This window comes from Alosa sapidissima, chromosome 17 (assembly GCF_018492685.1).
Source record: "Alosa sapidissima isolate fAloSap1 chromosome 17, fAloSap1.pri, whole genome shotgun sequence".
Classification (NCBI taxonomy): Eukaryota; Metazoa; Chordata; class Actinopteri; order Clupeiformes; family Clupeidae; genus Alosa; species Alosa sapidissima.
The window spans coordinates 17719098-17863276 of NC_055973.1; the positions used below are offsets into that span (position 1 = coordinate 17719098).

The 144179-nt window shown below is 39.9% G+C and overlaps 2 protein-coding genes and 1 long non-coding RNA gene across 6 annotated transcripts; 1 reads left to right on the plus strand and 2 right to left on the minus strand.

The window, feature by feature from the left end:
- Positions 1 to 22406: 22406 nt before the first annotated feature.
- On the minus strand, positions 22407 to 36516 carry LOC121688773. The gene is made up of 3 exons (XR_006024684.1): positions 36433 to 36516; positions 29120 to 29130; positions 22407 to 22417 (listed from the first exon to the last, which is right to left on the minus strand). It is a non-coding gene; the product is annotated as an uncharacterized LOC121688773 (long non-coding RNA).
- On the plus strand, positions 24787 to 95055 carry LOC121688772 (cadherin-7-like). Its single transcript, XM_042068607.1, has 12 exons — positions 24787 to 25000; positions 31902 to 32436; positions 51825 to 52119; positions 58046 to 58165; positions 66371 to 66538; positions 68058 to 68245; positions 70118 to 70371; positions 72065 to 72201; positions 73492 to 73613; positions 80956 to 81073; positions 81868 to 82119; positions 93271 to 95055. Exons 2-12 carry the CDS (start codon positions 32191 to 32193, stop codon positions 93792 to 93794), a joined length of 2424 nt encoding a protein of 807 aa, XP_041924541.1. The 5' UTR covers positions 24787 to 25000; positions 31902 to 32190; the 3' UTR covers positions 93795 to 95055.
- Positions 95056 to 117104: 22049 nt separating this feature from the next.
- cdh19 (cadherin 19, type 2) lies at positions 117105 to 129894 on the minus strand. Of its 4 annotated transcripts, none has more exons than XM_042068617.1 (13): positions 129667 to 129894; positions 126754 to 127127; positions 126350 to 126644; positions 125437 to 125556; positions 124899 to 125066; positions 123521 to 123708; positions 122363 to 122616; positions 121346 to 121482; positions 120893 to 121014; positions 120387 to 120504; positions 120025 to 120276; positions 119593 to 119631; positions 118722 to 118794 (listed from the first exon to the last, which is right to left on the minus strand). In XM_042068617.1, exons 2-12 carry the CDS (start codon positions 126955 to 126957, stop codon positions 119618 to 119620), a joined length of 1872 nt encoding a protein of 623 aa, XP_041924551.1. In that variant the 5' UTR covers positions 126958 to 127127; positions 129667 to 129894; the 3' UTR covers positions 118722 to 118794; positions 119593 to 119617. The 4 variants fall into 4 exon arrangements, with proteins under 4 accessions (XP_041924547.1, XP_041924548.1, XP_041924551.1 ...); XM_042068616.1 differs by having other exon boundaries at positions 119593 to 119634; XM_042068613.1 differs by lacking the exon at positions 119593 to 119631 and having other exon boundaries at positions 117105 to 118794.
- Positions 129895 to 144179: the final 14285 nt, after the last annotated feature.

The following is a 144179-nucleotide window of genomic DNA, read 5'->3' on the forward strand; positions in this document are numbered from 1 at the left end:
AATTACTAGTTCGTTAAGGTCATTATGTGTGCATATGTGTGTGTAAGTGTGTATATGTAAAACAGATCAGATAGGTAACTTTATTAATCCCTAGGCGGGCAACTGCTTTGGTCTCTGTTGATAGATACTTTATTGATCCCCAAAGGGAAATTCAAGGTCTCAGTAGCATACAGACATCACACACAACATTCATAACACTCTTAAATGACTGGAAGACATAATTCCACAGATAAGACATATTCTAAGAAGATAGAGTTCATGTTCCTATCTGACATCTAACTGAGGAAAGTTATGATGTCAGATTACATATGTGTATAATATGGGTAAATATGGGTAAAACAACATTACAGAATAAATACTGAGACAGTGACTATACTACAGCAATTAATTTAATAGGATGCCTCATCTTTTCACCACTTAGGCGGGGATCACATTAGCCAGCGGCAAGCGACAGCGGCAAACGTAATGTAACGCTCACACCGTAATAAGACCATAATCTCGCTCCTAAGCAACACAAACAAATTGTCAATTGAATACGCTCGCGTTGCGCTTTGAAAGTTGAACCAAGTTCAACGCTCAGCTTGTTCAATGCTAGCATTACGCCAGCGTTGCCACCGTTCCGCTGACCAAGGGCGCAGGAGGCTCGGGGGACGTGGGGGATATGTCCCCCACAGTGCTGAAGAGACGGCCGTCGTCCCCCTCACTTTTGATAAGGGAAAAAAGCCTTATAGATAAGCTAAATAAATAATAACATATAGGATTTGCGCTAACTATGTAAAGCTCCCCATTAACAGCATCACATCACTAACCACAGCCATCTACAGTGTAAAACGGCACAATCTCATATTCACTCTGTTGGATATCTGAAGCCAGTTTGTCTACTAACAACCATCATAAAATAATGGGTAAGACTCCCCTGGTAAAATTAGCAGTGTATGCTATTCGTACCCTGGTGCAATAAGAAGTGAATTCTATTCGTACCCCGGTGCACACAGCAATGTGTCCTATTAGTACCCCGTCTGGTACAAATATCAATGTATGCTATTCGTACCCCGGTGCACACAGCAATGTGTTCTATTAGTACCTTGTCTGGTACAAATATCAGTGTATGCTATCTGCATCCCTGTGCATTTAATCTGGCATATTGATCACACAATGTAATAATATATATATTTTTTTTTTAAAACAAGCAACATGTTTTTGTTGTTGTTACATAACAGAGTGTGAATAACAGAGTGTTCAGCTGTGTAATAGACACTCTGAATAAGGTATGCTGTTTGCATCAATGTACAGTTAGAAGTGGATGCTATTCGTACACTGGTGTTTATAGTACTGCATGCTATTTACCCTGGTGCATGAACTAGCTTATTGTTGCAATCAAAACATCCGTTTGAGAACCGATTTCTTGTTCAAATTGCGCGCCTTTTCTCCAGAGACGTTGGTACACATGCACACTCACTCTGCCAAAACGCAGCACACGAGATTCAAATCCCAGTCTCCCACGTGCCAGCCCTTGGCTGTGACCACTGCACTATCCGCTTCCACAAGGAATTGAGGTTTGCAGGTAAAATTATAGTTTATAGGACTGAACGTCATACTCACGAAATTTCTGTTAGCTAACAAACTGACGGTTGTATGTGTTCACTGAACAAAGATTATGAAAATAAAACACAACTATTCCATCTCAAGTTTAATTTGAACAGATATTAGTGCTGAAACCGTTCAGAATTCTTCACTTTCTGCTGACGAAAAAACGAATGTCGGCCATGTTTTTTGGGCACGCGAGCAACATGTTTTTGTTGTTATGTAACAGGGTGTGAATAGCCCAGTTGTGTGGCCAAGGGGTAAGAATAGACACTCCGTAAAAGAATCCAGGCTACTTGCTTAGCGTAAATCCTCAAATTATGGCTGGGGTCTTTTGCAAAGCACAGCATCTTTATTTGAGGCAAGCTGGTAGGCTATTCGAGGCTTTTTTAATTTCTAACCTGCATTTAGACATGCGTTTCGTTTGGAGCGGCATACCGGTAGGCTATCAAAAGCATAACATTTTCGGTTTGGTTTGGGATTTAATTTACTTTTGGACTGTTTGATTTGAAAATGTTAAGACTGATGGGCACTGCAATCTGGGAGATATTTGATGGTTCACTGTTATGTTTCATGCAGTTGAAAAAGTGTCGGGATTGTGACATTGAAGTGAAACAAGTGCCACTGTTTATTGCGAGACAAGGCAGCCATTCATTGAATAGGGGTTGTGCTGTAGCCTAATAGAAACCTTTTTGCGTAGCCAAGTAGCCTAAATTGAGTTATTGTTTAATTATGCATGATTTATTACTTTTTATTAAATTCGTAAAATTCGCGCAACAATTGTGTTTAAATGTAGTAGCCTAGGCTTCAGTCTGGCAATAACCTCAAAGGGGCGGCAAGAGAGTGAGCTTGAGAACGTGTGTTGGAGACCCATGGTAGGAAAACGACTTTTCTTTGCCAACCGTAGGCTATTAATCCAACCAACAATATAATAAAATATTAAGAAGAGGTGTTATTTCATTGACTTAAATCGAAACAATGTCTTCTAGTGCTGGTGGACTGATGGCAATTGTTGGTATAGGCAATTGTTACCCCGTCTTGTATAGGCTATGGGAACCTGCCATTATTTGTCCGGCTATAAATAGAATCAATCGGGCATAATTTGAGGATTTATGGTTGCCTAGTCTCATGCTCAACATGACATTAGCTGTTATGTTTATTGATAACAAACTGAACTAGCCCACTGATCAACTCGTTTTCACTAGGCCTACTAGCCTAAATATAAAATACAAGTCTATACCCAACGTTTTTGTTCTAAGACATTTATTTCAAACATAATTTCAAGACACAAATTGGATACGTCAGTTACCTTTGTGCATACATCCCAGAGAGCAGGCTACCACACCCCAGAGTGATGGGCCTATAGTTTGGGGTATAAACAAGCTGAGAATTTAGCGGTGTCACGTCTGCCTGTCACAGACGTGGGGAGCTCTTTAAAGCTTGGGATAATGTGGTACAGTTACTACAGTAACAGTATTTTTTTTATTTTTTTTTATAAATGCTTTGTTGTTGTTGCTGTTGGAACAAATAGTAGTTGATTATAAAGTCAACTTTCTGTTGCAATTTTCTGTGTGTTCTGGACTGGTAACTTGTTAAGCCAACATGTTCTAACGTTGCATAAATATTAACTGCAAACACATAGTGGAGAGTGGATTTGGTTTATACCAGACAATTTAAGTATAGGCCTAACTAGGCTATTTGATCATGTAGTCTATGTTTGGATCATAGGCATGATGATTCATTCATGGCTTCATAAAATATCAACATCCCATTTTGCTTTTAGAGTATTCTACCATTGGCCCAAATAGTGTGAAATAAATCTAAAATAAATAAATAAACGTAGAATTGCACATAGCAAGAAGCTGGTCTGAGGGCAAATCTGGCGTTGTGCTCATCTCACAGTTTTGACCATTTTTATCAAAAAATATTTTGAAATCAATCAATGGAATTATCTTAATATTCTGGCAAGTTTATGGTCGAAAGTGGGCCAGAGGTGACGATCCGATATCTGGAAATCTCATCTCACTATGGGTTTGTGTTCACAATTTGGTCCCCCTCACTTTCAAAATATCTCCTGCGCCCCTGCCGCTGACTAATGTGATCCCCGCCTTAAAGGTAGCACCAAGTTCAATTCTGCAATGGCAACCTATATGACAGCACAGATTTTCATTTTGTAGAAGTTAGTCATTTCACAGGGGCTTGATTGGGAAAGAGCCAATTGGGACAACATTGACCTGAAGACAAGGCTTACCACCTTATTCTTGGCACACCTTACAAGCATCAATATGTCCTGGTCTCCAGGTTATGTTCCCTCTTTAGGACAACACCTTGTCACAAGGGATGGGGTATTGGGATCCACAGAAGCCATAATTTTCCCAAGAACCCTCCAATCCAGAAAATGTACTCAAATGTTTCATCATTCAGTTATATAGACAGGGCATACCCATAGAAGTCTCAGGGGCCTGGTTGCCAAAATATCTTGTTTGCCTGTCTCATCCACCTGTCACCATGAGGTCTCATCACTTCTCTGATGTCTCTGTGATGAAATTTTAAATGACATAACTAAGCTATTGCATTTGTAAGAGGTTGATTGCTTGAGCTTTTTTTTTTTATTTTTTTGCAAAATTGATCCAAAACCATTCTTCAGAAGCCTTTCAACACAAATGCATTCACTGAAAAAGGAAGACTCTGCTGTGTTTAGTGTTCAATTAATACATTTTGTGGCATAGACACTATTGTCCCTGTAAGAAAAACATTGCAAACAGTCTTTGTTATCCTGATAATAGAGTAGTTTCTCGACTTTCAGCTGTATGAGAACCTACAAATCAACTGAAACAGACTGATAAAGAATACAGTTTACTTTCCCTATTATTTGGTAAAAGCAAATGACAGTCCTTATGATTATCTGTAAGGCTAACATTCAATTTTCCCTCCCTTCCTGAAGCCTTTATACCTCAAAGAAAAAACAGCAAGATATTTTCATTATGCCAGGACCTTGTGTTTTGTTCATTATGTGCCATTTCATTTTCATCATGCACACGCTTTATTCTTTAAACAGAATAATACAAAGGTATAAGAGAGTTTGTCTGCTTCATTCTTACCTTTTTATGTTCTACATCCCAGGTTGAAACATCCATCCTCTGTTTTCCTGTCCTTCAAAAATTATCTGGCGAAGGCACTGCGGTGGCAATTAAAATCCCAGACTCATATCTTGGGAGATCCTACAAGCTCTATTGGAAAATTAGGCTTGTGGATAATGAGGGGAAGGGACACATATAGGGCTGCATTTTAATTAAAGGCCTTTTCCAGCTAATTGGAGATGAGTAAAACTGCCCAAATGGCCTTTGCCCAATTGCCTTAATTCTATGCTGGTGTGTGCTGCTTTCCAGTTCTGCTAACGTTCCCAGGTTCTCTGCCATGGGGGTTCACTGAAGATGGATCCTTTCTGCAGTGTCACCAAGAATCTGATTCGAGTATGACTCGGGACTAATTAACAGTAAGCCTAGGAAAGACTGAGGTAAGGTAGAACCAAAATGAAAGAATACATATTGATGTGTGAAAATTAGATGCTTTATTGATAAAAAGGTTAGGTCACCATACATGATCTCTGTAATTCTCATACATTTTTAGCATATACCATAAATATCTTGTTATCATACCTAATGATACATTGAAATGATTTCTATTGAATGCAAAGTGAAAATGCTTGAAATTGGCATAAAACTTAATATTTTTATATTTAATAATTATATACTAGAAGCATGCAGGTGGATTCATACCTGACTGGCATATGGTAATAGTAAACAGAAACGGGTTCATTTGTATCAGCACTGTTTCTGTTAATGTTGCCCTGGACAGCTCATGTTTTGACCCATTGCTGTTCTCCACTCTCCCTTGATTTGAGTGGCTGTTAATTAATCAGTTCATAGTTGATGGAAACGTGTACAGGCATTTCCTTTGGCTGAATTTCCATGAATCCGCATAAATATGTGAACAAGTTGGATGGAGACAGCCAAAGATCAACTCATTAGAGGATTCTCCGTTATTTATGGAGACAAGTTGACCATACCTGATTGCATTTCTTTCTCTAAGAGTAGAGAGGTACTGTATTTTATATCTAAAGTAACATAAAACAAATAGCTGTTTTGATGGTGCTGATCAATAACCTGTTATCACACATGTCAACCTCCAAAATATTTTGTAATTGAACAGATTAATTTCTTCCAGCTCTAGAATTTTGACAAAAAAACTATTCACTTATGAAAAACTCAGTGCATGTTAATGAAAAGCTGTTATAGATTATTCTTTTTTTCTGATGTTCAATTTCCCCTGATCAGCATAAACTGCTACTTAGCTCTGTCAAGATTCTGTTTGGTTGAGTGCAGTGTATCTACAATCCCTTTTCAGTGAGAAGTCACTGTCATTCATTAACAAACTGCACAATGAAATCTGGCAGATGAAAAGAGACAATTAATGCATGAATACAATTAAATCTGGGAACGTTTGTCACACACAGCACAAAGCCTGAATCAAAGAATAAGCATTTTTCATCGAAGGTGTCTTCTAGCCATCAAATTCTGAAGTGCTTTCATATACAAACAAAGTGAAAAGTTCTCTCCTTCACCCACATCAAACATTTGCAGACTACCATCAAAGCTTTGAACAAAGAATGGTGAAATCAATCAGATCCTTCTCATGCATATTTTTTCCAGAATCTTTGCTTTAACTGACATATTTCTGATTGTAAATATCCTATGATACTCACATAGACTATCTCTATTGTTACCTTTGCATTCATTTTACAAAATCGCCCAAGAAACAAACCAAGGTACAGCACAGTGCAGATACACATTTCCATTAACAAGAGTCCCTGGGTTTTGTCAAAGTCAAAATGAATAAAAATGTCCAAAGTCTGACCTTAGGAACAAATGGTAATTCAACAGATGTTTAGTCTTTAATTGATACTGACAATGTGGTTAGTAGTCCAATGATAGTGATGTCAATTGTACAATCTATGTATATTGTAAAGTTGTTTAACTGAGACCAGATTTAGTTTCTACATAGTAATCAGCCTCACTGACACCTGTATCCTATTCAGCTCCAGTCTGTCAATCAAAGAGTTAGGGTTGGTGAAATCAGGGATAGTGGTAAAATAAGAGGTGGGTAAACTATGAATTCTGTGATCTCGGTGAGGTAGACTGCGTCATTGCGGCATTCAGAACATGTTTGATGATGGTGGAGGTTATTGTCCAATGTTTATAACAATACCAGGGGTAATGGCTTCTAGAGTGTTGATGAGTGTACATATTGTGAATGTGGAATTTTTTAATGTTAAAAGTTGCAATTGGTAAATAAACTCTTTTGAGAGGTGGATAAACTCTAATAAAAGGTGTATAAACTCTATTTCTGACATTTCAGAGGTATGTAAATGGGTTAGGTTTAGTAAAGGATAGTTTTGAATGGGTTGAATATTGTCCTTTAAGTGCACTAGCCGATTGGTACCCCCTCTGATTCCCCTTGCTTTAATAGTAAGGGTCAGTAGCATGGTAGGGACGGATGAGGAATGTGTCTGTGTGTGTGTGTGTGTTGGGTGGGGGGGTGGGGGTGGGGGGGGGTTAGGAGGTGGGGTCCAGGGAAATTCATAAGCAGTCTTCACTCAGTAAAATGTGTGGGCCAGCCAGTACTTAAGTGCTATAATTATAAAGTGAATGAGTGCTAAGAAGTCATAAAGTGCATAAAAAGTCACAAAGTACAAAAGGCAGTACAAACACTGCAACCATGGATACAAGTCGTGTGAGGTGGGTCAAATATTTATTAATTAAAGTAAATTAAAAAAAAAAGGAAGGTACTGGTCCTAAAACATAGTACTGTGCCAGAAATAAATAAATAAATAATGAATAAAGATAGAAATAGAGGATAAAAAGGTGATTCTCTAGACTGTGAAGTCTATAAAAGGAGTAAGTAGGTCAGTAAAATATATTGTTATTTTAGATAAAATACCCATGAAGACTGAAAACATATTGTTATCTTTATTAATTTAATTTCTTATTCAATCCTGTCGGAAAAAGTGTTATTAAAATGCACAAAGGTTCTGCGCTCTTTGTTGGGGTGGTCCAGCCTGATTCCCATCAAGGGCACAACCTTCAGGTAAGTAATGTTGTGTGTTTGAAAATGTTGTACGATATGTCTGTTATATTTATTATGTTGTGTAGTATAAGTGTTGTTTCAGTCGTGTGCGTGATGTGTTACCAGTTTCACCCATGTAGAGTTTGTGAAAGTAAGGTGAAAGGTGAACCTTTGCATAGGCCTAAACCAAGTTTGGGGTGATTATGTTCAGGGGATTGGTGGGTGCTGAAGTGTGGCTGTGAATGTTGGTGATGAAAAGTTGGGGGCTAAAATGTAGGCCTATGTTTTCTTTGGGGGTGGAGGCTTTGAAGGCGGTCCGAATTAGGAGGTCTTGTTTTATCAGATTTGTTTGCTCACAGATGTATTTAGTCTACACATTTAGTCTAGGCCTACACCAATTGACCTGTCGCTAACCCTTAGAACGCTGATGAGCCAATGACAGTCCAGCCTCAATGGGACTCGGACATCAGCTCGGACAACTCCATAGGAAACAACAGGGAGCAGGCATAAAACGACAAATTAATGGTTATTTATGGAGTTTATTAACTCAAAAAACCCCGACGGATAACCATGGTCAAACTGTTTTGCATGGGGGACGTGTAATTCTGATAGCTGGTAGCCTACCCCGAGAGGCTAGAAAACGGGGTATATTTTCATCAGCAGTAGCCTACTTGTTGTACTTGCATCAATAAACTGAGGTCATTCAATTATTTAATGGAGTTAGATTAATCATATATTTCTTCAGTATTTACCTTCATAGTGTATTCTACTGTCCCATAATTTAATATAAGCCTGATTTTATTTCTGATGTTGAGAACACTGTGGATGCCTTTACAGTACTCAGATGATATTGCCATTTTGTCAGCTTGGGAAAGGGTTGCTAACTTGATGTCCAAATTTCCATAAAGCAACACGGTGGGGGTGTCAGCCTGGGCTATTGCACGCACAGAGTAGAGAAGGGCACGTATCCTCTTATCTAACTCTGGTGGAGACCACAAATAAGGTAATTTCCCAAAAAGTTGGCATGGCTTTCATTTATTTTAAGCCTCAAATAACTAGGACCCATTTGCCCTGTACCCTCTGAAATGTAATTTCCGTTTTCCCTAAGGCATATACCGTATACTCCTATGTGCTCAAACACAGCAGCAGGCCAGTGTTGATTACTATTATCCACAGTGATACAAACTGAACTCCCCCTCTTGCAAGAAAGCCTGGCTGGCTCTCTGCTCTTGTTATCAGAGGCCTTTAGACCGAAGAGTTGGCTGATACGGGAAGGTGGCTTTGGTTTTGTTAAGAATTCAGCATTTTCATTTGTCTGATTGTTTGCAGGGTTCACAGGGGAGAAAAGAGTGAGGAGGGCTCCCTGTGCTTCAGGAAAGTGTAACAGAAGAGCCCAACTGACTGCTTGAGGGGTTTTGGCTGATTTCGCATCTGTTCTTTTAGGCTTATTGGATGATCTGATATTATAGTTTTGATTGGTGTCTAAATAAAACATCAACTAAATCATTAGTCATTTCACTAGTCATTTCCTCGCGCACAGGAGTGTTTCTAGGCATAGTAGGGTGCCACTTTCAGGGGTAAGCCGTTTGGGCACCCCTCAAAATTATATTATATAGGCCCTAAATATTATATGTATCTGGTAGTGCTATCATGTTTTATTTTAAAAATAAAACATGGAATTAATCACAGGGCGAACGCAGTTCCCTCTCACTGTCCATTCTAGATCTCAGTTCTACAGCAAGATGAAAGACCATGGTACCTCTCTGATACACTGGCACCTACTACTACTAAGATTGTATGTTTTTGTAATTGTGTATGCTAGCGTGAGTCTATATCAACTCTTAAGTATTCTGACCTCAGTCAGCAAACAGATGAATTGGAATGGAATTGATCAGAGGCAATGCAGGCAGGCTCACTGGATCAGTGGACTAGACATGTATATGTGTGGCCACTCTTATTCCATGCCTTTATCAGTGGCCTTTGAAGGGCATGGTTGAGTATACCACCCTATGTTTGACCCCATCAGATTCCATCATTGTCACTCAGGCTGACCATGACATTGCAAAGAGTTTTTGATACTATAATTTAAATACAACATATGTCTACAATCATATTTCTCCAATGTCATTTTTTACACACAATATTGATACTTTTGTTCTTCTTTGCTGTACATAGCATGATATGCAGTTATGCAAGTAAGCGCTAATTAACTTCTTGAAACTACACTTTGGACATCTGCACAAAGAGTTCATAGAACAGCCAAGACACGTCAAACATTTAATTAAGGCAGCAAATCATGACAGGCGCAATGTCGTATTATTTTCTAAAGATATTCACACACACCCACACACACACAACGATTACTCCTAATTGTCACCACTGGCGACAGGACTTCACATGCAGAACAAAGCTATATCCTCCCAGAGCTGAGGCGTGCTGCGCTGCACCACTGCTGTTGACCTTGCCATGTTTGACCCTTCCACACATCCCAGAGGCCCAAGCGCAGGTATCTCACCGATAAATCACACATTTAACTGTGTGAAGACTGTGTGTGAACTGTGCTTTGGAGCATTTGCAGATTTAAGATGAATTCCTCTTTTGTAGTATCATATGTCGTGTTCTTTTTTGCTCTTCCATCTTGCTTCTGTCCTTTTTTACTTTGCACTTGTAAAGGCATGTTTTTGTTTTTGTCCTTGTGAAAATGTTCTTCAGCTGGGTAACAAATACACAATCCTCTCTATTCAACAACAAACTACATGTTACACATGTGCCAATCCAACATTGAATGAAAATATTCAGAATAAATAATGTAACTCTTATGTTACAGGTGTATAGTTATCAAACTCAATAATATGTAAATAGGATGTGTAATTTGATTTGAAACAATGTAAAAACAGATAATTAATAATTACACAACAATGTATATCCAGCAAATATGCAGTATACCTTGCATTCACTAAGGGCTGGAGTAGCAACCTTTTATGCCTTGTAGTTAGTGAATGTTCAGAATACAGCTGGAAAGGGTATATGATTTTACAAAGCTATTTGCCATGTTTTCTGTTATTAGAGGGCTAGGATTGATGTGTAGAATATGAAACAGAATTAGACTATTATAATATTAAACATTAAACAGACAGTGTATGTTACAGATGCATGGTTTACTCAAATATCCACCAGGAATCTTTGTCTAAATTAGAGTATCTATATCATACTGAGAATCCATAATGAATTTGCTTTATGAATTCATAGTGGCACAGTGAGACTTAGCTTTCATTTGAGACCAGGATTATGCTTCTACACAAAGGGGTTCATGTGCAGTATAAGCATTTGATTGTCAGTATGCATTTTGAATAACCAAAAGTCCTATGGGGAGTTTCCATAGGCATTTTACAAAACGCATGAGCATACCTTGACAAATAATGGTCTAAAGCACACATATTTTCAATCTATATTGATCTACCTTTGCAAACAGCTTCACAAGACCTGGTGCTAGGGCTTACTTGTGTTTCTAAGTGATATCAAGTGACCTAGAGGGCTGAAATGTGGTCAGTTCAGAGATGCTTGTAATCCGGCAGAAAGAAAAAAATATATTCTAGCCTCTGTAACTCTGTGTCAGTACATCACACAGTTATTTTGACTGTTTCCTACACAAACTACAGGTTCTCAGCTTTCTATAGAGGTCCAACATTTGATGGTAGGCCCCAAAACAGGTGGGAACAATGCCCTCATAAATAGGCACAGTGCAATTTCAGGCAAAAACTTGACATTTGTATTGTGCACCATGTAGTTAAAGGAATTATCCGGAGTAAAATGCACTTTAGATCGATTTACGGATGATTGGGAGTACATACTTTGAGTTGACATCCAAATCATGTAATTCGGATGTGTTTTGAGAAAGTTCTCAAATTCACAATTTTGTCGCCGTTTAAAAAAAAAAAAAAAAAACATAGTCCAGAATTTCTTTTGAAATTGAAATGAAGTTGTATGGACTGGACTATGTTTTTTTTTTTTTTTTTTAAACGGCGACGAAATTGTGAATTTCCAGAGCACACTTGGCAATCGACTCCTACGGACTTCCCCCTAAAGATGGCAGCAAAGATGGCAACATTTCCGGAAAGGTACTGGCTTGATGAAATTCATTCTGGACTCTCTATCCGACCACATAAAGACCTCGGGATACTTCGGTTTGGCTTTAGGGACCCTCTACTCACTACTGCGTAAGTGCAATGTTGTTTGGAACTGTAGAAGAGGTATAAAAATGGCGTTTTGTAGCGGCGAAATAATATGCCCTTCTCACTTCCACGCTAACAAGCTTTGACTAAAAACGGTAACATCAAACTTTCTCAAAACACATCCGAATGACATGATTTGGATGTCAACTCAACGTATGTACTCCCAATTATCCGTAAATCGATCTAAAGTGCATTTTACTCCGGATAATTCCTTTAAGCAGCTGTTTTTGTATTGTAATCAATTTAAACATTAGCCAGTCCAGTTGTTTAGTCTGCCCTTGGTCTCTTTCCCTTTTGTAACATACAAGGATACAAGGACACAAGGATACAAGGAAGTTTATTGTCACATGCATATAGTTACTGGAAGTAAGAAATGCAGTGAAATTATGTCTGGTGTCAGCCTATTTGTGTATTTATGGGGGGGGGCATAACATATTACACACACACAAACCATTTCACATTACTGTCTCTCTATTAGTAAGATTGCCATATTTCATTGCTTGTCTTCGGCAAAACAAAGCAAAAAGCAATAAATCAAGGAGGAAAACAATTGGCTCATGGAAACACACTGATGAAACAACATGAGATCAAAACATGCCTGTTATTCTGGTCACTATTTTTTTTATAAACGTTTAAAACAAATATATACATTCTGAAGAAAAAATGTCACTTCCTCTTCACTGGAAGCCAGTTGAGGCAGCATGTGGCTCTGAGCAAACCTGGCCCTTACAACACCTGAAGAGTCTCCTGCGTCAATAATAGATGCTGCTCTCCAAAGTGTTGATGATGGAGAGGAGAATGTAAGGTGAGCAGAAGGGCACCATGAGAATTTGTCATGCCGCACAAAGCAGAAAATGAGCGAGTGAAAGGGAGCAGGTCACTCTGAGGCTCAAGTCACCTTTATCATACTGAGCTTTTTTGATAAACACTTCGAAAGATTTACAGGGGGTAACAAAACCGCCTGAACAATGCCTTTTGATTGTATACAAACAACATGCATAGGCATGCATGCAGAAATGCACACCACATCATGTAGACACATAAACATATTTATCAATATATGTGGAAAGTATTTTTGTGTGAAACAGGCAAGTTTGGTGACCCAGAGGCGTCTAAAGCATTCTTTTCTCAGTGACTTATCTCTACCCTTATCACTCATTACGAAATCTGAGCATCGATTTCAGCGCAAACAGTAAAGGGGAGGAGGATAGGATGTAGTGAGGAGTGCAGGGTGCAGGTTGGGTTTGGGGGAAGGGAAATGACGTGTTTGTGCAAAAGAGCTCCAGGAAGTCTTAATTAAACTCACTGTACAATGGGAACACCAAAGAAAGTGCTGAGTAATGAGAAGATGTGGTATTTATTCACTGCCACATTAAAGTTTAATTTCTTCCCTTATTTCACATTGAGCTTAAGCAAGGAGGCCTTTGAACAATTAACCCTTGAAGCATATGAGTAAGTATAGGTGTATGTAAATATAAAATGCCCATGGGTAGGCTAATCAACATAAAAAAAACTACAAAGAACTAACTGCCCAAAATATGAATAGATTTCACCAGAATTTTTCACACAGACTGAATGAATTAAAATTAAATTGCATCAAGAAAATGTATGTGGGAATAATTTATATTTTTTTTATCAGTCTGCTACTGACCACCAAAATATTGTTGCTGATGAGTCTAGAATGTGCAGTCTATCGAGTAGCAATCCTTTTCATAGTGCCATTAGAAGCGGCCCAACCGCTTGACATCCGCAGAACATGCGGACTTACACATGCAGTACTGTAGGTCTGAAAGCAGCTTGTGACAGTGTCCTATGAGTCTTCCATGGTGTACTTGGAAGTGAATTTCTCTAGCCATGCTCATGCCAGGCAAGCTATGTGATTTTTGTAGCTATTTCTTGTCAGAGATTATAAGCTCATGTAAGATTTCTTGGCGAATCCATTTCTTGTCGTGTTTTGCCAAGTCCTTTTTTGCCTTGGACTTCACAGCATGCTACTGTGTCAAACTCCACAATCTTTGCCAGTTTCTAATGGGATTTTTGCCTTCTGTCTGGTGGATACCTTTATATAGAAATGTATTGCCTTTCTTTTTCTTGATCTGATTTTATGTGCGAGTGCCCAGCGTGAGTGGATTTTGCATTTCGTTTTACCCTTTGTACCTTTTGTGAAGGAGTTTCTTTGGTGGGTACATTTTTGGGGCTGTTGGGTACCAGATTGATATTCCTTGCCTTGTGCGTGTCAAACATTATCCACCAAATATCAGTGAAATTGCTAATGCTACTAATGCTTGTGAGAATGCAAAATAAACTATTATACATACAGCACATGCTATTTAAACTCTGCAACTGCTGAAGCACTCACACTCTACAGGTATGTTTACTGAGCAATAAAATGTATTCCATCAAGCATAGCAACTCAAGAACCAAACAGTTAATGACAACAGTTCCAGCAGTCTCACTGTTGCTATCTCTGGCTTATCTGGTTATTTTTATTATTCCATGGATTTTTCCATACTTGACCATAACAGAGTCAACCCTGATTAGAGAAGAAGAATGACAAGGAGTACCAGTCATCAGTTTACTGCCATAGTCACCTAATTACAGGGAAACAAATGAATTGCCAATCACTGGGATGTATTGTCTGTTCTTATCTTGGAAACTCATCAAGTCAGACCAATTAAAAGCCATGACAAGAGAGACAGCTAAAATGAGAGAGCCCCCTCGTTCGCTTAATTCATGATTGCCAATTAGAATAAAATACCAAGCAAAGTTGTAAAGCTGTCAGGAAAAGGGGGAGACTGGGGAGTGAAATGATTCTTTACCCCATTGAATGATGCATGCTTTCATTTACCTTCCTTATCATGTGGGGCAACAAGTACCAAACACACAGCAGTATATAAAGCACTTCTCTAATGAAGGAGTGGTAGGCATCATGGATGAATGTATGGATAGTAAATAGATAGATAGATGGATAGATAGATAGATAGATAGTATCAGAGAGCTGAAAGGATATCCTACAGGGACTGGAGCAACTTGTTGGCAAGCGCCTCTGGGGCAAAACGATGGCAGCCCCTGGGATTTAACTCATAACCTTTAGGTGTTACATTTGGACGACCAGATCCCTAACCAAGGTTAGTTCACACACAAATAATATACAATATATTTAAACATTGCATTATTAATATAATATCAAATGCTACATATTACATATAAAATAGGAACTTTTACTGAGAAACTCAGTAAACTATAAATACGTATTTACATTAAAATATGAGAGGGGGAGAATCATCTCAACCAGCATGTTCTTTTAAAAAGTGACCAGGCCATGTCAGTTGCATCATTAGCTACTGTAGCCAGACTATTGATGGTCTAATTAAAATCTGTCATCCTGAAATATGTCACATTTTTTAACGGGTGCAAATTGATAGCCCACATTAGTTTCCACTTTCTCACAATGACTTCTCATTTTCACCCACCAAAAGTGAGCCCGTACTGTCACAGATACAAACTACTGCTCGCTCTGCTCTGCTACAGCATGTCAAACTGGTTGAAAGTTGACATTTCCAATTCTGTATTGTGCCATTCATCTGAAAACCAACGCAGGACTGCTCAAGTCTGCAGAAAAGGCCAAGTTACACATATTATGTGGGTAGATGCCATCAGTGTGACAACTGATTCCAGCATTGGAGAAAACATTGAGCAACTGCCACTGGGTGTATAAAATTAGTAATGATAATTGAAAAAAAATCCCATAAAAGATAAAAAATACAGGACAGATAACTGAAAATGTAAAAAAACAAGGCCCTTGTAGGCCCTCAAGTGGACTAGACCTTGAACTGCATTACATGTAGGACCTCTGTGTGACCTTGAACTTTGACCCATTGATCTTAAGTAATTAATAACTGCAAAGCAATTAGCTGTGTAAAATTTGAGGAGATGTCACATAAACACTGTATGACATTTAGGATCCCACGTGTCCTTGACCTTTGGGCCCTCAAATTTCAAGTTTGATGAAGATCTATCTGAAGCTATCTGGAGATTTCTTTTAGTTCAAAACATCCAGAAATAACCCACAATTGGGTTATTATACCGGCTCACGCCAGCCCCGGTCTCATATAGTTCCAGGTTCTGCCACGTGTGGCTGCAATAAAGTCAATCGAAGAGTGCCCTATGGCTGCATTCAGGACAACTTAAAGCCTACAGAATTCCACATACTGTAGCTCCTTTAACCTTTTTGGATGATAGTGGTCAATAGGGTTGCTAGATGATTATGAAAGGACTTTAGAGTGTACAATACCTACTTTAGATGACCTTATTCACACTGGCGCCTTAATGCAGGGGCTTACCTGGGCTTCAGCCCAGCGGCCTTGACCAATCAGGGGCCTCCTAATAATAATAATGATAATCATTAATAATAAACGGCCGTGTCTGTATTCGCGGGGTCAGTCATAGCTTCTGGAGCTATAGCCTAATTGAGCACATCGCACTGCATACAATGACATCCATGCAGAGGCCCCCTTTGTCTTCTCTTCTAAAGTGTAACAAAATGTAACAAAACTTAATAAATCCCAACGGGTGTGTAGAGGAGCTAGAGGAGAGGCCGAAACTGACTGACAAACTTACAAACTCTGGAGATAACGTGGGTAGGATTGAAGCAACGATAAACGAATGACGTGGATTCCTGTAACTGTCCATGAAAACAGAAGGCATAGCAGGTAAATATCGTAGCAAATAGCCTGGCAATGAAAGGGCTTTAAAAACATGTATTTCACTTGTCTCACTGGAGTGAACGCAGAACATGGGCTGTTGCGCAAAGAAATTAATTAGTGATCTGCATCTCCGTTCACCAAAAGCTAAGTTTGGGCTAACCCATTCGCACAAATAATAGCCTATGTTTTCTCCATTGTTAACGTGAGATGGCTCCATGTAGGGTAGATAGTGATAATGCATAAGGTAGCCAATATGTTCACGTCACATGAGCCAGCTGCTTGTTCTGTAGGCTAAAAGTATTCCTGTCTCTCCCGCTGCGTTAAAATGGTGTGTTAAGTGGACAGAATTTCAAAAAACCTCCTGCACTCTTAAAACAAATGTGTTGAAAACAACACAACTTGTGTTGTTTTTAACACATCTCTGTGTCCAGATAGGGACAACACAATTTGTGTTGTTTCCTTTTTTTATTTGTTACCCAATATGGGTTGAAAATAACACTTTTTTAACACATTTCTGTGTCCAGATAGGGACAACACATTTGTTTTAAGAGTGTGTGGAACCCCCGACACGACAAACACATGCACTTTTGAAAAGCTTGAAACATCCATATGTGTAGCCTAACCCATCTCTTAACTTAGCCAGCCAGTGTTGTAAAAGTTCAACGCTTGTTTTCGTGCAGTAGGCTAGACTTTTTGATAAGCGATGTCATAGGCTGACGTGATTAAAGAGGGCTTTCTGTTCCTGTTTATGTAAAGGTTTTACATAGGCTCAATAATGATAAGCTACACTGCATGTTAGGCTATATAAACCAGAAGCGCACGTTATGTACTGTAAATAGGCAGTGTTAGATCGCGGGCCGGGTATCATTATATCATAATTAATATTTGCGGTTGGGGGGGGGGGCTTAAAAACATATAGCCCAAGGGCCTCAGGTGGTATTAAGGCGCCCCTGCTTATTCAAGTATAGAATTGACAGTGTAACAGAAAACATTGAAATGGTTCTTTTTGTTTTATGCTATTAAAATGGAGACAACAGTACCGTAAATGTTTGACATCTTAAATGTTTCGTACATACAAACACAGATTCAAAGTTAAGGATCCTTTCTAGCAAACGAGAGCATGGACTGCTTTTATGTTGTTCATGGTGAATCAATAGCATGACAGAGTAAATGAAATAGTGGTGACTGCCCCATGACTGACCATCAACCCCTGTCACTCTGGGTGACATGGTCTTTCGAAAGTTCCTGAAGGTCAGACACTAGGGCCAACTCCGCTCCATCAAAGCAAATATGTCCATCTATCTCACACACTTAGGATGAATGATTGACATTGGTTTTAGTCTAACTGCTGTTGGATATGGGGAGAAAAAGAATGTCAAAATTGTGACTACCTGGGCCGGGTGACACTGACACAGTGAAGGTCAGAATGATTGAAACAGACAACACTCCTTATTTCTTTATGCATTTTATATCCAACCATAAAAATACAAAGTATACTATAATAACATGCTGTCTTAAAACCAAATAACTTTCAGTGTCCCGTCGGCGGGACGGTTACCCCCCTTCCCCACCTCCCCCCAACATTATAAATCAATTGTATGCACCATATTGCTATGTAGCATAGTAATGTTATACACTATTTCAAAGCTTTGGCTCTTGGGAATCCAAAAATGACAACTTTTTTCATGTACAATCTGTATAGTGCTTTACATTCTCAGATTAATTTTATTATGTCTCAATTAAATTTGATCCAAAATGCCCCCCTCCCCCTCCTCCGCTTTTGGTGATACCCTGACTTCTGGCTGCAGTGTAGCTGCAGCACAATAAGTAGATGCCTCATATTGGGTACTGAAATATTCACAAGAATCCATAGAAATTGAATCTTCATGTTGTATTATCCAATATTAGTTGTACAGATGTATAGTCTATCTTATACACACTCATTGAACCAACAAAGTAAATGCAAAAATAGAGACTTTTTTGTAATTATTCCATATTTTGTGTAGTCAGTCTATATCAGAACACCTGACATACAATCTAAATAGTCCACAAGAAACCTCAAAGTGTTACCTTTCATTTGAGACAAGGATTATGCTTCTACACAAAGGGGTTCATGTGCAGTAAGCATTTGATTGTCAGTATGCATTTTGGATAACAAAAAGTCCTATGGGGAGTATCCATAGGCATTTTACAAAACGCATGGGCATACCTTGGCAAATAATAGTCTAAAGCACTCATATTTTCATATAGAAAAATATACCTAGAGGGCTGAAATGTGGTCAGTTCAGATATGCTCGTAATCCGGCAGAAAGAAAAAACTATATTCTAGCCTCTGTAGCTCTTTGTCAGTACATCACACAGTTATCTTGTCTGCTTCCTACGAAAGCTACAGGTTCTCAGCTTTCTATAGAGGTCCAGCACTTGATGGTTGACCCCAAAAGAGGTGGGAACAATGCCCTTGTAAATAGGCACAGTGCAATTTCAAGCAAAAACTTGAAATTTTTACTGAGAACTATGTATGTTTTGTGTTTTTTGTTGTGTTTTGAGTTCCTCCAATCAAAGACACAAGTATTCCTATTATCTCATCTCATATTTTAGATGAGCCTAGATCATTTGACCCTTCTGGTTCAGCAAAAGTTATAAATTAGATTAGATTACATTAGATTAGATTCCACTTTATTATCATTGTGCAGAGTACAAGTACAGAGACAATGATAAATAAAGCTTATTTTAACATTATTTTAAGGAAAATGAAGTTGCATTATGCTACCTTTGTTGAAGCAAATGCTAAACCTCATGTCTAGCCTTATGTGACCTAGTTGAGTTATCTGTCTGTCTGCTTGTTTTTTGGTCCCTTGTTGTTTTCTTCTATCATGTTTTAGTGGAGATTTTAAGATGCAGTCTGTGATTCTAGTGAATGGCTGTTATTCGAGTTCAACAGGCAAACAGATTGCAGCCCTCTCGCCTGTGCTCCTAAAGTAACGGGTTGATTGTGCACCCCTGTTTATGGCTTTTTCCAAGCCCCTGGACCCTAGTGGCCTATTCAACCTATTTTTGTTTTGCTGTTTTAGTGAGGAAGCAAGAGCAAGCCTGTGTTGTGGGTTAATGAAATTAATCTATCTCGGATATCCTTGAAGCTGACACATATCCTTTTTTAAAAAAAAAAAGAATAAAATGTTTTAAAAGGTTAAACCCCTTCACACATGTTATCCACTTGTTTAAAGCCTGCCAGCATACTGTACTGTACATGTCAATTCAAGGATATCCAAGACAGATTCATTTCATTAACGCCAAAAAGAAACAAACCCACCTGGGCCACCAGGCCACTAGGGTCCAGGTGGAAATGGCAGCTCATGCACGCTGTTGCACAAAACAAAAAGAGAAGCAGTGAACAACACATGCATGCAATGCACTAGTAGCATTGGCATTTTTCCTTCTGACTATTTCTGAGCGAAGACAAATGACACTATAGGCCTACTGTACATTTACAGTACATCATGGATGACCTTTGTCTACTTTTGACTGAGTATTTAATTCAAGAACAAACAAATAGACTCAAATATTTGAGGGGAAACATGCCTTTGAATGGGTGCTGCCTTTCCCACCATCTGTTTTGTCCATCAACTAGGTCCCACTTTGTTTTCCATTTACAGAGGAGTGTGTATACACAGTTTTTTTAAGCACAGACAATAGATCGGGTTTGAGGAGCAGATTAAAAAAGTGATAAGGATAAGGAACGTGGAATACACTTTTAACTGTAGCTGTAGCAACACTCTAGATATTGCACACAAACAGTTTCTAACTTTACTAGTTACAGTGCATGAAAATGCACTGTTCTGTTATCCGAAGTCTTCTTCTTCTTCTTCTTCTTCTTCTTCCCACCAAATTTCTGTGTCTAATTCAGCTTCAACCGTTTAACGTAGAAACTTCGTTCAAACTTTGTAACGTAGGTCTTGAAAAGGACACTTGAGGAATGTATTTTTCACTTTTGTAAACTTTATACCATGACATCACAATGGGCTAATTAACTTGATTTGCACCTGTATCAACTTCCAGCTGCTCAGGTCCCATCTTGAATTTCCCCTGGGGATCAATAAAGTATCTATCTATCTATCTATCTAAAAAGCCAGTTAAACTGATTGCACCTGTATCAACTGCTTTCTGCTCAATTAAGCCAACTCTCTCTGTGTATCTCCATTCTACAAGGATATAAGGCACATTCCATCCAACTTTCTATCCATTCATCCTCTTCAAACCATTTACTCATCCACCCATTAAACTATCCCATCAACATCCATTAAACAATCTGCCTATCAACATCCATTGAACTTTCTGTCTATCAACATCCATTACACTATCTACATTTAAACTATATACTCTGTTCAACTATTTCCTCTGCCCACAACTGTTTAAAAATAAATGTCCTCACTACAATAATTCACTATTAAATAATGTAACTATTTAAACTACTCAACTAACTGTTCAGCCATTTTAACTGTCAGTTATCAACTATGACTCCTGCCAACTGTTTCCTCTGCCCACAACTGTTTCCAAATAAATTTTGTTTTGCATTTTATGTTAATATACAGTATGTTTTGCATTTTCATGCACTGGTAATTTCCTCGAAATTACATTTTCTAGTTAACTTCTGTCATGCCACTTTCCTGAACTTCAATTTGCACTTCAAACTTGTCTACGAGCCTATCATAATAGCATGAAATATGTCAACAATGAGATATACAAAGCTTAGGAAGTTCCTATTATGCAGTATTCCCTTCATACTTTCATTATATGGTGTTTTACCCTTTCTGATGCTGAATAGCTGAATGCTGAATTTGTCCTGCTTTGAGGAAGTTTAACAGAATTCATCTTTGGTTACCTCCCCAACACATTCTGTTCCCATCCCAGTGCTCTCAATCCTTTAGAGGAAGCAGAACTCTTAACTGTCACAGTGTTTGTCCAAGGGAGGTTCACCATGGGCAAACTCAACTCATTTTTTTTTTTTTTTTTCTTGGCTTCCTTTTGTCATTCCCCTTTTCTAACAACATGGAATCGGAAGAAAGAGGGATGGCTTGTTTTGTTTTTCTTTACACTGCACAGAATTACCTTAGTCTGCTTCAAAAATACAAAAAAACTAAAATAAATGGAAATACCAGAGGTGTGAGAGAAGTGTAAGAGACAAAAAAGAGTCTAAGAAATAATGGCGGTAGGAGGGCAACATTTCCTTTGCCAGGAAACCAGACATGACTATCGCGGATGTGTAAGGATGAATGCAACAGGCCAGGACCTTTCAGCCCAATCACTGAACCATGTAGGCACACATCTTACCCCTGTGAGCGCAAAGAACACCCTGACAAAAACCTATAGCAGACTCTCTCTCTCTCTCTCTCTGCTTTTCTTAGTCTTTTGCAAGTCTATTGCAACTTCCATCATTGTGATAGATGATGATGTAATTCTTTGATGAGCAATTTCTTTAGACACATACAGTATATGCCTTTGAAGAAATGTCAATGTTTAAATGGTATGAATGAGTTAACAATTTCTATCAGATCTAAACCTGTGCTGTAAAGTTTTACGTTTGTATGATTTATGACAAATTAGAATAGTTCACAAATGCAGTACTCCAAGAAGGTCTACATTTGTTTAGGAAACAGGAAAAAACTGTGAGGAAGAAAAGTTGAATGCAACTGGTGACAGAAACATTCTCAATACGCAATTCTAACTTCTATTGTAGATTTCATTTTATATTCATTTGTTATATTTTGTCCACTGAGAGTACTACTGACCAAATTGAAAGACATACTCTAGTAGCAGTACATTACTTCTATGTCTGATACTACTCTGGTCCACTTACATCAGTCACTTGAGACATGAAACTGAATGTATTATAATAATGCCATAATCCCAAGTGCATGAACGTATCTACTGCAGCAATACCTACCCCAGGGAGACAAATCTATGCGATAATCAAGTAAGTTACTTTACCATACGGATGCTCAATCAAACTCATTCCCTGTGGATCCCAGAACTTTGGTTATAAAAGCTCTTCCTCTGTCGTACTTTGATGTTGACCCTATTGGGAATATGAATATTTGTGGGAGGCATCTGCCAGTGGGTCTATGTTTTTTTTTTTTTTTTGATGTGCTTTTGTGGAATTAAAATGAGGGGCAGTCCAGAACAACACTGAAAAAACAGACAAGTGGACCAATCAAACAAAATATGAACTGCCCTTGGTGGAAATCAATACTCTATTTGGAGTTTAAATTGCGCAATCAATGTGACAATCATCTGTTTTCACTGACATTAAATGGCGGTTATTAAAAAAAAAAAAAAAAAAAATAATAATAAAAAAATAAAGCCTGTTGTCATTTGTCCAGCAGCAGATCGATTTAAACATGGTGTTCTTGTGAAGGCTAAGCTCTATCTCACTAAAGTTGTCCAACAAGGTAAGGTTTAAGATTGATTCAATATGTACTATATATGTACACTACAAATATATATAGTTTGTGCTGTACTCGACAATATGGGGACACTTGGAAGGAGAATATTTGGAAAACTTATTTTAGTAATGATGGGAAATAGTACTACAGTACAACTGTACGTTTGGGACCACTTAACAGACCACCAGACCAGGGAGAGGGGTATCCTAGATGTGTCTGAGCCGGCTCGGCAAGCCAAGTGTGGTGCCAGGGAGAGGTATGGAGGATGGAGGGAGTGGCAGGACCCAGGGGAGGACAGGGCAGGGGGGGAGTCACTGTTGCAGGCCACCCCACGAGCACATGTGATTGATGGGGAGAGCAGAGCAGCAGTGCTCCCAATGTCAGCCTACAATTAAATAACTCTCAACACTGACCTGGTGCTCCCCCTCTCTTCTCATCTCTCTCTCTCTCCATTCTTTCCATCTTTCTCCAAGGATGTCACCTCTCTCTCACTCTGAGTCTTTAGCTGTCTTCGGCCATTTCTTTCAGCTCTCCCTCCGTGTTCTCACTCTCCTCAGCAGCAATTTATTTCCCCTCTCTGTCATTCATTCTGTTCTGGTCCCACAGGCCCTCCTTCTTCACTAAGGGAAGCATTTACTCTTCCACTTGATTCCATTCTTCCCCTGTTTCTCTCTCATTCTCTTATCTATTTTTATTTTGTCTGCCCCCTTTTTTCTGTTGCCCTCAGTCTAACCCCATTTTTGTTTCCTCTGGCCTCATCATTCCCTTCTTTCTCTCCATCCTGCCCTTACCTATCACTCTTTCTCTACCAAGCCTTTCTCTGTGTCTTCCTCTGTCCTGCCTGTTTTACCCCCTCTGACAGACAGAGGCTGCTCTGCATTCTGGTTTGGGTCACTTCAGTGATGTGCTGTGCAGCACTAAAGCAACATTGCACACTAAAAAGAAGTGTCTTCTCTGTTTTGAAATGAATACTCTCAGCTATAGACAAGTTCAGAAATTAAGGTGTGTACTTGTGGATACAATATATATATATATATTGAAGTCTTCTAGAAGACACAGTACAGAGGTTCTTACTTCATGACACAACTAAATTATTAAAAGGCTCAGTGGTAGCCTACTAATGAGTGATTCTATGTGTTCTAAGGTGTGCTTTCATAATATCAGTTATTTTACTATCAACTGCAACTTAGCCTGAAAGCTGTATTTCAAAATATTGATCATTAGATTGCAGCCTGAAGAACAAATAGCACAACCAAAGGTAGCCCTCTCTTATTGTAAAGTGGATTATTCTGTTAATGATACAAAAAACAGACAATGGGATAACAAGATACACACCTAAGCCTACATGGATGTACCTTTGTTGATCAGTTTTAAGGTCTGTGAAAATTAGTAGGTAACTGTCCAGATAGAACTGAAGTCTGTTAATGAAAGTGTCATTAAAAGGGAAAAAGCCGTTCACCTTCTTTTTTCCCTTTTCAATCCAACATATCACACAGCTGACTTAGGTAACCTGAAAATGTGTAAACCTGAGACACGGAAGTCCTAACGGTCCCACAGCTTCAAAATGTACAATAAACATTGTGTCGCGTACATCGGTGGTATGATGTGGCGTGGAGAGAGAGAGTGAGAGAGAGAGAGACAGGGAGAGAGAGAGAGTAGTTTACTTGAACATTGCACACACCATTGGCTGAAGCAGAACGTGCACTGCTCTTACCCTCTTTGATTTCTACTGCCAGCACTCCATTATCGTCCTGTTTCTATTCTAAATTCATGATTATCTGGCGATTAAAGTAGTATCAGACATGTTTTTGCAACAGTGCGTCTTGTAAGGAGGACTGACCATAAGAGCGTAACTTTATAGCATCTTGCTCCCATCAACTTCTCAGTGTTAAACCCGACGCTGTGGCAGAAGGTAAGTTCCTAATCAAGTGGAGTTTGTTGTAGCAAATGCCTTCAGCTCAATTTCGAGGTATTGCCGGAAGAAGATGTTTCTACGAAATATTTTCAAGGGTAGGCTAATACATGGTGTGATTGGTGACTTATTATACAATTAGTATTCTGTGGATGGCGGTATCTCTGCAGCTCTTTTTGAGTGGTTTATCAGGGGCTGTTGCAGAATGAAGTTGCTCGCTCCGGACAATAATATTTTATTTTACAGCGAGACTAGTACTGAACTGATCATTTAGCCTATCCTCTGTATATTTCTCCATTTAGTAGCGTAGATAATATAACGCTGTCGAATCCGCTTGTATAGGCTATTTGAACTATTTTGGGGGTTAACTGCCCTCATAATGTATCCGAGCGTCGCGGAAACATTGAACAGGTGCGTCGAATTCAACCCAACTTCCTTCATGGAGACGTGTGTGTTATGTACCAATAGGTTACAACTTAAAATGCATCTGAAACAACAGGCAGCTGTATCGGTCATGAATCAATAGCATGCTTGAACAACATTTGTCTACCCTGGAATAAAATAAAGAAAATACTTAACGCAGTCGTCACAAGAATCACCAAAATAGCGCGCTTGTTGTTGACATAACATATTTTCCAAAACATTATTTCGAAAATGCATTTTACACATAGTCTAACAATTTACTGAAGGAACAGCCTGTGGACTTGCGACATTGCTCAGTGTGTGTGTGTAGCAGTATCCCGTCGATGAGTTGGTGTAGTAGCCCATTTGCAAACTCAGAATAGGGCACTATATAATCTCTGCACCCAGTTTCAGGCAGATCACAGGCAGTGGAATTATGGGTCAAAGGGCTTTGTAGTTTTAATATATCTGACTAGTTTTTTCCTGATATAATAGGCATATGATGATCCCAGACTATATGTTCAGAGGAAAAGTTCACATATTATTTCAGTTTTGGAAAAGAAAGTTATGATAACATGTGGAACAGATGGTTCCTAATGATTTCAGTGTAGGCCTTGGCCTCTAACCATACAGAGTAGCGTAGCATACAAATAATAATAGAAAAAAATAGTTGTTTTACAATGCCCTTCATCAGTTTCATCTGTGTCTGTTTAATTAAGGCATTAGTGGAAACACTCGAAGAAGATTAGGTAATAATCTTGTCCATGGTCAGGAATTAAGTTAACTATTAATCAACATCTGCCTGAATATCATCATGTGCATGTTTCATATTGAAGAGACTAACCAACATGCCTTTCTTTATTCAGCTTTATTTATGTGCCTCCTAATAGAAGGTTCAACCACTTTTCATTTATGGGTAGCCTATTCCCTTTCCTCCTTAATCCTACTTGTGATATAAAATATTATATTTTTAGCTCATCATTTAGGAGAGATAGCTCTTATAAGGGCTTTGCACACTCAGACGTTGTTTATTGATCCTGTCCTGTGGATATAGTGCAGAAAGGTTCTATACACTCTTCTTCACTTTCATTAGTTGCAGTGTTAGCAGTATCTTGCTTAGGCGTTTAAGGATTTCATCTTGACCATATGTAGTCTGCCCCATTTGAACGACTGATGCATTTTACTTTGACACCTCTTTTTTTATCTATTTACTGATTTTAATGAAATCCATGTTTGAAGGACTGCCATGTCCAATCCATTGATGAGAACAGGTCATTATGGACAGGCAATGCCTTAGTTCATTGGTTCATTGGATTCCATTCAGTCTGCCTTGTTGGTGAATTTGCTGGAATGATGTGGTAAATGACCTCTGGCAAATGGCCAATAGACTCATAGAGCAATAGACAGGTTAGGAAATGCCCAAGTTTATCAAAGCTGAAGTGTGAGCTAATTGTTCATTATTAAGTATAGAAAGCCTCCTCTTTACAATGTGTGATGGATCCAAGTTGATTTTGTATGTAACTTTTTAGTAACGACAAGAAGCAACAAGTAAGTTAAAGGTATATTTATATTGGAGTGATTGAGATCATAAATCATCACATGCAACCTTAGTCTGTGAAGAGACACCGAGCCAAACAATATTTCTCTCTCCACTGATCTCACTGTAGATTTCAGAAGAATATGTACAGTAGCAGGGGAGCCACCCTAAGTATGTACCTTTGAATTTTTGTTGTGCGGATGTTTCTAGAATTCTCTCTGTGATGAAACTGACCTGATATCCATTGCTTTTTCCAATTTAAGCATGTTGACAGTGACTGATGAGAGACTGATAGAACAGGTGGTGTCAGGGTGACTTATATGGTGCCATGAAATGACTAATGATGAAAAGGAGTCCCTCCTCTGCTCTGCTTAATGCGGGATTTTATGTTATGTTTTCCATTGCCCTAGAGCGCATATGAATATGTCAGGGTCTGAAGCTGACAGTAAGACAAGCTAAGCTAAGCTTAGCCTTTCTTGACTGTACATTTGTTTTGTTTGGTTATGGTCCCTCCTCGCACTGTTTGCCTTCAGACTGTGAAATGAGCAAGCTTGTTGAGGGGCACATGAAAGAGGGAAAATGAACCATCGGATACTAAGCACCAGTAATCCCGTTGTGAAGCTGGCGAATGGGATTAGAAGAGTGAGAGGGGAACGGAGGAAGCAGAGGGAAAGAGTGGTGTGAGGAATATGGGGCTTTTCTGGAGTTTATTACTCCTTTTCTTTATATATTCAACTCTCATTTCTTTCTTTTCCCTTACGATAGGCCTACATCTCATCTTTTCTCCCTTCACTCCCAAGCCAGTGGTTCACAGAACATGTATTTCAGAATGTGTTCAGCTTCCATCAAGGACTCTCCTTAAAGGCAAGGGCACAGCATTAACAATTCATTATCATGTTATTTGTTTTTATATAAAACACTTTTATTGGTTCTGAGTTTATATTTGCTGAGAGAAAATTCACAAACTGGTGTTTTTTACAAGGTTGTTGCAAATAAGAAATTATAAATCTCATTAACACCGATGTTTGGAGTTCAAGTCATGTTTTGTGTACACATGTGAGACCTAGGGTGGTCATATATCTGGATAAATGACTAATGACGATAAGTATCGTGCCTGGATGAGATGTATAGGAACACTTTTCTTTCACTGCCATGAGACCCAAAGTTAATTATGTTAATTATGCTGTAGTCTTGTTTGAAAGCCCTTGCTTATCTTTTGCTAAGATACAGGATTTATTTTTACACTGAGAAACAACATGTGACAATAAAACCATTGGCATGTGGTTTACAATCCTATTGACTAGGTCCAGCATAAGGCCAATACACCACTGGCTTTTGTAAGTTTGACGTCCTTATAAATGCTCTGATACAGAAACCCAGACCATGGACTGTTTCAGTGGGCTTGCAGTGCCCTGAAGCCAGTTCTGCTCCACTTTCTACCCACATCATTACATGTCGAAGCCAAATCAGAAAGTTTGCCTCTTTTTTTATGAGTGTCTATTTTTTTGAAAAATGGCCAGCCTCCACACTGTGCCACAGAGTTTTTGGTCTTCACACCAAGAAAACGTGTGATAAAACTCTAACCTTGAAAGTCTCCAGCAGGTCAAAAAATCGGTGGACTGGGAATTGGGAGCAACTGTCTTAAAAAATATTAAAAGGAACATGTGTGTCCTAAATACTGACAGTTCTGGCCAGGGCAGCGGCAGTCAGGTTGATAAGAAAGGATTACAACCCTGAGGAGGTGCACTAACACTGTAGCTCACATCATCTCTCTCTCTCTGAGAACACACATTCACCCCCAGTTGGAAATGTTGATACGCCTGTTAAACCTTAGATGCATAAGTGGGGTCAAAAATGACCCCAGCAGTTGTTTTTTTTGCAATATCTTGGTAATTTTAAATTGTTATCGTTTAATCTTCCATGTATTCCTCAAATAGGTTGTCTTTGACATGAGGCCATTTAGATTTTTATCTAATTGGTGCATTTTTTTGTATCAGTACCACACTTTTCCATACGTGGGGTCAAAAATGACCCCAAGCATTTTCTATGGAATTTCAAAGGTTAACCCTAGGAACCTTTGATTTTGATCAACTTTGACTATCAGGTATACTTTTACTGATGTATTATCATCAACTTTTCATTACATATCAATGTAGGTGTCATAGGAAATTACAAAAAACTACATGTTGCCCTGAGGCAACATTGAACCATAACGGACTCACATATGGCCATACCAAATATACTAAATAGGGAAGCACCTGTATATGTGAAGTGCATGAGTGTGCTTAATGCAGTTTTATAGAATGTCATGAGTATGTGCCTTGACTATCATACCAACATGCATGCCTTTTTGGTGTTGCGGTGAAACTGCAGACTTGCTATCCTGTAGCCCCAAGTTTGAGGCCTGATCCCTCTATTTGCTATAGGCCTACCCCCTGTATTTCTCTTTTGAGACAAATTGCTTACTAAACTTTCAGAAAGTCAGGTGCAGATCTCAGAGAGAAAGTGGATGTTGTAATGTGTGTGTGCATGAGTGTGCATCAGTATGCATACAGTACATGCATACAGTAAGTATGCAAACTCATGGATGTGTGTGTGTGGTTGTGTGTGTATATGTTTACTGTACCTGAGAATGTTTGGGGATATTTATGGAGCTTTTAACTAGTAAATAACAGTGATTTTGATGATTTCATATGATAATTTGTATTATTATAACTGCAATCTGTAAAATATTGATTTTCATTCCACAATGGTACAATGTTGTCTGGCGGCAAAAACTGAGTTTAAAATGAGATTTTTGTTAAGTATGAGATTTGTAATGCTTTGGAAACCAGATAAATATGTTTGTGTTAGTGTTAAGTTATAAGGATAGGTGTTTTAAAATAATAAGTTAGCTTCTTAAAAATAGGAATTATTTCACTTTTTACCGTTATGGTATGTTGCATTATGTTGCCATGAGGCAATCTTAAAAATATATCCAAATTAAAAACATAAAAATTATTATTATTATTATTGTTCTCATCATTATCATCATCAAATCATCATCTTTAACCAAAATGAAAGAAATTTCTTAAGTTTACAGCATAAAATGGATTCATTCTAATTGGGGTTATTTTTGACCCCACTCATGGAAGAGTGTAGGTGTTGGTATGTCATGCATCTAAGGATTAATTGGGAGAATATGATAATATAAGGTGTTTAAGCAAAGCAAAAAGAGCATGTCCATATTAATTTCAACAGGATGTGGTGTTTGCTGTTTTCTGCTTAGCTTGGGGCAGGAAACTGCAGAAAGGACTTAGCTAGCGTGTGTATGTGTGGGTAGAGAGGGGTCACTTTATGCCGAGGCAATTATCTCTACGGCCCAGGCACCTGCCAATATGTAGAGGAGTGAAAAAGAGAGGCCAGGGAGGAAATAAATGAGAGCTGGGCATCACAGAGCTTCCGCCAATACAGCCCCCTTCCAGGGATTTCTCTTGTGTGAACTTTGAGTGCTCTTTCTCTGGTTGACTTAAATTGGCCTCTGGTCTGTTCCTTCATGTTCTTCTTTCAACAGAGGCAAGGGGTGGTAAATAAAAAAGGGAGGTTTGATTATACACTCTTATCTTTTCATTTCAGTTAGAGCCTTTTCTCATAAATGTTTAGCTCATTCATTCATTCAGAAATCTGTGCAACCTGCTAAATACTTTACAAAGACAGCAATAAACACTGCATTGGTGAGAATGTCTGCAGCTTTGTTTTTTTATCATGTTGACTTTCCTTGCAAAATAGAGGGGAGTATACATTATATATAATAAAATTGAATTAATATTAAGAAAACAAATAGTATCAAAATGTCATCAAACATCGAAATCTGTTCAAGTAATGATTACCAAATGATTATGATTTGCCAAATCATTCAGTTCTGGGCCATATCTTCTGACAGTTATTCAAGGAAAGGCAGTTATTTGAAACTTGACAAGAAATTGACAAGAGAAACAGGATAAAAACACTTGTGAACTGGTTATAAAATTATGTGTACAGTATGTGCTGAACAACCAACATCCTCACTCAAAATCCATTGTGAAAAGCAATGTATCCTATACATGCCATTTGTAGCTTAGTGGAATGAAGAGACCACTGAATACTAGTCAGTTGTGTTAAAGTTAGTTGTCAAACCAATGATATGGCCTGCAACCTTCTCAGTATGTGTGTCTAATGATGGTGTGTTTTGTAGATGGTAACAGTGCAGCCAACACTAGAGCACACTGACACACTCCTGTAGATGTCAAGGGAGAACGTCCGTGTAGATGTCAAGGGAGAGTCCGTCATGTTGCTGACAGCTCAGATTTATTTTTAATCCCATGGACTAGGACACACAAACACACACACACACACACACACACACACACACACACACACACACAGCGATCATGTGCCTTGTTACTCTTGAGTGGCAAACCTGCCATTCCTCTCTGCTCTTCAACAAGGAGAGAGAACGTGACACAGCTAATGACCTTGGCATGGTAATTCTCAGGTAATGGGGGTATTCAGGCACTGAAACAGCTGAACGTCTCTCAATTTGTATTCCAAACACCTGTGCCCTGCACCAGTTTTTATATAACACAAATCACTTTGCTTGTGCTGTGTACACTGAGATGGTGGTTCATTTTCGCTTATGCTTATTAACACTTAACCTCAATCAATTCTGTGATGTCAAAGTCAGAGAGCGGGGGCGTGTGCTTATACCTGAAGGACAGTGTTCTGACTATATTTACCACACCTACTGTCTGTTCATTCACAGCCCTCATCAGTAGTAGGAAAGGCCATTATCATTGCATCAGCAGGCATATTACTTGTATAAAGTGACTGCGGTCACCGTGGCAATTTTGCTGATGGCAGTACCCAGCTTCCCCCTCACCCCCACCGCACCCTACCCACTTTCTCTGTCTCACACAAGCTGTCTTTCTGTCTCTGTTCTGATAGGTGCCAATTACTACACCCCTCTTGTGAAGAAGGAAGACTTTCTCATCAGTGGCCGTTCCCTGTCTCAACACTCAATGACAGTCTCCTGTTCTCAAAGCGGGCAATATTTTCATTGCTGTCACCCACAATCAAAGCCTCAGAGTGACAATTCCGCAACTCCCAGGTCTAGACCATCTAAAGCAGTCACAGAATCATCAACCTATCTTGTCCTTTCCCCTTGATTTTTCTTTCTGGGGGCAGAGACAGTCAACACTGTTATTGAACTACTCAACTGTGGTGGTGATTGCTGATGGACCACCAGATGAGATTTTGTGGACCTTGTGTGTGCAGAGCGGTCTGGCTTTTGGCTGCACTGCTCTCGCTCAGGGACACTGGGTCTTGGGGTCTGACCTCTGATACTGACGCTCTTCAGTCAGGTCCACAAGCAGATGAGGACTCTAGGGAAACACACCACAGGCAGAAAAGAAGCTGGGTGTGGAATCAGTTCTTCGTTCTGGAGGAGTACACAGGCAATGATCCTCTTTATGTTGGCAAGGTAAGATATTTTTATCTTCATCTTTATGCAAATATCTGTCTTCATTAGATGCCATACTCAGATGAGACTGAAGTAAAGATCTAAATAAAACAGTATGCTCAGAGGAAAGCACTTTCAAAAGGATTGTGTACGAATTAAAGCAGGGTGGGTAATAGAGACATTGAGGTGGCACTAATGAGCAAAAATATTGAAGCAATGAAACTGACTAAAGTAATTTTGTTGGTCATCCAGATTCTGCTAGCCTTTTTTTACCATAGACATGGATCTAAAAGGGATTACATGGGATTAATATTATAATTAATTCATTCCTTAATAACTTACAAATTGATACTAACCAGTTTGAACAAAACAATTATAATATATCCATCAATGCCACAACAAAAATATCTGGAAACTATTGAAATCACATGGTTTCCCCTTAATTTAACTGCCTGGCCAATCCTTATGCCTTTGTACACTTTCCTTTAGATAGAGGAGAAAGTTGGAGATTGAATATGTGAAGTGAATTGTATTTTTTATGCCATGTCCATTTTGATTATAAGTCTAATGTAATTATCTAGTTAATGTATGACGTTGTCTAATAACCAATTTGAGATTAGAGAATTAATACATAGGGTAAAATCATATCAAATCAATCTTTGAAAATAATTAAGGAAACTGTCTCCAACAATTGTGTTACTTATTTAAATAATAAAAACAAAAATGCATTTTTGTTTTTATTATTTCTGTTTTTATTTATTTCACATGTACTGGGGGGTAGGGCCCAAACAATTGTGTCTTGGTCAAGGGGGCCCAGAATGACCCTTTAGCAAATATCTGCTGGAATAATTTACTTAAAGGAGAATTCCGGTGTGATTTTGACCTAAAGTGTCTTGAAACATGATACCGAGTGTGAACGTATGTCTCATAGCTCACCTCAGCTTGTCCCCTGCACTCAGAAATCTGGCGCTAGTTAGCCAATGCTACCAACAGGGTTTTGTTGTGGTGCCTCGGGCATCGGCCTAGCCATGCAAATAAATCACTGTTTTACACCATTTACGAGGCTCAAAGTAGCTCCATACTTCATTGGTAGACTTCCGAGGGCCTTGACATTTAAAACGGGACATGGAGAACTTTGAAAAAGCACTGGTAGATTATTTACAAGACGATTTATACAGACAGTACCTTAAGGAATTTTATCATTCGACGCCATCTTGAATTTAGTCACGATAAGTAGAGCGACGAGTACGAACAAACAGGTATGATAAGGGGCAGTGGCGTAACAAACCAATGGTGGGCCCAGGTGCGAGAGCGCTACGCGGGGCCCCATACCGACATTCTTTGGCCCAGGATGAATTAACTCTGATACATGCAATACACATTAAGGGTGACTTCCATTGTTTAATGCAAAGGGCCTGAGGCACCGAAGTAGTTTAGTAGTAGTAACACACGACTACATAGTAGTAACACACGACTACATAGGATCCATTACATGTAAAAACATTAAAAATAATTTTATTAACAGCCTGCAGGCCAGGGTAATCTAATATTACTGCATTAACATCAACTCGCATGGAATTATGGGAACACTCAATGCGCTCAATGCGCCTCTTCAACCCTCTGCTGAAACTGCAAGCGTAGATTGCTTGCTTATAAATTCACACTGCGCAGAAACAAAACTTAATGTAGCCTAACTTATTTAACCGTGCAGAAACCAAATAAAATCATTCATATGCATACAATCCCCAATATGCGTGAACTAGGCTATTAGAAGGCCATCTTACGAGCCTTTCATTGTGCAAAATCGTTAACGATGTTCGCAATATTTAATGCTCTGGCTCTCGTATTTTCAATGGACAGGATAGCTAACCCACTGAGCCTCTCCTGCCCCATGCTGCTCCTTAGGTAGGTCTTAATAAGTTTGAGTTTGGAAAAAGATCGCTCAGCTGTTGCCACAGTCACAGCCAATGTCAGAAACAACATGAGAGCAGTACACACTTCCCCGAATGTGGATGTTACACTGTCATAATCTACCACCAGCATTTTGGCAAGTGGAAAAATAGATGACTTCTGTGAAATCTGTTTTAAAGCAAGACCTGAATTAGAGGAGTTGTGTTGAGAATGTCGGTGCAATGTCCCTGCTATAATGGTCTGACAAACGTCTTGCCTTTTCAAGCAGTTCATCACCTGCGAGTTGAAGGGTTATAGGACGTAAAGACTCAAACACATGACAAGTTTCCCGCATACTTGCAAATCTTTGGGAGAGCTGACTGATTATGATGTCCAGAGTTGCATTAAATACCTGCACTTTGAAGTATCTCTCTGCATCGGTTAAGTGCTCATCTTCCGATAGTTCGTCAAGTGACGCTTCACTCTCCGTGCTCTAACATTTTCAAATGTACTCTGAACCCCCCATTTATTTGTGAGCGTCTGCGCTGTAGCCTTGGCCTGGTCAAAGGCACGCCGGTAGTCAGAAAGGACCTGTATAGAATTTTCCAGCAAATGCATTGCGGGGGTAGCGACGGGCCCCGGGAGGTCACGGGCCCTGGTGCGACTGCACTTGCTGCACCTACTATAGTTACGCCACTGATAAGGGGTCAGATTCTAAAACGAATTCCGTGGAAATGCATGGATTCAGTTGCTTCCAGTAGCAGCAACTGGAATCCATGCATTTCCACTGAATTATTAGGCTACTTTGAGCCTCGTAAATGGTGTAAAACAGTGATTTATTTTCATGGCTAGGCCGATGCCCGAGGCACCACAACGAAACCCTGTTGGTAGCATTGGCTAACTAGTGGCAGATTTCTGAGTAGAGGGGACAAGCCGAGGTGAGCTATGAGACATACGTTCACACTCGGTATCATGTTTCAACACACTTAAGGTCAATATCACACCGGAATTCTCCTTTAAAATTAAACTGTAATATTTCTAAGTGACACAAAAGCTTTATATTTTATCTTCTATTTTATTGAAGCAATTTTATTTTCCCTTCCTTTAATGTTAAGATTGGTTTGATCTTCCATGCTACATGCTACTTTCATGCTGTAGGCTGCTGAAGGGAGGTGTGTAACTTGATTGGCTGCTTTTGACAGGTGTAAATTGTTTGTGTGCACTGTAAAAAAAATGTGATCTCTGTAGACAGCCCAGGCTCCAAAAACGGCAACAAAAACAACCTGGCCAAACCTAGCCCATAAAAACATAACAAACTGTTCCAGCAAATCACAGACAAGATGCGCGTTTAGAAGAGTTTGAATTGCACGGGAGCAGCACAGGAGGGAGGGGGAGGAAGTAGCAAGCTAGCTCTCTGTTTTGTTTGAAAGTCAACAGAAGTGACGTTACCCAGCATCGCTTAGAGCACCTTTAAGTAAGCTTTATGCTGATTGGCTGCTTTGTGGCCAAAGACCATTCACAAATGCCTCCAGCAACTTCTACCTGAATCTCCAACTCAAAGTGATAATGTAACATGTGGAGGGGGTGATGATCAGAAGAATGGATTACATCACAGTCTGTATTTGTGTCACAGTCTGTCTTTGTTCAGATTCACCCGTTTTTTTTGTGGTAATTTCAAAGTCCAAAATTTGCAAATGTTTCCGGTTCATGATAGCTTGCATGTGGCCATGCACTGAACTCTCCTTATTCAACAAAGCAAAGAAAAAAACGGCTTTCCATTTTATGCCATCTTTAAAGAAACTTCAAAATGAAGGAAGCAGTATAGATGAATAAACAAAATAAAAAATTTGACCTCAGTGGCCAAACAATGGGATTTTGTCTGTAATTCACCAGTGTTCTGCCCATACACGTATGAACATTCCACTTGTGCACTGGCCTCTAAGTAAATAGGCAATAACTGAAGTGGTCCCAACATGGCCGCCTCTGTGGTGTCAGTTTTAGAATAAGAGAAACGTTCTAATGAGGAGACACAGCACTCAAAGAATCCTTCACAGAAAGGTATGTTATCTATACATATCCCACACCTTCTGCCACCAAAAGTCGACATGTGAATACACTGTGCCAGACAGTCATGTGATATATTATGAATACATTGTGCCAATCATGTGTTATGATCTCACAGCTTGGTGTTGTGAAGTCTTGCACACGTGCGGTGTGCGGTTGCCCGATTACGAGCCCAAAGTGCATTGCAAGATGGCCGCCGAGTGAGGGGACTTGCCTAAAAGGACTTTGACTCTATCCAGCGTTCTTTTGAGATCAGTGCCTTACTCTTTGCCTGCCAACCAGGGGTGCGGTTCCCATGCAACTATATGGAGGTTAGCTTTTTACTGACATGGTACGATGCATCGTTCAACTAACCAGCATCAAAATTACGGCTGTTTCCCAAAACTGTTGTACTGACATAGTACTTTGTAAGTTTGAACCATGATAGTTTCCAAACTTCAGTAGTCTGGACTAAGGTGGTTAATGACGTATAGTAGTACGTGGACTGGCACAGCTGCAAATATACCTCTGAAATTTGCCTACAAAAAGGAACTAACGCTGCCATCTTTGCCCATATAAAGAGATCCGGGTGTTAATTGAAGCTAACTACCTATGAAAAGTTGCATTGCATGTTAGCTCTAGAGAAGCTGGGAAATCAAAGTTCACCGTCTTAACTTTCCAAAGCTCACAGTACCCACTCAAAGGCAGGACACAAAAGTGTGCAGAGCAAAACATCTGCATTTCAGATTTAACTACCCTATGACAAGAAGACTGTTCAAAACTGTTGTGGAGAGTGGTGGCTAAGGAGATCTTGTTGAGGTGTTTTTTTTTTTTTTTTTTTTACAATAAAGTACCTAATCTCATTTGCTATTGAATTTTAGAAGAAATATGTCTGTTTAAATTAACTCATAATTGAAACAATAATGAGATTACATTTAGGTCTCCTTAGTTATGAAATATCCATCTTTGAAGGCTTAAACTTTCCTATGGGATTCCATTCTATTTTATGGATAGTGATTAGTAATAACATAACATATGTAGAAATGAATAGGAGCACACAGTAATGCCTTGTTTACATGTTGATATGAGCATATTGCCATCTCATTCAGTCATGTGACCCTGCCAAAAAAGTTTTACAAACCCAAACTCCGCAGCAGCTGGTTTAAGTAATGCCATTGCATAACACTTTCAGATTACACATTGAAGTTTAAAGTGATGATGATAAAACCTTTATGATGATGTATCTAAAAAAGGAGATGGATGAAGGATATGCATGATGTTGCATAAGCAATTATTTAGAAAGATGATTTCCAGAACACAAACTTCAATGGGTCAAAGATTATTTATTTATATGTTTGGATGCCTAATAATATGTTTCCTCTCCTGGTTGAGTCAGATGCCTCCCTCCATTGTGTTCACGTTTCAGTAACTCCAGAGCATTCCCCATCAACCCTCAGGGCAGAACACTCACTCACATCAAGAAAGAGGCAGGCAGGAGTGGAAAACAGGGCTGACCTTGGCCTTCACACTTTATTTTCAAATGGGTTCTATACACAGTCAGTGGCCAACAAGTCTTTTCAATGCATCCTCAATCAGTTTCAACTGGGTTACTCTCAAAATGACTCACAGTTATGGTCTGATTCATACTTGAATATTAGAGACTGTAGTGGCTGTAGAAATAATTAAGACAGATAAAATAAAACAAAAATACCATACAGCCTGGAGTCAAAGAAATTAACTTTAGCTAAATCAAAGTTGACATGCCATTCATCCTTGTGAACCACTCCCACATTTCTTGAAGGGTGGGGAAGTTCTCAAATAGATCATTGTGGAATCTTAAAAGCTTGCACCCATAACAGTCACACATTCTTTCTCTGCATTCTCTTAAATTTCCCCTTGGTGATCAATAAAATAGCTATCTATCTATCTCTATCTATTAGTTCAGTTCCAAACCTTCTTTGGTTTCGGTAAATGATTATGGTCTCATTTTCACACACATTTAAATTTTAAATTATCACTGCTTACTTCTGAATTGTTTGACATTCCAATAGCAGTTTGTCCAGTGTAGCCTGAACCTGATGTATGGTGATTTCAGTACACTGTAGGTTTTGAGTCTTGTATAGATTTATCATGAAGGATGGTGCAGTATCCCCAAGAATACATTTGCTGAAAGGAAGAAACTATCACAAGCAAGGCATGCAGCTTGGTTGAAACACAGTGTCTTGAAGCACAGTGTCTAAATTAGCAGTTGTCATTCATAATATTAAGTAGCCTACAGCACAAATTTGATAAATTCAGGATTTTGCTTAGTTTGCAGTTACTGTTGACCTTTGACCAATCAATGCTGACCTTTGTCTTGATTTTCTTATTATGAATTATTCTGGGATCCACTCCAGGGCTTCAGTCTGCATACATTTTGTTAGCTTCTCTGAAGTATAAGGACACTACATTCTCACAGGTTTCAAACTTTTTCGAACGTGTGAGTTGCTAGGTAACAGATCAGGGAAAAAAAACAGTTTCTTTAATCTTTGCTTCAACAAAATTCTGTTAAGTTGTCAGGATAGTTGAGTTGGAAAGGAATCATATGACAAGTTCATTGGTGCAAGCCAGGTATTCGGTGCTGTCTGCTCCGTGGCTTTAGGGCAAAGCCATAGCTGTATTGATTCCATAGAATTTTAAAGAGATCATCTGTTTCTGAATAATTAATGTTAAGTTCTCAGACATTGTTCCAGCTTTTATATATCAGGGTTATACCTGCAAAGAACGAAGCTCAGAGGCTGGAGGTTGTAATTTATTTGAAATTCTGCAAAACTCAAGACTTCTTTGTGGTTTATTCACAAACAAATTGGTGCAGTATTGGCAATAAACGGTGTAGTACCCAGAAGTCCATTTCTGAAAGTGTGAAACAAGCACACTCTTTCCCCTTTATCAGTGGCATACTGCCCAAATAGAAAGCCGAGTGGGTGATGAGTCATTTGTGTGTTTTCACAGGACTGGCGTCTATGCCTGTTCTAATCCTCTGCCTGTAGGCCTATTTGACTCTTATTTGAGGTGAGATAAATATGTGATTCAATATCACAAAATCAATCAATGCTGTTGAGTTCTGTATATAAGTTTACATTTTCTCAGTTAGTAATAACATTACTGGCTCTCTCACTGTGAAGTTTATGGTATTTCATTATGAGAGGGGGCACTTTAGTGTTGGAGTCAAATGGAATCAAAGGGAACGGCTTTACTGCATAATATAGAAAGTTTGCCTGAAATACTCCCATTATTCTTGATGGGGTTTTTTCTCGTTCCACAAGCTGCTTCTCATGGAAGTTGAACATAGACCTACAGTAACCTTACGCCTACATAGGCATGCCATTAAACTGACTTGTCTTAATGTTGATGTTCCTCTTAATGTTCCTCTTTTTGGGGAATGCTCCATTATCTTTAGCTCTAATCAGCAATCGTAGCGCTCCTGAATCTTTGTCGGCAACTGCTTATATGCCATGCACTTCCTGTAAGACTTTTCAGCCAGCACAAGCATTTCCGATGGACCATGACCTGCATTGTTCCTGGGAAGAACCTATGCTTGTGTCGAAGTTGAATAAAGAGTTGCACTGTTGGGCATAAACAAGATGTTTAGTGTCGGAGTGGACATGCAAGGAGCAGAATATAATAGAAGATGCCGTTACTGACTCTCCACAGGAAGTAGATGTGCTGGCTGAATCAGCCTTCTATGGCATATATAGTCCACTGTCAGAAGCCAGGATACATGCTACAGTATCTTTTGAGTACTTTTCTTTTAGTTATTTTTCTGCTACCTTGTTTAACTTTCTACTGTAGCCTGGAAGAATTTTTTGAATGGGGATGTAGGGCAAACTACCCTTTAACACGTTAATCTGATTTATAGAATTTTCAGATTTGATCTGATTGATGATAGTCTGAACAGCACAATGATGCATGCATTCTGTTACCTCTGTTTACACAAGGGAATGGCATCTTGTGATTATTGTGAAATCTCTGTATAATGGCCTTCAATCTGAATGTTCTGGCTATTGAAATAGGATTTCGAAGTGTCTTTTGCATCACTTTGCAATGTGTTACTCACAACAAATAGATTAGTTTGCAAAAAATCTTTAGCAAAAATATTGATAATATCACAAATATTATTTGGATCAATATAGATTAAAATGGGATATTGTAGATCTTTGATTGGAGGTCTGCTGCACAACTTGAAAGCAAGTGTTTGAATATAGGTTGTTCGTGATGTGTGGACACTGTAATCTGACTCAGAATCTGATTTTATCAAATAATACCAACTCATGGGCTTGTTATTTAGATTGTGATTAAAAACACAAGGAAGACAGGAGAAACAGTTTTTTTAGGAGAGGTTGCCTTCCAAAGAAGGCAGGGAAAGGAGATAAGATAGTGAAAGAGTGAGCCAGATAGCAGGTCCTGATAAATGCTCTACAAATACATATTATCAGGGTTTAATTTGTGGGGGAGCTAGAGAGAGCTCTGCTTCTGGACCTCTGAGTCTGAGCGTCTTGAGCTCCCCAATCTCTAGTGGGCAATTTGATTCCCCACTGAAAAATTTCACTCCATGCTAAACTCAAAACTTTGATCCCAGTTTCAACATCACTGAACATACAACAATACTACATACATGACTTTTATGCGTATTTCCTCTGTAGCCATACAGAGCATTTTGTGTCCATTGACTTAGGGCTCTAATTGGAAACCACAACGTGCACCCCAAACCCACTGCAATGTGTGGTGACCACTCAGTTAGAACAAGCAATGATACCAATATTTGCTAATTTATTGACACTGGGAACAATCAAGCATAAATAGATTGAGTAATTAGTAGCACTTCTAGAGGAACACCATGGTGGAGGTTGACTGTCAATGAGAGTTGGTCTCCTTTGTTTCTTAGAAGTTTCACAGAAATAGTGCGGGGTTGAAGTAATTCATTTACGGACCACCTCATTTACATGCGGATACACCCGAGTGTTGTGCTGACCCACCCTCGGTGTAATGGTATTAAATAAGCAAAGTGATTTTGCCTAGCAAGGAAATTAGCTTTAGGTCATGTCATGATGGACTTAACACATTGTCTGCTGTGTTGTGTGTCCTACAAATCAGAACTCTAGGTGTCTCCAGTTTATTAAGTCATGGTATTGCTGTTGTCACTTACTATCAGATGGCAATATATAGCATATAGTGGAAATACACAAGAATATCAATTTCAATTGTATTGATAATAGAATATCAATTTCCATGAAGACTATCAAGATCAACAATATCAAAATCAATATGTGTAGTCCTACTACTAATTATACAAACCACAGAAAAATGACACACAGAGCATATATTTATCTTATCTCTCTATTTCTTGCTCTCTCTCTCTCTCTCACACACACACACGCGCGCACGCACGCACGCACGCACGCACGCACGCACGCACGCACGCACGCACGCACGCACACACACACACACACACACACACACACACACAAAATACAGATTACACACTGCCTCAGAGAGAGAGAGAGAGAGAGAGAGACATGCACACACACACACACACACACACACACAAAATACAGATTACACACTGCCTCATCACCAAGGCTATCCACGGCTATGCTGTGACTTTTACTAAAGGCCACTTTCAGCAAATGTCAACCGGCAAACATTGGTAAACAGTCTAAGCGTTGATCAAATTTCAGTGCAGTGACATACGTGTTAAGGTTCTCTATTTTAGGAATAGAGCTGTGATTGGAATCAGGTATTCTAAACAATCAGAGCACTCTGCTGATATGTTTGTACATCTATTTGTCATATGCACTTCTGTGTGCTCTGTTCACTTTTAAATGGCTCACAGTTGTGAAGCAGTTCATGAGGTATCAACCATACACACTAATACTTTATGTCTCTCCATGGGTTTGTTTAGTATCTGTGTCACACAGAAAGGGCATGTCAACACGGTCATGTCCTTTATAGTTGCTGGAATTCCTCTGATAATTCAGTTCTTTACTTGAGGAGTGATGAGGTTTGAGTACTTCTGCCATCATCAGATATCATCACACTACACAAGAAAACGGCAAAACAAATATTCCAATACACATGACTCATTATTGTTAAGCTCAGGAGAGATATTAATTAAATTATATTAAAATTATGCCTCTTAGGAGGACAATCTAGAAATCAACACAGGTTTACGTGTGATATACAGGAGTGAAATAAGTGGCATGCAGAGAGACAGCAGAAACATTGACTTTAAAAGCTGTTTGTTTTCATCTGTTTTATTCCCATGAGTGTGCATGAGGGGTACAGCAGGACACTGCTGATATCATTGTCCTGGAGTGTCCTCTTGTAGCTGTGCAAACATGATGAGGACTCTCTCTGGTACACAGGTAGCTTATCAGGACAGCATAGCCTACTATACAGTTCACCACGCAATCATGTCAGAAGTATGGGACATGCAAGCTTATGTAAATTACTATCAATAGTTTGTTACAAGTTGTTTGTCTCTTTGCAGTGAAAGTTCATTAGGTATTTACATACAAATTGTTTTTGTTGAGATTCATTAAATTGGGGCCACTGTCCAACAGTGTCAATGTTTAGTTTGAAGAGCATGGAAAATGTGTGGTAATTGTAACGCAAAGTAGGACTTTAGCTCAAGTTACAGCATTGCATTTGCATAAACACTGCTTCATATCCTCATGTTTTTAAAGAGCCTAATCATTTGCGGTAGAAGGGCCAGTGAGTGTTGATGTTTGCATTCAGTACGAAACGACAAAACTGGAAACACAAATTAGAGACTGTGATAAGAGAAAAAAAGATACGCGAAGAAGTAAAAAACTGTATCTAGTCGTATTCATAATTACTCCCACTTCCACCACCCTTGCCCAGAAGACAGGGTTGAACTGTTGCCCTGATTCTGAAGGAATTGTTTCAAATATGAGAGTAAACAGCAGTGACATGTGCTGTTTAATTAGACATGAGAATAGACCCTCAGGCCCTCACACATGTATTCCCACCTCATGGCTCCGTTAATACCCCCCCCCCCCCCCCAACCCACCCTGTGCCCTCCATCCCCCCAAGTCTGTATCCTCGCTCATATACCTCATCATGGTGGGGAATGTTTTCTCCCATGGCGGTTTTTCACTGTCACAGCTGAAAGTCAGGCAATCACGACACACATCTCGTTTTATGTCCCTGTGTGCTCAACACACATTCAACAGCACATCTCTATTTTCCCAGCGTCTGCCACAAATATAGTGGACCTCAACAGACATTCTCTCGAAAGAGTTATGAGGGAGGAAAACAAAAGTGCATTTTCTGTCTTCACTAACTGGCATCCTAGATACTTTCTTTAGGGGCTTTTCCCCCCTTTTATCTATTTACTGGGATATGATCAATGATCCTAGATACTTCTGACAGAAGAAATGCATGTCTACAAGGAGCACAATGTACAATAAAATAATGCAATTTTGCATTTATATTATTTTTTCTCCATTGACATCCTTCAGGCTAACCAAGGAGCTACCACATCATGCTAGAAATCGATGTGGAAGGGTGGATGAACAACACTAGTACACCACTGAATCCTTGTAGGCTATGCATATCTGCAATATTTTGTAGGTCCCTATGATCACCAGCTATGTTGTATCACCAGCATCAGAAATCCAGTGAGGCTTTGCAATAACTCTACAGTATGAAGACTAAACTAACATTTTATTTTTTTATGTACATACAAGCATAGGAAAACATTAAAAAATCAGAATAATATTGTAATAACTAAAGCTTGTTATTACAATGAATTAATTGTTGATTGATAAACTTATTGTATCAGTTGGAATATGCAGTTGGGCCACTTTCTGGGATGTGTGGAAGCTATGTTTGACACGTGTTTAAGTCTTAGATGTTGACTAGTTCCACAAGCTACAGACCACTTGCAAATATGGCCCTGAATGTCTTTTCCATAGTGCGTTTAGTCAGCCCTCTCTGAAGGGCTTAATGCACCATTGGTGGCTTGATGAGGAGATCTCAATGGCACATCAGGGTCAACAAAGAGCTTAACTGAAAATGTCCAGGTTCACCATAGCATTGAATTTGTGCTTTGACTTATTCAGTTCATAGCAGTTCTTGCATTCCACAGTGTTTTATGATGATGATGGCATGAGACACAACAAACAAGCACACAATGCAGCCATTTTCTAATCTGTATAGTTGCCTGCTGTCTTGTGATGGGAAAAGACAAATGAACCTCTTCTACAGGCGCAACGTTATGGCACCAGTGGTAATTTGCTTTATATATCACACGGAAATATGTTTCCTGTGATAACCCTGATGGTGTCCCTTTGACTGATAAGACCAAGCCCTGGTCTTCCATCCTGATGTCTTGTTGAGCCCTCACCCCCAAAATGTCCCCAAAGACAGGTCATTCCATTAAAGCATTAGCTCAATTTAATACATTTAATTGTCTTCTAACTGATCTGTCAGACACCTAGTGCAATTTCCTGACCTTTAACCAAGGCTTATACATTGATTTTGTAAAATTTCTTCAGATATGAGGTTAATACACAGGAACAGGCTATACATTCTTCTTCTACCTACTTCTTCATGATTAAAGCATGATCTGAATCTGATTCATTGAGCTATTGGGCACTGCGGTTAATACTTCTTTTTTTTTTTTTGCATAAAACACTGTCCTGCAGTTTACAGTATACACAATGGATATGACTATACTGTAGTTTGTAAGGGTTGTTTTCTGATACAGACAGTATTTGGCTTTTGATATTGGTTGGTTGTCTCCTTTCTCCTTATTCATCATTCCATGTGGACAGAAAAATACTGTACCACTGTAAAATAAAACAATTAAATGGAAAAACCCTCTAAATATTTCAGGCTTTCTTGTATGTGGCCTATACACCCCGGAGCCTGGGGCTGATCACCGAAACAGTGCTGACTGCATGAATAAAAACTGCACAATCTTGCATAGTGATGGAGTAGTGGGACAGCTGTGCTGATGTGTCTGCTGCTGTTGTTTTTAGCTCCTTTGTGCTGCATTATGACCTCTCCCTGTCTCTCCTTCTCTCCCCACCCCCTCTCTTACTCTCTTATGGGTTCCTTCTCTCGCCCTCTGCACCATTGTGAATAAACGAATGATGCATCCTTCTCTACCCCACTACAAGATGCACTTCAAAACCAAACCCCCCACTGGCTTTCATACATATTTTTAGGCAGGATGCTGTCTGGGGCTGTGCACAGAATGCTTTCCCATTATTATCATAGCTACTAAGGGGAATCTGTCTGTGCTGAAACATATTTTAGATTTCCCTTTAAGTGATCATGATGTCAATCCTAAAAATATTTTGCACCTTACAAACAACTAATGGTGTATTGGTTGCTGTGAGCCATGTGCTGAAAAATGCTTACACATATAATGCTTGTTTGTTTCTTAATTATATTACACATGTAAATAATTACTAAGATACGGAGTTGCTAACGATATCAGTGCATCCAACTGAAGCACTGTTGTTGCTCCAACCCACACAGACTTGCTAGGGAGAGCTGAGGACACAGGTTCTGGTGGTGACTACTAATTTTCCTGTGACCGCTTTAAAGGCACAATGAGGGTTCAGAGCCCCAGCCCCAGACCCCTTTATCCTTTACTGACACACACATGCATAAAAATATATATACATGTACATACATACATACATTTACATAAATCATGCCATTTTAATGCATCCACAGTACAGATTATATGAATATATTAATTTCTCTATTGCTCAAAAGAAGCGAATAGGTCAACATGGATATCATGGATTTATCTCTTGGTCCTTGGTATGCAATCAAAATAGGTAATTATTTAATTGATCAAGTAACACGCTGACTATGACTTCCACATTTCCATATCCAGAACTATTTATCAATTAATTATGTGCTGAGAATATCTAATTGGAAATTATGTAGCCACCACTCTGTCCCACCGGATATTTCACTGTTTGCTGGATGACACATTGAAATTTTATGACGGGGAACTCTTTACGGGTTGGTTTTCATGTTGCTTCACATTACAAAGTAGACAAGAGCTCACGCCTTTTAGCACAGAGCTTTGCTTTAATTACAGTAACGTCTTCTTCAACAGACTCCACAGCTAACGATCAATTTCCCAACATCTGTATATGTCTCTACTTCGCTCAGGGTTATGCTCTGAGGAGACTTATCTTGTGTTTTTACATTTGCTGTAATGGCTAATCCAACCTTGCTCTGACAGCATTGAGCTTTGCAGAAGCCAAACTTCTGGGTCAAGGCAGTAAAGTTTGCTTGTTAAATGTTTTATTCTGATAGCAGCCAGAAATATCTTCTCACACCTACCACCCTCTTACTATGAGACTGTAGGCTGTGTATGTGTGTATTTCACATTGGCATTATCAGAGGTATTATTTCAATCAATGAGGAAAGGCTTTTTACTTGCAGCTATTTATGAACTGTGACCCTGGGGTTATCATTTTTTATTTGCACGGTTTTAGTGATGCGGTAAGAATTTGCTCCGTGCACACTGAACTGATATATGGATATATGAACAATTAATGAATGTATTTGTTTGTCTTGGTGACAACATTAAAAACAAACAAACAAACAAAAACAAACAAACAAACATGAAAAGGTTACTTTAGACAGGAACAGCATTCTGTCATGCACACAAATCAAACTTCTTGTAGTATTTTCTACCCTTCGATTGTTGATAAAATCAATCTATTTGTTTTTTTTGTCAGTTAGTGGAGACCTCTGCTGTAGCTCAAAGGCTGCTTCAGGCTTTGTATGTTGTGCTGTTTGTTGATTTCAAAACGTTGTACCTAGTGCAGCCTCTTGGAGTAGCTACTCAACAACACTTCAGAAAATAAATACTACAAAACACTGTGCTGCAAATAAAAGTGTTTTCTTTTGACATGTGCACTGCCAGTAAATGCCAGTACTTAACATGTACTACAGTACAAAGATTAGAAGGCCTTTGTATTGTTGCAAAATAAATAAAGTTCACCCCATCTTTCCTCAGTCACTTGGAAAATGAGTTAAGGCAAAGAGCAAAAAGTCAGCCCTGAGAGGACATTTGCATACAAAGTGACAATCAGTGTCAGTATTGATTCAGCGTGTCTTTGGTTCACGTTGCCCTTTCACATTTTCTCTCAGTACGCCCGGGAATTTAGAATAAAAAAGGAAACACACGCAAGGATATACATACGCTCATGATGTTTTATAATGCCTTATTTAATTTTTAATCCTTATATATTTCAAAACAAAAGTTAGAGCCATCTGGAGTTGTGTGTGGTGATGGTTCCATGAAGTTGTGCCAGATGTTATTTTTCTGCATGCCTTCCACTTGCTGCCTCTCCAGCACAGCTGCAAAATAGTTAACTGTAAGTAATTCTTAACCTGACAGTGATGGCAGAATTAAGTTTTCCACCTGGACATGTCAGCAAAACTGTAATGCAGCCGTCTGGTTCTTTACTGCCCTGTCCAGTTCCATGTGAGGGATCAGCCAGGAAAGTTAAGTATCTCTGTCAGAACACATACATATAGACTTTCAAAGAAGCATTCAGCAGAGTAAAGTATCGCTGTCAGAACACAGATATAGACATTCAAAGAAGCATTCACAAAAAGTCGAGTCAATGAAAAAGCAAAATAAAAAAAAAGCAAAATAAAAAAAGCAAAAAAAAGCAAAATCTTCAAGTAAAGAATAATATAACTAAAGTGTCTCTGGACCTAGACGAGGTCAACTGAACTCAAATAACTGACCAAACCAAATGAGACACAAGGGGAACATACATTCTGGTTGAATAGAGCAACAAATGCTGTTTGGATGGTGATTAGAGTTAATTGAAAAGCAATAAGCCCCGAGAGGCCGTAGGTTACACCGGAGAGAAGAAATACTTTTTTCTGATTGGCTGGTGGGGTGGCTATTAATTCTGACACCAGACAGACATACATTTTTCACACATAACTGGTTGGAAATACTTGTGCAATAACCTTTGTTTTGATGAGCAACCCATCATAATCCAAAAAGTATTCAACTTTTTTTGTGGTTAACACTGACATTTGTAGTTCCACCGTTCAGATTCCTTGTACAATAATTTCCTGAGTATTATCTGCTCGCCTATAAACCGCAGGGCAGTGTTGTTATGCAAATAAACAAACAAAACCGTGTATTGACCTCACCTGTATATTATTTTATGAAACATTATTTTATAATGACTCAGAATCAGATTGTGATTGAATAAGAAAGAAGAATTAATTAAATAAATTCATTCCCATGTATAGCCTGGGCCTGTGTATTAACCTTATACCTGAAGAAAGTTTGCAAAATCAATGGATAAACCTTGGTTAATAGTCGGTACTTCCTAGGTGTGCAGGCACGACAACCAATGCTCTGCCCGCCCATGGAACCCAGAATCTCATAGACTGGATATCACGGAACATCTGCCATCACACTCTCTCTCCTTCTCAAAACTCACACATACAGTATATGGAAAAAGAACAGAAAAGTATGACTTTTTTTGTCTGATTTCATTTCATTTTAACACTTTAGTCTTTTGAGATATTATGGATTTTCTGCAGAAATGAAATAAACCCACCACAAGCCTGGTGTTCCTCAAGCAAACTTGCTCTCATCTCATTACACTGTGTCGGCACCCCTAGGAACTCTGAATATACTAGATGGACAAGAGACTGGAAAACATTAGGCTTAAGAAGTGACCTGATTAGAAGATACATGTCTGTACTTTCTTTAATACCTTCCACATTAATTAGTACAGTGGTATTAGTATAGAGAATGATCATCATCTGTATTCACACAGCATCTTGACATCCCCCAATTGTCTTTGAACACTTTTTGTCTGCAATTTAAACAAAAAAAGCAGCCCGTAGGGCAAGAAGTATAAAGATCAATTGGTATCTTATTTGCATTTAATTGTAACAAGTACAGTAGCAACATGAGTTACAGTATGGAGATGATGATAATAATAATGAGTAGCCTTTGGATCATTGGAATCCTCCTGAATAAAGTTTGTGCTCTTGTGCTATGGACCCTTTCAACAAGGTAAACAAAAACAATGCTTGAACGTTCTATTTGGGCCCCCATCTACTTCCTCTGCATTAAGATAACATATGGAATGTTAAAAAGGAAGTCTTGTGGGGCCAACTATGATGCTGATAATGGAACTCTCCTGAAAGGGTGACAGTGTCAGCTGACATTTACAGCCAACTCTAACTTCCATCCTTTCCAAAATGTCATGTCCAAGAAATGTTGTGGTTAAAATTGCTGGCCGTTGACATGCCATTTTTTCCTCCATCCCTTACTCATGTTTTACTAATAGACATTCAGTTCGAGTGAACAGACACAGAAACAAATGTACCATCTGAAATGGCTCAGTCTGTCAGAGGCAGATTGGAGCAAAAAACAGCCAGGGAATTTGCTGTCAAGTGGTCCCAATTTGATAAGCCAAATTTGATCAATGAATCATAAACACATTTGTTTGTGTTAGGATAATATGTAAAACAATTAACTTCATTTTAGAAGGTTACCTCCTTATTGTTGAGTGATCAGAAAGTAGACTACCAAGGAAAAAAAAACTTGCACACCATTGTTTGCCGTTGAAAAATAAATAAAAGAAGTGTTTAATCCATCAACCAATGTGCTACCAAGTGAGGTGATGTACAAACGTTTCGGTCCTCAGACCTTCATTAGTGCAAACCATACACAATGACGTTAGAAATCTATCTAGGAATAGATAGAGTCTCTTCTACCCGTAGAAGGAGCTGTACAGGACAGATGATCCTTCAGTGTGAAGCGTGCTGGATCTACTACCTCAAAACATTACATCCACATGGGTTAAATGATGACTTCGATTTGACTTGCTTCCTTTGAGCTGGTTTATCTGAGAATGTTCAATCTGCTGATTATATATCCGAATATCCATCTACATGTATTTTTTAATATTCACTTGCTTATTTTTAACCTTGTTTCCTTATGTTTTTCTTGTTTTTCTATTTTTCATGTGATTTTTTATTTTATTTTATTCATTATCTTGACTACTGTCTATGACTATGTCTACTGTACCAATGAGCCTGAGGGCCTTCTTATCTCATGATTCTCTGAGTCTACACTGCAACCTACCTAGCTAGGGGTCAGGTTGATTGACAGAGCTGCCACCAAGTAGACGCAGACTATAAATAGGCGTCACGTCATTGTGTATGGTTTGCACTGATGAAGGTCTGAGGACCGAAACGTTTGTACATCATCACCTCACTTGGTAGCACATTGGTTGATGGATTAAACACTTTGTTTATTTATTTTTCAACGACAAACAATGGTGTGCTTTTTTTTTTCCCCTTGATTGACTACTATGTTGCCCAAAACTAATGCACCCGCACGGCCTTGAGTATTTGGCGCGAGACCCTACCTGTCTAACCAGAAAGTAGACTAAAAATTAAATCTACACAGAGGTCCCTGACCAGACTTTTTCCTCCAAAACTTCCTGGTCTGGTTTAGGTTCACCTGCAAGAGATCATTCGGACCATGAGCATCAAATGTATTCCTGTAATTAAATTCAGACGGGATAGTCTGTTGATGCTAGCAAACAGCCCACCTACAGTATGTGGTGTACTATTATGCAAGTGCCATTCATTTTGTGTAATCAAACATTTTGAATTATGTAATCCAATCAAATCATAGTGGTATATTGTGTTCTAGGCTTACAATAACTGATATATATATATATATATATATATATATATATATATATATATATATATATATATATATATATCTGGTCATTCTCATCATGCAAGGTAGAGTTAACCAATCTAACTAATTAACAGAGTATTCATTCAACCCATTTACTGTCAAACAATGTCAACTATTTTTTTTCCAGTTGTACCATTTTAGAAAATTTGAGTGTCTTCTCTAAACATTTGTGCACCACTGACTAAACCTTGGAAATGGTCTCTAGCATTAAAACCCTGAAAAAAAATATATTTGCTTAAGTCATTAGTTCATTTATTAGTACATTCCTTAGTTCACCACACCTACCATAACACATCACCTGTTCACTGCTGACTTTTTATGTTTCTACCTAAGTCAGGTATTTTTAAAAATAGGGTGTTTTTTTTTCTTTTCGTGGTGCTCCTTTATCTTAACTGCTAGCCTTTTTATATTTTCAGCCACAAACTGCCCCAAGGGCTGGACATTTTGCCGTTTTCATTGCAAAGCCCTCGGCCCTATTACAGGGTTCACATCAATGGCCAGTTGAATATCTGCATATGCTTTAAAGAGGTTGGAGGTTGTAGGGGGAAAAAAACTTCCCTATGGTAATCCATGCCTGGAATTTTATACAATACTACACCTTATGCAGTAGGTATGGTCGACTTTTCAGCATATTTATCTATTGTGTGGTCGTGTCTTCCCTTTCTCCTAGCTTCACTCGGATGTTGACAACGGGGAGGGGAATGTGAAATATGTTCTCTCGGGAGAGGGAGCCTCTTCAATATTCACCATTGACGAGAACACCGGAGACATTCATGCGACCAAAAGGCTGGATCGGGAGGTTCAGGCCTACTACACACTGAGGGCCCAGGCGGTGGACAGCCTGACCAGCCGGCCAGTTGAACCTGAGTCCGAGTTTGTTGTGAAAGTCCAAGACATCAATGACAACGAACCCAAGTTCCCTGACGGTCCTTACACAGCTGGTGTGTCTGAGATGTCTCCTCTTGGTAAGTTTCTCTCTCACCCTTTTTTATATAGTCTTTCTCCTTTTTTTTGTAAACTGCAGAACTGAAATTAGTTCTTATGGCATTGCAGTGATAGGAACAGGAGCAACAGGACCATTTGGAATGCATAGTTTTGAATACAGCAGCACTGAGTGCAGGTTAAATGTACCTTGAGCAACATTTAGTAGTGCTTTATTAACTTTCATCAGATCATGAAGACTCCAACCACGCAGGGAATGCCGATTCTTTTGAAGTAGCCTGTTTGGCTGCAGCAGCTTATTTGTGCTAATTGCTGATCAATGAGGACCAAAATAATATTGTTTTTCCCATGAAGCATCTGTGAAAGTGAGAAGCTTGTGAATCCAGCCAACTAAAATAGCCCATAACAATATTACTTTAAAAACACTGTAATGTTGTGTTTTACTTAATAACTTTTACTTTTAAATTGCACCATAGGACACTGTTTGACTGGAGTTTGAATGTATAATCCTCACCTTGTAGAGAGAGACTGAGACAAACTGCAAAAAAGAGTTTGAACCATGGGGAAAGTAAAACAAAGATCAGGGAAGCCCGGAGTGAACATTGGAGAATTCAAGTTCACAGCAAAGATTATTCAAATCTGATGGGACATTTAACAGAGCACCTCCCAAGGTGCTTCGCAATGGAAACTGCAGCTTAATGTACTTTGCCTGGGGATCTGTGAACCAATCCTGTCGGAACAGGGAGCTTGGATTAAGCTCCCATTTAAAATTCATGTGGCAATCTGCCTTGGAAGGTGTAACAGCTACTATGTGGCAGACAGTGTCACGAAACGTCTGGGGTAACTGATATGACAGCTGAAAATACATTCAGGCTCTGATACTTCATAGTCGCAGTGCTCCCTAGACAAAACAGACATTGCCCTTTATTTTACTGTTTCTGTGGGAAAAGGGAGTTGGCAAAAGGAAGAATAGTTTCATGCAAAGTGGGCTTGAAGGTTTTGGTGCACCTGCAACTGACATCTTTCTTCCCACTCCAGAGTGAACGACCTTGTCTCCACATAATTGGGTTTGCAATGACTTTTTCCTCTCGCGTAGTTGCAGCACAGTTACACGGCAGCACTGAGATTTCTTGAGGATTACCCAGGCTTGGGTCCGCAAGGGGTACCCAGCTCTGAAGTAAATAAGTAGTGGATTAAGAATGAGAGTTTTTAGACGGATATCCAATGGGCATCAGACAGCAAGAGTGAGCAAGTGAGAGACAGAGAGAAAAGAGGGGAGGGAGAGGGGCACACCCAGGGGCAGAGACTGACAGAGAGAGCCCTCCAAAAGCAGGACCTCTACAGGCAATGTGCTTAGAGCGTCTTGTCAGAGTCCACCCTGCATTTACACTCTCTAGTTTATTTGTTTTATTTACCTCACAGTAGACCACAAACATGGTTTATGTGGAGTTCTGTTGGTAATTCATCAGCCTGATCTCTGTAGTATTTGCACAGTGTGATTTACAGTGTGGTACATTATGGCGCATTGGCCAGTCACCTCCCGTACCTTATAGCTCCTTTATGGATGTGTTTAAATCATTAATGGCCAAATACCTGCAGCGAGGCTGATGAATGACCTCAATTAAGGGGAAATCATGAATTTAATTAATTAAAGTAATTAGGCTCTGCGCTGAGACCCTTACGTGCCAAGATCCTCTGGCTGTGAGGACTGCCAAAGACTTCTGTCCTCATCACTCTGGCTGTGTCAAAGAGGTGAGGACTTGAGGACAAGGCCACGGAGCCTCCGAGGGGTCTGGCATGCAAAGGGGCATCTGATCAGGGCAGGCGGTTGACTCATTACAAATGGAAATGGCGCAGTGTCAAATGAAGGCCTCCTTTAGATCCAACCCTGACGTGAATCCCCACCCTCTTCAGTGTGATGAATGCTCCGATCGAGGTGAAATAGCTGTCTTTTCTGAACTCTCTCTCTCTCTCTCTCTCTCCCAATATTAACCACATCTCTCTTGCTCTCAAGCCATGGTATGATTTAAGTTTTCAAAACGTTCAAAACGTCGGTTCTATTTAAGGACAGATATCTGTTATTCACTTCATTGCAGTAATTATGAAAGACTGCTGCATCACTCTGAGCAACAATCCTCATCGCTAACACGTTTTTTAACCAAATTAATAAAATCAGGGAAATAAACGTGCTCACTGAGATTTCTGAAAGCTTTGAAAAGGACAAAATACATCTGTGCATGTTTCTATCAATCTCTGCATGCACAGAGATTTTATGGAATGCAAAGCTGGATGTCCTCTAGTCCTCTCCTCACTGCTGTCTACCATTCATCGGTGTAGCCTTTGTGGTTGTATGGAATATGTTTCTATAGTGAAAATATGGGAAAGGTCTACTACTTCAACACTGTACCAAAATTTGTCCAGCCTTGGTCATGTGTCTAATCTAATCTAATATCATCTAATCTAATCATATCTCTCTCTCTCTCTCTCCCCCTCTCTCTATCCCTCTTGCTCTCTCTCCCTCTCTGTAAGATATAATAAAATACACTCAGTAAAATAGTTTAAGCAGTTTATACAAGAACATGTTTTTATTTATTTAGTTATGTATTTATTTATTTATTTAGATATATTTATTGACAAAAGAATATAAAATAGCTCACAGCAAAAGTTCAGTATTAGTAGACTTGCCTCCGATTTACACAGAAAGGAACACATTTTGGTACTAGTGGGTGTTCTTTCTCTCTTGGTAATTGATATTCCCAGTCGCATTCTTCCCAGTCAGCTCTTGTTTGGATGTGGTTGATGAATACATGCCATGAGGAATTAGTGGAGGCCTATTCATTCTCATTACAGTCTGATGACAATTGCTTACCCCCAAGATGCGGAATTGATTAGAAATTCCCCACCGCCTCCTCAACAATAGTGCATCTCTAAAAAATGCAAATGTCTGATCAGCCTAGAAATGAGAATGGACAGGTGAGTAGAAGCATGCACTCATGAGACCAGTTATTATAAGAGAACTTTGAGAGTCATTTAAGGGGGGGAAATCATACATTTATTATACATTTTGTATTAAGGTTGCACAACTCTATTTGAAATGAACGTACACCAGAGCTAAGTCTTGTGTGTGTTTGCCAGCTACTTCCCCTTATCTGCTACAAGTCCTGCATACTTAAACTTCTTCCTGGCAAAGGCTTCTTCAATCACACATTCAAAGGCAAAAGTTAGCCTAATAAAGTAGTAGACAATGTGCTCACTCTCTGAAAACGATACCATATTTGGTGTCAAAGCAGTCACAAATACACTGTTGAACTTGCAGTTACCTTCCAAAATTCACCAGGTGTTTCCAATCCTGTGCGTTGCCCCATTTTCCTGTATTGCTTGTATTTGCCTGATGGATACTTTTCTGTGCCTTTCACAAACTTTAGTCTACTGTTCCTATCATTCACCAGCAAGAGTTATCCTTAACTCTCTTATTCTCAAGCAAAACCGCCTGTAATTTTAAAACCTGATTATGTCCCATGGTGTAGCACCCCCGGGTCATGCTAGTTTTACAACCAGAGAAATTATGCCTTAAAGAGTCATGAGCCATTCATAGCTTACATCCACCCATTGATTGAGGTTCTATGGAGTTGGAAGAATGACAATGCATTTCATGCGGTTAGCATCCATAGCCCACTGCTCCCCAAGATCTGTCCAGGGTCACTTACCTAACACTTTTCCACCAGTTTCCCCCTAGGTAAACTTCAACATTTGCTAGGTTTCACTGTCATTCAACTTGTGCATGGAGCCTTTGTTGTCAGTGTTGTCATGTCATCCATATAGGCTCAGATGGGAGTAGTTGAGTGCCATCCTGCAGTCTTCCTTGAATTTCCCCTGGGGATCAATAAAGTATCTATCAATCTATCTATCTATCTATCTATCTATCTATCTATCTAGTCTTTCACCTCCAACAACCCCTTTTGATGCGCATATAACTACCTCCATTGCCAAGGTGAAAACCAATGGTGATAGGGTAGCCTACATCGTACCATGATGCCAACTTCCAAATGCTGCCAGGATGTGGTATACTTATAGGAACGTCACCTATTACCAACCGTCCCGTATTTCCAACCCCTTACGTGTATGTGTCACTTAATATTCAAACCAAGACGGCGGATTCCTAAAGAAACGCAAGCACCCACACCATAAGTGTATCTAAATTAGCTATGTACCAAAAATGACATTTTACCGTGACTCAAAGAGCTGTAAACAGTGTTGTAAGGCTGCGTACAAATCCGCTTGGAGCTCCAGTGGAATTTTGATTTGCGATGAGAATTCTCGGTCTAACCGTTCATGTGCCGTGAGAAAGGTTGGAAATAGGCACCCACCAGCTCAGCACTAAACTCCGAGCGTGGTAAACAAAATCGTATATTTTAGGTAGTAAAAGCCCCAGTAAGGACCAAACTAGATTTTATTCAAATCTACACACCTATGGCTACTGAAAAATGTACGGTTCATTTATCAAATGTTATTTTGAAGTATTAAAACACATTGTTTTTTAACGAAAGAAAGGGTTGGTATTTGGTGGTTTTACGATACCTGTATTGAAGCACAACTGTATGTCCTCAAAATATGCTTTAACTAATGCTTTAACTAATTAACTGACAAAAGAGCATTGAAAAAGGGTTTTAGATTGGCTACAATGTACAGTATGAGTCACTTGATTTGATTGATTAACATTCTGTCAGTACACTAAAATACTCACTCCTTACACAGAATTCTTCACATTCACATTCTTTCTCAGAGAAGCTAGAGTTTAGTTGTTGGTTGCTTGCCACTGGTATAACCTGTGGGTGTGTTCGTACAGTCTTTTTAGAGAATCAAATAGTTGAAATTATGAGTGGGAGTGAAGTTGAAATGATTTTGCTGGGTTTGAAGGCTTGATTTAATTTGTGCATTTGCTTAAATGTCACCTCTGACACTGTTAAAGTCTTTCAAAGAGGAAGTTTCACTTATTTTTATGTGATACACTTAACTGTAATCAAACTAAAAGCATTCATATTAAAGCAGTCAGCAAAAGATTTATGATGAAAGGTTTACCTGTCCATCAGTTTAATGCTTTTCTATTCTTTGCAATGTGTTTTGTCAGAACCTGTGTGAAGCTTATGTTCTTGTGCATGTTCTTAAAACAAATATATTTAATAATGATGGGCAATGCTGCATGTGCTCAGATGAGCTGAGATCATTTTACAGTCATTTACAGTTTTATCCAGTTATCATAATACTGGTTGGACATTTTACAGTTGGACAAACATACGACTGTGCTCAGCTTGTGTCTGTCCTTGTTTGTACTGTTCAATTGATTTATAATCACCCATAAATGGTCTATAGAGAGATTTATGCTCAATTCCACAGTACTTTTGATGACCTTACTTATTGTGCTTTACGACTTAAATTCACGATTTCTATCATCTCATGTTATGACCAATTCATTTGGTAAAAAGCCTGTAAAAATGGTAGTGGAAAGCTTGAGTTTATATTAGATTGCAACAGGGGGTAGTTGTAAAATTAAATGTAACCAATTTGTAAGATGACAGTGCCTTTTATGTGAAACAGTAGCCGTTGTATCACAGCTAGAGTTGGATGGTGTGGATATTAAAGTGAAATATGTAAACATTTAGCTCATCGGCCTGTGTCACACTTGGAAACATAGCACCCAGGGAAGCGAATGCAGCCCAAGGTTATGTTTCTGTCTTTGGTGATCTCTAACTGCCTCTTTTAAAGTGGAATCCTACTTGCACTGATGGTTAAATTCTGAAGTAATGGCTGCCAGTTTAGTGTAGGCCTACCATTTAAGACCACAACTAACCAGTTTCTTTGTAATTGATTCTTTATGCGCATGTGATCAAATGTTTGCCCTTATTCTTTGTGCTGTAACAGAAACTCACATGGCGTGTCCTGCCCATACAGGTACCCAGGTGGTCCAGGTGACGGCAACGGATGCAGATGACCCCACATATGGGAACAGTGCCAGGGTCATCTACAGCATTATCGAGGGCCAGCCATACTTCTCAGTGGAGCCAAAGACAGGTAATGCCAACTCCCACTGACTGCATCTGCCTATTATGATTGAATGGTCATGGTTATGAGTTTAGTAGGCAATAAAGTTGTAGGACTGGAAAATATTGAAACCTGCATTAAATCCTCAGGATTTACCCAAGCGTCTGCCGAATAGTATCTTATCAGCAGACCATGCTCTTATCTTTGGACACAGAAAGGGTCATTGTGAGTCTAGCCTCCCATACCTAAAGGCCCATACCAAGGCCCTGGCCTCAGCTTAACTAATTACAGTCTTTATAACATCTTTCATACCAGCTGACCAATCACAGACCAGTTGGGTAGGATGGCATTGTGACTGGTCTAGGGCATATGTACTGTGGATGGGTTGGAGGATACAAATATCCATCTAGGGAGATTCAGGCTCTTGCTTTTTGCCTCCTTTCTTTCCTGACTCTCCTTGAGTGAAGGCCCTCTGCTCTTTGGTCTCTTTCTTTCTTTTTTTATTTCTTTCTTTCTCTCTCTTATTTGGATTTTGTTTTGATTCCTTTACATTTTATGCACTGTTGATTTGTCTGATTGATTTGGCATTTAACTTGGGAAGTTTACTTTGTCCATCTGACATCTAACTTGTATTTGTACTTGCCTACTTGATTTGACCTTGCACCTTGTTTAATTGGTATTGGTTATATTTCAGTTTATGCTTTACTACCAGTAAAATACTAATGAATTGTTAATTAGTTCACCATATCTCCTTGAGTGCCAGGACATTATTTGGCCACTACCTGATAAACTACTTGGTGATATTGGAGGTCAATTTATTAATTTAATGGAGTCAGATTAATGGTAGTTTCATCACAATGTTTACCACTGTAGCATCATTCTGTTCCATAACGTTCAAGATGTGCTTAACCTTTCCAGCCAAAATGTTTCTCATCTCCGGACACTATTGGGCCGCCTTAAAGTGTAAACGTGCACAGACCCTTTTTTCCTCTATTATTTTTTCAAACTTGATATACAAATATTAGTTTTCTGCCATTTTCAGTGTAAAATGTTCTTTGAAATCATCCTCAAATAATGAAGGTGTCTACATCCATCGCCAGCTAGGCCAGGTAGTCAGAGTAAGTGTGAAAATGTGAGAAAACAAGTCCAAGGAAAGTAAAGGTCATGTGCTGTCTCTCAGCTGCAGAGTGCTGTTTCTCCTGTCTTATTGAAGTGCGATGGCTCAACCTTGGCTGCCAGGGTTGAGTAATAGTATAAGATCAAGCATGCTCATTGCACAGTCTGGGTGCATTATAGATGCTTGGAGCATGTGCAACATGCCTCTCTGAATGAATAGCTGCTGGGGGTATTTCAGATAACATAACAAACTCTAAACCTCAGTTATCTTTTCAGAATCATATCGAGACTGTTTTGTGTACAAGTGATGGTACGTCATTTTTGTTACGGAGCAACTTGTCACCCTTACATATACACTGTCATAGGCAGTCTTCCTGTGATGCTGTGGAACACCATGGCTGTGTAGGTACAACAGTGTGCTGTTTGTGCTGTTGTTGAATATATGAAATAGAAATATGGACACTGATCAGAGCTATCTGTTATCTTCAATGGATTGGGCTTAAATGGGTGACTTTTACTATTCTTCAGCCAGCGATATAGCAATTTATCAGCTAACATCACGTTCAGTGCCCTCACTTCAAGTACCTTTTCCAGTAGTTCTGTGCCAAAATAAAGGTTTTGTGTGTCAAAGACGAAGACCAAATGTTTCCACTAATGCATGCACAACACTGTTTTTTAACCCCATTCCCAGGAACAGATCCATGGTGAAGGTTTGCCAGCTAATATATTCGTCTTTCTAGAAACCAATCTGCTCACTGCCACATTAGTGACTACATTTTGACAAGAGTACAGTCCGACAAGGGCTCAGTGTGGTGTCTCAGGGAATCTGCATTACCATGGCTAGATTCAGCACACACGTTTCTGTTTCACAGAAAATCTCATATGCAAAAACACAATTAAAATGCATATGAATCAATATTGAACATTCCAATATTGAGACATGTTAACAAAGAAACAAATTATGTTCCTGTAGACCACCCAACAACATTTCCATACATTAAGATGTGGCTCCATAGCACAATATATTGAGCTGAAGTATTAAATTCATGAAGCATAGTGAAACTACTATTGCCTGGAAATCCAGGGTGGTTTCAGATTTATTGGAACATATTTCCTTAATCTAAGCAGTCAAAACAATGAAGTACAGCATAAAAAGATCAGAGAGTATTCATCAAAATGCATGTTTATTGACTGCTTGAAATCAATATGGATAGTTCTGGCTGATAAACTCACAGTCCATCAAAGCATATGTATAGCCAGACCAGGGCGAGCTAGTTTTCAAAGAAGTGATTTGCTTTGAATAGAGTTAAAAAAAGTCATTGCCAAAGTTTTTGCCAAGAAAGTCTGCTCATGTGAAGATATACCTGGCACAAAAGTAGAGGTCTAGAGGTATTATATAATATTCAATTGCATTTGATTGAGAGATGTTTAACCAGTGTGGGGTCCAAATTGCCTTCTTAGAGTAGTAATTTGCCACATGAGAGGAGCTTTAGGCAGTAATGTGGTTTGATGGCTGGCATGGTCATCTTCTGAGTAAGCCCTCCACATACTGTAATGCAATTAACAGTCCTACTTGACTTTATGATTCATGGAAGAAACAGCATGTGTTTGAACATTGCATGTGACTGTGATCTCTTTATCCTATTTCATTCTAATAATGGCTACCCTTTGGCTGTCTCAACTGCTTGATGCTTCAAACCCCATATTAAGCTCACCTTGTTGAATGATGATGAACAGGCCATAGAGAAACCAAAGTTAAGTAAGACCGTGAATGAAAATAAATATGGCTTTATTATTATTATGCACCCCTCATATTTCTCTAGATTAGTCCCACAAAGATACTCTCTATATATATTTATATTACATGTTAATGTTGATAACAAATTAGTGGACTCTGAAGTGAAAACGGGAATGGTCCCCTTGGTGTCTTTGACATAGTGCCAAGTCTAGGTAGCTTGACCTAATGCCCAGACTGGTGCAGCTCTAAAGTGATTAAGTGGATGAGGTATGGTGGAAAGGGACTTGGGCAGGGGAGGGGGCTTGTGACCCAGAGGTTGAAGTTGTGTGTCTCTGGCTCTCTTTGCTTCAGCAAGTCTCTTTTCCAAAGTCCTTAATCCCAAATTGAATCCTCAAGGTGTCCTTGGGAAAAATGCTTAATCCTGGGAAGCTTCACTTCACTAACTGGCCAACGGTATGAATTTATTAGAGAACCCAGGGGACAGTTACTCCTGTTGAATGTGCCTGTTTAGCAAATTATGTTAGCAGTCGAAAAAACTAAGAGCAGAGACTCACTCAAGAGATCTCTTTCCATACAGACAGCCGTAACAAAGCAAGAATATTCAGAATCCAAACACTCATACACACACAATTATAGCATTTCTCCTCCACTTAGAGAAGGACAAGGATCGCACATCATGTGCTTTGGCAAGGTTGATTTAGATCAACCTCTCATTTCTTAATGATGGCGTAAAGTGAAGAGGCCATGGAGGCCTCAAGTAAAAGTCATTATGCCTGCACATGAAGGTAAAGAGGAGCATTTCAATTTGGACACACCTGATACTTTTCATATTGAGGGTGTTTAATGATTCACCTTTATCTCTGGGGCTCCTCTCGTCAAAAAGAAAGCTGTTTTGAATTCAGTGTGAGTACAGAGAGAAAGGCAAAGACCCAGCCCTACTGATATCCGGTTATATAGTTTGAGTATCTATTTTCCAATGTCACTATTATTAAAATATAGGTCTAGTCTCTGGGCATCCAGCCTCCACAGTTTTTATTAAAGATATGGTTTATACTGAACAAGGCCACTGTCATTCTGATGACACTGTGCATGTTTCACGTCTTTTAGAATTCTTTTAATGTATGTATTGACTGAGTCAAAGTGATCTTGTCTGACTTGTCACAACTGACATGAAAGTGTACTTTCAGATGATAATGTGTAACCTTCAATAAAGGGTTTTATATATTTTATAATAAGGGCAGTTAAATAGGTCTATGTACAGTACATTGTATTTTATAATTGAGGCAGGCAGAAATAATATTTTCATATATTGTATTATCTTATTATTTATATATTTTCTATGGTTTACTGGGATTTTGTATATTAATTGACATATTATTTTGGGTTCTCCCATGTTTCGATTTAACTAGGAGGCTATTTATTGACTCGGTGCCTGACAGATGGTGTTTGTCAGAAAAATTGGATTTCCTCCACAACCCCACTGATACGCATGCACTGATAAATACATACTCTCCAGGACATGTTCAGGTCCTCTCACATACAGCAAAGGTAAATTCCCAGTTGAACTGAGCACGGATTTCCCAGTTTGAGGCCTTGGCATTTCAATAACTGGATAAAGTATACGTAAGCAGACTGCCTAGGGGCACGGGCAAAGTGCAGCTCTCATGTTTGAGATGTCCTGCTTCCCACAAGTAGCCTTACCCAGCTGCCCACATACACACACACACACACACACACACACACACACACACACACACACACACACACACACACACACACACACACACACACACACACACGGAGACCCCTAGGCTGCTCTCAAACACATCCCATCTCCTTTGCTTCCCCTCTCTCAGCCAAATGTCAAGGATGGTGTGCTTCCTCCAGAGAAATCCCTCTCACCGCGAGCCCCCCGCCCCCCCACCCCCCCCCCCCCCCCTTCTCTCCAGTTGGCCACCGTTGGCAAGGAGGAGACAGGCAGATAAATGCATGTTGGCTGCGCTGTGTTTGGCTGTGTGCCGAAGGCGAAGTGTGATGGCATGACATGGGTGCCTGTACTGCAGTGCCGATGCTGGGATTTTTAATCATTGGGACCCCCCCCCCATTTCCTTGAATGACACCGGTGCACACAAGATGCAGAGATAATACAGAGGGAAGAGAGAGAGAGAGAGAGAGAGAGAGAGAGAGAGAGAGAGAGAGAGAGAGAGAGAGAAGAAAGACAGAGAGAGGATTATGCATTGAGGAATTGAGGAATATACAGGAAGGACAGGAAGAAAATTAAATGAGAAGCCCGAAGCAGCGGTATGTAGAGAGGTTATGAACAGGATAGACAGAGAGGCAAAGAGAGAAGGACAGTGGACAGCAGGGCATGGTGTCTCCTCACGAAAAAAAAAAAAAAAGAAAAAGTCATGGCAGGGGATTAGCAGTATCGTACTGTGAGAAATATGAGCTTTTTCAGGTAGAGGGTAGACAAAGAAAGAAGGAGAGAGAGGGAGGCTGAAAGGGAATACAATACGCTGGTAAAGGAATTCATATGACTATTAAACCTGCACTCTTCAGAAACTGTGCACTGATACTGAATAAAGACGATATATGAGAGGCATATTGGCTTAATAGGGGCATTCACTTTATGTTTCCACTTGCATATGCTCTTCACATTGAAAATGTACTGTGCCCTTAGCGCCATCAGAATTCTGCCATATAGTCCACACTCACAGGTCTGGCCGCTAATTTAAAGATTTGAAACTATTTTTTTTTTTAAATGTAGCTAGTCTATGTCTATCTGATCTTAAAATAAACTGTTTGTGTTAATTTTAACACACTGAAATCACAAAAATGAATATCAAGATCAAGCACCGGTATGTCTAGCAACATCATTATAGCAATCAGGATTTTGTAAGTTCACATTAGTCTTCTTCCCTAGTAAACCTGCAGGTCTTTAAAGTGGTGTAGTCTATGTGATATGCAGGACTCCACACTATACCCACTTAAAAAGCATCACTATCACTATCAACTACTTAAAATAGGCAAGGATACGTATTAACATTTGGGGTTGATCACAGTATACCCACTACAGCTAACTACTCACAGTTTATCCACTACAGCTAATACTACATCACAGTATATCGATTACCTACTACTACTTTTCCTATGTGCTATATCTCAGTCTCTTTCTAGTCCTGTATAAATCTTTGCAAAAGGTACAGTATCAAGGTCTTCTGAGATATCATTCTGAATCTGTCCCACTTTTGCACTTGCACCATGACCATTTGATCAGTGATGAGGGCACCCTTCCTGAAGCGCAAGGGACACAGGGCTTGCAGGTCTCACTGAAGGAAAACCTTGGGTTCACATCAGTGGGCAGTAATTGGCAAGAGGGGTTGTATTGCTGTAGAGGGGGCCGGTGGGCTTGAGTTCAAGGAATTTAGGTAAAGATTAATAAATATTTGCCTTGATTTCAAATTAACACATGAAGAGCTTTTTTTAATTAAAAAGTAACCATGGAGTCCAAGTCTTTGCATTAGGCTTGGCATGTGTAAGAGAGACGGGCCATGTGCACAAAGATCTTACGGCAAATGTAGAAAAAAGCTTTCCTAAATCTAAAAATAGTGTATTATTATTATTATAGTGAAAAGATGGAATGTGTGTGAACCAGAGAGAGAGAGAGGGAGAGAGGGGTATATGTGTCTATCAATACTTAATTTTGTATTGTTGTCAAAGACTTAACAGGATTTTTAAAAAGTCATTTCTAATTAAGTGAAATGCCAAGATATTTTTAGTATTTCATTACATCAATATGTTGGCCTTTCAAATAGTGCATTGCAAAAGCATTTTGTAGTTTATTTTTGTTTGTCATTTCTTACTTTCGCTACCTTTGGTTCTCTGGTCATGACGTTTGCTGTGCCCTACAGCATCTGTCTGGCCATTTTGGTGATTTCTCACTGTGAGGTAATGAACTAAAACTGATTTGTGTGAAATTTTGTAGTAGCCTTAAACATGAAATCAAGATCATACACTAACAATGGTTTAATCACATATTGACCAATGCATAATGCAGATGAAAGCATGTCTATTTTGACAGTGAGAAACGAGAAGGAAAATAGCAAAGAGAGGATGTCATAAATTTTATTAAAGAGTAATGTGCGCTTTCTTACATGCATAGTAATCTCCCACTTTCAATGAGATTTTACATTAAATACTTTGCAAATAAATTGCATAAATATTTGAAACTCATTAACTTTGAATCCAATGATAATTGCTTGAAGGGGGATTAGAATGATGTTTTGCATTAAAGCCTTTCAGTAATTTTATGGGATTATTCTGATTTTCATCTTCAGTGAATTGGAGATAAAGTTATGATTTCATTTTATTAGAGTAGATATTCTTTCACAAGCAATTTTGTCCAAGGGCCTGTTGTAATTACTTTATGTACCAGCTGCCTGATATATGTGTGTGATTCGGAGAGAGTGGTCTTCTGTAATAAAAGGCATTTTTCTACAAGAAAGTTAGTGGAGCAGGTATTAAAAAACTATTTTTATGTGCAAAGAAACTTGTATTAAGATATGCTTGAGGAACTCATTTTTGAGTTATCAAAGGTCTATATTAATACCAATCCATTGTTTTATATCATACATACAGTACTCTGCTTGCAATAGTAAATCCCTTCACCATACTTGCAGTACACTGCCCCCCCCCCTCTCCCCTACATACACAGCACATTATTTCATCAGGAAGCTTCTCCAACACACATCCCCAACATACTTACAGCACACTGCCCCCCCTCCCCCCAATACACAGCACATTGTCTCACGAGGAAGCTTCTCCAACACACATATTGCACACTGCCCTCTCCCCACATACACAGCACACTATCCCATCTCCCTTGTCATCCACCCCAACACACACACCAAGACCCCTGGCAGTTGGGTTAGCCCCTTGAGCCGTGGATCTGCCCAAGATTTCTTCCTTAGTAAGGGAGTTTTTCCTTGCCCCTGTTGCTCTTGGGTGCTCCTTGTTGGTGCCCCCCACCCAATCCCAATCCTCCCCCACCTTTCTTATGCAGCCCTTGTCACTTAATCTACTAAACCCCTCTTCTACTGCACTTTTTTACTGCACACTAGACATTAATTGTGACAATAAACTTCCTTGTATCCTTGTATAACATTTCCTCAGTGGAATTCCTATGATGAATGATCTTTGTTGGGTATTGTAACAGCCATTTGCAAAAAAAAAAAATTTTGATGTGTCTATTTCATGAAATCAGTTCACAATATGCCAAATAAGACTTACCAGACACCATTTATGCTTAATCTTAGGAATGTTTTAGGGAAACACATATGTATGGATCTAGTAACCTTTCCCTGAAAAATCTCTGCTCTCAGGCATTGTGAGGACAGCCCTTCCCAACATGGACCGTGAGTCCCGGGACCAGTATCTGTTAGTGATCCAGGCTAAAGACATGGTTGGTCAGATGGGAGGCCTGTCAGGAACCACCTCTGTGACGGTCCTGCTGACAGATGTGAATGACAACCCACCGCGCTTCTCACGCAGTAAGGCACCCTTTGTGTTGTTTGTTTGTTTGAGTGTTACATTATACAGTCTTTGCAGATTTTAATTAGCATCCCATCAATTTGACGACAAAATCAAATGTGAATGTACTCACAGGAGAGAGTGTAAAAATTAATGAGGTGCATTGTAAATATTGTAAGATGAAAGTGACAGGACATTTCTCTCTGCAGTGGTTCCAACATGTAAATGCATGAAAGCACATTGGTTTTGAACACAACAGTGTCCCAAGCTGCTCTTATTTGCCACATCCCTCTGATCATCTCTCTTACATTTGCTTATGGTAGGACTTGTTGGACATTCTCATTTATTATCAAACCTTCCCAAATACATCAAATATGAAGAGCCCAAAAAGCTCTACTCTTCTCCTATGTCTCCCACACACACACACACACACACACACACACCACCACCACCACCTTCATCATCAGCCTATTTCACGGCTTTGCTAATGGGTTTCAGGCGAGGCTCAGGGATTCAGGAGGGCGAAGGTGCCTAGTGTGATAATCCCAGCCTCCTGTAATCGTTTTCGCCGCTGATAGTCTGGCGACCAGCAGCTCTGTTTCTGTAATGCTGCCCATCGGACTGTTAGGAAGTTGGCTTACTTTCGCTGAGCCTAAGAAAGGAAGGGAGTGGAATCCAGAGGGGGTTTGGAAGGGCGGGGAGACGCACCAAACTTTAGCTTTCTACAACAGGTATGCAGTCAACACCATTGCTGACTCCCTGTCTATAGCTTTGCCATGAGACTGAGACTGTGCAGCCACATGATGAAGTAATATACTCTTTTTGATCCCGTGAGGGAAATTTGGTCTCTGCATTTATCCCAATCTGTGAATTAGTGAAACACACTCAGCACACAGTGAACACACAGTGAGGTGAAACACACACTAATCCCGACGCAGTGAGCTGCCTGCTATAGCGGCGCTCGGGGGGCAGTGAGGGGTAAGGTGCCTTGCTCAAGGGCACTTCAGCCGTTCCTACTGGTCAGGGTTCGAACCGGCAACCCTCCAGTTACAAATCCGAAGCCCTAACCAGTAGGCCACGGCCACCTAATTAAGATGTGCCAAATCATCAGAACGTTATGAAAGCATCATGAGTTTAGGTTTACTGTAGGTTTAGAGACATGTGGGGACATCTGGGAACAAAGGCGTGTGAATTTGAAGGGACTCGGAAAACAGATGCATTCAAGACACAAGGAAAGTATTAAAGATACAACAATAACCTCAAGCAACAATTCTGCAGTTTTATCCTTTCATACTTCATCAAGGTCTTGAATTCTTCTTAATACTACTGTATATTTGCACAGATTCACTTTAAAGCTCCCCAAAGCTCCACACCTCTGCAATATGAGACCTGTGTTTTAATCCACCTATTTAGTTCTGAAATGTATTAAAATACTTTTTTCAACAGCTACCGTGACAATAGCCCTATGGGTACTACTTGCATCTTAGGCAAGAAGTAGCATATTGAATAAGTACACTCAGCCACTCCTCATCTTTGCAGAGTCTTATCAGTACACTGTGTTGGAATCTCTGCCTGTGGCTTCCGTGGTGGCCAAGTTGAGGGCAGCAGATGATGATGAGGGCTCCAATGCTGAAATGGACTACCGCATCGTGGATGGAGACGGCCCCAGCATGTTCAACATCACCACAGACGAAGAGACTCAGGAGGGAGTTATCATTTTGCAAAAGGTAGATCGTCAAGAATTAATTATTTCACCATGACTATTATATTCATTCATCTATGAATTAAGATTCTATGAATCTAAAGTTCTTTTTTTTTATTTGAGAGGGTTCATTTCGAGAAGAGTAAAAGTAATGGTAACAGCTGGTTTTCAAAGACAGATTATATTAGGGGCGAATATGATGCATGTTTCTGTAGTCCCTAGTTTGACACACTGACATACTATGTATCAGATGATGGAAAAAATAATACAGCGAAGCAGCTCTTTGAGGGAGGGAGGAAGAGCATGTATCACTGAGCTTACAACTAATCGGGTTATGCTTGTAGTAGAGCTCAGCCAGTGTTGTCAAAGAGGGCCAAGGTTGCTGTTAAATTGACAACAGCCAGTAGAGAACATGGACATAAAAATCTATAGAGATGAGCCACATCTTGCTGAAGAAGATAAAGAATGTCTTAGTGCTGCTTTTCTGTCACGTGGACCACTGAGGGAGCTGATTTGCTATTTTGGATTTTCATTCTCATAATTATCCTCCTGTTTTACGAGCGAACCGCAGTGGCTGGACACTTGTTACATTTACTTTAAGTTATTCATAAGAAATTAGCAGGTGCCAAAATATGTCCACTACAGATTGTAGTTGTGCATTTTAAAATTTACAATTTGGTATGCCATTTCTGTTTTTTCAAAATCTTTGTAATTAATTATTTTGACCATGATTTTAAGTCATCACTCAGAGGGTCTCAATATATCTCAATTAAAAATGCCATTTGGCGGGAAACCCATTAGCCTATATCAACCAAGAGTCAATTTATAGACATCAGTATAGATTTTCTAAAGTTCATTTTAAATGTGACAATCATTTTAAAGCTTTTGAATGGAGTGCTGTAGTTTGTCTGAGCAGCATGTCATCTGCAAAAATATAGAAAGTAACAGATGTCCTCAAATTGATTGTACAGTAGAGATCAATGTGTTTATTCAAATAAAGTAGTTGCTACTAATTAAAATATAGAACATTCTTAATACCTCATCCAATGCCTTACTCTGCCACTGAAAAATAAATTGATGTCCAACATTGAAATTGTAAGGGATGTACCACAGCTATCACTTCAGTCGCCCCATCCTCTTTTGACAATTCAAATCTTGCTGGAGATGTAGAGTTCCCTGCATAATAAGTGAAGTGTAGCAATATTGTCTGATGCTTGACAGCTTTCGGATTGAATGACTGTCTCCATGTGACAGACAATAACTATAGCAAAGATGTTTATTTTTATCGTCCAGAAGGTTACTTGTATGTAATAGATTTAGTGATTAATAGGTACCAAAATAATCAGTACAGCTTGAAGGAGCCTTGGAGGTATTTGCTGGAGGTCCTTCTTTTTGAAGGTCTTTTACTAGTTTGTCCATCATGTTGCTTGCTATGAACTGGAATGCCAATAGTGGATATCCATGCAAGTGATGTCTACTGACTTATATTACCCCTATATGGATAAGGGGTAATATGAGCTCAGAGCTACTAGTGAAATGGAGAAGAAAGGGGAGGAGGTGGGGGGCAACGCTGTAACATGAGACATAGTGGGCAAGTAGGGAAGGTTTAAATTGGGGTGAGTGATGGTGGTCAATCAACCGTATCAACCGTATCAACCGTTGATATGAACTTTGTTTTATTTTTTTTTAATTTTTTTTAAACATATTATTTCCGTTTAACTGGAATATGTGGATATGTGGACATACTGCTCTCATTAGTGATGTGTCTGCGCTCAAGTCTGCATGTTTTATACAGTGTGTTCCTGTATACTCACTTGATGTGTCATCTGCACAACATTTGGTTTCTCATCATTCACTTAAACTTTGACACTTTGTAATCTGAATTTCTCATCCACAGCCTCTGGACTTTGAAACCAAGAGCAGCTACACCCTCAAAGTGGAAGCCACCAATCGCTACATTGACCCTCAGTTTCTGACCTATGGTCCTTTCAGTGACACAACCATCATTAAGCTCATAGTAGAGGATATCAATGAGCCACCCATCTTCTCCACACCACTCAGTAAAATGGTGGTATCAGAGGCTGCGAAAGTTGGCACCATAATCGGGAGCGTCTCAGCTCATGATCCAGACGTTACCAACAGTGGTATCAGGTAAATCAATCAATCAATCAATCAATCAATAATTCCTTACGACCCCCCTCTCTTTTATTGACATGATAATATATAAGTATATTAAGTGGATTTGTTCACAGACAGGGCAGGAGGATGTGTGAGTAGTGGAATAGCAAGTCTCTCTCTCTCTCTCTCTCTCTCTCTCTCTCTCTCTCTCTCTCTCTCTCTCTCTCACTCACTCACTCACTCACTCACTCACACACACACACACACACACACCCACACACACACAGAGACAATCACTTCTTTTCCATCTCTACCTCTGTAGTGACTACAAATCACTATTAGACTGGACAATTTTTGTCTTGTATGATTTTCTGAAGTGTAGGTACCAGCATTCAAAACAGCTCTCAGCTTTCTCACAGTTAATCTGGCTACAGTTCTTCTCCAAGGCTCTCTGAAGCATCATCATCAGCAATGATGTTCCACAACTATAGAGGACATTACCAATATTTGCTGGCCATGGCTGATAGTCTGTTAGAGAAAGAGACAGAACTCCCCAGTGGTGTAATAATAACCACCAGAAATGCATGCCAGATCAGATGTGATCTTCAACAAGACTTTCACCCGCACACAGGTTGTGTAAATTCTAATGGAATTCAAGTAAAGGTCAGAATTGATGCTTATATTTGCAACCAAATAAGAAGAGATTAATTAATCCAATGCCACATAATTGTATTCAAATATAAAAAATATTGTCTTCTCTGCAGCTTCTATATTTTGTTGTTGATATTTTGTGGTAGCGAACTAAGACCAGCTGGCATGTTGCCCTGCCATATATGGAAACTGAAATGCACGTGGGGTCCCACTGAGGGATATGTGATAAAGACCTGTAGCATTCCAAATCACAATCTGTGCATTTCTGCTAAAAACATGGTCCCATTTACACTGGGGACCTCTTCAAATTGTGTGCTAATTGAAAGAATATTGCATGGGGCTCTCACTTGGGCTGTTATGATTGTCTGTAATTTTAATCAGAAAATCAAATTACTCGACCATTGTGGTTGTAAATTGCCTCCTTTTGCTTATGCACTTTCTTCACCCCACGCTTCATTCTCCTGATTGAAATCACATTACAATACAGGAACTTGTAGAGCCTCTAGGGGCACACGGCATGAAACAATGTGCTTTAGATTAATAGCATTAATTGTCAGAAGCGTGCATTTATGTATTTATTTATTTAATTGGCTATTTATTTATTTGCTGCTTTTGAAAATACTTTTGATACATTATTACTTGTGCAATGACAGAATTTCTTTAGAAACATTGTTGCTAAACAACTTTTGAACATTTTGAAAAGTGGCTCAAAGTGGTAAATGTATTGATGTTAAAGCTTGTTTGTGGCATGAATCACCATAATGACTGTCACTTCTGGCAAAGAAATGAGAACTGACTAGCATTTGTTGAAAAAGTCGAGTAATGCATGGGCTGTGATTTTAAACGGGTTCCCCCAACAAATGCTCATCTATTCCCTACAAAAGCTCATCTCAGCTATTGGAATGGCTCCTTGGGATGACACCAATGAACTGAATTCAAGAGTACAATTAACTCGTTTGGCATTTATTTTGCTATAAAGTAAAAGCCTGTTTTGAATCCAAGATTTCCAAAACCAACGCTACACCTGTCCCGTGATCACTTCTATTCACTTTTTAATTTTCGTTGGGCTCTGCAGGTACTCTATCGACAGAAACACTGACCTGGAACGCTTCTTCAATGTGGACGCTGCAACAGGAGTCATCAGCACGGCAAAACCCCTGGACCGGGAGGTGAACTCCGTCCATAACATCACTATCTTCGCTATGGAGAGCCGTAAGTACACATCCAGGTGTCCCTCTCGCTCCGACTTTTTTGTAAGCATTTATCATAAAGGTCTCAATGTCTACGGCATTTTTTTACCTCCCCCCTTCCACCCCTCTGTTTATTGTCATGCAACACTTGGCCCTCCGCTTGTGTTAACATTTAGGTCATGATGAGTTTGTTGGGGAATGTTAATTCTCCAGCTTGGGATTGGCTCTGACCCCTTGGCCTCGTTGAGTGGCACTCAGTGAGGGAGATGCTGAGTCAGGCCACAGGGGCGTGTTCACCCGCTGTTCATGTAAATGTGATGGCCTGAGGTGGCAGGTGACTTCAACATTAAGGACACCAGTCTCAAGGACAGAGGACCTCCGTCTCCCTTCTCTTTGTTTTCATGCAGCATTTACAGTGTTCCTTGTGTACCCTCGGCACTGTATAGACTCCACAACTACCTTTTTTTTCATCTTAAATGTGTGCATACTGTACTCTCCTTAACCTCAGGGTTGGAAAGTTAACTTTTTTGAAAGTCAGAACAAATCAGATCGTAATTGCTCTGTGGAACACAGCCAATTAGACTGTTACTACTCCATGGTTAATGCTACTTTACAAATTGCCTTTCATTACCTTACAAATGGTTGCCCTGAATATGAATTCTGTCTTAGATGCACCATACCGTTTGAGCTCTACAATAAAACATTTCTCTCAGTGAGCACTAAAGACTTAACTGGGTTTATATGATATGGTCTTGGTGAAGACATAACATTTTCCCTTTTCTGTTATTTATTGGCATGACATTGGCAGCTTATTTGAATTCAGGTCTTAATACCTTTTTACCTTTTTTGGGCAAGAACACACTCTAATCTCGGCTCTTCGTCTGCCCATTACCTCCACAAGTACTGAATCTATATGTGTAACAACAAGTGACCTTATCAAAGGGCCCCATGGTCGATCATTGCGTTCTTGATACTTTTTATTATTATTATTATTATTATTATTATCTGTCATTGGCATTGGAATTGGTTCATTTGACTGTACCAAATGAAATGCTTTTGAACATCCACCATTCTTGTCCAGAAGGCCCATTCTAATCATTACCCCTGACATCAGCCATTTTTAGCACATTAGACATGATGTATATTAATAATATGTTTGCTAATAACAGGTTGCCATGACAATTGTCATCTCTGCCCACACCGTCGTTTTTAATGGATGATTGAATTCCTGAGGACCATTATCCTCTTGTGTTCTCCCCCAAGTCAGAATCCAGTGCATTTATTTTGTCTCAAAATTCTTTCCTTGTTCTAGAGGACCCGTCACAAGTAGGGAGAGGTGTGGCAGTCATCACAGTGATGGACATCAATGACAATGCCCCCATGTTTGCTATTGAGTATGAAACTCTTCTGTGTGAAAATTCAGCACCGGGGCAGGTAAGCCTCAATCACTTGTTCATAACAACCGTTTCTATTTATGATCACTTCATCCAAGGTATTTGAACCATATTTTCAAAAAAAAAAAAAAAAATTCATGTTAGCCTATGCTGTCAGCTTGATAGCTGCTCCACTACTTAAGGATATAACAGTAGGCTATTTGCTCATGGTATGGATGTTATGGCTCGCTGCTTGGAATTATTGAGAATACACAATAGCTTGTGTGGTGTAGGTGAATATAATGTGTAGCCACATTTCTGAAGTCCACCCGGAAATCAGCTACCATGTGGGTCACATTTGTGTTCAAAATTAAATTAAGACCAATAGCTGCTAATATGTGAAGGACAAATTAACATATTGACAAAATATTCTTACAGACATTAAGAATTCTCCATTTAGTCCAGGGGTGTCCAACAGTGGCAGTGGGCCAGCTTTGTTGGAATGAGACCTTGTGGGGACCGTCATTGTCATGATCATTGGTCATGATCATTCTTCTCCATGGGTGTCAGATTGTTGTTTGATGATATACTCCTTTACTACACCCACCTATGAGCAAACAAGGAATACTGTAGGTTAATCGTGTGCTGCTGTCATATAGGCTACTGCTATTTCTTTTTTGAAATACCCTACCTTCCATGTCAGTCTTTCTCTTTTTCACCAGCATAGAGAGCAAATGGCTACACCAACATAATGTAATTGTAAGTGCAGCAAACAACATTTTCTTTTTTGTACTTCTAGGTTTAATTATTACACATAGTCCATGACCACTGGGTGTGAATTTCTACTTTTTCCCCCCTTCCAACCCAAAATATCTGGCCCCCGGGCCTTATCTTTGACACCCCTGATGTAGCCATTTGTGCAGTGCACTTATTTACTGATAATATAATGTATAATTCAGACTGTTGTGCTACAGCTTGTATGCATTGATTTAAACTACTTTTTTTCAATTACCCAAGTGATTAGCCTCTCTTGGTGCATATATTTCATTATGATGTGTCCTTCAGTTAATTACGCTGATTACACTTTGAACACCTGTATTTGGCATAAATACATTTTAATTTTAGCCTGGCTAACGTCAGACCTCATCTCATTGAGATGGGGTCTGGGAACTAGACATTAATTTTCTCGTATTTGAAACGTAGTTTACGAATGCCCAGAGCCGTTTATTGGGCGCTACGAATGTCTATCAAATGCGTCTGTACGTAGCTCATAATGGCTTCGGTGTGTCGTCATCGTCTTGCTGCCCTCCTTCCGTTCTGTGATTGCTCCATAGAATCCAGGCTGCCTAGCAGCGTGAATAAAATTGCGTGCGTAAGGCAGCATAGGAAAACCCAGGCTATTTTAATTGGCATCCATAGTGTTAACTCGTTCAGTTGGCATACCATCTATGATAGCAACATTTATAACCAATCAGAGTGAAAATCTAATTGCCAACTTTTCTTTACTTTAATTAATATATAATCACAAACTGTAAAACATCAAGAGTAATATACTGCTTTGAATGATAGTGCCTAATTGTAATCGCAGTTTATAGTTTTAAAAGTGGCTGTGCCAGGTTTCACTCCACATTCAGGGTGTGTGCTGGCCAGAGATTCCTCATGAAGGGCAACTGTACATAAACATGCATCATGGCATCATGCTGTCAAATCAGCAAGGCTGTTTCTTGGAATTAAAGCATATCTTTGGAGAGCATCACATTATATTGCCTTGGGGTTGTTTAGCATGTGGCCTTATGCTAAATGACTAAACATGTCTCTGATGGTGATTTGTCTGCTCCTGGCATTTGGAAAATACAATCAGGGGGAGAGAGGGAAAGCCAGATTGCAAAACCAAATAAGAACAATTGATCAAAATGATATATTGATTTGAAAATGGCCATTAGGCAGCCTTAAATGTGCTTTTATGGTTATTTGTCAGTGTAGATTTGTGCTGCTTGTTGCACAGAGAAAGCGTATGAACTTCGGCTTTATGTTTTGTTTTTTTTTTGGATGAAGTGCCATTTGCCGTTGCTATTTGCCTTTGCTCTTTATAGCATCTTTTCAGTGTAGTGAAAGGTGTAAATGACAGTAATGGTAGTGTCTTCATTCCTCTGAAGCATCAGAATTACACAATAAAACACTTATATGTGAGGCACATTATTATAGTGCGCTCTTCAGTGTTTTTGCCTCATCTTGGGTCTTCACTTGGATTTTATGGTTTCTGTTTTCTATTGATCATCATCATATTCTATTGATCATTAAAGGTAAGCCATAGAGTAAGACAAAATCTGACAAATTCATCTAGTCCAATATTCTGTATTATTGCTATAGAAAATGGAAACTAGAAGCAGAGCTGTACTGATATTTGGAAATGTGACAAAATTATTATTTGTTTTAAATGCACAGCGGTCATATATACTGTGTATGTGTAAGTAATTGAAGACATTCTTCTGTTTGGGTAGCACGTTGATGAATCCCATCCCACAGTCCCCTGTGATGGCTGTAGGGTCAGTGTAGAAAGAGATGAAATACTAATGTTTGCCCTGCTCGAGCTGCTCTGTGGCTCTGTGATGCTGCAGATTTACGGGTTGGGCCAGGGCTCGTAATAACCTGCCATCTTTCAGAGCCTAATTAAAAGCCATCTCGCGACGGGGCCCCCTCAATGGAGACGCCAGTCGTTACGGATCACCAGTGCGTCTGTCTTCTGCCATAATATTAATTGATATTATGTCGAGGCGAGCAGGGTTGGGGTGGCTGCTTGGGATAGAGGCGGAGGGTGACAGAGACGAGGGAGGAGGAGGGGTCATGCACTGTGATCATAGCAGTCGTCATCGCCATTTCATGCATGGCTGGCTTATGAGACTTCATGCAACCTCTGCTCAGCTTTCTGGACACTGCCCTTAAAAAAAAAAAAAAAACAGAATTACAGAATCATTTGATTCCTTGTCAGAGGTTTATATGGAATTGATTGTGCTTATTGTGACAGTAGAGATGTTAACTGAAGCTCCTAGCCGTTGGTGTTTCATAGACTTTAGGACACAATAGAAAAATGATCACTCTTAAAGAAACAATCTGTTTTGTAGTGTTGGACTGCAAGACTTTAATTCCCTTTAGCTGTCCAAATCATAACTCATTGATATTATTCTTTCAGAGCTTTTCGCTTGGCTTTGGATTAAAAGCATGAGCTGTTGCTATCATATTTAGAGTCATTGTGTGGATAACTATGTCCTCTTATCCGCATTCAAACAATGTGTACGCTAAGGGGAATTTTTTTTTATCATTGTCATGGACAATTAGTAAGCCAAGGCATCAAGAGTGGGTGGTAACTAAATGAAAATAGCACATCAGTTTAGTGGCTAAGAGTTAATGACTAGGACCACATAAAATAGTTAATAGCTATAAAAAGCATGAGCAAGGCTATAAATAAAAATACACTACATTCACTCTCTCTACAAACTTGTACCTGGGATCAATGTACAACACCTCACATGACAAATTATCTATGGTGCAAAGAAAAGGTATAAAAACAACAACAACCATAAAATCACATTCACATAGTGGTTTGCCTCTCTCTCTTGCAAGATTGCCATTTACCCTTTCTGTAATGCACCACACCATGCCCCATGGCTGCTTAGTGAGGTATAGAAGAAGATGGAAAGAGTAATGCAGTGTAGTTTTGTGTAGTTAAGTGAAATTGGAAAACAGAACAGTGCAACAACACTAGACATTTAAAAAAAAATACTGCAAATACTTAGAATACTAGAAAATAAAGAATATTTAGTTGTAATCTCTCATTGGTTTCTAGCACTTTGATTAGCGGTTTGTTTACAGTTTAAGCATATACAGTAAAACCCCTGGTTTTAAAATGTGTTAAAATATGAACATATTTGGTTAGGAACCTCTCTGGTTGTTCACCCTGGAGATGCATGATAGACAGTTGTAAATGCTGATGTGTCTTGGCTGTCCATTTGAGACAGTCACCCGAAGCAAAATTCAAAACCAAGTGTAAACAGGGCCTAAGAAACAAGTTCAGAAATGAGAAGCCATTTAGTCTGGAAGCCAAAGAAGAAGTGGACCCCACGGGCCGGTCGTTGAGATGCCTGTTGTTTTCATGGCTGTGTATCTTCCCTGCCATTGATGTTGTTTAAGTCATTACCGCCACACTCCCTTGGGAATAAACTCTGGAAATCTGGGGCCTAGGGTGACAGGGCCCGCTTCTCATGCCCTCTGTCACCATAGTAACAGCTTTGTGCCAGCAGCCATTAAGATGACATTATTTATACAATTTTCAATTATTGCTGTTATCTTGTTGCGTCGCTCTGAAAGGAGCATTATTGGCTCCATCTGAAAGTGGAGGAGATGGGACAGATGAAAGACTTTGCCTTGGTCTGGAAACGTTCGGACCGTATCAAATTAATGAGCGTGATTGTCTGTGTCAACTCTGTGAGTCAGAAGGGGGAGTTTAATTGCTGTCGGAACGACACTTTTATGTGACAGTGGCCCTTTCTTGCCATACTCTTGAGAGCATTCAGGGCAAAGAAGGCACAGTGCAGACATTAAGTTGCAATAAAGCATTAATTATACTGACAGAGCCAGGGCTTTGTTGCCGCTGTTAAAAACAGATGGCTAGATTCAGAAAGAATAAAATAACAGGTCCCTTATGTCCCGAAATCGACACAACTTTTGAGCATCGCTGTGATGAAAATGTGTGTGCCTTGGTTTGTTCATTTCGATATTGTTCGTGCTGATTTGTTAAGTGGGGGGGGGGGGGTTCTTTAGTTGGACACCCATTGGCTCACTTATCTACCAATTAACTCACTATCACAATTCCAAATAGACAAACTGCAGTGTGTGTATTGTCAACAGAAAAGCATCCAGCAATGTATCACATGTTTTGTTTTTGTTAGTCTACTGGTGAACATTGTTATAATATTTTATGTGTCAAACCATATGAATATTGTCAGCCCGAAACTTGTGCCCAGAATCTTAGTTGCACACTTCAGGAATAAAGCACACACTGTGCAAACAGCTCCTTGAAATTGTGGTCTTGCTGGGTCATTTGAAACAAGGCTGGCTTTCCCCTGGATATCCACCAGCCTCCATTCACTGCACTCCTGCCAATCAATCCTACCCAAAGCTAAACCAAATTCCTATATGGTTGTCTCCAGGCATACTGATTGTTGTACTTAATCTGCTCAAACACTGTTCTGTACATTATATTTAATTCACCAGCAGTGGGGATCCAAACATAAATCGATATATTCCTTATGCAATATTGATATCATATTGAGTATGTGTGTCTTACAAGGACTGTAAGTGGTGAAGTGGATGTTAAATTTTAGTGTGTGTGTGTGTGTGTGTGTGTGTGTGTGTGTGTGTGTGTATGTACATTATGTATGTGTGTGTGTGTGTGTGTGTGTGTGTGTGTGTGTGTGTGTGTGTTTAAAAGCCTATTTGTCTCTTTCATATTCAGATACGACTGTGTCTGAAGTAGAACATTCTGTTGGTACAGTACATCAGACTGTAAAGGTGACTCAGCCTGTACTCAACAGATTGTGCCATTGCCATGTATGTGAATGTCAGGGGATGCAGAGTTTCCGAATCCTCACACTAACGACCCTATCCTACAAAGTGATATATTGAACAATGAAAATGAAAGTGATATATTGAACAATGAAAATTAACACAAAAGATGAAAATAATATTAATAAAAAAACTACACAGACAGAAAAAATATTATATTAATGTAATGAAAGTAGTATGTGGTGGTAGTGTGTGCAGACTGATGCAGGAGGACATTTTGTCTCTTCTCAATTTTGTTTGTTGAAATAATGACTACAATAACAAAAGCATTTCAGTGTCTCTGCAGAGCTATTTCCTAGAAATTCAGACTGAATGCAGTATATTGTATGTATGTATAGGTGTATAGGTATGTATGTATAGGTATGCTTATATGAATTCTCAAGTGGTGGCACAGTGTTTATATTTGACAGTTAATATGTCATTACTTCCCTCTCCAACAGCACACTGGACATATCTTAAACTGTATATTTTATTTGAACAGTAACTCCCGACAAACATAATGCAAACAAAATATCACTAGGCATTTGAGCCTCCCTCTTTTGGCTGTAAGCTTGTTGGTTTTAGAAGAAAACAGAGGTAGAATGAGGGAGTTATGAGTAGACATTACGGACGAAAATGACAACTTACAGCCACACCCAAGACCTATTGTGTTTATCCTGCAACATTTGGGTAATGGGATACACATCTTCTTGAACATCACCTCTATGCGAACGATAGCCAGCCAGCCTTTGGATGACGTTCCTCTCTGTCTCTTAATGTGCTCGTAAGCAAGGCTGCCTGACTGCCAAAAAGTGTACAGTTATCCCTTGAGTGTCCTTTTTGGACACATTTGACAGAGGAAGGTGACGAAGAACTGGAACTGCAAACATAATGACAAAAATATATCAGACATAGCAACAACCAGAAACAGAAGTAAAGACGGAAAAGCCTCGATAGAGGAAACGAGCTGGATGTGTGTCTCTGGGCATACATATCTGCTTATGCCCAACATGCAGCAAAGGTTCACTGGATGTGGCCTTAAGCATTGCTTTCAAGCCTCTGGGTTAGTGATAAGGGGTTTCTATATTACATACCGAAGCAAGGTAGATTGGATTAGTACATTTGTAGATATCTCTGGGGTCACTGTGGTTTACCCCTGGGGTTGTTTGAGATGACACTCATGGGTGTATCTCCTGTGTGTATCACATTTTATCATTGCTTTATTATTGGAATCAATGCCAAGCTAACCCAGTGGTGCAACCAGAGGGAGAGATAATGTCCCCATAAGTTAATCACAAAAAATCAATCCCTGGCCTTTCTCTGAGATTTATCCCTTAAAAAAAGATCTCATCTTGAAAACAGTGCCATGCCGTTGCCAAATAAGCACTTACTGCAAGTACAAGTGATAAGTGATGTAGCCCACACTAAAATCTAAGGCCAGTATTATAAAAAGAATCTGATTCAATATGCAACATAAATCAAGAGCAGGTTTATTTGCTGCCATTAGCTCTGTTGGGTTCTATATGCTTTGTTTATGACTGTCAGGGATGAAATACAAGTGCTGAGCTGCAGTGATGTCCTTAGTGTCCAGTCTGCTCCTGGTTGTCCTGGAGTGTAAAGGAGCCAGACATTCCTGAATTCGTATGTTAAAGTTTAAATACAGTGTTTAATATGTTTGAAGGATGATTTGTACCCTATATCATTTGAGATGATACCACATTTTGTGTATTATCGATTTCTTTTATTTATTTATCTCTGGGGGAGCACTTTGATTGACTGATGACGCCTGTGAATCTTTTCAGGTCATCCAGACCATCAGTGCTGTGGACAAGGACGAGCCACCCAGTGGCCACAGGTTCTACTTCTCCTTGCCTGTCCCTGCCACTAGCAATCTGAACTTCACCCTTCGGGACAACAAAGGTGAGCCCACTGACATTTCAACTTTTCATATCTCAGCAGCCACAGCTTTCATATCTTCAGACTAGGCATTCTGCACAGTGGGAAATAGGAAATATCTGAAAGACCATGGATTAAAAAAAAAGAAAAGAAAAATATATATAGCCCTGGAAAATATCTTAGAAAATAGACAGTATTTTCAATATACATTTAAATACAAATACATACATTTAAAAGTATGTTCAGCCCAGTCTGTGCTGTGTTAGCAGGGTGTTATATGTCTAAGAGGCTATCATTGTGGGGAGGTAGAGAATAGGACTAGGAAGGATACTGTTAAATGTGTTTGTTTCACCTCTGAATAGCGTTTATGGATTAAAATGCCCTTGAATGCTAATTGGTGGTTTAGCAGAGGAGAGCCACAAAAAGATCTGATCTTTTAAGTATAATGGCTCAATTTGAAAGTATAATTTAATCTGTAAACGTATCATCTCCATTTGTACATAAAAGTATTTCTCCCTCACCCATGTTTGCTGGTAGGAACAAGATATATTTTGCCTAAATTGTATGCCTTGTTTTGGCTCTTTGTAATCCTGAACCATGACAGAGAATTTCAAAAGAAACAAGAACCGGAATAATGTTGGCTTAGTTTGATCAAGTTTAGAATGATTTGGAATGCATGAGAAAGTCTATCAGACTTCCAGCAATTTCTTTTTGTTCGCTATTGATCTAACACCTCATTTTGACATTCATTCATCCATCACTGGTTTGATATCACGTTGGTGTCCTTCAAGCCATGCCCAAAACTTGTTGTGTTCCAGATAACACGGCGTCAGTGCTCACCAAGCGCGGGGGCTTCCGCCGTCGGGAGCAGTCTCTGTACCGCCTCCCGGTTCTGATTGTGGACAGCGGTACGCCAGCCTTGAGCAGTACCAACACGCTGTCGGTGCAGGTGTGCGACTGTGATGCGGACGGCGTGCCCCAGGCATGTGGGGCGGTGGCCTACTCTCTACCGGCCGGTCTCAGCACTGGAGCTCTGCTGGCCATCTTGGGCTGCATTCTCACACTACTAGGTAAGAGAATGGCTGTGGATCAGACCTTTAACGCGCCGTTACAGCGAAAAGGGCTGCCAAGGGCCTCCCTTTTATTCCCAAGGAGGACACATACTGATAGCATCCCTAAAATGCAATGGTCTGGATAGAAGTCAATATAAACTCGCTTTCTAAAATAGTGATATACAGTCTGAATACATGTAATTTATTACCCAAAATGCTCAAGATTAAAAGAAATCATACAAGCTCTCTTAAAGTCTTTACTTTCTCTTCAAAGCACAATCTGCTTTTTTTGTGAGATGACCAGTGGTGTGCTCTCAATTAGACCCAGAGAAAGAAACTTGCAGAAACCAAACACTTTCTTGGCTCTCTCATAGATGACATTTTAAATGCAATTTCATTGCTCAAAATGGTGAAGTGGAAATACATACAGTATGTTGACCTGTACAATTATTTGGCCTATCAATCTCCTCAAGGCCATGCCCATCAATAATATTTCCCTGTTTCATTGTCTCCCTATCCCTGTAAATCCCAGTGTTGTAGAATCATAACATCATTTTAAGCTCTGCTAAAGACAGTTCTGCAATGTTTTTTTGGTGGGTCTTATGAGAATAGCCTTACAATGCTATTGAATAGTACATGTATAGGTCTTGACTCTTGCCATCATGCCATGAGCTCACACAAGCTGCAAACTTTCCTGGAAGCACATCTCTCTGGTTCACTGGACTGGATCAACATTCAAGTAAGTATTACCTGGAATATTTTTTGTGACCTGAAGAATACTTTGAACATAAAGTTGTTGGAGAATGAAGGCATCAAATCAGATTTCCAGCTCAGCATGTCTTTGTTATATTTTTGTTACATTTCATATTACATGGGGGTATTGCACCTCACATCTTCACACAAGGAAAATGCTTATAGAAGTAGAATGTCTTTGATGATTCACAATTTCCAATTGTGGGTTATATGTTATAATTAGACTTTAGAGCAGATAGATTTGTGCTGAATGAATACCATGAATGTACATGAATGCAGTATTTCAAGCTCTCTCCGTAGCAGTATCAGAAACTACCTGCATGTTATCATCAGTAAAAAAAAATATCATGTCATTTTTTTTAGGGGCGGTGTGTGTGTTTGGGGGGGGGGGGGTGCATCTGATTGTTGCAGGAGGCAGAACATGGTTGTGTAATATTTCAGAAGATGGCTGAGCTAATGCATAGGTTCAAGAACAGGTGCACAAGTTCTGGAATGTGGAGATGCAAGTGCTCTGGGGGTTTATCTGTAGGTTGCATTGTTAAGGAGCAGGTGTCCATGGTCTGGAATGTGATAATGTAAATGTTATGGAGAGTTGCATATATATTGCATTTTCGTATGTTAAGTAGAGAGGATATTATGAGAGCTAGACAGTATTGTGTGACTTCATTGGAATGTAGGATTAATTTGCATTGTAATGGTTGATGCAAATGATGGAATAATTTGACCTGAACTTTTACTCTAACTCTAACCACCATCCTTTCCATTTCAGAGTGCCATCTGCAAAAAGCAGGGGGTTTTTTTCTACAATCTACAGGATGTTATTAATCCTGTCCAAAACAGAAAGAATGATTTTGAGATGGAGTCTCAAAGGAAACAGTGATTCTCGTGATGGGGATGTAGATGAAGATGCCAGTGAAGTGGACAAAGGGAATCAAAAACCCACTGATTTCCCAGCTGGTGATTATGTGGACATCAAGCCACCCGAACCAAGTCAACCAAGTAATCAGACCATGCCCCAACTGCACAGACCATATCGCTGGGCGCTGATCACTTCTTCTGATTTCTCTGGTCCAGTCACCAGTGGTCTGTTTCCTCCTTCCACCACTGGTGGACTTCCAGACAGGACTAAGGCTTTGACAGAAAACACAAGTGAGTACAGCTTTCAAAAGAATGGAACATCTATAAATACTAATAGAAAAAGGCAATTGAGCAAATCATTGGCATGAAGATGGGCTTGATGCAAATGTCTAGAGTCCGTATCTACTGGGAATCAGACATAGCCTGGCTAGCGCCACCACTTCTCAATGAGACGTGGTCTGGGAACCAAACGTTAATTTTCTTGTATTTGAAAAAAATGCCCAGATCCGTTTATTGGGTGCCACGGATGTCTATCAAATGCGTCTGTGCATAGCTCATCATCGTCTTGCTTTCCCCCTTGTTCTGTGATTGGTCCCCTATCTCAGGCGAAAATTTGCTCCATGGTCTCCAGGCTGCCTTAGCAGCGTGAATCAAATCGCGCGCAAGGCAGCATGGGAACACCCAGGCTAAGTCAGACACACGTTGTGCCCCTGTTTCTAATGTGATGTCATGCAACAGATTCCAATCTCTGGTTGCATCAGTACATTTTGTAAACAACCTGACAGGGTTAAAGTATAGACAGAGATGAAAGAAAGAGAAGAAGTGACAAGAGAAGAAAGACAAGTGGTTGGTGGAAACTCAGACCATGGCTTGACTCATTCAGAGACAAATGCATGCAGGTGGCACCCAACGAACACACCTCTGTGGATCAGATGATGATGCGGAGGAAATTCAGTGGCATTAAGAAATATAGGCCATAGGGCTTCAAAATGTGGGTAAGAACTGGAATCTCTGGCATGCTTTGTGACTTTGATGTGTGTCAAGGCCCAGAACCTGTGCAAAAGAGTCAACGCTGGAATAAAGCCACCCAGTGTCCCACACTGAAGTTGAGAGGCTTTACATTGTGGGTGGCGACAACAAACACATGGATGGTGTGGGCTTGTTCAACTCATTTGCAGCCAAATCCTAGTTCCCCCTGAAATCACACTGCTAGTACATACTGTATACAGTACAGTGCAACCAGAAAGTATTGAGACCCTTTCAAGTTTTCCACATTTTGTTATGTTTCAGGCTCATCTTAAAATGGATTCAGTTCATTTTTTCTCTCATCAATCTACACACAATACTCCAACACAAAATCAGATGTTTGGAGTGTTTAGTAAATTTATAAAAAATAAAAGTCTGAAATATTCAATTTACATAAGTATTCAGACCCTTTGTTATGACACTTGCAATTGAGCTCTGGTGCCTCCTACTTCTATCAATGGTCTTTGAGATGCTTCTACAACTTGATTAGAGTCTACCTGTGCCTAAATGAATTCATTGCCCATTATTAGGAGAGGTAGACATCTCTTTATATACGGTCTCACAGTTGATGTATGTCAGAGTGAAAACCAAGCCACAAGGTCAAGATAATTGTCCGTAGACCTGCGAGACAGGGTTGTGTGAAGACACAGATCTGGGGAAGGACACAAAAACAATTCTGCAGCATTGAAAGTGCCCAAGAGCACGGTAGCCTCAATCATTCATGTAAAAGTTTGGAACAACAACTAACAGTCTTCCTAGATCTGGCCGCGCAGCCAAACTGAGTAATCCAGAACAAAGGGCCTTGGTCAGACAGGTAACCAAGGTCCCAGTGGTCACTAGGAATGAGATCCAAGGTTCCTTTGAGAGGATGAGAGAAGCGTAAAGAAGGACAAACATCAGTGCAGCATCGTACGATGCTTTACGATGTGCATAGAACGGACTATGTAAGTTGCACCACCATAGTTCTATCGTTTTGGGAAACAATTGTGTCGTACAGTACTTACAGTTTCAACCATGTTAGTTGTTGAAGTAGTTGCTAACTATGCTTTTGGGAAACGCACCCCTGGTAAGAATCCATTCATGGTGTTTACCATATTTAATAATTAACTGATTATACAGTTTCTGACTTGCATTTCTCTTAATTGAGACTTTTCTAATCCAATTTAGACAAGCACAACTGTCAACACACCAAAGACAGGTCAGGCAACAGTCTTCTAGCAATGGGAGCCCAGTAACACAGGTGACATTACAAAGCCTTTAGACCGCTCAGAAGAGACCATCCGCAGGTGATGGGAGTCCACCAAATGGGGTCGGAGCTAAGAGGCCACCTGGACCCTCAGCAGATGTATGCAAGGACATGATCGAACATTTTTCGTGAAGACTACAAGACAAGAGGATGCTGCAGACACTGCAAGAAAGGATTCACTATGCAAAGTGCAATGTCTGTCTCTGCTTTTCAGAGGAAAGGAACTGTTTTTGGGACTGTCACAGCAAATGAACATGACTGGACACCAGTTATTTTACATAGTTTTTATTTAGTTTTGTGGTTAATATTATTTTTGTTTTGTATAAATAAAATATTATTTTTAGAAAAAAACAATGACTTCTGTATACTTGTTATTTCACACTGCAAATGAACCCTTAGTTGTTCAGTACCTTTGTTTAGGCAATGTGAGTACAAATGCAGTTATACTGCTCCCAACAGGCCAACAATACCATATTATCACATGTCCTAATATGTACAAGAATGTGGAGGGATCCTACAACAACATCTGACAAGTGAAATTAAAAAGCATATTTCTATATTTGGGTTTCACATCAGTTCATTTTGCTATCCCTTTTGTGTTTGTCTGCTGATTTTATTTATCCGTTTCATCTCTTTCTGTATCTCATTCTTTTCCCTTGTTCCTTGCTCTTCCCAATTTCTTGTTACCTTTTTTGTCTCTGCTGATTTTATTTTGCCTTTTTATCTCTTTCTTTATCTCATTTTTTCCACATGTTCCTTCCTCTACCCAATTTCTCTTATCCATTGCGCCTATTTGCCTCGCTTCTCTCTCTCCTACCCATTCCCCTTGGTTGCAGCCCCCTCCATGCGTTCCTGCATACCCACACATTCTCACCATTCTCACACAACACATTCTCTCCTTTCTCTGTCTTTGTGTCACTCACTTACCTAGGCCTTGCATAACTTTCTCACTTGCGGGCCTGTCGTTGTAGCTGGTGTGTGATTGAACAGTTTGGGCTGACAGGAGAGATGGAGGATGACTGGTACCTCAGTGCACCATCACAGGGCCTCTGCCCAGTGGGTGGGCACAGTCTGCAGGGGAGGCATGATGGAAGTGTATGATGGGGACTTCTACGTTTGACATTGAAAACAAACATCTGCATTAAAACTGAATGTTTCCCATTGTGAAGCTGTCCTGTGTTGCCTGGCATTGAAATGAGATCTATTTATACTGTACATTGCTATTTATATTATTCTCAAGTGTAACTGTGTTGTCCTCTCTAGGCATATTTTTTGTTTGCACATCATTTACTTGTTTCTAATGTAATATATTACTGGTATCTTCTTTTAAAGGTACATACTACCTGAGCTTGAAGACAATATGATACCTGCCAGCTTATGTAACAACATGCTATTTTATAGTAAAGTCACATTTACATTTGTGCATAGTCCATAGGTTCAGCTCCAAAACGACCGGAAGTCATTCATTTCCTATGTGGCATCATAGACTGCATGTGAACGGGTCTAAATGAGTGTGGTGCAATTCTGACAGAGGTCCACATGAGTTGACAAATCTGGAAAGGTGTCTTGCTATTGTTTATGCAATAAACAAGCATTACACTCATTTCAATTTCAGAATTATCTGCTGCTAATTTCACATTTTACCACTGTCTACTAGATATATACGCAATAATGTCACGTTTTTACATGGCATAGGCCTATATGCAGTTGTTTGATTGCACGCATGTTTGCATTTTGCAAGGTCTATTTTCTTACGTCTGCCTGTCCCGCCTTCAACACTTTTACATATTGCCTTCAGCGCTGCGCAGCCTCAGGTCAGCTCACTTCATCTTCTTAGCGAACGGTAGTGTCACACGAAGTTAGCTAAACTGCTAGAATGAGCAACAAAAAACAAGCATCTTTAGCAGGTCCCTGGCCAGAGTGTTTGAGTTGCGAGAGCCGCTGCAGAGATTTCTTACAGAAAAAAAGTCACCGTTAGCTGCACATTTTAGTGATGAGGACTGGGTGTCAAAACTTGCTTACCTTTGTGACATTCGGGATGGAAACTGAAACTGCTTTGGTCGCCGGGTACGATACACTGAACTTGCAAGCGCGATATTCTTCCTACAGGCAGTAGGGGCGGGCGAGAGAGTCTTCATTCGCCCTGTAATGAGTCATTTAACCATATACCGACTTACGAAGATGAGTAATTAACACGAAAACATTGCCTGGTGTCCCTTTAAACTGGCAGATAAAGTCGCTGCATTTAAAGCCAAGCTTGATTTGTGGGGACGACAAGTGGACCGGGGTGTATTTGATATGTTCCAAACAGTAGTGGGGGTTTTGGGAGAGATTGAGGCAGGGCCCTTTCTCTCGCAGCTGGTGCGCGATCACCTTGTTGCGCTTTCAAATGAGTTTGAGCGTTACTTCCCATCCTCCAAAGATCGGCAAACCAATGAGTGGGTCCGCAACCCATTTGTCAATATTCCGAATGGTCCTAACTTGTCAGCGCAGGAGGAAGAGCAGTTGATCGAAATTGCAAATGACGGTGGTCTTAAGAGTGTGTATAAGGAAACCTCTCTGGCGGGTTTTTGGATCAAAACCAAAGCAGAATATCCCGAGATAGCCGAAAAGGGCTGAAAACGTTGCTACCATTTCCCACCACGTATCTATGCAAGGTCGGGTTTTCGGCAATGACTGTAACTAAGACCAAATTGCGCAATCGAATGGACATTTCAAACACACTGAGGGTGTCACTGTCTTCCATCACCCCCAGATGGAACCTTCTTGTTGCAGGGAAACAAACACAGGGCTCCCACTGATTATATTCGTAATGCACGTTTAGTTCCCATGTTTTGTTCCCTTATTTTGTTAAGCATGTTCACACTTATAGATGTAGCTTCAAGTTGTTCAATATTCATAGTTAATATTGTTCAATTTTCACTTCTTCAAGTTCACGTTTTTCACATGCTTAAGAGATCGTTACCTTCACTGTTCATACATAACTGGAGCTAGTTCTTTTCAGGCTAATGCATGCACAACACATATGGAACATGGAACCCCCTGAAAAAAAAAAAATAGGAAACAAACCGGTCCATGGTACATAAAAGGTTGGGGACCCCTGTACTAGAATACAAATGTCATAAAAAAGCATGTTGTCGGTCAATAAGTGTGACAGGTGATTCAATTAGTTTCGCAGCCATTGTTTTTTTTTTCTCCATGGAGAGTTGCGGTCTGTAGTGTCAATGTCCGGCGGGGGGCGGGCAGCTTACAAAAATTATAGCTGAAAGAATACAGTAATGTGAAGACTGCTTTAGTCCTTTAACAGGAACACACAAAATCCTGACTCTTGCAAATTGATCATGAGTACCACTTCCACAAGGAAGAAAGCTAACAAATGTACATGTTAAACTTGGAGTGCTGTTGCATTCTTAAATTCAGTTCATTAGAAGCAAACATAAAAGGAAGAAAAGAAAGGTGCAATAGATGCTCATCATTCCTCGTTGATTTCACTTGATAAGTCGTTTACAGAATTCAGTTACAATGGATCCAGGATTTATTATCTGAATCGATTGTTATTTGCATCTGTGGTCCCTAAAAGAGCTGCTTCCTAAAATATTAGCATGACCGCCGCGCAGCAATTTTTTTTTCCTTTTTTTTTTCCGCATGGCCAATTTTCCATCAAGGATTCCCGGGACACTGAAAGACTGGGTTGCACGAAACTTGGTGGGCATGTAGCCCCACAAGGATAGCATGAAACCATTGTTTTTCGTTTTGATCTGTAGCCCCCCCGCTGGACTGGACCCCCCGAAAGGAGGGTAGGGCAGACACAGTTTTCTGTGAATATCTCGAGAACCGTAGGGCCTAGGAGGACCAACTATTTTTTGTATGTTGGTCTTAAGGGGCCATGTCAACCCATCCCTTAACCACTCATTTCATCTATAGCGCCGCCTAGTTAAAAATTAAAAAGAAAAATAATTAGGTGTTGTAATCACAATATCTCTGGCTGACATGGTCAAAACTGCACAAATTGTAAGTATAGGATCATTATGACACCCTCTGAAAGCATGCCAAGTTTCATGGACTTTCGTTCTTGGGGGGCCATACAATAAATTAATTTATGTGTACATTTAGTGATTGTACACCAACAGAGTTTTCTGTGAATATCTTGAGAACCATAGGGCCTAGGATGACCAATTGTTTGCATATGTTTGCCTCCAGGGGTCACACATATGCATAAACAGATACACATGCACACACATACAGTACATTCACAGTAATCATACATATGGCACATACACACACATTAGACATATGTACGCATGCATGCACATGCACACACACAGGCGCACACACAGGCACACACACAAGCACATGCACGCACACACACACACACACACACACACACACACACACACACACACACACACACATATATATATAAACATAAACACGTACACGCACACATGCACACAATTCAAGAATTTCTCAGAATTATGAACAGGCAAGATGGGGGTGGGGTTTTATCTATGAACTAATGGGTGTGAAATCTATGAACTAATCATGTTTTGGTACTTGTTGTCTAGCAGATACCAGTGAGAATCAGTTTGAATCATATATGCCTTTCACTTTTTGTTTTTAGTCAGCAGCCAGCAACCAGCAGATACCCTGACTTTGCTGAATTACTAAAGCTAAGCAGGCTTAGTTAGTAAGTAGTTGGATAAGAAACCTCCTTGGAAGAGTAGGTTCCTGCTGGAAGTGGTGTTGGTGGCTGGCCAGTATGTGGCACACTTCCCTGTGGCTAAAAGCCACCAAACAAATATTAATCCCAATGCCCTATTGCAGTGACAGGGACACTGTACTGCAGGAGATGTTTTCCTTTGCATGAATGTAAAATTGAGGTCCTGACTCACCATGGTTGTTAAAGATCCCATGGCACTTATCGCAAAGAGTAGGTTCCCTGATTTGCTTTATTTATGTACACATACATAAAGACACACACACATGCACACACACACACATACACACACACATAAAAACACACACACACAAAGACACATAAACACACACACACACTACATATACACACACACGACACGCACAAACATGCACACAAACACATAAACACACATACACACATGCACCCACACATACAAACATACGCACACACATGACACGCACAAACACGCACACAAACACATAAACACACATACAAACACACCTACATACACAAACACACGCACACACACACACACACAAACACACACAAAACGCATATACACGAAAACAACCACACACTTTGCACACACTCAATTACAAACAGAAAAAAGGAACAAAGTAGGAAATTAACACAATTTGACAAGCGTGACTTATTTTTGTGGACAAAATGTGTTGGACTGGGCGACGGTCATATTTTGTACCGCTCTGCGGTACATCTAGTTTCTACAAAGTATATTCAGAAGATTGATAGAGTGCCATTATGTCTGTCTGTTGCAATGACAGATTTGTGATGGTCAATTTATTAACACAAATATGGGCGATATAATTTTTGTGTCTGAGTGCCTATACTAATTAAAGATTTCCCAGTAATTGTAAGGGAATGTTTTTTTGTTGACATCACTTAGTTATACCAGTCAAATCTTTTAAGCTCATACCAAAAGCTTTAAGTTTGAGCTTTCAGCTCTTCCAACAAAGCATATAACTGAATCATTGCTTTATCTCCCAATGTTAGAGGTGAACGTTTATTAGGCAATGTAGGTAAACTGTTTGAATGCCTTATTAAACTGTTCACAAAGCTAAGCCATCACAGACAGCCCTTACCTATTCGATTTCATAAAAAAAAAAACAATAAGAAAGAAAATATTATGTTTTGCCTCTGTTTTAAAGGCCTATCTGGGACAAAATATTGGACTGGATCAAAGCAGGATTTTCAAGATAAAATTTGAGCCCATCTGTGAGGGGGCTTCAAAAGGGATTAAAACATTTACAGTAATTGATCATTAACATCCTCATCAAATAAATCAAATAAATATACTGTAATTTTACCAAGTGTTTTGTGGGAATATGCAAAAGCAATGTGTGAGAATAGGCATAGGGCAAATTCACACTTCATGTATCGATCCTAAGCCAAGATTTGGTGGGGTAGTTCACACATCCTTGCGTGCCACTCTAACTGGTAGAACGACAGCATATAGTAAACATGGAGGGGAGAGTACTTGGCATCCATCCATCAACAATTGACATTAGAGTTTCAAATGGCAAAGCCTCCACCCCACCCCCGCTATTCTCCCAGCCCATTATGAGGTGCGAAGCGGCTTTCGCCTCCACTTCCCTGGCCTCCTCCTCAAGCGGCACGGGAGCCAGGCGCGAGCGAGGAAAGAAATATTGAACCTGTGGAGCGATATTTTACTAGCTGCAGAGCGACGTTGATGGATGGCGGATCATTAGACGTTTGCCAGTTTGCCTGGGTGCGAATAGTTATTTTCAGCCCTAATAGATGAGAGGGATCCCTGGATTGGAGGGGTTATAGAGGGATGGTTCTGTCAAAAAAGCATTCAGGGTCTCTATGCCTGATAAAGAGGCACATGTTCTATGTAATATAAAGATATGTTCTATCTGTATTTATGTAATTAATGGATAAAGGAACAAAGTATAGACCAAAAGAAGCTTGGAATGTCTTTAATCTTTGGAGAGACATAAACATGGTCTGTATTGTATATCTTCTGTTCTAAAATATCTAAAATTATGATTAGATTTGTATTGTGTTTTCTCCACGAATAGTTTCTGTATAGTTGCTGTAGCTAACTGTCATGTTCTTGATATTTTCTTAAAGATCTTGACAGAATCTGAAGTGTGGGCCACATATGTGTATTTGTGGGGGCAACCCTGTACAGCTTGTTGTTCTGTGTGGGCGTTTGTGTAAGAGCCTGTGAGTGTGTTTGTGTGTGTGTGTGTGTGTGTATGAATATTGCAGGGATAATTTGACACTCTGAGCAATATTATTCTATCATTGATCCAGTGTTGTGTTTTAAAATGACCTGAAGGTAACATGCATAATACCTAATTATTGCTCATAAAAATAACAGTGTCTGCCTATGAAAAGCACATCTTGTCCATGAAATTATACTTTTTGTATAATTTTACATTTTATGAGTAATTGAACTCAAATGTTGGTTGTTGAATAGCAGCATCTTAGTTTAATCATAAGCAAAGCTGAAGATAATCGGTCTCTTCATATTTATTTTCACACAGTCATTAGCAAACAGATGAAATTCATTGTGAAATGCTGTTTGTGTCCCTCCCTGTAGTACTGGTCCTGCTGATCGTGACGATGAGGAGAAGGAGGAAGGAGCCACTGATCCTGGAGGATGAGAGAGACATAAGGGAGAACATCGTCCGATATGATGACGAGGGCGGAGGAGAGGAAGACACAGAGGCCTTCGACATGGTCGCCCTGCGCAACCTCAACATCATTCGAGACCCCAAGACGCGACGCGACGTGACTCCGGACACGCCCACTTTCTTCCATTACCCGGCCCCTTCCTCAGGCCCTCGGCCTGTCTACAAGACCCTGCCGGACAACCTGCTGTTCCGCGAGTTCATCTGGGATCGGCTAAAGGAGGCGGATGTTGATCCCTCGGCCCCTCCGTATGACTCCCTGCAGACGTACGCGTTCGAAGGGAGCGGCTCTGTGGCCGAGTCTCTCAGTTCGCTTGAGTCACTGAGCACAGACTCGGAACAGAACTACGACTATCTCAGCAGCTGGGGCCCACGCTTCAAGAAGCTCGCCGATCTTTACGGCAACATTGAGGCCAATGGCTTCTTCTCATAGCCTCACGCTTCACACATTTGCTTGTTGTTGGTAATCAGGGTTTTTTGTAAACCCTGCTTTTTGCTGAAAGAGACACACAATGTTCATTTATTGCTTGGTAAATAATAGTGATCTGCAAGCATGCAGATATGGATGCTGTCAGTGTCTGTCAGTGAGGTGAGGGACTGTTCTATCATCAAAGTGATATGTTTGTTTACATCCATCTTTGGGGTTTTCAAACAGAACAACTTCTGGTGGTATTTACACAAGAACTTCAAATAGCGTGTGACTACAAAGAAAACCTTTGAGGAAACCAGCACATTTGACTTTGGGCCGGTGGCCAACACTTGAACTTGCCTTTGTGGAGCAGTGTGGATGTACAACTGTGTCATTGCTTCTCTCTCTTAGTGACACTTGGGCATAAGCCAGTCATTTTTGCATTGACACTCTCCTCCTTTTGCTTTTGCTGTTCTCAAAAACAAACAAAACTTTTCCTGCCCTAAGTGCTCTGTCCACATTGGTCAATATAGAGATTGCTTGGAGCGATTTCTTATGTATTGGTGTACAGTTTTGTTCCATTTTTAAAATCAGTCCTTATATCAAATTGTAATATCTTTGACTTGAAAGAACCAACAACAACATTGGTTCAATCATTAGGTGCAATGCAGCTAAGAACTAAAGTTAGCTATAGTGAAGACCGTGCCATTATGTTGCTTAAAAGGCTGTTCTATCTCCAGTGTTGTACATTTGCTCTTTTGGAGAATTATGAAAACAGATCAAAGCTGCTGAGATTTTGATGTTATGATTTGGCACAGTGAAACATGAGTGTGATGTGTGGTGCTTACCTGAAGTTCTGATTCTCATTATTGTCAGTTTCAGTGTCATGTAACCTTCAGAGAATTGGACAATGAGGCATAAGCCTCACATGGTAATCTTCTGTCTCTTTCTCATTCCTCTGTTCGGGAAAGATTTGCTGATTTTACCCTTTACTCTTCAAATAGACATTTGACAGAAGATTCTGATGTTTTGTTGAACTCAGCAGTAAATGTGTGACTTAAACGGTTAGTGTTTGCAGTTTTCAGATAGGATTGTGAAGGGGATTCTAAAATTCTCATTTTTAAACAGAATACAAAAGTGTTACTGTGCTTCTCAAGAGGAGCAAAATCAAGGGCATCCTTGGAAGTCGTGTGTGGTGGTGATAAAAAATACTTATACAGTATGGATGAGATGACGGAAATCTCTATTTTAAAACAAAATGCCTTTTGAACTGTTGCCATTGAACTTCAACATGTTAATAAAAAAAACTCTTATTTATTTTGAATAGGCAAAAACACTTGTGCCAGATGTTTTTATTCTCTTTAATGTCAATAAAAGGGACATTCAGTTCCTCCAAAGACTGTAGGGACTTTTTTTTAATTCCTTGAACATAGGGAAAGGGCTATGATATGTCAGTGTTTAATTATCTTATCAAGGTGAACCAGATAGGCTTCTAAAGGGAAAAAAGGGGAACAAATAGGCATTTTGTCTTTTTTTTCCAGCCAGGAAGGGCTGGGAGCTGCATCTTCAGAGATGAAAACCAGCGACCATCTTTCCTATCCAGAGCGTACAGACAATGAGGAGTAGGAGAGAGAGAGAGAGTTTTCTGACGGTTCGTGCCTCTCCATGTGGCTTTGTACTTGAAAGGCGAGCAGGAGACAAAGCGTCAAGCCCATCCGCCTGCAGAGGCGTGTGATGAATGGCTCCAGAGCCAGCGACCTGTTTAAACAGTGGCTCACAAATTAGCCAAGCCATCCTCTTGAGTCAAGATCAGCCCTCCACACAGGGAGCCAGCCAAATATTTTCCCAGGGGAAATAATAGCCTAAACATTCTCCCAATACGTTCAATCCTCTATATCTTGTGAAAATCCCACACAATTATGTTAATGCAAAATGTAAAGAAATATTAAAGGAATGGATGAGTGGACACAAAAATGGCCCTACAATCTCTCAGATGTCTTAATTATGTGTACAACATGTAGATCTAAGAATCTAAATAGGGAGATTCTAAGATTCAAAGATACCCGCATACTGTTCTATAAGCTCCCAGACTGGTTAAACCACTCTGGGAGCTTATAGAACAGTGTGCGGGTATCTTTTTATTTTTCAATTGTCAGCTAAGCCTTATACCCAGCACCTGTTTAAATGTTGTAGATGTGCGTGCACTCCTCTCAATCTAAGATTTAGCCATATATGACCACCAAAGGAATACTGATATTCAAATGGTCGGCTAGTCTGGACTTAGGCTACCAGAGACTGTTTTTGAGTCACATCGTTGCAAATTTCATGATGATGCATCATTCTACAAAATGGTTTGTCTTCTCGATCATAGGCTAAACATATAGCCTTGACTCAAAACAGCTGTTAGACTTATTCCATTTTGATCAGAAAAAATGTGCCATGTTTAAATTCTGCTCACTGCACATTTACAATTTTAATATTCAGTATTCATTATTGAATGCTTAGTTGGAATGATGTTTTTCCTAAGATTCAGCCATATATGACCACCAAAGGAATACTGATATTAAAATGGTCGGCTAGTCTGGACAAATACATTGCAGTACTGTATTTATTTATGTATGTATTTTGTCACTTATGAATACATAACCATAACCACGACCATCGTATTTGTGGCAGAAGTACAATATTTTACTGGGAATAGTCTGACATAGTCCTGCAAGTACTCAACAATTGTCAATGCATGTGATTCATAAAGTTAAATGGGAAAGTGTTATTTGTAAGTACTCAAAATAGTCGATGCATATGATGAATGAAGTAAAACAGACATGTTATTTATACAGAAGCTTTTAGTGCATTAAGGATAGATGTGTACTTGTGACCCGGCATTTGACCAATCTTTGAATTAGAATGTATGGTATGGACATGAGTGATTAATACTTTTCTAAAACAAAAAAGCCAACTTGTATTATTCTGAATCCTGTGTTGTTACATTCACTATGGTGGCATTGCATTGCATCAACCCTCATTGTGTCACACTGCCCATGCAGCATAAACATTACCAACCTTGTCTCATTCTACTGTTTTGCCCTATCAGTGCAGAGAAGGACAAGATTGAGTTATTTTGTGATGCAACACTATTTTGGAGTGGATGCAGGTTCACTCTGACTCCACTAAGGTGTGTGAATGAAGCTGATGCTTCCTTAAAAGAGCTCTGATGCAAGAATATGCAAGACGACCGTACATATCTTCACCCAGACGACGCAACAGACTTCACGCTAGCAGGTATTGACTCTGTTTCAACTGCTTTGAACGTGGGCAAATGGTACACACAATAAAGGACTTTTGATGAAAAAAGTGATGTATGGCCCAGCAGCAAAAGGATGTGCTCTCTCATGTTTTCTGTAAGATTTCTTAGGATTGAGCCCAGCAGCATTTAGTTGAAGAGGACCACTTTAATATTCATGTTGCAAGGAATGACAAAGAGTGACAGATTGATATAGATGTCTTTACTCTTAATCACATAAAAGGGCATTTTGTCCTCTGTCTTTTACATTTCAGTATACTCCAGTATAGATGCGTATGATATCACTTCAACACACACAGCCATGGAAACGGAAAACCTGTCAAAACTACAAGAGCAGAAGGTGTGGTGAGCTAACAAGACACAGCTGTCACTATTCAGCCATGAGACATGTCCGAATGACAAGCTCAGCAGAGTGCTCAAAAGACTGTACAATGTTTCATGGATTCTCTTACAGAATAGGCAGTATAACCTTTATCGGAATGTCTGACAGCTTCTTGAATATTCCACACAACAGTGTGCTCAGCTGTTCTTGAGCAGGTCTGACAAGATTTTTTCCACTTTTACTAAACCAATTCTGCATAGTTTTAAGAAATAATTCTGTGTGCCATGATTTTCAGTAGTTGTCATTTTGAGAACACTGGGCACTAGTGGAACTCAAATGCTACACTTTGTCATCAGCTGGCATGTAAGCAAACACATGTAGTAAATTCAGTTGACTGGACATGATTTGGCCCAAACACATCTATCTATAAATTACAGGAATGTCTGTCTGTGTGTCAGTGTGTGTGTTATTCGCATATCTGTCGAACTGTTATTCCAACTGATTTCAAACTTGGCAAGTGTTTTGCTATGGGCACGTGTAAGTACAGTGGTAAGTTTTATGTTGTTTGGATAAGAAATGCAAAGTATATCTAATCTATATTAAAGATATTGGTAGGCTAAATATATCGGTAAAAGAAGCACACCCTGGCTTTCACCGCTCTACTCTAGCCACTCCCCCTCTCACACAGCACTTTAGGCTACCAGAGAGGATAGAAGCGGGGCTTTGGCAGAACTGAATCAGTGTAGGCTACACGAGTAAAAAGTCAAGCAATTGCAAGATGTGTGGATAATTATCATGTCTGACCTCAACAGTAAAGACTGTATGTGGTTAGCGTGCATAAAATGATTTATGCAAAAATACAGTAGGTGCTATTCAAAACCACATAAAAATGATGTGCAATAAACTGACACTTTAAATAGCCCAGGCTACTTTGGACTGTCTTTAGAGAATAAACAAACAATTCAGACTGCAATGGTCCAGAACTTAAGGACGTTTCAGAATGCCACACATGCAAAGCAGAACCAGCTACAGACAATGAGTGGCAGACAGCGTGATGTCACTTATAGGCTACCAGAGACTGTTTTTGAGTCACATCATTGCAAATTTCATGATGATGCATCATTCTACAAAATGGTTTGTCTTCTCTATCATCAAGTTATTCAATAGGCTAAACATATAACCTTGACTCGAAACAGCTGTTAGGCTTATTCCATTTTGATTGGAAAAGATGTGCTTGTTTACATTCTGCTCACTGAACATTTACAATATTTTATATTCAGTATTCATTATTGAATGCTTAATTGGAATGATGTTTTCCCCATCATCCTATTTTTAAAGCAGGCCTACCTGCAGACATGTAATTGGGCTACTGCACTAGTGTAGTACATTCAGTTGACTGGACATGATATGGCAAAGCACTGACCTGTGTATATAAGGTTACACAGCTGACATTGCATATCAGAGCAAACAAATAGGCCATGAGAGGTCAGAGACAGGATTGTGTCAAAGCATAGATCTAGGCAAGGCAACAATAAAATTCTGCTGTACTGAAGGTTTTTAAGAGTACCGTACAGTCTGACCTCCATAACTCTTGAATGGAGAAGTCTGAAACAACCTCTTTCTAGAGTTCAAGATCTAATTAAACTGAGCAAACAGAATAGAAGGGTCTTGATGAGAGAGGTGTCCACACATAAACAGCGTTTTTAGTCTCTCAAATTAATATTTGTAAAAATGCCGGAAAAATGCCAGTTTCCATGGAACGGTGTGGAGTAAAATGATAACGCCAAATGAGCAAGAGCAACAATGGTAACCATGACAATAGCAGATAAGTCTAGACAGACCCTGCTGCAGAGTACAATGGGGGAATATTCACAGAGTACAGTTGATGAATTCACATAATCTTAACCGCGACTGCAAGTAGAGACCCAGCTATGTTCTAACATTAGGCCTACCATACCACCTAAGGCTATCTCGGCAATTGACTTTGTTGTGATAAGAACAAACTAATTAAATTCATGCATGAGTAGCCTCGGATGTTCAGAGCCCCGCCATACTAAAAGGCAACAGGATATGATTTGAAAAAGGGTTATTAGACTATACATAGAGTATATATAACTTTCTATAGGCTATCGCTATAGGCTACCATTTGATGGTACCAAGGGTATCACTGGGTGTTCCTCCATAGGTCACACAATCACTATTCAATTCCTACATTAATCTAAGTATATTGTTAAAGGTGCTCTAAGCGATGTTGGGTAACGTTACTTCTGTTGACGTTCAAACAAAAGAGAGCTTGCTCGCTACTCCCTCCCCCTCTCTCCCGTGCAATTGAAACTCTCCTAAACGTGCATCTCGTAGGTGATTGGCTGAAACAGTTTATGTTTCTATGGTCCAGGCTGGACCAAGTTGTTTTTGTTGCTGATTTTGGAGCCTGGGCTGTCCACAGAGACCATGTTTTTTATTACAGTGTCAGGGCACAGGCAGCTAGCGTATGGTGAGGTAATGTTTGCTGTATGTGACAAAAAATGTTCCAGTATTTAGCACTTTAAGTCCATTTTCTGGTTTGTTTTGGATGAACTAGAGTGGTGGACACCGAAATTTTGACGATTGGTCCCGTCTCGACTTTTCTGACTCATTTTGAATTACCTTTGACTAGTCAGAGTGGCTGCCAACAGGCATGCTCAAACATGTCCTAAAACAACCCTTAACGTTCGTTTTCAAAACTGTGCAACTCACCGAGTGGTTAGTGGTGTTCGTATATAATTGTATATAAAAATATATTGGCGCAATGTATGATTTCCAGCCAGGGGCGATTCTAGACCTAGAGCTTGCCTGGGGCACAGGCCCCCAACTCCCAATATATATAAAAAAAAACAATATGAATTAATGGCTTTACGTCTAGCCCCCATCATGTCCTCATCCATTTCTTGCCTGTCTCTCTCCTCCTTCTCCTGCCTGGTACTGGACTGCCCAGCCTGTGTTCTTTCTCCCCTCTCTTCTCCTCCTCCTCCTTCTCCTCCTCCAGCACTCTCTCCCTCAATTGTTGTAGCAGCCACTATCCAGCAACATCCAAACACATAGGCATAAGTAGGCCTACTGTATACTCACTGCATGAATTTATTAGGCTTTCATACACAAGAGAAGCTTATTTTTAGTCAAAATTGAGATATACTTCCCTCCCAGGCAAGGGTCCTATAGTCATCCTGGCAATACTGCAGTTCGTTGTAGCTTAAATAGCCTACTAAAGCCTTCATACTGACTTTTGGTGATAATTTGCAAATGTAGCCTAATAATCTACACAGAATCAGAGTCTGATTCTGTGTACTCTGATTCTGTGTAGATTATTATAGGCTACATTTACAAATGCAGCAAACTTATTTAAGTTTACCATTAAACCATTGATCAAATCACAGCACTGGCTATTACCAGCATAAATGTTACCTTTAATATGGGCAATTATCATACCTCCCTCGTCCTCCTCATCTCTCCTCACTGTTCCTTTCCCTCTGCCTCAGGAAGAATTGTCTGATGTCCATCTCTGAATAGTTTATCAAAAGGCTATGTTTAGTTTTACAGTAGGACAGCTTCACAAACAGTATAGGCTACTTTTACAGGACTCTCTCTCCAGTATACGTATAAATCATTATTAATTGTCCGCATGTGTGCATGCAGCCTACGCATGGTGTGAGTCTGTGTGTGAGGGAGAGAGCACAAGCTGGTAAACTGTTGCTAAATGTAGGCTACGACGCTAAGCATTGAAAAACAGATGCTAATTATGTGGGCAACATTCTCTAACAGCGATCAACTTGTCATTTTTTCTGTCAAACAAGTTGTGAATTTGTTGTAACATTAAAACAGGGGACGACTTACTTTGTGCTCAAAGTGATATGACGAGCTCCAGCGGACGAAATACTCGGAAGAATCATGTGAACGATTTTCATTTGTTGTTGCATTCAATCTAACCCAGCTACAGAGGTGCTATTTCCTGATTGGCTATACAAGGATACAAGGATACAAGGAAGTTTATTGTCACATGCATATAGTTACTGGAAGTAAGAAATGGGGGGGGGGGGGGGCTGCAAGGGCTGCATAAGAAAGGTGGGGGAGGATTGGGATTGGGCGGGGGGGCACCAACAAGGAGCACCCAAGAGCAACAGGGGCAAGGAAAAACTCCCTTACCAAGGAAGAAACCTTGGGCAGACCCACGGCTCAAGGGGCTAACCCAACTGCCAGGGGTCTTGGTGTGTGTGTTGTGGGGATGACAGGGGAGATGGGATAGTGTGCTGTGTATGTGGGGAGAGGGCAGTGTGCAATATGTGTGTTGGAGAAGCTTCCTCATGAGACAATGTGCTGTGTATTGTAATTGTGCTATTATGGTCCCTTTCTTTTTCCCCTTGTTTTTTTTATTGGCTGGTAAGTGACAGGCTCGAGTCATGACTAAAGCAGGCACGGAGGTGCGCTCATGAATGCCATTTCCAGCGAGAGCAGCTCTAGAATTGTACTGGGGCACTGGAGACTTTTACTAAGGCACGTGCCCCAGCGAATAAGCTGTCTTTGTGGAACTATTTTTCCACCTCACACCTCACAACTGCGTATAAACGTCCGCTCAATATTTGAGCCTGAAGCATAGACGGTGGTGCAGTAATATCAACGTGCAATGAGTCTTCCAACAGAAATCAAATTTTACAAAATGGCAAATAAAACACGACAGAAACTGTATTTCGCTATGCTACTTGTTTTGGAACATCAACGAACACCACTAACCACTCGAGAAGCTGTTGTGCAGGCCAGGTTCAACAATATGAAACTTACAATATGAAACTATAGACAATTGTAAAACGACATTAGCTTAATTTAGAATTGTTTATGAACGATCTGCTATTTAAAGGTGGATAAAAGCAATTTAGAGGTGGATAAACCCAATTTAGAGGTGTGTAAACGCTATTTCTGAATTTCAGGAGGTGCGTAAAGCATTTATAGAGAAGAAGAATGTTTCGGCTCTTCTCACACGATTCACGGTAGGCTATTTTGTTGCTGTAATTGGTTAGGTCTATCCAATTGTTTGCAAAGTTTGTTTTCCCCCTGTATTGGTTGAAACATTCCCTCAACGTCTGTTTCATTGATTTCATTGGTTGAAACATCCCTGATGTCCCCGGTTACAGTGACCTGTCCCCCGCTGGAGCTGTCCTTCGGAAATGTCCCCGGTTTTCACTGTGACTGACAGACATGAAATTGGAGTAAATAAAAAAAGAAAGAAAAAAAACACTGACCAAACGTATAGTTGATGCACACCCTACACGCAAAGGCTCAAGCCAGCCAGAGCAAGGCCCAGAGATATTCTAGAATGCCTATCTAAAGCCCATATTTCTGGTATTTTGATTGGTGGAATTAATAGCAGCAAGGTATAATCTTTGCCCTTTGCGAGAGACAGCTACAGTATGAATCCATTCATTCATTCAACATTCATTCTGCCAGCTACTGTAGCTCTGACAAGTACAAGTACCGGTAGTACAAGATATCATTGGATAGGTGCTAGCTGCGGTCATAATGAAACCACTTAACCGAGTGCGGACTTATTGAACTATTCATCACAAATTTGTGCCAGCTGCATGAGATTGCCAGCCTGTCAGTGATGACTAACACTATCTCTAGCTGGCTCAAGATGGCTGCGCGCGCCCATTAACAGTAAATGAGAGCTGTAGATATGCACTGTTTATTAAAAGTTCTGTCCTATGTGTTAAATCAGTCAAAGAAACAATAGTGTTTCTTATATCATTTGCTATGTTGGTACGATGTGCATGATTTGTGTACAATACTGTGCAATGCTTTGTTACAAACTGGTATTGCTATATCTGGTATCAATCGCTAACAAAGATGATCGCTAACAAACCCTAGCATTTTGTTCTTACAACTGGAATGCATCTGTTGTTGCCTGATGTGAGTTGTAACTAGTCATAAGTCACGCATGCTCACACATAAATGGTCACGGCAAAATGTCAGAATGTGAACATTCTGGTACAGGAAGACAGTAGGCCTATCTATACTCAGTAATATTTCACCAAAAGACAACAAATTGCTTTTTTGTTTGACTGGATGTGACATCAATCCCAATTACTAATTGCACTTACGAGACAACTGGAACGCAGAATTTGTGAATTTGTAACCATAGATGTTAGAAAGCCAGACACCGCATTGGGCTCGAGTTCTATTTGGTGACATACGTAACCGCGGCCACCATATTGCTGGGGGCAACATGTTTAATGGCGTTTATAAACGGAAGTTCGGGAGGAGCATGACGGAATTTGCCATGCCTCCTTCAATCAGACAGGTTATTTATTCGCAGTCTACCTCTGTCTGCCGAAGTTGCAGCATTGGCGTCACTCCGCTTGCAACCCACCACCTCCCCTTACGCCTCCCATCTTTAGTTCAAGAATAAGGGGGTGCATTGCGGAATCCTGCACGACTCCTGCCTGAGCAGTTGACTCCTGCACGATCCCACGATCCTCACTTCAGGACCCTGGCCAGAGACTTCGCCAAACATGCTTTCTATTATGCTATTATATCTGTTTGCAAATTACGGAATGTGAACTAGTGAACTGTCTATGGGGGAGTGACAGCAACACCGCAATCAGAGACACCTTTTTGATTTCCAGTCAGAGTCACATGTTTCTCCATTGGCCTCCAGTTATTGTTGCCCCCACCAAGATGGCGACGCTATTTACGTACGTTCTTGAGCCCAATGCGGTATCTAGCTTTCTAATATGCGTGCCTTATACTTGACTTGGACTTGAATATCATTGACGAGAAACTTGACTTGGACTTTATGTCTTTGACTTGTACTGACTTGTGTCATAGATAAAAAAACAAAAACTAAAAAAACAGCTCAGCTCAAGTACTTGAAACGAAAACTCCACGTAGCATCTTGAAGCAATTTCAGCTACCACAAACTGTAACAAAATGTGAAAAAGTGAAGAACTCTGACTATTTCCTGAATGTATTGTTTTTTAAACATAACATTCACCAGTATTGACAGTGACAGTGTCATGATAGTAAGATAAAAATGGTTTTTTAACTGATGAAGATGAGATTGATGGTTGCCAATGAAAAAACAACAACAAAAAAAACAAAGAATACAAAAATTAAAATTAATATTCTTACTTAGTCCAGTTATGCTTGTCAATGAAATGTTAAGATGTTTTGCCTTAGCCCCATGTGTTCCTATATTTTAGCATTTGCCTTTAGCTGTCCATCACTGAATATACATTAATTTAGCCGTATCAAGTCAACCCTTTAGCCTTGGCAACACTTTACCCTAAGGGTGGGAGAGGGTTATCAGGTTGACATCTTTATCAGCATTGAAATCAGCTCTCCAGGAGATTACACTTGCTGGCTGAGAGGTCTTCACTGGAAAAAGGACAGAGTGAAGGTTTTCCATCCAATTTGTATTTCCACCTTTGGTCAGATGTGGCCCAGGGAGGATGGAATGTTCACACTCTCACACAGGTTATGTATCTCTGTCAGCATACACAATATGGGTAGTTAATATAAAATAATTATTACTGTGGATATCAGATAAAGTTGTAACACTTTTTGTATTTTGCCTTTATGCAAATTTAGCAGCGGAAATTACACTGACAACATCACATGCAACATCTCTTGTGTCTAGGATATGCTTTTCTTTTCTTCTATTCTTAGATGTAAGCAATGTGTTACACTATTTGGTAAACTTTTGAATACAACTTTTTTTTCATCAATAAAAGGAGGCTTCAAAGTAGACACAACATAAATCAGATATAGATATGTGTGAGATATTTAAAAGGTATAGAATAAAATCAAATGTTTAGCATTGTTAACATTTATGTCTGACCAACCATTTCTGACCAAAGCCACAGCAAGTGAAAACAAGGTTTAAAAGGGTAAGAGAAACAGCTGCATTAGCATTCCTGTGACCATTAATTACATGCACAATATTCAGAGTTAATGTCTTTGAACATGTCACTCATAAACATAGCTTTTAGAATTTGTACACACACAGTGGGAAAAGGCAATTACAAAATGGCCAAAGGGAGAAGGTAAACATTTATTCTGAATGACATTATGCATTTGTGCAAAATGAGCTTTTGCACCAAGAGCACCAACACTGCCTCTTATGCTGTTATGGTTCAGGCATATATTCAACTCTGAAAAAAAAAGCAGTTCATAATTTTAAAGAAAAAAAAGAAAAGAAGTCCTGCATATTTTAGTTATCAATATTTTATTAAGAAACTCAAAAATCAAAGTCTGGTCTGAACTTCTTGTGAAGGATGAGAGGAGAGTGATCACCTCTGACAAAACCTCCCATCAGACTGATACCTTTCTTGGATGGCCAGAGAGATCCTCTGCCATAGAAGCCCATGTGACTTTTTTTCCCTCCATAGACTCAAAAGGATGAGGATGAGGAGAAATGAGATCAAAGAGGCCCTGCTCATGTTTTTTTTCTGTAGTCCTCCTCCTGCATTTATGGTTGGTGGCTTTCATGCATGCTCACGGCAACACAGGTTTCAGGCTTAGGGGCTGTATACAGTTCCACACAAATTGGGTCTGGCCCCAACTAGCTTTGTATAAATAATTCTCTTGTGAGGTGTGGGTGAAATGTCTCGCTCTGGAGGCATCTTTAGATACATGAGGTCGACCAAAGTAGGTCAAAGACAGCAGGGAGGCAAGAGACATTTGTAAAAAAAGGAACTTGACAATTGTTTGGTCATAACTCAGTTAAAGGTCCTCTATTGAAATGTCAGCAAACTAAAAAAAATAAACGCACCAAAACGATGCCTACACCCTATCATGATAGTCTAAAGCGCGGCGCAGAGCATATAATCATCACGACGCAAAGCTTATTCCTATCGTACACTCGAGTTTTTCACCATATAAACAACTTGCCATGGATTTCTTTCTATGTAGGTTTCTCTTGGTCAGTGGCGTAATGCGTTTTAGGTAGTGTACCATAGCAATATTTAGATAATGCGCTAGACCCCTCCTTAGGTCGTTAATTGCCACACCCCTTGGCGCGTTGCTTAATAAAAGAGACGGGCATGGTGTTATTTTAACAGTTCATTATCAACAGTGATAGTTATTCATTGTGAGACGTTTTTATAACTATGTCCGATCCAGGATCCAGATCCGGCCTCCTTGTTTTCTCTATCGATTCGCTCGGCGTGTACACACACAAATCTTTTTGCACCATTTATATCACCTTGCGTGTTGCAAAAGCATCAGTAAGGAAAACAACAGCTGAAACTCGTAGAAGCAGATTCGAGCAGTTGTATCAATTGACTTGTATTCGTGCAAGAACATGCTCAATGGTCATAGCGATCTAGCCTATATAATTGTATTTGTGAGAAAATATTTCAGATGTATAACTTCAGATGCATTAGTTCACATTTGGGTTTACGAATGCACGAATGTTGTGCATGTTCTCAGCCTTCATGAGGTGTCGTGGGCCTAATTTAACGAAACATCGGTGAATGAGGGTGCCTACTTTATAACCCCAAATATGCCGCATACTATACTGCTGTTGGATGGGCCATTTGTCTTGTGTTTGTGACCATTTGTTGGCAGATTTGTAACCCTAGGAAAAAAAGTCAAATATTAAAATATGCATCTGTCAGAGCAAGCAGGAGATATAAAGCAGTTTGTAAAGTAAATACGTAAGTAATAAATACAAGATTTGAAGTGTGTTGGCAAAATGGACAGAGTGCCATCTAATCCTGCGATTTGTTAAAGTGTGAAATATTAGTGTAACAGACTGGTATCATAATGAATGTATTTTATCCCCTCGGGGCTTTCCGTAGTGAAATTATATTCCTGCTCTCGCGGTAGAGAGCGCTATTCTGGATACTGTGTTACAGATGATGACTACGTGCAGTAAACTGTTCTCAACAACTTTTGACTGACTAATTATTATAATATAGTAATAAGTGCTAAAGCTCGGTTACATTAGGGAAGGGAATTTGAGATTTTAGAGAATGAAAGCACACATGGCAACACAAAGGAAAGCGTTCAGTCACCTACCCTATAGTCCATTTCCAATAAGTATATGTACAGTTTTTTTTTTTTTGATGGTCTTGCTCTATCAACAAAAAAGAGCAATGATACAAAGGATAGAGTGACAAACCATGAGAACACAGCAAGAGTGCATGGTGTCTGGGTGCATGCAGAAATCAAAAGAAATATATGTTAAATATGTTTAGTATCTGTAATAATTATATCTTTATATCCAACACTGTTTTGTAGTATACTGTGAGGAGTATTTATTTGCAATTCATTGGACCAAGCCAAATGCCATATGAGAGATACTACTACTACTTCTACTAGTATAATTATAATACTAATACTAGTATAATAATAATAATAATAGTATATAATAATAATAATAATAATCATAATAATAATAATAATAACCATAACAATAATAATAATAATGAACAGCTGTTTACACATGCCATGGTCAGTTCGTAATATCTGCCAAATACCATAAATATAAACATAACATTCCAAGCATTGTTTAATTTGTATAGAAAAAAGACAAAGATAGAAGTCGTACTGGTAGTGTGATTAAACATGTCACTATGCAATTGCTTCAAATGAGGCGTAATCGACAATCTCTAATTAGCAGCCATTTTCTACTGATGTTCGTCATCATCAGCCAAGCTTGGACTGAAGTGTGTGGGAGGCATGTTCGTGTTTGTTTATCATGTTGACACGGAAAACAGTTACACGCAACACAGAGCCACTGAGCAAACTCTGATCTCTTTTTCTTGGAACAGCACTGAAGAGCAAAATGGGGGCTAATTGGTCCTGACAAGGCCTAGATATGGCACCCAATTTCTATTGTAGTTAAAAAAGATAACTTTTCCTCAATAAGCATTTATTCATGTAAAACTGTCAGGCTAATCTAATAATGTAACAATCCTGGGATCTTTACTTATGTAATTTTCACATGTCCCTAACACTGAAGTATTTATGTTATGAGGTCAGAGGCAAAATTGCATTGCAATAAATAAAGAACAAAACACTGAACAGAGTTAAGAGTTTGCAATCAGGATGTTTGTTTATAAAGGACATTATGTCTTTGAAGCATAGGTTTCCCCCTTGGACCACTTCTTTCTGCCTAGCCCTGTTATACTACCTCTCAGATCAGTTTTCACTGTGGTGTGGAAGCCATTTAGTAATGTAGTGTTTGCATTCTACCAATCAGCAAAGCAAGGGGATGCTTAATGTGATATCATCAAAATTAAGCATTATCTAGCCAGTTCTGGAAGACCACGGTGTCACTGCTGATTTCTGATAGTCCGATCCAATCACTTCAAATTTAATTCTTAACTGCATCCATTTCTGGTGCACTAATTCAATCAAAAATCTAATTAAAAGAATTTAGACCACTATGAATGTAATGAGGACAATCATGGGGAAGTAATGCTGTGTTTTAAAATGGTTTAACATTAAATATTTATATTAATGTAATTTTATTATCATTATTTTTCCTGTTTTGAACACAGGTCCTGTAATGTATGAATCAGGGACGTGCCGTCAGGGTAAGTAAGGCACTTGTCTCTCCATTTATGATCTAATACCACCTGCCTCGCTTAGGTTTTGTCCTTACTGCCAGTGGCCTGCAATAATGGTTTTGGAATGGAAGTTAACCATGTTTTAATTCAATGGTGTGAGTGTATTTTACGCTCACGTGTGGCTTGTCAAAGTGGTGGAAGATCAGCTTGTTTCATATGTATATGTGATTTGTATTGTATTTGTACTGTGTTTCTTTTTTAAGTGTATATTTTAGGCTTCTTTTTTATTTAGCTGGGACAGTGAAGATTGACAGGAAGCGAGTGGAAAAGGGAGATAGGGTGGGATCGGGAAATAACCGCAGATCGGATAAGTGGGCACTTAGACCTGGATATGGCATGGAGTGGGAGGATAGGGCTTGATAAACCAGCATAGCTAGGGTTAGATCAGGGGTGTCAAGCATAAGGCCCAGGGGCCAGATCAGGCCCACCAGCAGCTTTCATATGCCCCCCTCCCTTCATTGTCTTCAACAATGTGTAAACAATATCTCTATGATATGATAAATTGATTAAACCTAGCACTACAAACCATCCTCAGGATGGAAGAAGTGGAAATAACTAACATGGAAGTAGGGCATTTCAAGATAGAAAGAGCAGTAATGTATGACAGCAGTACATTATTTGTTCTTGTCTGTATGATACCCATGTAGAAAAATGATAATGACCATGACAATAACAATGAGACACACGAGGTCTCATTCCAACAAATCCAGCCCACTACCTACAGTAATATGAGTTTGGACCCCTTGGCTAGATAAACCAACATAGATGGGGCCAGATAAACCAACACAGCTATAACTATTCAGTAAGTGGCTTGTCATCCATCTTATGCTGATCTGGAATCAGTTCTAAATATGTGAGGTTTCTCTTGTCAGCTCAGAGTTAACCATTGCACTAAAACTCTATAATTTTGTTTCTACTTGAATTGTATTCCATTTATTATATTTATGACCAGAAAACCTTGTGACAAGAAAGTGTATTGTGGAACAACTTGAACAATACATCTAGTCTTTGAATTCAATACAGGTGATGTATTGAAGTGTAAGTGAAGTGTTGGATCTTGTGAAGCCTCTGTTGCATACTTACTATAATTCAGTTCTTCCCTATCTGTGTTCTGCAAAATATATTTACACTGGATATCCACATAGTATGATGAAAGAAAAACAGTCCTATCCAGTGATTACAGTTTATTATGTTTGTTTATTATGTTTTTTTTTTTTTTGAGAAAGTCATTGAGAAAAGGTTAATTGAATGTCTAAAATACTAGTGTGTCAGATAAAGCGCAATTCAACCAAAAAACTAGACTTATTATACATTGACACCCGGCTCCACTTATCCTTTTCCAGAGTATATTATAGTTAGATTTTCCTTTTTCAAAAGTTAAAATGCCCAAAAATGTTCAATTGAGGTTTACTAAGACTGCACGGAGAGAGCCTGCTCTTGTTCAGACCTCAAATAAGCATCGGATAGCTTTGAAAATCAGAAAGAGTTTTAATAATTCCAAAACACTAAGGCTTTTGTTTAACCATTAATGCCATTTTACAATGAACTATTGATACAACCCAGATAGCAAAAACAGATTTTCAGATATCGTACCACCAGTGACGTGCCACTTTTTGTCCGATGTTGGACCATCACCATTAATTTAACCTGTTATGAATATTGCATAAAAGGAAGGAAAAAATGTTTAGACCACAATGGCAAAGCGCCAACAGACACTAGATCTGCCCCCAGTTGGCCAACACTGGTCCACCAAACCTCTTGCTATCTTGGAAGTAATGCTTGGTGGGTCTTACATTTTTTTTTGTCTGCTTCAAAAGGCAGGAGATACTCTTACACTCTGTGGCATGTCTTGCTGTGGTTTTCACTTTCTCTCATTCCTTTGTACCTCAGTTAGACAGAGGGTCCCAGTGCCCCAAATGCCAAGCTGCATACCTGATCTATGTTTACTGGGTTTATTTGTGTGTCGAGGACCCTAAGGACACAAAGCTCTAAGCTGCCGTGATTGCTGTCACCAGGCCTCCCCAATGTCTTCCGAGCTGCATTAACATATTATTAGCTCTTTCTGGAACTGCTCATTCAGAAAATTGGGGCTCCCCAAAGACCCTGATTTCCTCTAGAAGGGAATAATGTGCACATAACATATCCTCTGTGAAAACTAGCAAACAACAAAGGAGAGACCAACAGATTCAAACTTTGCTATATATATATGTTTAAACCTTTCTCAATTCATTGCAGCAGCTTCCGTTTCAAAACATAACAAAAATTTGGCATCATTAGTGCCAACATTTTTGCTCTTATGAATACTTTCAACATTTGTTTTATCAAATTTTCCTCCTCACAAAAAAAAGTAGTTAAACTAGTTATGAAAACAATTTCAAAAGCTTTACATGACACTTAGTAATGTACAGTGATGGCCAAAAGTGTTGGCACCCATGCTAAAGTTGACTGAAAAGAGGAATATAAAATCATCTTTTGGAAATTGATCTTAATGCCTTAAGTGAAAAATGAGCAAATATTTAACCTTTAAGGACACCAATTTTCTTAGTGAATGAATAATGTATCATAAATAAATAAATGTTCTTCCTTAAAATACAGGGGTCATAAGTATTGACACCCCTACAGTATGTTAAATTCCCATAGAGACAGGCAGATTTTTATTTTTAAAGGCCAGTTATTTCATGGATCCAGAATACTGTGCATCCTGATAAAGTTACCTTGGCCTTTGGAATTAAAATAGCCCCACATCATCACATACCCTTCACCATACCTAGAGATTGGCATGGGTGTTATTTCAGTTAGCCTATTAGCTGGTTTGATGCTCATTGAGCTCAATGCAAATCACAAGGGTATGTGATGATGTGGGGCTATTTTAATTCCAAAGGCCAAGGTAACTTTATCAGGATGCACAGTATTCTGGATCCATGAAATAACTGGCCTTTAAAAATACAAATCTGCCTGTCTCTATGGGAATTTAACATGGGGTGTCAATACTTATGACCCCTGTATTTTAAGGAAGAACATTTATTTATTTATGATACATTATTCATTCACTAAGAAAATTGGTGTCCTTAAAGGTTAGATATTTGCTCATTTTTCACTTAAGGCATTAAGATCAATTTCCAAAAGATGATTTTATATTCCTCTTTTCAGTCAACTTTAGCATGGGTGCCAACACTTTTGGCCATCACTGTATAATGTATTGTCCGCCAGACATTATCAGAAAACAAGTCCTGTCTGGGTGAACAGGACCCCGATGCGAATCTTTAGGTTTTCATACGCAAGAAACATAAAAGGCCCTATCTTACGCCTGCCACATTGCAGTGGCAACTGTCTTTGCTAGGTTCTGGCCACCGTAGTTCATTATCCCATCAGGCACATACATTGTCTAAATAGCAAATGAACGAGGTGTGGTCAGGTGAATCGATCACACATTGCTAGTTTGACTCCACTGAAAATCATATCACCACTGACCAAGAAAAACCTATTTTGAAAGCACAATGCAAAGACGTTGCTTATTTATTTCTCATCAGACAGAGGGAAGACATTTTTGAGGCAAGAACATTTTCCTTTGGGCATATACTGACAAGGAATTCAATCATTTTTTGGAGTTGAGGCCCAAGGATGTCATGCTGCCCTCACTCCCATTTGTAGTTGCATTGTTACGTAACTCAGGATTTGCATAAAATAGATCTCGCCCCAAATTTGCCCTGCCTAGGTGGCAATGCAATGGACATCTGTCTGTTGTTGCTGTAAATCACCACCTCATGGAAAATGTCAGAGAGTTGTTTGTGTTTTATTGTTTAGGTATTGGGACTAGTAGACCCACAAAGGATATAACTGGGCCACTGGAAATCCTATTGAATGACACAACTTTTTTTCCTCAGATCAGAACTGCAACCAGGACAATGTGGATATTCATGCACTATTACAGGTCTTCAAAGAAGAGCTTAATCACAACAAATGAGACAAATTCATTTTGCAGTGATGCAATCTTAAAGTAGCAATGACCTTTGTGTATATTGGCTTTTTTATGGCTGAAATCAAAACTAACAAACATTGTGGCTCCATGCCCTCATACATTCATATCTTTTTCCCATCAAAGTCCCACATGGATGACTCTTGGGATTTGCACCGGGCTTCTTAAGGAAAAACTGTCTAAAGCCAAGAACATTTGACTACTTTTCACTTCAGCCCTTAGCCTGTGCCTGCCATTGATTTCCACTTCAAAGAGAAAAAGCTCAAAATAAACTGTTTCTCCACCGCCACTAGGGAGGGAATTCACATTACTTTCAAACATTTCAGAGGGACAGTCATAGTCCAGGAAAGTCTTGTTTTTTTTCTGTCAGCATGCATTTCTCCATATTTATCCAAAGACTATACTAACATTAAAGAAAGTCCTGAGTGATTTTAAATCTAAAGCAAGTTCAGTTGTGTCCTGTGTCTATGAGTTGCTGCTTGGGGAAGCAGATCTATTTCTTCTCTTCCTTTAGGAGGTACTACAGTATCTGCATTTCCCCCTTGTTCTGAGTGCTCACAGGCTGTCGACATGTATTTGGAGCCTCTCTGATTTCTCTCAATGTTTTGACAGTATTGATGTGTGCGTGTGCGTGTGTGTGTGTGTGTGTGCGTGCGTGCGTGCGTGCGTGTGTGCGTGCGTGCGTGTGTGTGTGCGCGCGTGTGTGAGGGTGCGTGTGTGTGCGTATGCGTGTGTGTGTGAGAGAAAGAGAGGGACCCAAGAGAGAGAGAGAGTGTGAGAGAGATATGGAGTGAGAGGTTAGATCAAATGCCTAAAGAATGTATATCACAGCTGTGTTGGAATGCTGCTATGGAATACCATGAATGTTTTCCACAATCATACTATGGGGAAAAGAGAGGTGTGTTAAGCATGGAGTTGGAAACCAGGGAGGGTGTTTTTTATTGTGCCCTTTGTAAGTGGGAGGGATAGTGCTCCTCAATGTCAACACTTGCACCCTCCCCGACATGTCAAGCCCTTAGTTTGCCATGCAAAACAAGATCTCGGGATCTGCTTAGTATTCACCCACTTGAGTTTCCTAAAGGTTACCAAACCTAATTAGACATTTATGCAGGATCTTCAAAGGTCCCCCTGTTATTAATGATGTGCTACTGCTGCAGACTGCATCGACACTTTGTCTTCCCTCACCACAGACCATCCCTCACAATATGTGCATACCCAATGGAGACTGATATTGCTGTCAAACCTTAAGGACTAGCTTTTATTTATCATGCCTCTATTGGTGAGAGTGGATACGTTACTTGAGATTAAATGTGGCTATACTGTTCTCTAGAGTGTCAGATCAGAAACTTTCTTCCCAAGCAAACAAGTTATGCAGTTGCTAAACCTTACCTGATGGGTATGGATTTTCAGTTTGGAGCAACTCAGGCACATATTTTTTCTGCTTTCATATTTTTTAACTTCTTTTGGGGCAAACATTGGACATTTTCTGAGGTCTCGTATTTGACACATAATTTGTATTTCAAAGAAACAAACAAAATACCTCAAGTTAAATATCATCTGTTCATCTGTTTGCCAAAGATCTGTGACCTTATATCATTCATTAAAGATTTGATTGATTTATTCCTGTCTCTTTATACAGCCAAGAAAACACTGGAAAGTCAAACCAGAAAAGGTGAAAATGATTCTGGCTATCTTTGCCCTTTAACAAGACGAACTAAATGTGATTGACAAATTGTGCTGTAATTACAGAGGCATGTTTTCTAGCTATTGCCTGTATAATGCCTAAGGTATCTGTAAATGACTAAACATTCCAAATAAAATTAGATTTCCATTTATTATTTAGGCTTAGCCTTTAATCAATTATGAATGGCAGCTAATTAGCTCTCAGCTAGGACCATTTTTCCCCAATGTCAAAACCTACATCCTGGGAGAGAGAACAATATTATAGCGACTCCGAAGTGGTTTGATTTTGTTGTATTTAAAACGATATCTGGACTCCAAACCACAGAGACAATATAGAATATGAAACTGTGTGTGTGTGTGTGTGTGTGTGTGTGTGTGTGTGTGTGTGTGTGTCTGTGTGTGTCATGGCGCTGCAAAGTGGTTTGCAGGTCTGTGTATTAAGGCAGGAAAAAATCAAGAGTCAAAACGGGAGTCATTTCTCATTTCCTTGCTCCACTGAGTGTCAAGTGAGAGCCCTTTCATTCTGAATAATGGCCCAAACGAAACAGATTCTGTCTTTTGTGTTGCTGAGCAGCATAACTTGTCGAAAAAAGACGTACAGAGACAGGAGAGAAGCTGCATCCCCCAGAACAGTATCCCTTGTTAGAGTTTATATCCAAAGTCATACAACAAAAAGGAGGAAGGGTCAGGGGGTTGTGACAAAGAGGTTTCCTATGGATCCCTCTAGAAGCCTCTCTAATGAAAAATCATCAATCCTGCATCTGAAAGAGAAGCTTTGACCATGTCTTCTTTTTATCAAGAAGGTTTTCTTAACAAGAATCCAAATTCCAGTTGTTGTGTATGTGCCATTCTATCATTACTCATATATGCTTCTTTCGAGAGTCGGTATGCTACCTACACTAGATTGTCTTTTCACTAATAGAGTGGAGCATATACAGGTAATAATTTAAAACTGTGACCACACCGACCACACTCCAATTTGCCAAAATATCAAGGGCAGCATTTACACTGTAATTAGCCATTAAACAAGCCTTAACATGAAAGATGTTTTTTTCTGCTTTCCACTCATATGCATGCAGAGCACATCTCTGCTTATTACTGCTCATTTCATGCTACACTTCAGAGACCAGAGCACTGTATCTCTGCATGTTTGAGTGATGACAAAAACCTATTTGCATTGCATTCAAACCTCATTTGGTTTCTGTCTGTACACACTCCTGTAGTTCACACATGGTGGGTTAGTGAAGAACATCAACTCTGTCTAGTCATTTATTTATTTCATTTTTTTATATGTCAGAGCAAATGCACACAGACATGCTTTTATGGTCTTTTAAAGAATCAGGGTTTGTGATGGACACAGAGATGAACATCAGTCAAGTGCAGATTTAGTTCAATCACGTAGGTCTTTCACTGGAGGAGGACCTAATGAAATTTTGTATTGTGCCTGTCATGGCCCATGCTGATTGGATTCACGGCTCTTTGAAAAGCCGGAGTTGAATTGACAATATGACCCTAAGTCACGGTTTGGCCAAAGGTGTGAATCCCTTCACCACTTGTAATGGACATAATTGTGCAATGGAAAAGGAACTCTCATGTTAAATTAACCGTGGTATTCATAGTGGATATACATACAAAGGAAAAGAACACTGAATAGGTTAAATGGTTTCCTCCCTGAATAGCTTGAGATGCCCCAGTCCTCGGAATGGCATTAGAGGAATGTATTCACTGCCAATTCTCACCATTTCACATGCACAATGGGTGAGTCCCGATTGAAATTGCTTATTCTATCTTTTCTTTGACAGCAATGGCAACATACCTCTCACAGTTCATACCCTCTGTCAGTACCATTGTAAATGCCTTGGATTTTTGTTCGGTTTTATTTCCACACTCCACTGGTGTTTTCATGCAAATTATTTCAGATATACCACCGGCTCCAAATGGCAGCATTAACTTACAGGTGATGTCCAAATGCCATTGCTTATCTGAGTGTTTGGCTGTGACACCTACTCAAGGGAGTGTAGCTGTTGAATATCTGTGTACATAGACTCTTACTTTTCCAATGCAATCTCACTATGTGTCTTTAATGGCAGATGTTTCCACTCTGCACCCTGTAAACCCAAGGGCGTCGTTAGTTCTCTATCAGGATTACTTTGGTGCCACCAGCCTCCCCAACCGTCTGCCACCTAGAAAAAATGTAAATACCAGAACTTGGCTTGGCCCAAGCCAGGCTTGTAGACAGTGAGATAAGCCATCATGTAGGCGAAACACTCTGGGCTTGCCAAACATGCAATGTGGTAGAGCTCAGAGAGACATATTTAGCCATGTACCACTGAAGACTAACATCTAAATGTCCCATATGTTTTGAATTTTGAAAGGGAAGGCTTGAGCTGTCTTGGTGCACAGGTTGGAAATCCTCCGTTTCATAATATTTATTGGTGTTGTCAACAACCTGTCTCCCCACTCTCTTCATAACATAAACTACTGAGAGCTCTTTCTACTTGAATAACTTCATGATTTATGAACAATTATTTAAGGTATTTAATGATTGAGAAATATAAGTCAGAGTACCATCAGTCAGGTCATGTAAAAATTTGACAATCCCTTTGTTAGCAAAACACAGATGCACTGGAACCAGTGAATTACGTAAAAGTTATATAGGACATTGCTTGGTTTATTTACCGGCTTGTTTGGGTCTTAAAGGTACAGTCAGCGATCGTACGCTATTTCAAGCCCATAACATGTTTTGTCACATTCAGCAATCATCACCTCACGATTCGCTACAAGCCCATTCTGTGAGTACACTGTAAAAAAAGACCTGGTGTCTTTAGGCAGCCCAGGCTCCAGAAACTGGAAACAAGCAAAGTGGGGGCAGCATGTCTACCAAACAAAAACAAAAACTTGTGAGGAATTTCTGTGGGAATACTGAATACTGGTGACCAACCTCTCTGGTGTGTTTCGTTTGGTCCTTGGTTGAAATATAATGTACGTTTTGGAAAAAAGTGTCTGCTAATAGATTTAAATAGAAACATAAATATAAACAAATGTGATTTCCTCCACAATCGCTGACCCTCACCTTTAATAGCACATTTTACTATTTCAGGCTTATATTCTACTTCTGGTACTACTTTCTGGTAAGTTCATGTGGAGTCTTATTTGAGAATCTAAAAGATAGTATCAAGTTTCATACGCTCTACATATGCTCTAGTGCTGGACTATTAAATGAGTCATTTATGCATTATTCTGAGTAGATGCAATTCAATACAAAACATAGCACGACTCCATAGTCTACAGTTGCAAAGTATCAACTGTGAGGAATATGTTACAAATGGAGCCACAGAAAATTGAATTCATGTAAACACAAATTAAATTGATAAATAACAATAACAGAAAAGTAATAAATGGAGTCTAAAAAGGACATTAATTCCCTAGAAACAGTATACAATACAATACTATTGGCAAAGATCTATAAATATAAACCATAATCATAAATGTCTATTGGCATAGTATATTGTAAACTAGTCTTTTTATCTCCCATCAGTTCAGTCACACTCATATGTTCTCTACTTTGGATGGAGATATTGTCATCTTAGTCGGACATTGTTGGGCATTACTTCACCTTTCATTTCTTATTCAGAAACTCGTCTCTTCTTCTGCCCTGCCCATCCAGGGAGTGAGTCTAAAGAATCGTGTGGTGGGCTCACGGGCTCTCTCAGCCCCAGACTCCACCGTGCAGGACTCCAGAGAGCTCAGGGATCCAGTGTCAGATCCTGTGCCCTCAAAGGCATATGTTCGCAGGCAGTCAAAGGGAGGCGCGTATGGGTCCTGGTCAGCCTCAGCCAGGCGATCCATAATGAACTGGCGGAAGACATCATCCTCGGGGCCAATGAGGTGGGAGTGGCGCAGGGACATGCGGATGCTGGCCGCCACCTCCTCCCTCCGCAACCGGCGTTCCCGGCGCCTGGGGTGAGGCCTCAGGGGGACCTGGGCTGGCAGGCAGTCGTTCTGGTTGCTGTTCGGCTCAGAATACCGCAATACTTTCTCCGAGTACTCCAAGGTTTCCATTTCATCCACCGACAACTTCTCTTGATTCCTCTTCCTATGTCTCCTCACGGCAATAATTAGTGCAGAGAGAACTGAGGAGACAGGACAGAAGCTTAAACACCACATAGAGAATCAGCTGATGGAGTTTTAAGGGCAAAATGAGGCAGTGCTTAGATCTGTACCTCAGCCTATTAAGCCCATTCAATTTCTAAATGAGATGGGCTCAGTCATCAATCTCTTCTTTTTCAGACTCATTTATTTTAACATAAAAATAAGGAGGTTTTTTTACCATTTTATGATTTGAATTACTGAACATTTTTAAAGAACAGGCTTGGGTGTAATTTGTGGAATTTGCTTCCTCCTGGCATCAATTCTGAACAATTACATGTCAAAGCACTGACTTGAATATTTTCTTCAAAGCAGTCCGCAGTGAATTCATTCAGGCTTTAGGTCACAGAGTCATGAACAAATTTTCAGTCAGCTCATGATCCATGTTGTATACTTATGAAGCTCAAGGCTCCAGTTTGAAATAAATGGGTCTTTTCATTTAACAACGTGCATGTGTACGAGTGTTAGCTTGCAGATTATTTATATTAATATTTTATATGATTGGGACAGCGCACACAAAGCAGTTGTGCATTATTAGGCTTCACATTTTTGCAAACCCATGAAAGCACCCCAGGGCTGGCCTAATTACAGTCTCATGACCACATCAAGAAATAGTGTTATTCTTGACAAAGCATTTAAAATTACTTGCACCAGAGTTACTGTAGGATTTGAACTAGAGTTCATAATCATAATTACGTGAATTCTCTGAATGCACAGCGTTGAAGCCAGCCTCAAAGGCAGAAGCACAGTCACACACACACACACACACACACAATACTTGCCAGGTTATGTGATGAGGCACTTTGACTAACACAATGGCTCTGCTGAAAAAAAGGACTTGGTCTATTGGAGAACTCTTTTGGAGTGTGCAATATCAAGGATGACATTCCCAATTACCAACAGCACTCTATCTCAATTGTCTTAATCATCTCTCTTCTTCATTGCAACAGATGTGGGACCTGTGAGCTTGATGGTCAAAATTACTCTAAATCAACTATGATTAATTAATGAAATGATCAGCAGCATGTCACAAGTCATGCAAAACACTTTTTTAATTGACACTAAATGAATAATGCTCTGATCCTGAACTTCCCTAAATTTAGAACTATACCATTATGATAAAGACAATGAAAACAGAACACAACTCAATAGAATATCAGACTCTATTAAGATAACAATACCCACAAATCCTCCCACCTTCCCTCATTTCTTACCTGCAAGTGTAGCCAGACAGACCAGAAGACCCATGAGACCTTGTAGATTCAAACCCATGGAGAGGGCAAAAGCCTCAACTCCACCCGACGGGCAGTGCCCAGCTGGCTGGCAGATGCACACACTGATGGTCAGAGTACTGGTGCTGGACATGGCAGGGGACCCACTGTCTGTCACCACTACTGGCAAGACATACTGGGTGCGGTCTTTCCTTGAGAAAGTGCTCCGGCGAGCCAAGATTCCTGCGGTGTTATCTGATTACACACATGGAGACAGAGAGAGAGAGAGAGAGAGCTTGTAATTATCTGGAAAAGTTGTTAACAGGATATTTCTGTCTGGTCCCATTGCCATCAGCATAACAAACCCTGGTTATCTCGGATAGTAAAGTTTGGATTTGTGTTCTTCTCTGGAACCATGGAGAAGTAGAAATGGTGGTCCTCCATGGGATCATCAGGATCAGTGGCACTGATCATCTGAATAACCTAAAGAACATGAAAGAAAAACTCAGGCAACCATAAAACAAGCAAAAATCATGTTTCATATCAAACAAATATACTTTATACTCCATAACATCGACTTATATCATGACTTTTGAATTATCCATTAATAGTAACAGTTCAGCTGAATATTTTTTTGTTTCTTTATTTATTTTTTTAACAGTGGAAATATATCATGAATCAACAAATCATTAATCAATCATTTAAAGAAGAACCAATAAAAGGTAAGGCTATAACCAATATACAGTATCTATTTAACATACAATATTATGTAAAATGTGTGCTATTCATATGGAAAAACAGGGGTAATATGTGGACATTTGCATGATTTATTTAGGCTCAATATCTGTGTAGCTTCAGCATGTAACTTCACCTCTCCTGCCTGTGTGCCCTCACAAATATGTGGCTGGTACTCTCTGGAAAGTTGTGGCGCATTGTCATTGATATCCAGCACTCGGATAAACACCTCCACAAATGACGATAAATAGCCCTCCCCTGAAATGAGAGGTAAAGCATTAACACATTGAACAAGCCGTGAGTCCCTGGCAGGGGCATGTTCTTCCTAGTGTAGGCAAAATCCCATTGTCTCTGAAGGTTTATTTTTTGACAGCTAAAACATAGTCTCCATCTAAAAGCAGTGGGAAATAACTTTGTATAACAATGTCTGAAATGGATCATACAACGGTCTAGATAGCTTGCACAATGAAAAGGGTTTTGATGTCACTGGCTTATATATATGGCTCATATAATTTACTAGAGAGTTCCGACTGATACTGGGCTGAAGTAACCTCAGTGCATGTCTCCCAGAATGACAGATTTGCCTCACTTGTCTCCTTGGCAGAAATTGTCAGATTGTGCCAGTCATCTGTCTCTCGGTCCAGAGGTTTGGCCACGGTTACAGTTCCATTGTTGGGGTCTATTCTGAGAACGTTCCTCATGTCACTGCCTTTGGCCATGGAGTATCTGAATGAGAAAAAAGCAAAAGGGAAAGTTCATATCCAGGAAGCTGTTTCTTGCGGGTGATAGTACTGTTTTTTGGACCTCAAAATTAAGAACTGACATGCACTGAACTTTTCCAGGGAATGAATGAAGGAAGGAATGAATGAGAATGCAGCCAACCAGAAGTCTAAGTGCTAGTAAAGGGTTGCATTTGAAATTCTGATTATGTAAAAGAAATCTTTCAGTTTCAAAACATATTTTTGTTCAAAGACATTCGTTGAAGTTGGGTCCTATTCACAAGACAATAATTAAAAGTCTACAAACAACCCTTTTAATAAAGGACTGTTAAATGCATAGAATATGTTGGTCTTAATCTGAAAAAGTTCTCTGAAACCTTATCAAGTGAAACATCATTGTCATAAAGTATAAACCACCTGTTTCAAACTTCCATATGCGCAAAATTCCATTATGTTCAAAAGACTTGAAATCAGCATTTAAGCACATAGCACAATCTGCTACAAATAGAGTAATTATTTTGTTCCTTCTTGTATTGGCACTGACTTTCTTCAAAATTAACACAAGATTAATCTACAGGCATATATGCCAAAGATCTCTCTAAAATAATTTAATACCAGGTCTGTGAGATAACTGACCTGCAGATCAGATGGTATAAATCTACAAATGTATGCTTATGTTCAGATTTTATAAAGATTTTCAGATTAAACTTGACTGCTGACCTTTCAATGTTCTTCCCCTAATTTCTCTAAGGTAATTGCCTTTCTGACTCATGAATCAGAATAGATCAGCAAAACAGAGGATAAATGCACCCACTTACATTGATAAAAACAAAAACAAAATATTGGTTATCACTTAGCACAGAAAACAAAAAAAATGTTTCACTTACAATATTGGATTATTGGCTGCATCAGTGTCTCTTGCACTGACTGTTCCAACTTGTGTTCCAACAACCGCATTTTCAGGAACTTTCCATTCGTACATCAGCGCACTGAATACAGGTGGCTCATCCACATCTTCCACCATAATTTTCACTGTAGTTCTGTCGCTGAACTCATAGACACTGAGGAATCGTGTGTCTAAGTGGTCATTGATGGCATCCACGGCAATAACAAATCGTCTCTTGCTCTCATAATCCAGTGGCTGAAAACAAGCAAAATTCACAGCAGGTTTACAACTGAATGCAGTCCTGAAAATATTCTGAAATGACTTCACATTTAGGTTATTTACATACTAGTTGTCATTAATTTGATTTACATACCAGTAATATGAACATTACGAATGCTGTAATATGTCATTGGGAATGAGTTAAGTCGGATTTGATTCAGTTCTTATGCATAAAACAGTCATAGGACATCAGGGCCATTTCAGAAACATTTCATTTATACTATAGACGATGATCCAGGCTTTTACTTGACCATGTGTGAATTTCAATACACAACACCATCCTTGTTAAAAACAATTTTTCAGCTGTTACCGTGCCCCGCAAAGGACTTGAGAAAAGACTATCACTTCCATTTCCGAACAAGTCCAATCCATCAACATTAAATTCTTTCTGCCTCATGCCTTGAGTGAACAGCATATCAGAACTCATAAAACCAATTCTGTGAAGGGCAGTCAATTCCTTGGGAAACTCAACAGGAGAGAAAGACTTCAAGAACAGGCTGAGCCATTTCTGTCTGAAAACTACCATCGGGACATCTTTTACAACATTGGCAAAGGAATAGGAAGAGGGCATGCAAAGAGACTGTCAATATCACGTCTTCACTTTTGTAATCAGAGGGTTAGGCCAATCCTCTGATTTAGACTTGGCTATACATTTAATATGTTCAATCCATTTGTATAGAATGAAGGCCCTGATGAAGGCCAATATGGCCGTAACACGTATAGGCCCATGTGCTGTTAACCAATTCTTGCCATATTAAATTAAAGGCTTTTTAAAATACTTTTTCAACCTCAGAGTGCCTCTGCAGTTTCTTTTTCCTTTTTAAAAATGAAAAAAAGGGTTTAGTATCCATAATGGAGAAGTGGGGTTTCTGAATCTCACCTTGGCCAGCAGAATCACACCCTCTTGAGTCACAGGGTCAGTTTGAATCTTAAAGGTGGAGCTTTCTTCCAAGTCCTCCAGGCTGTAGTTCATTCTGGCGTTCACACCGACATCTCCGTCTTCTGCCATGATCCTACCCACTGTGGTGCCCAACGCAGCTGACTCTGGCACTGCAAATGTGTAGAGGTCTGTGAAGATAGGTGAATTGTGAGTCACTAGTGTTATAGACTATAGAAGGTCAACAAAGAAAAGTTTATTTTGTCTTTGATATTTGAACAGCTGCATCAAATATGTGGAAGTCACCCTTAAAATGAGAGACAGAGAAATTGCATACTTTCTGCAGAAAGGGGGAAAAACTGTAGCAGTAGGTAAATTACATGGGTGCTATTTCATGCTGTTTTACAACCAATTGCACTATGAGTTATTCATTTATAAAGATGGATCTGTATTAAAGCTGTGATCTATTTCAAAAGGTCATGACAAATGTCCTTTCATGTGGGACTGATTAAAGATAACTGTGGAATCATGCATATGCACACTAAAACGTAATACACATTCAAACATACATCTTCAGTTCTGTTATTCAAGTCTTGTAGGCTAAAATGACTTGAATGTTGACAATGGATTTAGCAGTTTTACTAACACACCACACTGATTGGTATTTTCTTTATCAATAGCAGTTTTTGCAACACTGTAACAACTGCCAACTCTCACGCCTTCGATTGGTGTGAGAGCACGTGGAGCCAATCAAATGAATAAATCTCACTCTCAATGTGTGAGAGTTGGCAGCTACTGTATTCTGCTGTAATGTTGTGTCAAAGAAGACAATGCTCAATGCAATGTACAGTATAGACAACAATCTCTCATTAATATTGTACAGCTAGCATTCCTAAACTTAACACTTTAAACTGTGCATTAATTTAGTTTAATTCTTCAACATCTCATACAAAGTTTTCTTTTTTTTTGTCGAACTGGGTGTGACTTCCATAGGGCTCTTGGCTGTACCATTCTGAAACCTATGGGCGAAATCCAATGATCATTAATATAGAATAGTGTTTACAGCACAGTAAGCTCCAAATTCTAACAATGACTGCTATAAATATCAGGCATAGATAGAAAGTGGGACGGCTAGGATTCTGTGATAATGATATTTAAATCAACATTTGAAGCTCTTTGAGTCGTGAATCGTGAATTTGAATCGTGTTAAAGCTTATAATCAAATGTTACAGTATCATATCTGGATTCTACACAGCCCTACAGCAAATGCACACCAAACTTGATTAGAATGACTCTGAATGTCTTTTTTTAAAATGTCAGAAGACGCAAATGTCAATGAATGCAAAGGGGAAAATAACAATGAAATCTTGGGAGGACTTACTGTGTTGAAAATTGGGCCCATTGTCATTGACATCTGATAAGGTGATGGTCACTGTTGTGGTGGCTGAGTAGCCACCATTCAAACCCATCATGTCTTTGACCTGGACCACTACCAGATATCTCTCTCTGGCTTCACGATCCATGTTTGGCCAAGAGGTAAGAATCAGCCCTTGGGAGGTGAAGACAGCGATATAATGGAAAAAAGAGAGAGAAGCATTTTCTAAGTCCAAAAGGTGGGCTTTTACAATCAGCAAGTTCAAGATATACACCAACTTTGAAAATGTACTTGTGATATTGCGATACAAATATTACACATATCAAAGTCTCTCAACAGTCTACAAGTGTCTGAAGGTCATCATAAAATTCTCACTTTTGGTAAGCAAGGGACATTGGTTGTGTGTGTGTTTTTTCATCTCAAAAGAAGGTTTGGGATTAGCTTTGATAAACTTTTCTCTAATTTACACTTACGTAAGCTTATAGAGTGCGAATCATTTTTTTTGGAAATTAATTAAACATAATTTTTGTCAAGGCAAACTGACCTGTCTTTGGTTCCACAGAGAAGTAGGGGTCCCCCTGTAGGATGGAGTATATGAGTTTGGCATTGCTCCCCGTCAGTGGGTCATCTGCATCTGTTGCTGTTACCTGAACAACGGTTGTACCTATCATACATGATCACATAGAACAGTATCAATCAATCCATCATGTGTGTGTGTGTGTGTGTGTGTGTGTGTGTGTGTGTGTGTGTGTGTGTGTGTGTGTGTGTGTACAGAATGTGTATGTACATGTCTCTCTATCTCTATCTCTCTCTTTCTCTCTGTGTGTGTATTGTGAGAATGCCAACAAATGATGTAAATTCTCTGTCTTTCTGTCAGACTCTGTGCACCTTTTTTCCTAGCATTCTACTGTCCCACTCCTCATGGGCTAGCTCCTCCTGCCTCTCTCTCTCTGTAATGCTCTTCCTCTGCTAAGTTATATTGCTCTCCCTCTCTAGTCCACTGCGAGCACAATATGATTTATTACAATAAAGACATTATGCCATAGAGGCAGATTACATATAAATTGAAATGGTAATGTGTGTGCCAATGGTAATGATAGCAATATTTAAGTAGAAATAAATCATATCCAGGGAAGTAGTGTGGTAGTATGATATCTCAAGAAAATGCATTCAGCCACCAGAATACTGAAATATAGTGGGAATGCCAAGAAATGTGACTCTAGGGCTGTGATGACAATCAGAAATATTAAAAAGGATCTGCTTTCAAAAATGCAATGTTATGTTGTATTTATGTGAACCATATCTGTTATATGCCATCATTTAAACTGTTGAATCTGTTATTAATAAAATAATTAGTTTGATAGTTTAGTTTTTACTGTAATTGTTTGCATGTGTTATATTATTATTACATACAAAAATTGAAAATAGATATTCTATGGTGTAATATTCAGACCTACCCATTGGACACATCTCTGGAATGCTGGAAACATAGGGTTCATTTTGGAAAACAGGAGCATTGTCATTAACGTCTTTAACTTTGATGATAAACTCTGACTCAGGCTCAACAGGCTGCTCTGTCCTCCTGTCTATGGCCTGGGCCTGTAGGATGTAGAAGGCCTTCTCTTCCCGGTCCAGCGTCTTCAGGCAGCTGATTTCACCTGTGTACTCATCGATTTCGAAGATCTCACCAGCCCCCTCTCCAGACAAAATATATTTGATAGCAAAGTTCCCAGTATCAGAATCTGTTATGAGCTGTGAATAGGGAGACAAATAACTACAATTTAGTATATGTGTCATATAATTATGTCATATAAATTCAGGCTTGAGAAAGCAGTAATGGGATTGATGGGGGGCACACCACCTTGCCAATGACTCGTAGAATAGGGTCTTCTTCCTCCACAAAAAGCTCATTCCAAATCCAGCCACGCTTGAGTCGCGGGTGAGGTGCTAGTTGACTTGTGGTCGACTGCAAGATGTAAACACTATTTGGAGCCCCTCTATCTGCCAGCACATAGCCGGGCAGCATGAAGGTGATGATCACCATGGGAAGGACAGCACAGTCCATGGTTTCAATTTATCTCTTTGTTTTAACTGGTTATTTCATACAGTGGGTTTTAATTCCAGGGTACAACTGAAATGTCATTTTGGAGCTTCATGACGACATTCCAGTGTGGAGTCAAAGCATTTACATTTCTGTATCACTGCACCTCTGTCCAGATTCAGTGGCTTTTCATTCTATATCAGCAAAACAGGAGAACAACATGCAGTAAAACCATTAAAGATAATGTATTGAAGTAGCTGTATGGTGAATGACCTATAGTATATTCTTGTAAACTAATTTACATAATCATAATCTATATTCCTGCAAATACTGATTGCAATGAATTATTGTGAACTCTGACATTTATTGATGTGCTTAAGGAACAAAACTATTTGTATTAATGAGTAACATTTGTCATTTACCATTCCTACATTATAGGACACAGAGTTTTCTAGCTGAGAATGTAAACTTAAACCATTAAAATAAAATAAAAAGTGTGTGTGTGTGTGTGTGTGTGTGTGTGTGTGTGTGTGTGTGTGTGTGTATCCAATTGCAAATGTGAATGGAAATGTATGACTGACTAGATGTGTCCCTCAAACAAGTAAGAACATCAAGAGTACTTTTTGCTTTGGATAAAAGTTATTGCCAAAACTTAATCTCAGCTCTTTTATTATGCATATACCATAATCTGTCACTTTAAATGGTCCAAAAATACTATTTATAACAAATCTTGTAACACATTTGATTTTGTGATACATAACTGAGAAGCAGGCTTTCTTGTAATCCCATTAAACGGAGCAGACAGAAACTTGAAGACACTTGAAGAAACTTGAAGGCATTCAAAATATCAATATTTGCGTCCTTAGTGTAAACAAATCATCACTACAGACAAAGGTCTGGGGGCCAATGCCATTCATCATGATCGGTAAGTCCATCTGTAAACTGCTATCCTTAAAACATAAATGTGGTGGTGAATTGATTTTGGTTGAATCAAAATGAAAATGTACCATCAAGTGCTACTCAAGTCAGTGCATCCCTCTAATAATGATTGGTCAGAAATATCAACATTAAAGTCTGGACATCGGTTATATAAATACAGTATATGACTGTATTAACCCATTTCTGTTTAAATCATCCTCTCTCCTATTACCAACTGATTGCAATTGTTTAATCTCACAACACAGATTGGCTTCTACCCTTATATTCTATTATGTCACAGTGGCAAAAAACAATTACTGATGGCCAATTTCCTTTTGAAATTCAATTTAGTTACAAAATGTGAGGGTGTGTATGTGTTTATGTGTGTGAGTGTGTCTTAACATATTTATATCTTCACAGCTTAGGGAGTGACATTCCAATTAGTGACCACTGAATCGTGAGCTAATGATGAGCTTTCATAGGCTTGCCAAGCACACATCATGAGACCAAAATTTAGAAGTTACTGGCGTTATGGGGGAAACTCAGCTGTCAAATGTGAGCACATCAGAAAAGGAGAGGAGTAAATAATACCCAAACGTGGCTTATGGCTCATGCACTATCTATGACACTCTGAAGGAGAAAACAAAATTGAAAGGGGGGAAAATCAGACAGGTCTGATTGTTTCATGTAGTTGAACTTTTAGCTATTTTCATTTATTTCTGTGCATATCTCTGAGGTATCAAGAACAAATACTCTATTTCTGTATTTCATAGTTTTATCCATAACCTCCTATTGTCTTTCTATGTAGTTTGTTTGTTTAATTAAAAAGAAAATCATAGATGGGAATAATTCACATTAATTAGTGGCTTGAAATAAACCATATCAAATATCTTTTAAATACTGAAATATTAATAAAACCTGCAGAATTTTGTGTTGTCTTGGACTTCTAGGATCTAACTGGTGTCTCAAGACTTTGCCATGGATAAATAATTTTTTCATGAAAAGGTTTTAGCTCGTCTATCAAGGGTTGAACAAAGGAGACATATATGACATCATACAACTGAGCAGTTTGTAATTGGTCATGTGGGGGCTGTGCGTTTGGTAAAATGTATCCTGTTATGCTTGAAAAGATGGTGACACCAACTTCTATTGAAGTGTACCCATGTATGTCCCCCACAAACAAACATGTCTGATATGATGGAAAAAAGAAAGAAACAAACAACCTTTTTAAAAAAATAGAAGATCTACTTTTGTTTAAAACTACTAAGCCTTTATTTGGCATATCACTTTTATACTAGAGAATAGGAAAGATGAAAGACACAAACATCTAGAATATGACTTTGTTAAGTTTCACTAAGTTGAGAGATGACATTTTGATGACATTGACATTTTGTATTTTTTAAATAGCATGAAATTGAATAAACGTTAAATTATTTGTTTTGATCAGTCTCAATCAACGTCAAGGAAGCAAGGCAGGTTCAATAAATAAAATTAAATGATTACGTTTAGATTTGGACCACATACATTTGCTGTAGTTCCTCATCACTGGAGTGTAAAAACAAAAACACATACCTTTCTCTTGAATTCCAATTTTTCCATAGAAAATTTCACTAAGTTGAGAGATATTGGCATTTTGTATTTTTCAAATAGCATGAAATTGAATAAATGTTAAATTATTTGTTTTGATCAGTCTCAATCAACGTCAAGGAAGCATGGCAGGTTCAATAAAGAAATTTAAATGATTACGTTTAGATTTGGACCACATACATTTGCTGTAGTTCCTTATCACTGGAGTGTAAAAACAAAAACACATACCTTTCTCTTGAATTCCAATTTTTCCATAGAAATGTTCATGTATGATTACAATCACACACAATAATCCATCTCTAGTAATTCCAGAAGTTGTGAATTATAGACCTCCTGCATGTAAGTATAGAGCATATGTGTGTAGAGGGATAATGTCCATGAGTCTCCCCGTCCCAACCAACTGATGACCTCTCTTTCAGTGACTTTTTTCTCCTTCTCTACAACTTCTCGGGAAGAACAAACACTGGCGCTATTGTCTGGACTCCTATCTCCACCACACGGCAAACACTCAAGGCCTTCATTCTGATGCGAATGACCCAGGCCTGAGATACAAATGGATTTCTATGTTTTCTCTTCTTCCTCTCTCTCTCTCTCTTCTATGGGATACAATAGAGCACTTATGACAGTGTTGCTGGTCAGGCAGGAAGGCGATCCATGGATGGCAGGCATTTCTGTGAATGATAATGGGCTACAGTTTGGTTCTGACATTTAGTCCAGAAAGGAACTCTCTACGTAGCTGGTGGCTTGGTTTGATAAAAGTGGTGGCCCTTCAGTGTCTACATTCCTATTTAGATTTCTGAAGTAAGGGAGGGTCCAAAAAGTGAAAGAAACTTGTGGTGGAAAATGGACAAGCTTGTTATAAGGTCAGCCTGTTGAAAATGGGGATGTGCACTGTGCAAATCAACTGCACCCTGTTGAACAGAACTCGTGGCAAACTAAGTGAACAGAGAGAGAGAGAGAGAGAGAGAGAGAGAGAGAGAGAGAGAAAGTGCTCTGTGGAAATGTATATGAAAGCACATACCAACAGAGGACACTGTAGCAACAGCTATTGACAACTCCATGACAGGAGAAAGCTGAGCATGGACAGAGAAGGATAAATATAATGTGTGTGTGTGTGTGTGTGTGTGTGTGTGTGTGTGTGTGTGTGTGTGTGTGTGTGTGTGTGTTTTTGGAATGCTTACACAGCACGGGCAGCTTTTACTTCACTAGTTGAGACAACAATATGTAAACACTGGCCCACAGCAATGGAGTTCAAAACAACAGTAGCTTTTGCTTTTTCTTACAACAAAACCTTCAGGTCGTAGACAAACTGATTCAAGATAAAATGCACATATTATAAATAAAGCATGTCTGTATATTCACATACGTTGGTCTCTCCTTTGCAAATTGTTGAGGGATTTCTTGAGGGAAACCTTTTTCTAGACATACTGTAAAGCCAAGTTAATCTGTAAACCTAAGATACACAGATGCATGTACAGTTGAGATACTCCTGCTATATATGTCTTGTCTTGTTTTAGTAGGTTTAGCAGTCTTTGTATACGGTTCTGTTATGCTTTTGTCTTAAGATGTGATGAAAAGATGTGATTATTTCCTTAAAGGTGTCCTTGATCCTTATTTCACTAAGACCCTGTATATTTACCCTTGTGTAAGTGTTGGTGAGGTTGAGAGTGTGGGAAGAGGAAACTTCCACCCGGTATCCGAATTGTGTTCAGCCCTAAGCTTAAGGAAGGAAGGAATTTGTCATTTGTAACTGCAGATTAGTTCTCGCTGTGAACTCCACGGCTCCCATTTTGATACCATATCAAACAGAGAAATGTCAGGACCTGTACTGTGACATTTAGAGCCTCCATTGTAGACTGTGTCTAATTGAGCTTCCCTCATTATAATGATGGAGAATACGGCGACAGCAGTGAAAAGAACATCAGAGTATTATACAGGCAGGAGATTTCCATTACCACACTTCTTGCTATCCGTATGATAAGAAAACAGCAATCCATTCATTTATCTCCCTGTCAAACCATCAGTCTACAGTGAGTTTTTCTTTTCCTGATTCAGTCAGAAGCACACACACACACACACACACACACACACACACACACACACACAGAAGGGAAAGAAGAAATTACTAGAGATAGACATGAAATAATGTTTTTTTGCTTGAATGAACACTACAGGAGGGTTGTAAGGCATTTCAGAGTAGCACCATCCTCACAGGACACAACACCATGGGCTGTTTGCCGGGGCTTGCATCCTATGAGGCCCCTTCTGCTGTTGGAATCTGAAGACAGAGGGGTCTGAATGGAGGTAAGTGTGTGGTGGTGGGGGTCTACATCACCCGGGTGAGTGATGAGGGATGTTCAGGAAGGCTTTAGGCTTGTAAGACAAAAATCATGAGACAAAGTGCACAGCTGTGGAGCTCCAGGGTGTCAACAGCTTTGGGCTTCAATGATAAACGCCCTCAATAACAGGCGCAAACAGAACGGATCCACAGCGTGGCTCTCTGCCCACACCTCCTCCACATCATGTGTCAACTGAAGACGTTTATATTGTAGGCTCAACCATATGCAGTGACTCTTTGCTTTGCTCTCATCATTGCAACACACACACAGAAAGAGGCCCACTGTGAGACAGTGGAAATGTGGCCTGTTGCAATGCCATTGGAATTCCATTCATGCCGCAGCTTTAAATGCAGAGTGAATTTCCCATTAAAAATGCATGCTTCCTCATGTCCTCTTTGGCCTTTGTCTCTTCAACCACTGGTAACTTGGGACACTTATGACAAATACTGTAAGGACAGAAAGCTGACTGCCAAGGGCTAAATTTAAAATTGCTTTATTTTGCTCAATGTTAAGCATTCAGGAAAAAAAACAAAAAACAAATGTAATGCTAAGTGCCATTTTGTAGCATTTTCTGTGTAGTACCGGTATATGAAATAACACTAAAAGAAATCCTGTCCAGGCAAGGTGTTACTGTAATATATATACAGTACTGTATGTATAGTAAATAAAGTATAGAATTGCTTTGATTTTGCAACAACCATTACTTCAACTGGTTAGAAAATCTCAGGTTGGCATAGATGATTATATGATGATTGCAAGACAGCCTATCCTGTCTGTTAGTAGGGCAATACCTACAAGTGACATGCCAGTTATCTTGCGGATAGCAATTGTGCTTTCACAACTCTCCATCCAATCAAACCATAGTAATATCCTGTTGATAAGTAGGTGAATGACTACTACATTTAAACTAAACACTATAAAGAAATAGTCTAAAGCAAACATCACATTGTCCTAACCAAGACATAGAACAGTGAATAAGAATGGTTTGTATGTTCAATGTTCAAATGTTTGACGGAATAGTGCTTAAGCCTCCATGGCGAAGTATCTGTTGCAGATCAAGCGAGCATTCTACTGAGTGCCATTTCATTTTCTTTCAATGGCAAGCAATGTATAAGAACCCTCAACAGCCCTGCCCACCCCAAACACGAGACACCGTAAGTTATGGTAGTGCCAACCATCACCGCAAACTCATATATATCTATCAGTGGTGTATACTTCTTGTAGTCTTACATCTGTGACAACAGCTGCTGAAAGCCTAATCAGCTGTGCAAAAACCGAGAAACTCTTATCTCTAACTATCCAACATAGCTCCCAAAGGACATAATAGGGATTTGAGAAACACGTGTATCACATCTGCCATATTGATGAAACACATTAATTAATTCTTGAGAAAGGTTATGGGGCATACACAGCCATCTCTAGGTGAAACACGCTAGCTGATTGCCAGACTAATGTATGTGCAGCATTTGTATGGGCTGCGACTGTCTTCTCAACAATGCCAACAATGATTAATGGACAAGGTTACAAAGTATTTACACAAATAAGTTGAAAATTATTGATCGGCAGAACACACTGTCATCCCCCTCAGGGACGTGGTTCCCCTGAAAGAATGCGCAATACCTGTGGCCAGGGCTAAATTGAGACGCAGATTGTGTCTGACTGATCAATGTGGATCTCTGCTGAGGCATCAATCTAAGCATTCTGAAACAGGGGCAGGTACATTAACATGTATAAGCCAGCTTGTCCCAACAATGTCCTCTACCCAGAACCTGCCGAGGAAGCAGTCAGCCATTAGAGAGCCCAGATCAAACTCCCCTCCTCTCTAGCCATTTATCTAGATGAAATGTTGGAATGACAAACTTGTACCTCTGCATTCAGAGGGGTTTGAAGTGCCTAGCCTGTGCAACAATAATTAACAAATCGTTGAACAAAGCCAATCAAAAATCCCATAGAGATAGCATACACATACTGTACATATGATGTGAAATGGCCTTGCATATGTGCACTAGATTACAGTACCTGGATGTGCTATGTGCTTCTTATCTTTATCTTTGCATTTGAATGAAAAAACATTCCTATTTCAACTTTGCTCATGGTCTATTTTAAAACTTTTTTTCAAAAGTGTAAAATATAGCTAAATTGCAACTTTATTTTTCACAATTCTAATTCTCTTGTAATTGCGAGTTTATTTCTTACAGTTCTGACATTTTTCTTGCAATTGTGAGTTTATTTCTCACAATTTTGAGTTTTTTTCTTGCAATTTCGACTTTTTTCTTGCAATTGGGACTTCATTTCTTGCCATCCTGACTTTTTTCTCACAATTCTGACTTTTTGTCTCGCAATTGTTTTTTTCTTGCAATTTCTGATTTATTTATTTTTCGAAATTGCGGCCTCCTCGTAAAGGCCACTGCCTCAACATCTGCAACAACAACATTCTTAACAGAATGAACACCGAGGTAGCCTAGGCACCTCTGAGGCGTGGAAAAAGTCAGAATTGTGAGAAAAAAAGTCAGAATTGTAAGAAAAAAAGTCAGAATTGTAAGAAAAAAAGTCGGAATTGCGAGAAATAGTCAGAATTGTACATTGTATGTACACATGAAGATTTATTTCCATGACAAGACTAAACTTGACATGTCAACATTGAACTTAACATTTCAAGAATAAAATTGAAATATCCTGTCAACTTTAATCTTGACATGTCAACATTAAACTCAAAATTTTGAGAATTTTGAGAATAAAGTTGACATATCATATCGACTTTAATCTCGACATTTCATCTTGACATGTCCATCAAAACTAGTTTGAGGAAAGTAAACACTCAACAAAATGCCTTGTGTAGAATTGTGAGAAATAACCTCGCAATTCCGAAAAAAAGTCAGAATTGCAAGAAATAAACTTGCATTTGCAAAGAAAAAAAGTCAGAATTGCAAGAAAAAAATGAGAATTGTGAGAAAATAGTCAGACTTGTGAGAAAAAAACTCACAATTCAGAGAAAAAAATGAGAATTGTGAGAAATAAACTCTCAATTGCAAGAAAAAAAGTCAGAATTGTGAGAAATCAACTCGCAATTGCCAGCACACTTACCGTAGGCGCTTTGAGTGTTGAGAAAAGCGCTAATGTAACGTGGTGTGTTGTTGTTGAGGAAAAAAGTCAGAATTCACAATTTAGCATATATTTTTTATGTAGTGGCAGAAATGGGTTTCCATAGTATAGGTACTGGGAATTACATAATTCCAGTAATTCAAAGATTCTAGCTTCTATTATTGAATATGTATCCATTTGGTTTTGTTTTCGGAATATCATCATTACTATGCCTCTGCACCCTCAGCCAGGATTACTGACACTGACTACCAGTAGTATAATATTTGACTGAAGTATGTCAAATAAAAAAATTCGGTATATAAATATCTTCACACTATAGAACATGTTATATTGGAGTCACAGTACAATGTGAACATTTCCACAAAGGTCACCCATCACATTAAATTACTGGGAAGCAGATTTTTCCAATATTTGTGAATAGAGCGTAAACAGTGACACCACCAGTCTGCAGAAACTGCACATTATATCTCTTGTTATGCTTTATTCACCAAATCTGAAGCTCACGGTGTAGTCAGAGCTTTTCTCCGATCCTCTTCTCCGAATGTAATTTACAGTGCCCACAACTGGATGGCATCATTTTATCATAAGTGCAGTTGAAATTAAACCATGGAGGACATTAAATTAATCAAATCACAAGATCAGGAAATATGCATGCTAATAAGATATGGGCAAGGGCAGATCTACTCTACTATAAACAATACTCAAGCTAGTTTAGCAGCTAATTTAATGCTAGCTAATGCATTCAAATGTCTAGAAGGCATCTACACTGTAGGCTACATAAGGAAGTGAAATGGGTATGGCTGGGGTATGGGGTCTTATAAAGTTGTGTCTTGAAGCAAAGAACAAATTAATTGCATCTGTTGTAAAATGTTACGTTTAATTTCTTTACCTTTTTTCACACGCGTGTCAGGGTCCTGTTAGATATAGCTGCCAAGGACATTTTGCTGTTGACAAAATGTTAACTTTCCCAAAGTATGTGGAATCTTTGACAAATGTTGTGTTTTAACCTCATGGTGACATTTCAGCTACTTGATCTTTCCCTTGCCTTCTCCTCTGTGTCACAGCCATGCCAGGTTCTGCCTCAGCCACACCCACTCCTCAATCGCCGGCAACCACTCAATCATTCTCCCCTGAGTACTGATTTCCCACACCTGTGGGTAATCACACTGAAACACTTTTTAAGCAGCTGAGACCTTGGCTACCTGTCTGTCCTCGTCACTGTTCCAGAGACTCAGATCTGTACCCTTGGCCGTCACACAGTGCTCTCTACCCTTGATCCTGGACTTTTCTCTCCCTAAGTTAAGTCAGTTCCTCTGTGCGTTTGAACATTCTTCAAGGACTCTCTTTGGATTTCCGTTTATGCTGTTTCTGGATCTTCTGTGTTTTTGGAGGCTTCTCATTTACCTTGTTCATTTTGGGATTGATCTTCTGTGAGTTTTGACTGAGACACGTATTCTGCTAATAAATACAGCTTTGATGCTTGAACTGATCCTGTTGACCTGAGTCTGTGGGTATCCTGACAGAAGGACAGACCGAAAGATGTCACAACAGGGAGACCACTTCCAGGACCTGGTGGATGAACTTCGCCATGCTCTCAGAGCTGCAAACCCAACACCAGCAGGTCCTGCCAGTCCAGTGGTAAACCCCACACCTTACTCTGGCTCACCTGAGGCCTGTAAGGGGTTCATTTTGCAATGTTCTCTGGCCCTAGAGATGCAAGCTCACCGATTCCCCACGGAGCGATCTCGGATTGCATACATAATATCTCTACTCACTGGACGTGCCCTGCAATGGGCAGAAAGCATCTGGACCCTCGACGGCCCTGCGACCCGGTCAGTGGATGACTGTGATCCATTTTCGGGAGGTGTTTGGTCTCCCAGAGGGTGATTCCACCGCCCAGGCCCAGCTGCATGCCCTGAGACAGGGCAGAAGGGCCATCACCGAATATGCACTCCAGTTCCGCACGCTCGCCGCGGCAAGTGGTTGGAACGAAGCCGCACTCATTACTGCCTTCAGACAGGGGCTGGAACCCACACTTCGTCTCCAGCTGTCCTCATATGATGATGCAATGGGCTTGGAGAGATTCATCCAAATGGCTATTCGGGTAGCAAATCGAAGGGAGAACTGCCTCCAAGAGTTGCGATCTTCAGTACCATCCTCACCAGCAGCACGCAGAGAAGGAGCTCGGATGGGGAGCACTACTGAACCAATGCAGGTGGATTCCATGCGACTTGCACCAGCAGAGCGAAGTAGGAGACTGACACAGGGCTTGTGCCTCTATTGTGGGAGCTCCAGTCACCTCATCGCCCAATGCCCAACTCGTCCCCCTCGTCCTCTGGTGAGTGTAGTCTGTGCCCCTGGAGTTCATTTAAAACCCCTGGCCATACCTGTTCTTCTTAATGCCGTGTCTTCCAACCCCGTCTTTGCCCTCATTGATTCAGGATCAGCTGGGAACTTCATCTCGGCCCATCTCTGCCAACGTCTCCAGCTCCCGAGGACCCGCTGTACCAACACCTTCCACGTCCACTCCATAGTGGGTAAGCCTTTAAGCCGCAAGCGGATTCAGTATCAGACTAGGTGTCTAAACATGCAAGTAGGGAGTCTTCATGTAGAACGAATCTCCTATGTTCTTGATGACTCTACGGCTGATGTAATCCTGGGCCGGCCATGGTTAATTCAACATCAGCCTGCTATTGCCTGGTCCACGGGTGAGATATTGCAGTGGGGAGAGGGTTGTCATGACCACTGTTTTCCGCAGCTCCCACTACGCAGCGCCAAGAACCCTAAGCTAGCCCTTAATGCCACTACTGTCGAGAGTCCTGTGCAGGGCCGCCCCGTCACAATCCCTCCTGCCTACGCCGCCTACGACGATGTCTTCTGCCCTCAACGTGCATCTCAACTCCCTCCACACCGAACCTGGGATTGCGCGATAGACCTCATCCCGGGTCAGCCCATCCCACGGGGGAAGGTTTACCCACTTTCCCTGCCTGAACAGGAATCCATGAAGGACTACATCGCTGAGGCCCTCAAACTAGGCTATATCCGGCCCTCCAAGTCCCCTGTAGCATCCTCATTCTTTTTTGTGGCCAAGAAAGATGGAGGCCTTAGGCCTTGTATTGACTACCGTGCTCTAAACAAGATCACAGTCAAGTTCCGGTACCCTTTGCCACTAGTCCCAGCCGCACTGGAGCAGTTGCGTGGGGCCACAGTCTTTTCCAAGCTTGACCTCCGAAGCGCCTACAACCTGGTTCGCATCCGCCGTGGCGATGAGTGGAAGACTGCGTTTGTCACACCTACTGGGCATTATGAGTATCTGGTAATGCCATATGGGTTATCTAACTCCCCCTCAGTCTTCCAAGGATTCATGAACGAGGTGTTCCGTGAGTACCTTAATAAATTTGTCATTGTGTTCATTGATGACATCCTGATATATTCAGCAAGCCTCTCAGATCATGTCCAACATGTCACCCAGGTTCTGTCTAAATTGCGAGAATACCAACTCTTCGTAAAGGCAGAGAAGTGTACTTTCCACCAGACAACAGTTCAATTCCTGGGCTACCAGATCAGCGCCCAGGGGGTCAGTATGGATGAGGGGAAGGTAGATGCAGTTCTGTCTTGGCCCGTTCCGCACTCCATTAAGGAGTTGCAGAGTTTCCTAGGTTTTGCTAACTTTTACAGACGCTTCATAAATAACTATAGCCAGATTTCTGCACCACTCACCTCTCTACTCCGAGGGAAAGCCAAGATCCTCCAGTGGAACCCCGAAGCTTCCCAGGCATTCCAGAACCTTAGGGACGCCTTCACCTCAGCACCAGTTCTCCACCAACCAAATCCTGACCATGAGTTTGTGGTGGAGGTCGATGCATCCACCACCGGAGTCGGTGCTGTCTTGTCTCAGTATCATGGACAGCCACCACGCCTCCATCCATGTGCCTACTTCTCCAGGAAGCTGAGCCCGGCCGAGTGCAATTACGACATCGGCAACCGTGAGTTGTTGGCCATCAAGCTTGCCCTGGAGGAGTGGCGTCACTGGCTGGAGGGAGCCAAGCACCCCTTCCTCGTACTCACCGATCATAAGAACCTCCAGTACCTTCGGGAAGCTAAACGTCTCAATCCACGGCAGGCCAGGTGGGCACTGTTTTTTACTCGCTTCAATTTTAAGATCAGTTATAGGCCAGGATCTCACAACTGTCGAGCCGATGCCCTATCTCGTGTCCATCACCCCAGCGGAACCAACGAGCCCCCAGAAACGATCCTACCTGCAGGAGTACTTGTGAGCCCCATCCAGTGGAGTTGGGAGGAACAGCTGGCTAACGCCACTGCAACAGACCCAGCACCCCCGAACACTCCAGCAGATCGCACTTATGTTCCACAAAGCCTCCGAACCCACCTCCTCACAATGACACATTCCTCGCTAGGAACTGGGCATCCAGGAGGCCAAGCTACTCTCTCTCTCCTCCAGGATCGCTTCTGGTGGCCAGGAATGGCTGGCGATGTCCGGAGATACGTGGCCGGTTGCCCTGATTGTGCTATGGCTAAGACCCCTCGCCATCTCCCGGCTGGGAAGTTGATACCCCTGCCTGTGCCCAGACGACCTTGGTCACACCTGGGAGTCGATTATATCACCGACCTTCCTCCTTCCGATGGGAACACCTGCATCCTTGTCGTCGTGGATCGATTCTCCAAGGCCTGCAAATTACTACCTCTAAGAGGGCTTCCAACTGCTTCAGAGACTGCTGATGCTCTGTTCACCCACATCTTCCGCAATTTTGGAATTCCTGAAGACGTTGTGTCTGATAGAGGACCACAGTTCATCTCGCGTTTCTGGCGGGCCTTTCTCCGTCTGATGGGGGTAACGGTTAGCTTGACATCTGGCTATCACCCTGAAACCAATGGGCCGACTGAACGTAAGATTCAGGAGATCAGTCGTTTTTTGCGGACTTACTGCCATCGTCATCAACATTCCTGGAGCAAATTCCTTCCCTGGGCCGAGTATGCGCAGAACTCCCTGCAGCAGCCAACCACGGGTCTGACACCATTTCAGTGCATACTCGGCCATCAACCCCCATTATTCCCTTGGTCAGGCGAACCATCTGATGTTCCAGCAGTTGACTCCTGGTTCAGAGAGAGTGAGCGTGTTTGGGGCGAGGCACACCACCATCTTCAAAGGGCCATCCACCGCCACAGACATCATGCTGATGCTCGACGCTCCTCGGCACCAGAGTACACGGTGGGGCAGAAAGTCTGGCTATCCACACGGAACATCCGCATGCGCCTTCCCTCCAGGAAATTGAGTCCACGTTACATAGGTCCCTTCACTATAACGCACCAAATCAATCCTGTCACTTACCGTCTCCAACTCCCCCCTAGTTATAAGATCCATCCTTCATTCCATGTGTCTCTGCTGAAACCTTATCACTCACCCATCTCTCCTTCCTCCACAGAGCCTGGAGCTGTTTCAGAGCCCCCTTTGCCGCTTCTCCTGGACGAGGGTCCTGTTTACTCCATCAAGGACATCCTCGACTCTCGGCGGCGTAGAGGTAGACTAGAATACCTGATCGACTGGGAGGGATACGGCCCCGAGGATCGCTCCTGGGTTCATCGAGATGACGTCCTCGATCCTGCCTTGCTTGTGGAGTTCCATCATGCCCATCCCAGTCGACCTGCTCCTCGCCGCCGAGGTCGACCACGTCGCCAGGTCCCCTCGTCCTCAGAAGCGCCCCCTGGAGGGGGGGGGGTAATGTCACAGCCATGCCAGGTTCTGCCTCAGCCACACCCACTCCTCAATCGCCGGCAACCACTCAATCATTCTCCCCTGAGTACTGATTACCCACACCTGTGGGTAATCACACTGAAACACTTTTTAAGCAGCTGAGACCTTGGCTAACTGTCTGTCCTCGTCGCTGTTCCAGAGACTCAGATCTGTACCCTTGGCCGTCACACAGTGCTCTCTACCCTTGATCCTGGACTTTTCTCTCCCTAAGTTAAGTCAGTTCCTCTGTGCGTTTGAACATTCTTCAAGGACTCTCTTTGGATTTCCGTTTATGCTGTTTCTGGATCTTCTGTGTTTTTGAAGGCTTCTCATTTACCTTGTTCATTTTGGGATTGATCTTCTGTGAGTTTTGACTGAGACACGTATTCTGCTAATAAATACAGCTTTGATGCTTGAACTGATCCTGTTGACCTGAGTCTGTGGGTATCCTGACACTCTGTCAATGGATGTTTCCAGTTGGGTATTAATTGGGAAAAGAGTGACCCACCTGCATCTCAAGAGTTTAAGCTTTTGCATAATGTTGCAGACAGACAGACAGACAGACAGACCCCAGGGGAAATTCAAGGACATAATGAGGTAAACTATTTAATGTCCAAGAAGGAATCACATGTTGATTACAACCATCTACACCACACCTTACCAACAGCCAAAAAATGTAATACATGTATATCTGTAACAAATAAATTGTTCTTTTATTTGTTGAAAAACATGTTATTTAGTGCTTATGAATGTGTTATAAAATCCTTCTATTGCTACCCTTCAGCTAAACTTCAGAATGACAACTTAACTTATTGTTTGTCCTTTCACAGTATGGCTGGCAGTAGGCTAAAGAGTAACAGTTTTGTCATTATATTCTTTTTGTAAAAAAAGAAAACCATAGGCTATATTTATTATATGCGTGTGAGTGAGTAAATGGGAAAGGCTATTCTTCTCCCTCCCTCTCTCCTTATATCTCCTTATAGATGTTGCTTACACCTATAAGTTCCAATTTCAGAATAGAGTCCTGAGAAGAAAGAGTGATGGAATAACCCTCTTCAGTGTTCTTCAGTTGCTCCTTTAACAGCCATGTTTAATTCAAACACTGGAGCTGGAGAATAAATCAACAATAATCTTGACAGTCCATTTTTCACCGTGTAGACGGCATCAAATAAAGAGCCGACATAATTACTGTATGGCTCATCCATATTTACTTTGCTTCCCATGGCATATGGCACAGCCCTGCTAAAAAATATTTGGCTCATCTTGCGATATATTATGCATACACACCTTGTGCTACAATTGCATCAGAAGTCATTCAAAAAGAGCAGAGTGGAATAGAAACAGAAGGAGAGAGATTACAACCAACCAGTGAGACTAAGAGATAATACCTACAGTATGTTTGAGTAAATAACCACACGACAGACACCTTGTTAGAGTTACGCAAAACCAGCCTAATGATGACAAAGGCTGGATTACTATTGCAGTGAGCTAATGTCAGCATATAGTTTCACAGATGGCTGTACAAGAAGAGTGTGAGCCTCTGAATGTGATTTATTAAAAAAGCGAGTGAGAGATAGAGACCACCCCCCCCAAACTCTCCCAGTCTCACAAGAGACCAGCCAAGTGCACCAATCAAAGTTAATCATGCTGAAAGATGTCATGGCAGACCATTCAAGCTCTGGCAGACATGTGCATCTGTTTATGCACATCAGAGTACATTAGAGTTACTGTGATGGCAGGCTGGCGTGTCAACAGGTCTGACAGTGATGGTGTTAACTCACCAAGAAGGACACAGGCATACTTTAGAACCTGAGGTACTGCTCAGATCAAGTCCTCTTGTAACACAGTATGAAATTGATTGTTCCGCAAGATGCATTCTCTGATGCATACTCATGTTAGACTATTTAAAACTGTTGAGAAATGGGTTTAAAAGGTCAAAAGCATGCACAGTATGTGTTTGAAAAGTGAGAGAATGTTGACTGATGTTGTGAAACAAGCTTTGACAGCTGACAGAATTAGTGCTTTGATTCATCCCCCTGCACCAAAACATGTTTTGAAATAAACTTCTCCATTCTTGTCCATTCATAATTCCAAAATCTGCCATGCTCACTGGCTAATTTGACACATTTTGAGAATTACAGGTATATTTAAAATGAGGTGGTATATAACACAATTAACTGACATTTTGGACCATAGCTTGTGCTGTATTACCTATACTATTATGTTTGGCTTTTCTTACAGAATGTAGTTTGAGAAGACATAAGTCTGAGTTTGAACTAATTAAAGGTTGCCTTGATAACTGATCCACATAATATTGCAAGAAACCCTCACTGGCAGCCAAGCTCCATAGCTTATATTGCATATTGACAATAAAAGCCGACTTGACTTGACTTGACTTGATATTGCTTCAGTTATACTCAATCCTTTTCAGCCTCTACAGCCATTGTCGCCACAACTGTGATGTTTTTGCTGTATGTTCATGGCAGTTCAAGCCACTGAAAGGTCAAGGGTGGCATTTCTCCTGCTTCCCCTCTACATTCTGGAGATTGGTAGTTGACTTTAATTACACACTTTTCTGAACATGTCATGTCAGGAGCTACGTTGCCCTTTCAAAGCGCTGTCTCAGAAGACCCGTTTCTTTAGACTGAATGGACATGGAGAGCACTTTCTTGTCACTTTCACACTTTGTTGATAATGTTGTCTTGTCACAGTAGAATATCTGGGACTACAGTTGATGCTTGACCTCTCATACAGATGGAGACCATCTTTTACAGCAGACATCAAGATTTTCACATGGAATGGAGCATATTACCATTTGTGTTTAATCTCAACATTAGTTTATAATAATACAAATACAACAACTATCACAGCATTCTTGGCTAAACACAGAAAAGAGGTCTTAAATGGATTCTCATGCTCATAATTATGACCGCCGCGCAGCGAAGCGGCGGTCATATAGGTTTAGTCAGATTTATTTATTTATTTATTTTTTTCCGCATGTCCAAATTTCCGTCAAGGATTCCCGGGACACTGAAAGACCGGGGTACACGAAACATGGTGGGCATGTAACCCCAGATGGATAGCATGGAACCATCGTTTTTCGTTTTGATCTGTAGCCCCCCCGCTGGACTGGAACCCCCGAAAGGAGGGTAGGGCAGACACAGTTTTCTGTGAATATCTCGAGAACCGTAGGGTTTAGGAGGACCATTTTTTTTTTTGTATGTTGATCTCAAGGGGCCATGTCAACCCATTCCATAACCACTCATTTCATGTATAGCGCCACCTAGTTAAACACAAAAAAGTAAAAATGAGGTGTTGTAATCGCAGGTATCTGTGACATAACATAGTCAAAACTGCACAAAATTGGAAGTGTAGGATCATTAAGACACCCTCTGAATGCACGCCAAGTTTCATGGAATTCTGTTCATGGGGGGCCACACAATAAATTAATTTATGTTACTATACACCAACTGGCCTGTAGGTGGCCGGAGACAGTTTTCTGTGAATATCTCGAGAACCGTAGGGCCTAGAAGGTCCACCTTTTTTTT

Bases quoted from the DNA above. Each gene is read 5' to 3' on its own strand.
- cdh19 (XM_042068613.1), bottom strand. From the start codon at position 126,957: ATGGACTGTGCTGTCCTTCCCATGGTGATCATCACCTTCATGCTGCCC. The intron at 125,557-126,349 runs GTAGGTCTGAAT...CATGTATGATAG, and splicing joins TCCAGAGATGTGTCCAATGG to GTACAACCGTTGTTCAGGTA. The intron at 123,709-124,898 runs GTAAGTCCTCCC...CTATCTTCACAG, and splicing joins TGGGCCCAATTTTCAACACA to ACCTCTACACATTTGCAGTG.
- LOC121688772 (XM_042068607.1), top strand. From the start codon at position 32,191: ATGGACCACCAGATGAGATTTTGTGGACCTTGTGTGTGCAGAGCGGTC. The intron at 66,539-68,057 runs GTAAGGCACCCT...TCATCTTTGCAG, and splicing joins CCCACCGCGCTTCTCACGCA to AGTCTTATCAGTACACTGTG. The intron at 72,202-73,491 runs GTAAGTACACAT...TCCTTGTTCTAG, and splicing joins TATCTTCGCTATGGAGAGCC to AGGACCCGTCACAAGTAGGG.